At 48.2% G+C, this 140458-nt stretch overlaps 5 protein-coding genes across 8 annotated transcripts; 2 read left to right on the top strand and 3 right to left on the bottom strand.

Annotated features, from left to right (window-relative positions):
- The first annotated feature begins 28936 nt into the window (after window positions 1–28936).
- LOC116494450 (endothelin receptor type B-like) lies at window positions 28937–38325 on the top strand. Its single transcript, XM_032196362.1, has 8 exons — window positions 28937–28995; window positions 31856–32378; window positions 34253–34365; window positions 34852–35056; window positions 35763–35912; window positions 36571–36704; window positions 37278–37386; window positions 38151–38325. The coding sequence occupies exons 2-8, from the start codon at window positions 31881–31883 to the stop codon at window positions 38298–38300; spliced, it is 1359 nt and encodes a 452-aa protein (XP_032052253.1). The 5' UTR covers window positions 28937–28995; window positions 31856–31880; the 3' UTR covers window positions 38301–38325.
- Window positions 38326–43219: 4894 nt separating this feature from the next.
- Window positions 43220–45695, bottom strand: LOC116494417 (DNA-directed RNA polymerases I and III subunit RPAC2-like). The gene is made up of 5 exons (XM_032196308.1): window positions 45639–45695; window positions 45442–45539; window positions 44946–45022; window positions 43952–44034; window positions 43220–43405 (listed from the first exon to the last, which is right to left on the bottom strand). Exons 1-5 carry the CDS (start codon window positions 45675–45677, stop codon window positions 43358–43360), a joined length of 345 nt encoding a protein of 114 aa, XP_032052199.1. The 5' UTR covers window positions 45678–45695; the 3' UTR covers window positions 43220–43357.
- Window positions 45696–45848: 153 nt separating this feature from the next.
- Window positions 45849–61552, top strand: VAMP7 (vesicle associated membrane protein 7). Of its 3 annotated transcripts, XM_032196190.1 has the most exons (9): window positions 45858–45893; window positions 46154–46219; window positions 48730–48888; window positions 51860–51917; window positions 52489–52626; window positions 55874–55964; window positions 56507–56574; window positions 58021–58113; window positions 58707–61552. In XM_032196190.1, the coding sequence occupies exons 3-9, from the start codon at window positions 48743–48745 to the stop codon at window positions 58752–58754; spliced, it is 642 nt and encodes a 213-aa protein (XP_032052081.1). In that variant the 5' UTR covers window positions 45858–45893; window positions 46154–46219; window positions 48730–48742; the 3' UTR covers window positions 58755–61552. The 3 variants fall into 3 exon arrangements, with proteins under 3 accessions (XP_032052083.1, XP_032052081.1, XP_032052084.1); XM_032196192.1 differs by lacking the exon at window positions 46154–46219 and having other exon boundaries at window positions 45849–45893; XM_032196193.1 differs by lacking the exons at window positions 45858–45893; window positions 46154–46219 and adding an exon at window positions 46760–46840.
- Window positions 61553–64252: 2700 nt separating this feature from the next.
- On the bottom strand, window positions 64253–89498 carry LOC116494635 (SLAIN motif-containing protein-like). Of its 2 annotated transcripts, XM_032196605.1 has the most exons (10): window positions 89391–89498; window positions 88829–88922; window positions 87131–87855; window positions 77454–77590; window positions 74781–74930; window positions 69808–69948; window positions 67510–67827; window positions 67156–67293; window positions 66676–66994; window positions 64253–64667 (listed from the first exon to the last, which is right to left on the bottom strand). In XM_032196605.1, the coding sequence occupies exons 3-10, from the start codon at window positions 87835–87837 to the stop codon at window positions 64601–64603; spliced, it is 1977 nt and encodes a 658-aa protein (XP_032052496.1). In that variant the 5' UTR covers window positions 87838–87855; window positions 88829–88922; window positions 89391–89498; the 3' UTR covers window positions 64253–64600. The 2 variants fall into 2 exon arrangements, with proteins under 2 accessions (XP_032052496.1, XP_032052497.1); XM_032196606.1 differs by lacking the exon at window positions 74781–74930.
- A 3041-nt stretch (window positions 89499–92539) lies between these two features.
- ZNF185 (zinc finger protein 185 with LIM domain) lies at window positions 92540–120991 on the bottom strand. Its single transcript, XM_032196335.1, has 32 exons — window positions 120967–120991; window positions 119281–119419; window positions 118638–118697; window positions 117071–117109; window positions 116377–116451; window positions 115876–115950; window positions 115160–115240; window positions 114079–114162; window positions 112867–112905; window positions 112170–112253; window positions 110529–110603; window positions 109816–109896; window positions 109317–109385; window positions 107632–107709; window positions 106293–106337; window positions 105764–105913; window positions 104815–104898; window positions 104268–104366; window positions 103493–103591; window positions 102890–102997; window positions 102124–102228; window positions 100776–100850; window positions 100445–100546; window positions 99833–99991; window positions 98408–98521; window positions 98042–98137; window positions 96801–96902; window positions 95651–95719; window positions 94062–94142; window positions 93597–93699; window positions 92953–93051; window positions 92540–92584 (listed from the first exon to the last, which is right to left on the bottom strand). Exons 1-31 carry the CDS (start codon window positions 120989–120991, stop codon window positions 92953–92955), a joined length of 2694 nt encoding a protein of 897 aa, XP_032052226.1. The 3' UTR covers window positions 92540–92584.
- Between the last annotated feature and the right edge of the window lie 19467 nt (window positions 120992–140458).

Below are 140458 nucleotides of genomic sequence, written 5' to 3'. Positions count from 1 at the left end.
TTCGAGACTTGGATTCCCTGGAAAAGGATAATCCTTTATTTCCCTTATGGGGCACTGCAAACCAGGTCTTGAAATGCCTGAATTTCCCTGCAAAAGAATAATGAGTTTTAACCCTGCTGGTGGTGAAGCCAAGGGTTTTGCCAGCACAGAGATGCCTTTGGAAGTCCCCATCCCTCTGATGACCAGGAACACAAGATGAAGGGGGGACAATCTGTCCTTCCATCCTTTCCATCCCTCCGTCACCCTGGCTGCTCCCTGCCGAGAGAGCCAGCATCCCACCCAGGCATGAGCCGTGTTTTTCTTTTGCACTCCCCAAGTGTACCCATGGCAGCCGGTGAATACAAATCAAGGCAGTAGCGTTAATATTCTCACTACATTTAAATCTAATGGGCTTTTTTAATATTCAGAATCAAAGGCACTTCACCACCAGTAGATTTTTTTATACTTTTTTATTTTTAAAAAGGAGCCCTGCATCTCATTCCACTCTTCCTCCTCCTCTTTTTTTTTTTATTTTATTTATATATTTTTTTAAGCCCAGCTAAAACCACCAGGGAAGGGCCATGCCTATAAACAGATGCCACTCACAGAGGGTCTGGGAGGCCTTCCCATCATTAGATGCTGCTGAACTTTGAACCTGCAACTGGGAGTCTGCGTTGGCGGTGGAGGCAGCGGCAGCAGGGATGAGGCCGGGGCGGAGGATGGGGGGAGCTTGACGGGGTCTCTCTGGTGAATTGCTGGCCTGCCCAGCACAGGAACGCTCAGGACTTCAAATCGGCTCCAGTCACTTTGAAGCTCCTCTCTCTTAATCTCTCTTTCTCTCCCTCTCTCTCTTCGTCTTTTTCCCCCCTTGCATCTATGAATCATTCATGGCATTTTTTTTTCCCCTCAGAGGTTCCTTTCAAAAAAAAAAAAAAAAAAAAAAGAAAGAAAAAGAAGAAAAAGGGATAAAAAAATAAACACACGCTCACACAAAGCCCTGTGTTTATGCTCTTATTGCTCCACGTAGCTTATTATCACCAATGTTGAACAAATTACTTACACGATGTCTACGATGCGCTGCCATCCCTCAGAGTGATGCTCGTGATGGGGCTGGTGATTTTGTTTTAAATGTTAATGTACAGTGGGGCAACACATCCAATGTAAATGGATGGTGAATGGTATGTACGCAGTGCATTGAAAAAGAGCTCTAGTGCTGGAGCTGCCCACCGTAGGGATGAATTTGCACATGTTGGCCAAAGCCAAGGAGCCAGAGGTCAAATCTGGACATCAGAAACACTTTTTTTTTTTTTTGCTTTCCACCAACCCACACACACCTGTGGGATGGGTTTGATGATTTATTGGGGGATCGTGCAAGTTCCACCGCAACACTCTGTGGGAGCAATGTGATTTCCAAGCTCAACAGCTTCTAATTTCATAATATACCTGTGCCACAAAACAAACCCAGGGCCAGCCCCTGCCCTGGTGCTGTGCTTGGTGGCACCCACTGTATTCTTGGCCTCTGCTGAATGGGATGGTTGAGTCTGTCTTGTGCATGGGAGCAGGCACAGTCCCTGGTTTGGCCCACCCCATGTGCACGAAGCCAGGCCAGGCCATTAGGAGTGCCAAGCTGTGTAGCCTGACTTTGGGTACAAACTGGACCAACTGAAAACCCACCATGGCACCACAAGGCACCAGACAGACCTCCAAGAAGGTGAGCTGAGGCATTCACAGGGATGCAACGGGGGCAGATTTGCTCAACAGCAAATATATCAACATGAACATACCAGTTCTATTGGAAATAGCTTTCTGAAACACCCACCACCTGTCTGAAGGCAGTGAACTAAACAAAGAATCACCACCCTATAACACTTGTTCAAACCCCTAAATCACACTCATGTCCCTTATGGTCCCCAGCTCTGCTCTCCTGCATGTCTAATGCTGGACTCGCACAAGGCCCAGGATTGCTAATGCAATGTTATATGTGACTCTTGGAACACATCGAAATTCCTCAGGGCAAAAGGAGACCCCGAGTGGGCTACGTGTCATTCAGAAGGTGAGGAAACTGAGGCAGGAAGGGTGGATATGGGTGCTTACTCTCCAGCTCGGTGTCATTGTGTGAGGTTAGGAACAGAGGCTTTACTGCATTTGGAAAGAAATTCAAAGAAGATAACCAGCTTTCCTGAACTCCTAGAAGACTTAAGTAGATTGATGTGGGGTTAATGCCATTGGATGGGGATTTTAAAATGCAGGGGGCTTTGGACAACACTTCTTCCCCCCCAACACTTAGAGTTGGCAGCAATTAGGTCCTGATGCACTTAAGCATCCAGCTAGCTTCAAGCTTTCAGCTTCTGAAGCTGGGGAAGCTTTGTAGATATTTGCTTAATGATGTCTCCAATGGGGGAGAAGAGTGCTTGCTGTCACTGTGTGCCTCCCCATCACTTTTACAGTCCCAGAGGGTAGGTCGGTGCAATCCCATTTCTAGACTGAAGCCCAGTCTAGGTTAAGTGGTTTATCCATCATGACACAGGGAATCCCTGGATGAGCTGAGGCTTGGACCCACATCCCCTGCTCTGAGCACACCTCTTGGTCATATTTCTAGATCACGTCCTGGGAGATGCCAGAAGAGGCCACTCAGGCATAGGGGAAGGAGACAATTCCAGCCCCTCCGCAAATAACACCAAAAGCTTTAATTTTATTTTTTAGTAACACATGGACTCCAAATTCTCACTCTGTTCAGACCTCAAAAGCAAAATCTTTTTCCAGCCCAGCAGAGCCAGCACTGTACACAGAGGTTTTATTAGATGAGATATGACCTATTTAATATGTCAAAAATAAACAGCTTTGGTATTAATAATAAATATTTAGGGCTCGTTCCAGCTGTTCTTGTGTAGCTCTGCAATATACTGTTTACCATTGATTTTTTGTTTCCCAGGAAAGTATTTCTACTGCTGCCACGCTCGGCACATCCAGTCTTTACTTTATTTATTTTTATGTGTAACCTAAGATATTTTCTAAGAAGTTCAGGGCAATAACCTAACCTGCTGATATGGGACACCCTAAATGCTCCATTGCTGGGAGCCAGAAAAACATCAAGAAGTGTTGCTTCTAAATACACTTTTCTTTTACTCTTCCCTAAATAGCTGTGACTTCCCCCACACCATGATGCAGAGAAAAGACCACACCAAGCAGTGCTTACGGAGCTACCACCCTCCAAACCACCTTCTGCTAAGACGCAGCCAGCTCAAGCTCCTACAACTGCAAGGATTTTAGGATATTTGAGCACCAAACACTTCAGAGCTGAGCCCATGTTTAAGCTAACGGGGAACTGCTCCCTCGGAAAACATGGCATCAGGTAATACAGTCAAAACCCAGGTTGGAGGGGAATTGAGAATACCATAAGGCCCAGCCTTTAAACGGTTTTGATGGCAGTTGGCAAGAGGGAGGTGGTCTGATATAGTTAATTCTACACAAGATTTTGATTGCCACAAAGCGGGTGGATTAAACATCAACAAGAGCAGAGGGGTAGAGGCCACCTTACCTAGGCCTGCCCTTCCAGTCCCCGTCCTGCCCTGCAGCACCTCCTCCACAGGGCTGTCCCCAGCAAGCCATCCTCTCCCTCCAGCCTGCTCCAAAAGCACCTGGAGACCCCTTTCCTCCTCTCCAGCACCCTCTCTTTTAGGCAGGGCGGGCACCCGCAGGGCCACCCAAGGCTTGCTTCAGGCTGCGCAGCCCCCTCGTGCTACCACTGCAGTGCCGGGGCCCAGGAGCCCACTTGGCAGCTCTCTCAAAGCGCCATCTCCCAGCTGCCAGTCCTCAGGAGAGGGCTTGAGCACCATCACAGACACCCTGGCCGCGACCCCAGCTGGGATCCCCACAACGGGGCCTGAACAACACCACGTCAGCATCTCCCCCATTGAACTCCCCAGAGGAGCCTGGCCAACCGCTGGGAGCAACAAGCCTCCCGCGGCCCGCGAGGGCATCGCCGGGGCGCTTTTAAATCGCAGCCTCCGAAGAGAAAAGCCTCCCCCCGCCATCTGGCAGTGCCTGCTCCGACGGCTGGACGTGGCCGGGGAGGGAGGGACGGACACACGGCCCCCGCTGAGCCACCGCGGGCAGCGCAGGGGGCACCAGCTGCACAGCCAGCTCCAGCCTTGGGAGCGGGGGGTGGTGGGGAGAACAAAAGTGCTGTTTGTCCTTGCCTCCCCCCCCCCAAAAAAAAAAAAAAAATCTGCAGGAAAGACGTTTTTGAGGTATTCAGGTGCTGAGCAGATTAAGGAGTAGTTTGCTTGGACATTCCTGCTTGCATCAGAGCCAGGCATATAGCTCCAGCATGTATTTTCTGGAGAAATGTTCTGAGATGAAGGCAAAAAATAGCCCCCCTACAATTCCAGCACCCGTGGCTTGGTGATAAAATCAGACCCGAGGGAGAACCTGCATGGGTTAAACATCAGAATTAAGGGGAGGCTCCTCAGACTTCCCTGCTCCTTGTACGGAGCCAGTAAATACACGGACAGCATGTGTAAAAGCATCAGATCTTCCCAAGCTATTGATTTTTGACTTTCATTCCCTGACTCGTTAGCTTCGGATCAGGCAGCTTAATCTGACTTGATTCGCAGATCTGAGGCTGGAGGATTTGAATAAAAGTGGCCTCCCCAGCCCTAATGCACTAATGGGCCATCTGCACGCCTCCAGGGACCAGCGGATTGCTGGCAGCTTGTACAGCACGGGGAAGGATATCCGTATCTGCAGGTTTGCCAGGGTGGGGAACAGGTTCCCCCCAAGGCATCGGAGCAAGGCACAAGTTTGGGTCAAGGTTAAAGACAGGCTTTGGGAATGAAGCCTCAAGTTCAAGTGCAGAAGGGACCCTCAGTGCGTCTCTTGGTTTCCAGAACCAGCAAATCCTGCTTGTGCCCAGCTAGAAAACCAGAGCTGCAGCAATCAACCAGAGGTATTTTTGTTAATTTGGTAAAAATAAAAAAGAAATAAAAATAAAAATAAAAAATAAAAAGGGCTGAAAGAAGCTGTGGAGCTGTTTTAGACCAAACCAAGCTTTACACCCCGGTTTGCTGAACTTTCAGACAAGTGACATTCAACCTGCTCTTTCCCTGGGCAATTCATTTCCACCCATTGTGCCTCAGTTTCCCCACCCAAAGAAAGGGTGCAACCATGAAGTCTCCCTTTGCTTTGAGATCTTGAGAGCTGCCCCATGAGGCTCATACTGCAAATTCCGCATCAGCAAGCCACGCTCTTTGCATGGCTCAGGGCCACCAAACCTGCCCTGCACAGGCAGCACTGTTTCCAGCCTTGTTCACCCTTTTCAGCAGGAGTTTACTAGCCACACGGTACCACCAGTGAGACTTCCTAAATATATGGGCTGGCAAATTGACTTTATTGCTTAAAGCATGCCAGAGGCAGCGAGCGGGAAATGCAGAAAAAGGAGGGGAGTCTGGTGTGACCAAGGCAACTGCATCCCACCAGGACATCGAGTTACTCTGTCCCACCTAAACCAGACCCATCTACACCATCCCTAGGGCATGCTCTGATCCTGCATCGGCAGAAGGAAGATTCACTTCCACTCTTGGATTTTAACTCAGCATCTGTGCAACGGATGCTGGTGAACTCAAATACTTCTGGATCACGAGAAACTCTCGTCCTCTCCCTCTGTCTGGGGCTCTCTCCATCCCTTCCCCACCAGCTTTCAATTATTTAATTTTCCCCCTCCTCCCCCAGCATCTGAAAGCCAAGCATCTTAAATACAAATCACCTCCAAATCATTACGTGCAGGACCTTTCGGCCCTCTTCAGAGCAGTGGGCCGTGAGTAATGAGCTCTGCTGAGAGTTTGCTGGATTTCACATACAACAGATGTAAAAGATGGGGCTGGAGGAGGGGGAGGGAAGGAAGCCTGCTTCAGCTGGAGAAACAAAATATTTGCCACTCACCTTTTTCTTCATCTGCAGCAGGCAGAGGAGGTCCAGGTCCTCCTGCACTTCTGCAGGTCTGAGCTGAGAGCAGGTGGACAACCAAGCAGGCTACAGCTTGGAATTTAAGCCCTGAGCCCTGCAGGTGCTCAAGTATCCTTTCACTGGTGAGGTCCCACCCTGTAACTTGCCCCCAGAAGACTCTGAGCAAGTCCTGGTCTCCCCGGAGCTCTCCCTGTCCTGTGCCTCAGCACCTCCTGCAGCAGCACCAAGGAGAGGACAAAGCGGCCACCGACCAGCCTGGATGCCAACAGAGCTAGGCACAACCCAAAAGAGCACAACCCACTGCACCCAGACCTAGGACATCACCTGCTGAGGTCCTGAAGTTATCAAGTAATGCCTAAGGTAGTTTCACCTCCTCACACCAGCCTCCAGGAGAGAGCGATGTATGGGACAGCGAACCTGGACCTCCCTGCTTGGACAGCAGGATGCCTCTGCCCTGTGCCCAGCTCCTGGTGGCTCTCAGGACACCAGCAGGTCCTGTCAACCCTAAGGAGCATGGACACATCTCTGCTGCCATCCCATCCCATCCCCTCCCACCCAAGCACACACAGCCAGAGCACAAAGCTTGCTGCCTCCAGGGGCTCTTCTGGCCCTCCCCACCAGCATCCTGCTCCAGCAAGCTCCCACAAAGGGCAAAACACCTTCCACCATCTCAATCAAGGCTCGAACCCAGCAAACCCAGACCTGGCCACGACTCGCCCTCCCCTTCCTGCCTGGGGAAAGGTGGGGATGGAAGGGAAGTGGGGAAGGAGAAAAAGAGAGCAAACCCTTTCGCCTCAGACTTCAAAGTCATCAGCAGCAGGAGCCTTCGGAACAGTTTAAGTACAAAATGAATTGTTTTAATATTTAATCAGCCTATAATAGGCCCCAGGATCCCAGTGGAGATGGTTTGCCGTTGAAAGGATGTCCAAACTGAGTATCCCCCCCTCCAGAAGGGACGATAGCCCTGCAGAAGCCCCGACCCCAAGTCACAAACAAGGACGAACCCCTCTCTATCAGCTCCCTTTGATGGGACCCAGCAGCTGGGACGAGCTCCCACCCACTCACCTGATGTGGGCTAGGGGTTTGGGGACTGTAATCATAAACTTGTCCTGGAGGACAATGATTCCCTGATGAGCCAGAATAAACTCCAGAGCCATCCCTTCCCCATAACATCTTTCCAGAAGGGACAGACCCCTTCCACCTGCCACATTCTCTCTTCCCAGCAGATCTGGGGGTGCACATCCCTGAGATCACCTCCCCAGCTTGGCCTCTGGACCAGCAGAGCTCCATGGAAAGCATTTAAGTCACGTTGGACCCTCTCCAGCTCATCCTGGGTGAGTGGCCAAAGCCACCAGCACGTGGGCATTCTTCAAGCCTGAAGACAAAACTGCCTGAAAAGCCAACACCAGCTCTTACCAGCTTTGGAGGCTCCACAGCCCATCTCACCCTCTTCCTTTACATCCTTCCCTACTGCCCTGCAGAGGAAAGCCACCCAACAGAGATAGTAAAGCTCATGGAAGACCAGAGCAGGTACCAGTCCCTGGGAACAACAGACACTGGGAAACCCAGGGTTGGAAAACAGCTGCATAGCCATTTCAGAGTTCAGAGCTGCCCACACTATAGCATCAGGGCGGATTTGGATGGTGCTAAAGCTGAGAAGCATTACAGAAAACAGGTGGGGGCAGAGGAGAATACAAAAGCAGGCAGTCTCAGCATCTCCTGGAAGAGATACATGTCCCCAGGCTGTACCTGGGCTGCCTTGTCCCGAAGTAGGGACCCAGCCACGTGGTTGTCACCACCTCCAGGGGTGATGCTTGGAGAGCTCAGGGTAGCCCAGGAAAGGAGCTCCCCTTGTCCCCTCACAGCCAGAGGTCTGCAGCTTATCAGAGGTTTTTCTTCACCTTGGCTTTGCTAATCAAGAAACATCTGGAAGTATCAGTGACTGGGATTGTTGGATGCACAGGGAATGAACTGTGTTTGGCTCAGCTCAGCCTTTCACACCCTGGATCAAGCCGTGGCCATTGCTGGATTGTTACAGCAGCAAGCCCAGATCACAGAAGTGGGGCTCAGCTCTGCTCCTGCTGCATGACCCCAGCAGCTTCACCTGAAGGCAGGGATGCCAAGGGACAGGCAACACTGGAAAGTTCCTTATAACTGCCAGCAGGAGCATGCAGACTGTACGCTGGTCCCTTTGCTCTTGCTGGAAGCACAGCAATACCATATCTGGGGGCTGTGCTTGAGAGTGCCCCACCACCTGCAAGTCCCATGGGTTCACATACTCCAGCAAACATCAGGAAATCTCACTCCAAAACTTTCTGGAAATCTCTCCTTTAAATAATCCTGGATTGGAAGACTCACATAACAGACCTGGCGTAGAAACCAGCTCCCGTGCAGCAGCCCTCAGCATGCAGCAGGCTCTGCTCTGGATAGAGGCCACTAGATGTTCACCTAAGAGCCACTAGCAGCCTCAGGATGTGATAGAGCAGCAGTGCTCTGACTGGAGCAGAGCTCCACTTGCTGCTGTAAATGCAGCTGTTGGGGTTTTGTTAGCACTACGACGGAGTGATGGGTCCCGTCTACACCAGGAGTTGAGGGACACCCTGGCATGTGGTAGAGAAGTGCAGGGAGGATTGCTGTTCTCACCTTGAGCAACTTCCAGAAGTGCACGACAATATCAGCAGCACTGGAGGCTCAGTCCCTGCCCAGTAGCTCCAGTTCACAAGGAGTTGCTACCACCTGTGCCTTCCAGCAAGGTCAGGTAGTGCATAGATACGAGGAGAAAATCCTGTATTGTGGCAGTGCAAGGCTTCACCATTTCCTACCTGGACGTAGAGGCAGCTTATCTAGCACACTAGGAGCTGGATAAGAAAAAAAAAAAAAAAATCAAATAAATACATAAAAATAAAAAAGACACCTGCCCCAGGATGCAGGCCCACCTCACCCTTTGCTGCTTTTCAGGGGAATCCCCAGAGTTACCCCACCGACGGGCAACCCAGCCCTGCCATGCAGGATGCTGTGAGAAGGATCCTGGGGAAAAATAAATAAGCCTAAAACCATTATCAATCAGGGTTATGCTTCCATTAGTCACACAGAGAATCCTCTGCCCAGAAGCAGCCTTTGCCTCACAGGTTTCGAGTTACTGCAGTTGAGCTCTTAGTAACCTGCTGGATGTAATAAATAACTCTGCGGGCCCTGCGTGGTAGATTTGGGACCATTAAACATGTTGAGTTATTTTTACAGCGTCTCTTATAGGAAGGAGGAGGGGGGGGGAAAGATCTAAACTGCTGGCAGACAGAGCGAGGCCTTTAATCACTTTCCTACCAGCACCATCTTCTGGCCAACACCAGCCCCCGGCTGGGCGCAGGCAGCTGAAGGCTGCAAGAGCTGCGTTGTCTCCTGGTGGCTTTGGTAGCACTCGGAGTACTGCAGAACTTCTCTGCTACCCTGGACAGAGGAATAAGGTCCCTGCCGTCAGCTCTGGCACAGGGCAGAGCCTCCCACCATCGTTACTCCAAGGCACTCTTTAGGTTTGCAGCTCCATGGTCTGGGCTCCCCGTTCCAGTCATGCTGGAAGGGGTCCTGGTGGAGCCAGCAGGATGCCCGGAGATGCCCACCCGTGCCCACTTCCACACGCTTGGCCAAGGGATGCTTCTTCAGCATCAGTGCCAGGGCCATCCTGTGGGGACCTGCTCTGCCTCTGACCCACAAGAAGGCTCCTGTTGTTTTCAAACACCGCTTTCAGACCGCATGGCCCAGACACCTCACGCTGCCAGGCAACTACACAATTCCCCTAAACCCTCCCCAGCCAGCCCTTCATCGAGGGATGGATGCTTTTATCTCACCATTGCACTTGTTAAGGGAACAGGCTCAGAAGGAGAGATCATGGTGTCCAGTGGGGAAAAGCTCCTTTCCTCGTGCTGGCAGAAAGCCTCTCCTTTTCTCTGGGATGATGTCCATGCAGCAGCCCCAGGAAAGGCCCCACATGGCCACTGAGCCAGTCCCCAGGAGGTGGCAGCAACCAGCAAGGAGGAGCATCCACAGCCCAGACCTCATGGGACCAGGGCTTGTCCCTGTCCCCTGGAGCCACCCCAAGCGAGCAGATCATTCCTACAAGCCAGGAGACCAAGAGCAGGATGAATTAAGTTGCCAACAAAATGACTGTTTTAACTTAGCTTTTGCCTTCTGATCCCCTAACTTGTTAAAATCACCACCTTGCCTCACCCCAACCTGATTTCCCCCTAAAACGCACTTATTTCTTCCCTGCTTGCAGTAAGTTTTCCTACCTCCTGCTGTGCAGCAGGCTGCAACAGCTCTGAAGAAGCAAGCCCCCACGTCAGCTCCCTTTCCACCTGCAGACGGGGCTGTAGGCACCACAGCTTCCCTGTACCTCTGCCACCAGCCCTCTCCAGCCAGAAGGGTGGCAGGGATCTGATCAAGAAGGCAGATGCTAATGAACATCTGAGATGAACCATGCAATTAGCAGCCATTTTCTGCCCATCAGGCCTGCCCCTCAGGGATGCTAAAGAGGTAACTCCATTAGGGAAGCACTTGGTGCTTAGATACTGTGAGCTGCTGAGCCTCCCAGGCTCTTTCCTTCAAAGAACATCCTCCATCTCAGAGAGAGCCCCAGCTGAAGGGACGGTTGGAAGACCAGGTCAGAAAAGACACTGACAACACTGATGCTTTGATAGTTTAAAGATAGACCTTCCCTTCCTCACCACGGATCCTCTCCTTGAGTAGGAGCTTCATAGCTGGGCACCTGGGCTCTCAGTCCCCTGACTCCTAAGCCACCCAGTGCCCCTTGGGGGCAAAATTCCCTCTCCACCTCCTGCTGATGTTCCTGGTCACCGCTCACTTTGGGAAAGGCAGAGAAACTCCCAGCATTTTATTATTATTATTATTGTTTTCTTTTCCTTGGAGCTCAGAAAGCACATAGGCAGGTCTCCTTTCCCTCCCACGTCATTTTGCCCTTCAGGAAGCCCATTCCTGGCAGGTCCAAAAATAGCGACCTGGGCGAGGTGGTGACCAAAGTGCTCAAGTCAGGGCCAAAACAAGCAGCAGTTGGCTTGAAATAGCTCCAACAGCATCCCACTTCCTGAAGGGGAGGAAGGGCTCCTCATTCAGCCATCACTCCAGTTCCCACCATAGTTGGGAGTCTGAGGAGCTCTCCCTGCCTATCTTTGAAGGGGTGAGATTCAGCCCACCTGAGGCAGGCTCCAGAGCACGGGGAACAAATTGCAGGCAGGACTCAGATACTTGCCCTTGGTGAGAGCGAGAAAAATTCACGCTGCCTAAAGAGGGGAGAAAACTGAACACAAGTGGCATACAGAGCCCCGGGGATGTTTAATTGTTCAGTATGTTTGGGATGGACCCTACACCCACCTCCATGAAACGGAAAGCTGGATGGCTGCTAGAAACCCCTCCTGTTTGATAGGGTAGACAAGCAGCTTTTAAGTTGTAATAAGGTTGTGGTTAGCCTTTGGAGACCAGCTCTGGGAGGAGACCAAGCCCTAAGTTAGAGAGACAGGCATGAGAAGAAAGGCCAAGTACTCATATCTGACTAGCTGTGGTCTGGACATGGTTGTGGGCACCCACCTGGGGGCCTTAGACCAGGGGTCCCTTCTGACCTCAAGCATTATATGATGTGAGATATCCAAGCCACGTCAGAACACCAGGAAAAGCATCACTAGGGTCATGCTGTCCTGCATGCTCCTACCGGTGTCCTCTACTGCCACCAGAGCACACAGCAAGGAACTGGGGGGCATGCAGGGCTGGGAGCCCTCCAGCCCATGCCATCATGCCAGGATATCTTCAGTTTGCTGCTGTCACCACCACACCTCCACCCCAAACAGCTGTCCCTGGAGTCATTTTCTCATATTGGGTAGCAACAGGATCAGCAGTTTCCAGGACAGGAGACAGAAGGCATAAGGAGTTGTGATGTGCTGCACAGCCCCTCTCACTCACCCCATGTGTGGGCTCCCTCCACATCCAACACACGAGCATACCATACAAATACCACAGCTTACAGCACTCCAGGTCAGTCTGTGCCAATGGCCTCGTCTCTCCGTACAGACAGGATATGAGCAAACCCGGGGCTTTGAAAAAAATTAAACTCTGGGCAAATGTTCTGGAGAACGAATTCCAAAAAGTCCTTTCTTCTCTCCAGTTCATTGACACATCAAAGGACGAGGCTCATGCCCTGCCAGCAGAGCTGAGATAAGCTTCACAGACCATTGCACTTTCAAGGAGGACTTGGGGTGACATTATCTCACTTGAGTTTTGGCCTCTGCATTTTCTTCCCATCACATGGCTGTGGCCATGGCCCACGGAGATGATTCTGCTCTGCTCCTGCTCATTCTCTCTCCACTGCCCTTATTTTGCTCCCATGGTTGCCCAGCCGCCCCTACAATGAGAGCTAACACACACCAAGTTGTTCAACAGTGCTGCTGGAGACCACGGCCAGTGCCATGAAAAACCCTAATTCCTATAAAAACAGCTGAAGAGACTCAGGCTAAGGGAATGAGCTGGACCATCTGGAACAGATGCTTGCCAGCCCAGCGCCCAGCCTGCCTCCTTGTCCTCACCTGCAAGCACCACCTGAGGCAGGAAGGGAAACCATCGCTGACCCAGCAGGAGCAAGAGGCGCTGTGTTTTGCTCTGCTCACCAGGCCAACAGACAGCTAGCTGCTTCACAAGACGATGGCAGGCATCTGGAGCAATAGTTGCTGCCCCTGCCAGCGGGTACGGCCATCGCCAGGAGGAGCAGACGCCGCCTCCCTTCCTTCCTCCCACAGCCGTGGGTGCAGCTCTCCTGCTCTCTGCCCTTCCCTAGCCCATTGCTCAGGCATGAGCATCCTTGCCGTGACAAAATGCAGCTGTGCCTGCTACCAGCGCTCCCTGGGAGCCACGCTGCTCCTGCCCCAGCACCAGGGCTGGCAGACACAGCACCCTGCAGGCAACACCGATGGTCGCCACAAAACCATCCTGATACAGAGACACTGAGCCCCTGCCCCTCTTGTGTAATGGGAATCAGTTGGCAGCCACACAAGGATTTGAGCCTGGCAATGCTGGAAATGTCTCCTTTAACCCTGTGGGCTGCAGACAGAAAGGGTTCTGGGCAGGGAGGTCCTTGTTTAGGCTCTGTTTCAGGGCAGAAGGTTAATTAGGTAGCAGGGTAATGAGGAGTCATTAAGTCTGCCTGCACCATGCTGTTAGCATAACAAGGGCAGACTGAGAAGGTTAAAGCCTCAATTCTTGTTTTCCCATTGCCTTCAATTAACCTTTCCCTGCTTGTGCAGCACTCCACACCCCAGAGAGGGGTTCAGGGTGCCTCTCGGAAGCTGTTAATTAGCATGACGCCAAAACAAACTTTTCTTTTAAGTAGCTGGCATGATCACTGTGGCCATCAGCTAAAAATAAAATTAAAATAAACAGGCAGGACACAGCTTACCCTTGGCACAAGGCCACTATCCCATCAAAGTCTGGGAGGGTGAAGCAGGCTTCTGGGGTTTATTTCAAATTATGATTATTCTACTCTTGTTTTCCCTGCCTGAAGTAGGAAGAGCTGGGACCTCATCTCAGCCCAGGGCGGCTCCACCACAGCAGCACAGCAAAGGCAAGGTGCCCTAAAAATGGAAGATGGGTGGCTTGTTGGGAGGAAAGTGTTCCCACCACTTCGATTTAAGCCCCTGAAATTGCTGGTCAATGGGCTTTCAGAGGCTGTGGGGTGTCCCCAGGGCAGCTCAGTGCTGCTGAGCCTCCCTCAATCAGCAAGAGAGTTTGGGATCTTAACTTAGGTGCCTAAAAATAAGTGATGTTCATGAGATCCGTGGGATATATCTGGGCAGAAAACATCCCAGGGAGCTGAAAGCCTTAATCCAACACTGGGGAGGATTGCTCAACCAACATTAACACCACCTCCAAGACTGGGACAGCATGCTAGATGGGAAACAGGCATCTTGCTGAAGAGCTTCAGTTGAATGCTCCATGTCCTATACTGAAGCAGAATCCATCATCACTCATCTGTGATAAACAACTTCATATGTGTATATATTGAATACAGTGCAGCAAACAAGACAGAGGAAAAGATTTCTGCTCTACTCAGCATCCAGTCCCAGCCACTGGGCTGCATCCGGCTTGGGGAATCCGATTCAGAAAGATGAGGAACAGCTGGGGAAAAAATTCAGGAAGAGGAATAAAAGTCATCATCAGGCTCAAACTAGAGCTAGAAAGGGCTTCAGTGGGGAACATCTCAGAGAAAAGTAGGCGAATCTTCAGGCATAAAAACAGCAAAAATAACCTGCTCTCGCTATGCTGCTCAGAGAGGACAGACCACAGCAGCTCTTAGTTCCAGGATAGGAGTCTGCAGCTGGAATTCAGTTCCTCTAACGTTGACTTTTGCTAATCTCACGCAGAAAGGGCTATTTCCTCTAGGAGAGGTAAACCACTCATGGAAATTGGGTAGTCTGCATCTTCTTGTAGGACAAGCTTCAATAGAGGCTCGTGAAACATTTGGGTGAACCCTCTGGGGGCCAGGACAACTTCAGCCTGTGGGGTTGTAAGGACAAGCCCCCATCAGTGGGTTAGGTAGTGCTGACTGCAGCTGGGGGCAAGGAGAGGGACTGGATGCTCTCTGGGATTCCCTGTTGCATCAGGTGTCTTACAGGTGAGGAAGAAGAGGGAAGACTGGCTGTGGTTTACGGTGAGGAGTTAGGAGGCTGAATGGGGCCAGGCACTTTCCTTACAAAGTTCCTGACTCAGCACAGAGGAAAACGTTTTCTTTTAGAGCTGTTTATTATGGTGTCAGGACGCGCTTTTGCCTCTTGACCTTCACATTATCTGCTCTGTGGCATTATTGGTGCTCTTTCGTTCTCTCACCCCAAGGTATCCCAGCTCTCTGGACCAGGTCCTTCCCTTACAGAGGTTCTCAGAGCACACATGGCTCTCACCTGTCTCCAAACGAGTGTTTTCAGGGCCCACAAAAGGTGCATCAGAAGGTGGAGACATCTCAGCACCTCCCATCTCCACGTGTTAAGCAGCATGAGAGGTCAGTTACTGACGACCTGCTGCTTCCTGCCTCAAATCCAAGGGGGGATCTGTGGGTGATGAGCAAGAAGCACCCACGAGAAGAGCCTTCCCATCACCAAAAAAAAAAAAAAAAAAAATGACCTTCCCTTCTCTAACCCTCCTTCTTACGGGAGCTAATGGGGCAGGGAGAGGCTTCCTGAGCCAGGATATCTCCAGTTCCACCACCAAGCTGGACTGGCCATGGTGGGGCCCCACGCTGGGGAGCAGTCTGCAGTCACACGCACTGCTTGTGATCCAGCAGTCCTCCCGGGACATGCAGCCCTCCACAGAGACCCAGTGTCTGCTCCACACAGAGGCACTATTGAGAAGCCTCACATGAAACTAGTCAGTCCTAACATGTGTGACTGGGTTTTGTCTCCAGGCCATCCTTGATTTACAAGGCAGCTCCTTTTTTTGTTTTTTTTTTTTTTTTTTTTTCCCCCTCCCATTAACGCTTCCCCAGCTCTGCTCCAGCAGGATGAAAACCCTCTGTGAGCTCCTTCATATGCCCGTGTCACTTGACTCACCCTTGACGTTGGGGGCAAATTTCACGTTGCCTCTCTCAGCACACTCCCTCCTGCACGGATCACCTTCACATCAGCTATAAATCCATGCGAGACATTTTGGGTAGCTGTCAGGCTACCGGCAAGAAGTTCAGGAACAGAACGAAAGACCTGGAGTCTGCTATCAGCCTGAAGAGGACCTTGGGGCAGTTACAAAGCATTTAAATGGGATCTTTGCTTTAATGGAGAAATGGATTTTTAACTGACAGTCAATTTATAAAGCCAGTTTTGCACATGTCTTCTAAATGCTTTTTCCACCTCTTTCAGGAAGACCTTGTGGCAGCAAGCCATTACTCACAGGGGCAAGAGAGTTTGTGCCAGCTCTGCTTCCTCAGTCAGTCTGGGGACACCAAATTCAAGCACCTCGTGCCCAGCCCAGAGAGAACCATCACACAGCATGGTGTGGGGCTGCCTACCTGCAAGGCTCCCACAGGCAGCTAGAGAATTGCAATAGCACAATTCCCTCACAAGGCTCCTAAGTGCCTTTTCCATCCCTGATCCACCTGGCACTCTAGGACAGTTCTAACAGCAGCAGAGCAATAAACTCAGGCAGTATCACACAGCCTCCCTCACATCCCTGCCAGAGCTGCCACATGCTGAAGACACCTCAATAAAAGAGTTGTGTCTTCTTCTGATGGTGGGGCAGAGAACATCTTTGATGGCACTGATGAGCTTGATTTCCTTCCAGCTTTGGTTTCAAAGGGCAAGTGCAAAGCCAGCATGCTCTGGAATGGGCCAGTTCCATGTTAGACACCATCTACCCTAAACTGGTTATTCAAGGTTCATCCCTGATCTAGTCACCAGGTTGTTAGCCGTTATCAGTCCACCCTTGTCTTCAGAAAATGGCTGAGCACCTATGAAACACAGTACTGCCTTGGGTACACCCTGCTTGGAACATAGGAACCAACAAACCCCCTTACCTCCTGCGTAAGCATCCAGCTGGCTGCGCGGGGGCTGTGGGGTGGATTGTTATCAGGGGGGTGGCTGGCAGCTATTGCAGCTCAGTCAAGAGCACGTTGCTGCTGGGTGCGAGATTCGTTGCATGATGGAGCTGGTTACAATCAATCTTTTGGGGGCAAAGCCCAAAAGTGAAGAAGGCCTCAAGGTCCTTGCCACACCTTCAGTTTTCAATTTGCTTTTGCCAGTGATAGCCAAAGCTCTGGCTATAGGAAGAAAGTAACCTCCATTAGATATTAAAGGGAGGTGACACAAACTTGTTTTCCTCTGCCTTCTGCTAGTCCCAATACATCTTCCTGCTGGCTACAAGGCTTTTTGCACTTTACCCTTTCCAGCTTTATCACTGGTAAGCAGCCAAGACGCGCTGTTTGTCTGCAAGCTGCAGCGAGGCGGGTGGTATGGGCTGAATGCAGGGAGTCACATCAGTCTTGTCCTCCCCCCAAATTAAACGAGTCTAACTTACGTATTGTTTACCCAATCCATCTCCCACTGCAGTTCCTCATTCCCAGTTCCTGGAAAGGTCATCAGCACTCAAGGAAGATGAAGGCTGTGCTGATAGCTCTTGGAGAACAGGTCATTAATCTTCATATAATTAACTGCAGTTATTTCAGGGGCAATAACCCATATCTCCAAACTTTTCTCAGAAGCTTGTTAAGCAATGTTGGGGGAAGGAAGGTAAGATACTGGGAATTAATCCAAAAGGTTACAACTGAGTTTCTGTGTGCTGCAGCTCTTCTGCTAGCACTGTCCTGCCAAATCATCAAGGATGTGCACCAGGTAATCAGCTGGATCTGGTGATCCCTTTGAGGGCTTTACACAAAATGGCTGGGTCTATCTAGCATCTGTACTGGCAGTACTAGGATTTACTTTAACTGACTTTGTATACTCTATGAAAACTGTTCCAGAAGTCAAAATAGTCACATCCTGCACAGGTTTCCAGCATTCCAGTATCAGATTTCCAAAAATATGACAACAGCGGCATTCAAGCAAATAAATTCAAATCCACTTTCGTTTTCTATCTAATTAATAGAAGTACCACATAAAGAAACAAGTTATTTACAGACTACACAGACAAGACAAGAAGCCTGGAGAAAGGAAGACTTTCCCTTGGTCAAAGAGGACCAGGTCAGAGATCAACAAAGCAAACTTGACATCCACAAATCCATGGGCCCTGATGGAATGCACCCATGCGTGCTGAGGGAGCTGGGTGATGTTATTGCTAGACCACTTTCCATTATCTTTGAAAGGTTGTGGAGAATGGGAGAGGTGTCTGAGGACTGGGAGAAAGCCTATATCATTCCAGTCTTCAAAAGAAGGAGGTCCCATGCAACTACAGGTCAGTCAGCCTCACCTCCATCCCTGGAAAGGTGATGGAGCAGCTCGTCCTGGAGGTCATCTCCAAGCATGTAAAGGATAAGAAGGTGATCAGGAATAGTCATCATGGATTCCCCAAGGAGAAATCATGTTTAACCAATCTGATATCCTTCTATGACGATATGACTAGTTGGGTAGATGAGGGGGGAGCGGTAGATGTGGTCTACCTTGACTTCAGCAAGGCTTTTCACAGTCTCCCCTAACATCCTCATAGACAAGCTCAGGAAGTACAGCCTAGATGAGCAGACAGTGAGGTGGATTGGCTGGATGGCAGAGCTCAGAGGGTTGTGCTCGGTGGTGTGGTGTGTAGTTGGAGGCCTGTAGCTAGTGGTGTCCCCCAGGGGTCTGTACTGGGCCCAGTGTTGTTCACCTTATCCATCAATGCCCTGGACGATGGAATGGAGTGCACCCTCAGCAGGTTTGTGCTGCTGTTCAGAGGGACCTCAACAAGCTGGAGAGCTGGGCCATGAGGAACCTCATGAAGTTCAACATGGGCAAGAGCAGGCCCCCATGCACCTAGGAAGGAATAACCCCAAGCACCAGTACAGCTGGGGGCTGGCCTGATGGAGAGCAGCTCTGTCCACTGGTAGACAGCAGGCTGACCGGGAGGGAGGCAGCAATGTGCCCCTTGTGGCCATGAAGGCTGAGGGGATGCCAGGCTGCGTTCAGAAGAGTGTTGCCAGCAGCTCAAGGGAGGTGATGCTCCCCAGCTGCTCGGCCCTGCTGAGGCCACACGTGGAGTATTGCACCCAGTTCTGAGCTCCCCAGTACCAGAGTGAGTTTGGAGAAGGGACTGCTGAGATGATTAGAGGATGGGAGCGCCTTTCACTCAAGGACAGGCTGAGAGAACTGGGCCTGGTTAGCCTGGAGAAGAGGAGACCGAGGGGAGATGTCATTAACATATATATAAATACCTGAGGGGAGGGTGTCAAGAGGATGGAGCTGGTCTCTTTTCAGTTGTGCCCAGTGACAGGAAGAGAGGCAATGGGCACAAAATGAAGCAGAGGAGGTTCCAGCTCAATATGAGGGGACACTTCTTTACTGGGAGGGTGCCAGAGCACCACAACAAGTTGCCCAGAGAGTATGTACAGTCTCCTCCAGAAATATTCATAACCCACCTGGATGCCATCCTGTGCAAGGTGCTGTAGGTGATCCTGCCCTGAGGGGGGGGTCCCACCAGATGATCTTCAGAGGTCCCTTCCAACCCCACCCATTTTGTGATGAGCAATTACACAAAGCAGGAGAATTTGCTCAGCTCTATGATATGGTCAATTTTAAATTGAATATTGAGAATTCAGCCAATGAACTGATAGAAAGGAATGAATATAGCATTTACAATGCAGCCCTGTCAATGCAGTAGCCTACCTTTAATCATGGTTATTGGCTGCTTCCAATGCAGGTTCATTGAGACCTTCCCAAAAGAGCTCAGAAAAAATACACCTCATAGCATTTAAAATTTGAATGAAAAATAAACAAAAATAAGGTTTCCACATGCATTGCACATGTCCCAGCAGCACACCTGGCTAGTCTGGAAGAGCTCAGAAGCTGAAACTCAAATGGTACCCATGTCACCTCATTTCCAAACTCTCAAATCAGTTAAAGACCAACTATGAACTGCTACGGGAACAGTTCCACGTTTACCCAGGACAGGGAGGATCTTTCACCTGGGAGCTCTGTGAAGAGGAATGTTCCTCAGACAGGGCAGCAACAGCACTTGGGGGAGACTATTGTCATCTCACAATTTGGCAGCAGCAGCCCACCCTTCAGAACCTAAAGGGATCTGCACTCACTCATTTGAACTGTTTCACTACAAGGACCCCAGATGCTCCTCTCCATCCATACACAACCACTTTCTCCTCCCCAGCACTGCCAAAACATGCTACATTGTCTTTTGGAGAGCTTTTCCATTTCCTCAGCTCTACTCACCCCAAAGCCAAACCCAGGAGAGGAACAAAGCTCTGGGGAGACCCAGAGAAGAGGATGCCATGGGCTGCTTTCTGAACACATAGAGAGACTATTTCAGGACTTAAAAACATTCTTTATGCCTATCACATCCAAAATGAGCTGGGATTTTCCCTCCACTTTCCCAGGAAAAGAAAAACCAAAACACTCATTTACTTCTGTTGATGTGAAACCACTATCATTTTCTTTTTCTTCTTTTTTTTTTTTTTTTTTCTTTTTGGTCTGGTTGGTTACCATCTGTTATCCATCCAATCCTAACATCAGCCAGAGATGGTTTAGAGAAGAGATTCTTGAAACACCAGGCCTCAAGTAGGCCTCATTCACTTGCCAGTTTTTTTTGTTGTTGTTGTTTTGTTTTGTTTTCTAGAGAAAATCAATACAGAAGTAAGCACGGAGACAGGCTTGCTACAGGAAATGCAACACCAAACTCCTGACCCAGGCTTCAAGATGGGTGAATATCCAAATTAACCCAAAACTTGAAAAGGCTCTAGCAGGAAATCCCTACTAGATGCAACAGAGAGGATACTGTTCTCAGTTTCCTGAGAACAATTGGAGCTTTAGCATCTCCCTCCCTGTGGAGCTGAAGGTCAACATGCTTCTCAGCCCTTTACATCTCACTGGCAATGCAGAGGTGGCTGGAACACCAGCCTAACACCTGGCAGATGCTTCCTGTCTCTGCAGTATCCAGAATTTGTGGAGTGCCTGGAGAAGCAGGTCCCCTCTCCACATAGGTTGGGATCAACATTCTCCCATCACGCTGGTTTCAGTGGTATCTGAGGAGAATGGAGATGGCCACAGTTTCTATGACTTCCTTAAAGGTTCCCTCCACCCATGAGGAATACAGAGTTATCCTGAACCCTGACAGCTTCTAATCAGTGCCTTGCTTTAAGGCATCTGAAGGAGACGAGAGGCTTGTCCACACTGCAAGTCCTAATTTATCCAGTGTCAAGCAGGAAGTCACAGACGTGCTCCCTCAGCCCTGAGGCTAGGACCTGATGGACAACCTTCAAAGAGAAGAAGCTGGCAAGCATCCCTTTCTGCTTGTGGCTACTGTCATGGAACTCCCTAAGGCTCAGAAGTCAGAGCTGCAAACCCTCTGTCATCCGCAGCCAGCTTGACTTTGCTTGTCCCCAGCTGATAAGAGCATTGCAAGCATAAAAAAACATCAAGTGCAGGGTCAGTGCAGGCTCGTGGGAACAGCGGAGGTCTGGCTTTGCGGCACGGAGATGCTTTTTGATACATCCCCTCCTCCAACAGGAAGGAAGAGGAGGAGCACCCCATGTGCTTTAAGCGAGCCCATTCCGCCTCACACCCATCCTGACTGGTGGAAAGGGATGTGGCTGCAGGCACACTCACAAAATTACTATTTTCCAGCCCTTTGCAGGGGAACACACTGAAAACATTTGGTGGGGTCCAGCCATAGTGCTGCTGGTGGTTGTGTTGTGTAGGGCCCACACAAGGCTACCTGTGGTTCTTGAGCTGATGCAGGCCAGTTGTGGGGACCACTGACCAAGGTCTGGGGAGCTGGGGCTTTCCATCCCACTGCTTCAAAGCTTTCCCAAGCCAATGGGACATCTCTTTGGGCTCTTCAGAAGAAAGGAAGAGAGCAGAGGATAAGAAAGGTCTTATCACCATCGTTTGCTCTTTACTGTCCATCACTACAGCAGTTGCACCAGGGGTTAAAGCTGGAGAACATCAGCCTGGAGAGGGTGAAGAATAAGACAAACATCAGAGTGCAGCAGCACCAGAGTGCCCAACACGAACGAAAACATTTGCAGCAGAAAAGCACTCCTGGAAAGATGCCAGAGCTGTGCTCCAGGACTCCGGGGCTCCCAAGCAAAAGTAAAAGAGTAAAAAGGAAAGCTGGTGGCAAAATATAGAGAGAACTAGAAACAAAGGCACCTTGCTCTTCCTCTAGAACATTGGTTTGCTAACAGGTTTCTGAGCTGTTGACATCAGCATTCCTAGAGCCCCAGAACTAAACCCAAACCTTCCTGGAGCATCACCAAACAAAACCACACCAAACTTGTAAATCAAATGAGAACAGAACCCCACAAATGCAGGAAGATTTGCCTCTCATGTCCCTAGGGAAGCATACCCCTAAAGGATTTGTTCCTGCAGGTCCCCAGCAGGCTCCTCTCCTTAACATTTCACCTCTTCGAATTCCTGCCTGTCTCTGAGCTTTGCTGTGCAAGTCCCCAAGGAGATCCAGTGCACTGACACCTGCAGGTGTGCCCTGTCCTCCCAGAACTACTGCACATTGCTTCCTACAGCACACTGCTGGAATTTGGGATAACACAGACTCGCATTCCAGGAGATACCAGCTTGGACAAGGGAAAAAGCAAATAGCTATTCCCCCAGCTGATTACACTGACTAATTGCAGGCAGTCTTAAAATGATATTGACTGAATTATATTACTTCCTAGTGGCAAGATAACTCTTCATCATATTTGTTTTGGAGTGGAGCATAGGGGAAGATGAGGACAGGACAGAGAGGAGGGGAAGGGCAGGATCTGTGGGAGTGGATGAGGAGACAGCCATGGCACTGTGACAGGCAGGGAGGAAAAGGAAGGGGAAGACGAGACAAAATGAAGGAGCAGATGACAAGGTGGCCCTTGGGGCAGATTCCTCTTGCTTCCTTAAGGGGAGATCGAGGAGAACCAACTTTAATGCAGTTTCTCCCCATTGAGACAGGTTTTTCCTATACACACAGTGTCCACCTCCCCATCATTGCTCATGCAGGCAGGCCACCATCCCATATGGCACCACAGTGGCAAGCAGCTCCCCAAAAACCATAGAACCAAAGGGATACCCCATGGCAGTGCATCATCAGCTGTTGCTTGTCAAGCAGGAGCTAGCTCCAACCAAAAGCCCAGATCACTGGGTAACAAGGCAAGCCCTGAAGTCAAATCAACCCACAAACAGGAGTGCAGCAGAGAGGAACCCTCTTATAGCTGGGCTGAAATAGGGCTTCTGGGCTAGGGCTGCGGGTGGAGGTCTCAGGTGAGGCTGCTCAGGGCCATTAAGGCCAATTAGTGCCCTCAATCACCTCCAGCCCAGGCCTGAATGTACATCAGGGTACAGAGCTGCTTTTGCTTGGCAGGATGGACATGGGTGTCTGTGTGTCCATATGTCAGGGGCTGTAAGTTGAACCTCTGATGATTCTTCCAGATGTTCCTCAGCTCTATGACCATATCCATATGATCTGTGTGACATACGATTGCACAAACACACAGAAGCACAAAGAAAAAAAAAAAAAAAAAAAAAGAAAGTATAAAAAAAGAGCACAATTGACTCTTCGGGGGACAGTTCCAAACTTAATTACCTGCAGGCTAAATCCAGTGATTCCGGCTCAGAGTGGAAGTGATTATTTTTATTTACCAGCACTTTAAGGACTGCAGTTCCAGTGGCTTTGACTAGAAAGCCATCAACATAGATCCTCATTTCCAAAGCTAAGGAAGGAGGGACATCCTAATCTGTGCCTCTCTCTAGACAACAGAGGAGAGCTGATCACACCAGTAAGGGGATTTTCTGCTGTAGCGCAGCACAATGGGACTGGGGTTTTCCTTGGTTTATCAGCTTTAAAACATTCAAAGTTAGCTCCCAGGCAAAGCTGTGCATTGAGATGCCTAACTCTGAGACGAGCAGGAGGCTGCAGGCCAAAGGCTGGCAGCAAATTCCAGCTGAGCTCAGAGCTCTGGAGAACTGCTTCCCAGGAGTATCTCAAACTGGGAATGCTGGACCTCAAGTTACCGGCCAGAGATGGTCCCAGGGGGCACAAGCAGCCTGAAACTTGATTGCCATTCATTTAATCTTGGATTGACCTCTTCCATCACAGTAGGACACTTTTAGTTATGCTTATTCACAAGATCTTTTCTATGATGTAAGAAATTCATGCTTCTTAGGTTCTACCTATTAGCCCTTCCTATTGTGAACGTCAAATATTGTGATATTCGAGTACCACAAGGACAGGAATAGGTCAGGAAAGAGCAAAGGCTGTCAAGGTAGATGGTCACCAGCTGATCCAAAGCCTATGATAAGAGGAACTAAGGGATGCAAGAGGATGAGCACTGGACAAATCAAAGGGCTGATTCAGGTGCTTGAGAAAGCTATGTTCAGGGTAAAAATGTGGTTTTTCCACAGTGTAGCTTCTTGCATAAAAAACAAACTGGAGAAACCACAGAAGTTTAGTTGCAGACATCCATTTTTACAGTGCATCCTTCCAGCAACTCACTAAGTTAAAAGCGAAAGCTACATGTTTTTTCTTGTGGTGTGATTAAACCATGGTATTTCATTTCACCACAGACCCATCGTTCTTCTCAATGACAATGACTGAAGCATCAGCAGGAGACACTGATGGGCAGATGGCAGTCTTCAGCAAGGTCTCATCCAGATGCTCTCTCAAGGACTTGACAGTGCATCTGATTTCCAAATGAAACTTTAGCTCCAGGCTGCACATCAATCATCCAGGCTTAAAGGTAGAGTGAAGACAAAATATCTGTCTTCATCCCTTCTAACATGTCAGCAAGGACTCGGTGTATTTCTGAGCCATGGTTCCCCTGAGCTTGCCATGCATGGGACTAGCCAGCTTTGCCAAGCCACCTTCAGTGCTGAATGCACAGGAACAAGTTAAGGACAATAGTAGCAGAAAGCAAAATTAATTATACTTGATGTGTTGTTTTTAAAATGGAAGGGCAGTTTGTGCCAGACATGAAGCTGTTGTTTGCCTGCACGATGCTGAATGGTTCAGAAGTAGTTTCTTCACTCTGATCGTTCAAGTGACCCTTAACATCAGCCCTGAATTATGTTTCGGGGACAGCAGTTGACTGTACAAGAAGATTGTTATTTTCCTGGGGGTCTCCAAAGGGGGCTGGAGCCGCCCTTTGTCTCCAGCAGAACAGAAAGTCCCATTCATCCCCCTGTCACATGCCAAAACATGACCATCCCAGAATAGGGCTGCAGGATGCCTCCCCCATGGGGTGAAGAGAGAGGTGCTGTGCAGACTCGTGTGTGCTGGGAAGAGAGCCAAGGAAGGGCTGCAGCCCTCCAAACAGTTTCCAAAAGGTTGCAGGAGGGGGTGACCGATGTGCAGTGACTCCTGCCCTAGGCTGAGATGAGCTGTTGGGGGTGCCTGGGGAGCATAAGTGTGCAGGGGAACAGATTCTCTTGGGGACTGGGGAGAGGTCACCTCAAAAGCACCCCAACACAGGCCTGTCTGTGTCAGGGACATCCACCAGGGTGTAGAAAGAGTTCACCGAGGTCCAGAGTCAGGCAAGCTGGAGACATCTGTGAGCATTGCTGACCAAGGCAGGAGGTACCAGATGAATGCCTCTGGCATGGGCTGTACCCATCCAACACAGACCACTAGCTGCCTTTTCCCTACACTTCCAACCCCAGAGGTGCATGGGGGCTACCTGGGAGAAGGAACATTGCCGGGGAGAAAAAAGCTAAGCTGAGATAGGCAATGAAGCAGGAGAAAAGAAAGCAAAATGATGCAGTCCAATCACTACGTGGCAATGTCAGCACAGAGGGTGAAAAGCAGTATCTACCCCCTACAACAGCATAAAGTGGTTTTAAATAAAGCATTCAACTTAAAAACAAATGGTGAGCAAGCAAAAATAGATCCCTCAACACCTGTGCATCACCTCTGTTGCTTCTTGTACCTGAGCAAAGTAGTGGTGGGAATGTGTCATCTCCATCTGCAGAGCAGGCATGTGCCAAGGCATGAGAAAACACGGAGAGGCAGTAGTGACAGGCCTTCCAACTTGGGATGCTTCATAGGCTGAAGAGAGGAGAGTCTAAATGGAAGTTTTGTTCCCCTCTCTACTGAGCAGGAGTCATCTCTAATAAACAAGGGTTAGCACTAAATAAAGACATTAACTTTTCTGTGGATTATCCACAGCTCTGATTCATCAAAGCTGCAAGGAATCGTGGAGACAATTAAGCGGAGAAACATGATAATTTGCTTCCACACCAAGAAGAAAGTTCCCAAACAACCAATGTAGATTATCTATACCCTATTTACAAATCTTGACCACTGAGAAAAGCTAGGCTGGTCAAATTCTCATTGGCTTCTTTGGCCAAATCTCGAGATGAAAGGGAGTTTCTTTCCAAGTCCAATCCATTGTGCCTTGGTCCACTCAGGAAAAGGCTGTAACAGCACATAAATGCAAAAATATTTTATTATAAACTTCTAAAGCTTTCCCACAAGTAGCAGAGCCCCCGCACAAATTCAGTCATGATATCCATGAAAAGGGATAGCCACAAATTTGAATGCTATTGGAGTCACTTAGAAGTAAAGGCAAATGTAGCATCTTCCATCATATTGCTTGGCAAATGCCAACAGTAATGCCAGCAAGTTTTCTCTGCTGAGAGTTGTCCAAGTTGTCATGGTCTGATTCTCTTTTCCTCTTGAAATTACAGGTCCTTTAGAATCACAGAATGGCTCAGGTTGGAAGGGACTTTAAAGATCATCTAACTCCAACCCCCCTGTCACAGGCAGTGGTGCCACACATTAGATCTGGTTGGCCAAGACCCATCCAGACTTCAGGAATTTGTCCCTCATCAATTTGGTTCTTCTTCAACACTAAGCTATTTTGTTACTTTCTCAGTTCCTGAAGGAGACTTGAACAATCTGACTTAATCTAGTTTAAAGTCTATGATTCATGCCAAGACCACATAAATCATGTATATATCTTTATTAAAAAATAAAATGGAAAGAATAATTAATTTATTTTTTTTAAAAAAAGAAGAAAATAAACCAGACCAGAAATAATCATCATAACCACAATCTGGTCTCTAGTGTGGGAATGGACAAGATTTGAAAGCATGTACTTATGCCAGATGTAGGTCTAGGAAACTAAATGCTACTCCAGGTTCTTAGGAAGTCACGAACACCCCTTGGACAAATGAAGTTTGGGCAGCACTGGGGGAAGAAGACATGCCATTAGAACAGTCAGGCTCTTTTTAGCTGAGGGAGCAACTGAGAGAGACATTTATAGCCATGAGAAGCAGAAAAAGAGGTCGCTAGAACAGAGGAACACTGGCAGGAGAAAAGCATCCACATATTTTAATCCTGTGTGTTAATCTGTCCATTGATTGTGTTACTGCAAGAGAAGAGTGGTCCCACGATTTCTTGCAAAATCCACAGAAGGACCTTCAACTATTCTGTGTCCTCAGAGTACTAAATGGTTAAAGATGTATGAAAACATGTTTTAAGATGCAGCAGCTGAAGACCAACAACGACTAGTGGGGCTGAAAGGAGCTGGAGTCCAACCACTTCCAGTAGCAAGCAACAATTTGCTCCCAGCCAGAAGGCAGGACCCAGGAGTGTGTTGTGCAGGAACCTGCTCAGACTCAAAAGTCACAAAGTCACAAAAAGAAGCAGAGTAGAAGGGAATTAACATTTTATTTGCCATTTTCAATGCTGGGCACACTTAACTGGCTATTACATTTGAAGACTATGGTAATGGAAAGGTAATGGAAAACGTAGCAAGAAAAGAGAGTAGAAAAGATCATAGCTTGAAGATAAAACAATATTCAAACAACATGATGCAACTGGACAATGTTCAGAAATGGGCAACAAGGATGAGCAAGGCTGAGGGATGGCTTCCTAGGAGAGAGCTAGGTTGCTCCTCCCTGGGGTAGGACTTGGGCTTCCCTCTCCTGACCTGTCAGAGGTTGCTGCCTGCCCTTCCCCAGCCTGCTCCTGTCCCTCTGGATGGCAGCATGGCCCTCTGGTGTACCACAACCATCATCTCCTTCTACCTGAGATGCATTCAGCCTGGGAAGGAGCCCAAACCCATTCTTTCTGTCCTTGTTTTGGGCACTAAAAGGGCAAAGAGATTCCTACACCTAAGTGAAGTTGCTTTGATTTTGCCAAGACACCTTCCTGAGCCATCGAGGACACTTAAACAAGGTGATTTGTCTTTTTTTTTTTTTTTTTCTTCTATTTTTTAGTAAAACAACCTGCCACATACCAAACAACCCCACAGTTCTGAGCAAAGCCAGCTTCAGAGCATGGTGAGGAAAGAAACTCTTCCCCAAGCAGCTGAGCCAAGGAGGTCACGAAAGGCTTTGTGCATGAGCTGTGCAGCAGGACAGGTTGTCTGCAGGCTCACAGGGGCTGGAGGAGGACAGGAGAAGTCCCACGGATGAGCTGCTTGTGATCTGTTCACAGGCAGGTGGAAATCAGAGGGAAGTCTTTGATCCAGAACCGTGTTCAGAGACAGGACCGGACAAATGGCTTGTGGGGGAGGCTGGTGGGACCCCATGGCAGCACTGACGTGTTGGCCATGAAGAGCTCTGCCCTGCATCTTGAGCAACTGGATGAGGCTCCTCAGGCAGCTCAGGATGCTCAGAAACAGCAAAAATCAGAAGGGCTGGCATGTGAAAAAGCACCTCCTGGCAGATGGCACTGCGGTCTGAAACCTGTTCTCAGCCTGCTTCGTCCAGACCAAGGCTCAGGGAGGGAGCAGTGGGGTCTGCCACCTCCAGCTCCTCTCTGGGGACTTCTTGTCCCCCGTCTGCTCAGCCAGCAGGGAAATATCACATCCCCTTGAGCTGCCCATGCTCCTGAAAGCCCCTTCAGAAGCTCCATGCAGAGCAGCTGGCTTTCGAAAAGGCTTCGATGCCTCCCCAAATCCTTTCCCCAGAGGTGTTTGGGGCCGCAGGTCCCTCTGCCAAGGCGCAGCCCCTCAGAGCTGTCACAGCACCGTGCCATGCAGGCACGCTGCCTGCGGTCAGCAGCCGTCCCCCATCTCCCTCCCTCCGCCTGGAGCTCTGTTTGGTTGTTATTTTCATCCCTCCACGGGGCTGCCCGTGTTTCTCCCGCTTCACTCTCCTCCTCCATCCCTGTCCTGCTCTTCACTTATTGGTCACAGCGGCTGCGTTCGGGGGGAGCCCTGTGATCTTCTATATAACCAAGTCCTCTGTTTGGAGAGACCTCAGCAAGTCACGAGAGGGAAGAAACTTCCCCCCCACCCCCCTGAAGCACCAGCCCACAACGCAAAAGCAAACTGCAGGATCTACAGCGCTGCCGTCCTCCTGGGACCTGCAGGACATGGCAAGGGGCCGTGAGAGGGAGAGAAACTGATCCCGAGAGCACCCAAAGCTCGTGGCCTGGAGGAAGGTAACCTAACGCTGATGAAAAGCTTTGCTGTGCCATGCACTGATTTGCAAACAAAACGATTTCCTGCAGCTGGGTGAGTTTTCACACGTTTCTTGGTGGGACCCGAGCAAGGTCTAACAGGTGGTGCAGGGGCTGGAGAAGACATCCACCCGGCACGCCTCTGGGCAAAAATCAGCCAGTTTTGGGACCACGGTGGGTTCAGGTCAGGGGAGCAGCTGGGGATGTGGTGCTCATATCTGCCTCTCCCCCCCCCTCTTCCCACCCATTGCATTTTTGCTGCAAGAGATGTTTATTTGCAGAAAAGAAGAGCCTCAGCTGGGCAGGTGGGATGGGGATGTTGGGCGCAGAGTCACCTCCCTGGAGGATCAGAAACACAAGGATTTGGGATCAAGTGATGCTGACTTTGGTTTCACATCTGCTGGGCACCCAGCAAGCCTCTTGGCCCTTTTGTGCCTCAGTTTCCCCCGCAAATGAGAAAGAGTTGTGTTTGCAAGCATGCTGAGATGAGGGAGGGGAGAGGCAACTCGGAGGACAAGAAGTCTGCGGGCTGTTGAGCAGGAGAAAACAATGCTCCCCTTTTACTAAATTGTTGTATATTAAGGCAAGAAGGGGAGAAGCCCTTTTTTTTTTTTTTTCACTGTGGAAGGGATGGGCAGGATCCAGCGAGCCGTGTCCTGTGATCCTTACTCACATGAGCTCTCCTGCCAAATACCCGGGGGCTGAACAGCACCAGGCGGAGCAGAGAGGAGCAGCCCGCTGCTGCAGAGGGCACAGGACACAAGAGCTTCCCAAGGACGCTCTGGTACCTACACAGGTGCTGAGGTAAATATCAGGAAGATGGTGCTGGAGAAGCTTCTCCAGCCACAAGGTCCCAGGCTGGGCAATTGGGACTTAATGGATGTACTGGGACCTTCCTAGCCACCACCACAGAGTGAGGTTCTCCTCACAGCATTTTACAGGTGATAAGCTGGCACCCCAAGGTCCCTGCCTCAGGACATCAGCTCTGCCCACGCAGGATGGGCAGGAGGGGCTGAGGGTTCCCCAGCTTTTGGATTATTTTGTGCTTAGGAGCAGCAGGACACACCTGCAGGCATCCCTTGGGGTTGGGATAGCCACATAAACTGGGTGCTTATAGGACAGGTGGGGGTCCTGTAAGATATTCCCCACCATCACATGAAGACACTTCTAAATGCTCTTGAAGGCATTGAAAACTTGCTTTTTTTTTTTTTTTTTTTTCTTTTTTTCCCTCAGCCAGAGGCAGGCAAATAACTTTGTAGAGGCTGTTCTGGCTCACACCAATGTGGCTTATCTGCCAGATAAGTTTGCAAAGCTGCTTTAGCCTGCAGAGATTAAAGGTACGGTGAACACACAAGATTGCTGTGCACCAGGCATGAATATTTTAGCACAGGGAAGCATGCTGATGGTGAGCTGAAAAGAAAAGTGATGGGATCTTTAACTTTCCTGTGGTGAAACCATATCTGAGGTGCCATCACAACACAGGGGTTCAAACTAGAAAGAAAACATCTTCAAAATTTGGCTGCTTTAACAGAACTGAAAGCTAACCTGTCTAGTTGGTGAGGTCTGAACTGTGGCTGAAGGGATTTGGTTATTTTATTGCCTATGTTTGATGTGTAACTGAGAATAATTTGCAAGTTTCCTCCCGACACTGCCTGTTTACAGTGGCATGCACTAAGGACCTGGCCGAAGGACGTAAGGGGGTCGGCGAGAACCGAGCCTGATTTAGATTTTCTGGCAGGAGCAGTGGGGTGAAACCGAGAAAAGGGTAGGTCAGGTTAGGCTGGTTCCTTGGGAAAGAGGCCAACTTCACGTTGATCACGCTTGGAGACTTCCAAACAAGCAGAAAGGCGCACGTGCTCTTACAGAGCCTGGGGGGAAGCCCTAAAAGGTTCCCATTTTCAGTCCAGGCATAGCAACTTTTCCTCCCTTCGAAGCTGCAGTTTTGTAACTTGAGCAATGTGCTCTTCACCCACTCCTACCAGCAGAGCCAAGATCTGCCCAGGTGGCTCAGCTTGGCAGGGTGCTGGCACCTTCCCCTCCCTCCCTGGGCTCATTTCCCACCAGTGGCCATATCTGGATCATCCAGAAGCCCCTTCCCCAAAACCACATCGTGCCAGGACAGTGCTACAGCGTCCTCAGCTGTCTCATCAGCCACTCGTGGCCACAGAGCTGCCACTGGGCCAGTCCTGCCTGAGAGCATTGCCTGAGATTTGCAAAGCAGAGCCTGCTCGGGTGATATTTATTAGCAGTGCTCCAGCTTTGGTCAGCTTGAGAGACCTTTTACTGCGCTCAGCAGCCAACGCCACAGCCAACACAGAGAGATTAATGTCCCCCGGTATGGAGCTGAACAGCATGGTGGATTTGGAAAGGAAGCAGTTCAATTAACAACAATAAGGATGGGGAAGGAGGGGCCACTCTACTAGCACATAAATCCGAATAAGATGTCAGGTATCAATACAGCATTTCTGGAAAAACCCTCGTGGCATTTTCCCAGCACGTTTCCCAGCAAGACCGTGCTGAGGGTTGTCTCTTTGTGCTGAGCGATGCCGCATAGGCTCTGCTGACGTTTGCACTGCTCCGGTTTTCCCATGGCACGAACTGGAAGAAAAGCTCCCCTGGTTCCATGGACCCAGAGATGGGGTTTGCAGAATTACCGCGATGCGTTGGTGGGGCAGGTGCCTCAAAACTGCTGCTTGTGCTCCACTGGCTGCAGGTGACCAGAGCACAGGCCACCACCGCCTGCTTGCAGCCAGAAGAAACCCTCTCCAGCACCTTCTCGAGCACTACCAGACCCCCTTCTCCTCTAACCCATTTTCCCCCTTGTCCCTTTCTCCACCCACAGATCCAGACCCAAGCAAAGACGCCCCATGAGCATCCCAAGGGCTCCCAGGGCCAGCTTTGCCTCTCAGTCCTCCATGGCGAGCATCCCAACTCCCACCACTCTCGCCATTCTCCTGACCTGCCTCTTCTCCGGGGCATGCAGCCAGACCCCGGGGGTTTTCCCGGAGAGCACCGTCCCCTTCGAGGTGCTCAGCCAGGAGCAGGCATACAGCCTGCTCCAGCCAAGCCTGCTGCAGGACACCAGGCTGCCCAACCGCTCCGAGAGCCTCCCCCGAAGCAGCGGCTCTGAGCCACCCCTGCTGCCCGTGTGCATGAAGCCCGCGGATATCAGGCACATCTTCAAGTACATCAACACCATCGTGTCCTGCACCATCTTCATAGTGGGGATCATCGGCAACTCCACGCTCCTCCGGATCATTTACAAGAACAAGTGCATGAGGAACGGGCCCAACGTCCTCATCGCTAGCCTGGCGCTCGGAGACCTCCTCTACATCCTCATTGCTCTGCCCATCAACGTGTACAAGGTAGGTTTCGTGCGGCAGGAACAGCGTTTGCTCCCACCTGCCTCAGTGCCCTGGGGAATATCTATCTTCCGCTCTTTATTTCAGGCTCCAGTTTGGGCAGGAAAGGGGGAGGGAGATTCTGCTCTCCAAAGGAAAAGGAAAACATGAGCTGACGCAGTATGTTCCTGGGAAAGCAGAGGTGTTCCCACCTACTGCTGTGTTTTCCACACACACACCCATCCAGATCTTTTAAATCTCATTTAACATGTCAAGAAAAGAGTCACTTGCAGTCTCCCGACATTACAACCCAAAGTTTATTTCAGTCGAGCAAAACCCGCTGTTCTTGTGCGCTAGGCACACCACTCCCAGCACAGCTCACAAACCAGCCTCAGGCAAACATCTGCTTTATTCCAGCTAAGCAGAAAGACTCACCCAGGAACAAGGAACAGGGCTGTCCTACAAAACAGGGGGCTTCTTTCAGACATTGCTCCCCGTGCTAGAGGGAAGAGATGTGACGAAGAAGCGGAGGAACCCGAGCTCTGCCCGCTGCAGCGGGGCAGAGAGGGGTGGGCAGAGGTGGCTGTGGGGCTCAGACCCCAGTTAGGAGCAGCAGTCGTGTGGCGTGAGATGTGCTGGGGCTTGTGTGGCTCCTTCTCGCCCACCACATTAGATTTTGGTGGGCCGGGTCTTGAAGGGATGCCATGGGGTGAAGGACGTGGATCTCAGCTTGATTTATATAACTGGCTTTACACAACAGATACGTTGGATATAGAGCTGTTATATAGCTGATTTATTCAACAGGACCAGCAGTAGAGATGTCTAACGGCCCTCCCTTTTGGGATCTGTTTGCCATATTTCATAAGCCTGTGCTATAGGAAGGTCCTGTGCTTCATAAAAAAAAAGGTGTGGGACCAGATGCAGGCTGCAGGAATGACCCCCCTGAGGAAGGTGTCACAGGCTGAATACCCAGCCCTGCATCCAAGACAGGCAAGAACCGGGGGGCACAGCTCTTCATGCTCATGGCTTATACCAAAGGCCTCACCTATGGGATGGTTCATGTTAATGCGAGCTCTTGGCTTGGAGATACAGCTAGCCATCTCTCGGAGCTCCCTTTCTGCTGTTTCCGATGCATATTGTCCCCAGTGATGCCCTCTGCTTGCCCCAGCTGGGTTTCAGGCCATGAGTAGCTTCAAAGGGAAAACCAGATCAAAAACTGCCAGAGGTGAGAAAAGCTGGGAGCAGGAGTGAAGAAGGCTGTTGGCATTGGTGGTAGATTGGGGCTGGGGTGAGGGAAGGAACCCTCTTCAAATTCATGCATAAGCAAACCTTGCTTCTTGCCTTGCCCAGATTTGTTCAGGGTGTTCTGACATACAGGGGATACCCGATTGCTTGGTGAAATCAACTGTTGCTTTCCTTTGGTCTCAAGCAACCAAACATCATTAGTTTCAAATAATGCTGCACGAAAGTTTGGAGGAGGGTTTGCGCAAAAGCATGGCAGAAGGGCAGAGCACGGTGAGGACGTGAGCCTACATGGCTCTGAAACAAGCTGTCCGTGCTGGACTTCGGCTGCTCAGAGCATGACACCCTCCAAAAGCGACCCAAAGCCCCTTGTGGCTTTTCGGATTCCAGTCCACCCAAAAACACCCAGGGTGTGGGTTCAGGACCTGTTGCCTGGACCATCCCTCCACGTAGGTGTCAACCACAAGCCCCTGGGGAAACGAGTGGTTCCCAGCACGACGCAAAGCACCGGGAGCACACACCGCACAGCCCCGGTGGAGGTAACCTCAGAGTGCTTTCAGCTGCTCCTTGTGGGCTTCTTGCACCTTGTGGGCAACCACCTGCCATTACGGGAAGCCAGAGGCACTTTCCCTGTTAATCCTGTGGTTCTTCTCCAGCTCCTGGCCAAGGACTGGCCTTTCGGCGTGCAGGTGTGCAAGCTGGTCCCCTTCATCCAGAAGGCGTCGGTGGGCATCACGGTGCTCAGCCTTTGTGCTCTCAGCATCGACAGGTGAGAAACAACTCCCACAGATGCCTTGCCCATCCTGGCCCATATTTAACCACAGCATAGCCCCCTCTGTTGTCACCGATGGGTTGGTTCTGGGCCAAATTCAGAGAAGGGAATAGGGTGTTGTCACATGGGGCTGAAATCCATCAGGAACTGACTCCTCCCTGTGGGGATGAAGTGTAAATCCTGCTGGAAAAGCTTGAGAGGAGGAGCACAACATGTGAGAAGAGCTGCCAGGGTGGTGGGGAAGGGTGGCACCCCTCCCACCGGGAGGTGGCCAGATATTGGCCAAGGAGCGCTGCCCTCACACTCCTCCCCTGAGCCCCTGCTCCTGATCCTCCCCATTCCACAGAAGGAGAAAGCTCAGGGGTGGTGGAGGAAGGGGCAAGGGAAAGGGGACAACTCTAATACACACCTTCCAGGCCCCTTTCCTGTTGGTGGCTCTTCTCACTCCTCTCTGCTCCTGTTGTGTCCCCACATGTTGAGCAGGTACCGAGCAGTGGCCTCCTGGAGTCGGATCCAGGGGATAGGGATCCCCATGTGGAAGGCAGTGGAGGTGACGCTGATCTGGGCAGTGGCCATCGTGCTGGCAGTCCCCGAAGCCATAGCCTTTGACATGGTAGAGCTCAACTACTGGGACCGAGACCTGTGGGTGTGCATGCTCGCCTCCGAGCAGAAATCCAGCTTCATGATGGTACGTACGCTGCCCCATCCCGGCTGCAGCATGAGGGAGGCATGGGCAAACGGGGCATCCTCCCTCCTCGATGAGAGGTTGGATGCTTCTGCAGATGGCTTCCAGGCATCAGGGTGAATTTGGGGAGAGCAGCATTAGGCAAAGCACAGAAGACTCAGAAAGTACTAACGGGGTAGAGTTGCTTTGAGCGTGGGGCCAGAAAACAGGCAGAAGGTCCTGAAGCTGTGTTGTGTCCTCATTGCCCACACCAGGTCATGACCCATCTCAGGAAACCTCAGCAAGATGCTAGGCTGTCACAACAGGCCAAGGAGCATCTCCACAACCGGCCAAGGAGCATCTCCACAACCAGGCTGCACAAGTAGCCATTAGCACAGGGCCAGCTAAGGGTGAGCAAGGGGATGAAGACACTTACAAAGCATCAGAACTTACCCTCCCAACCCTGTATCTGCCAAAATGTGCTCCTTGAAACTGGTTCTTGTACAAGAGTGCTAGACCAGCAGCCAGATGTAAAACAGCCTTCACTTCTTTGGGTTGAACATGAACCAGCCTCAGGGCAAGATTACCCCAGGTGTACTTAGCCTGGGGCAGTTACACTTTCACCCATCTGAGGTGTCGGAGTGAGCTGATGGGGGCAGCATCAGTGTCAGGGACCGATGCCCCATTACCCCCTTCTCCCCGTTTTTGTTCCTCTCTGCTTTGCATGCAGTTCTATCGTGACGTGAAGGACTGGTGGCTTTTCGGCTTCTATTTCTGCCTGCCCCTGGTATGCACCGGCATCTTCTACACCCTCATGTCGTGCGAAATGTTGAGCAAGAGAAACGGCATGAGAATCGCTCTGAACGACCACATGAAACGGGTAAGAAAGCCAGGAGGGCAGAAACCCCAATATTTCCCAAAACGAGAGGTAGTGTTGTAGAAGAGGATCCCAGCTTCCTGTAGAGGACACGAATGAGCTAACGTAACCTCACAGTGGTCAATGACTTCTTGACCCATCAATGCATGGATTCAACCAGGGAGAGTGGCCCTCAGCTCCAGTCCCCCACCTCAGTGCCAACACAAGCCACCTGCACTGTGGCCATGGACCAGCTCGCTTTTCAATGTCTATGGCCATTTATTTCTGGCCTTGCTGTAGCTTCCCATTCCCTCCCATGCTTTGCTGAGGAGCGGGTTGTCACAATAACGTAGCGTGAAGAGTGGACAGATGAGGGTCCATGCTCCAGGGACTAGCAAAGCGACCAGGAGTGATGGTAGGATGGGGTGAAGGAGACCCTATCCTGATCTATCTCGTGCTACTGGTTACCTTACTGCTTTCTGCAGCCTGGATCTCATGAGTCGTCCTCCTGAAGCAGGAGCTGGGAGTGTGCTTTGGACTCAGAGGGGTGCCCAGCCCTGCTCGGGTTGTACAAGTAACTCGAAGGGCCCTTGCTCAGCACGGGGAGATGGTGCTTGGCCCCGGCCGCTCTCCAGTGCTCAGCCAGAGCATCCCTTCTCCCCTGCCCACCTTCTCCTCGCAGCGCCGGGAGGTGGCCAAGACCGTGTTCTGCCTGGTGGTGATCTTTGCGCTCTGCTGGCTGCCGCTCCACCTCAGCCGCATCCTCAAGAAGACCATCTACGACCAGACGGACCCCAACAGATGCGAACTGCTCAGGTAGGGGACCCAGACAATGTTCCGCTGGGCTCATTGCAGGCTGGTGGAGCTGCCTTCCGAAAAACTTTCAGGCCGCTTTTCTGGATGGCGTCGCCCCCCCAGAAAGGCACAGAGAAAGGAGGTGGGGGGCCTCAGGAAAAGAGGAAATTCAATTCTGAAACGTCTCTGTAAAGCCTATGGGTTAAAGAGGTCTCCCGGGCAGAGAAATGTTCTCAGCAGGGCCAAAAGGACTGTAGCACACTTTCCGCTACATGGCAGGTCATATTCCCCTCTCCTGCCCATCACCCCGAATCCAGCTCAGGACAGACCCTGCTACTGTGCTTGAATGTGGGAGCATCAAGGCCACCAGGGGAAATCAGATCTCCTGCTCTTAGGTTCCTCAGGAAATGCTCCTCGCAGGAAAAATTGTTGTGCCACTGCTGAATCCCAGGAGGGACGGTTTTGTGCTCTTCTGTCTGGTATCTGTCACCGGTCCCCCCATGGAAGCAGGTTCCCAGGCCAGGTAGCTTGGAAACCCTCCTTCAGGGGTCCCCTCGGCGAGCTCCTAGCCCCTTCTCTCCCCTCTTGTCTCAGTTTCCTTCTCGTGATGGATTATTTCGGGATCAACATGGCCTCCCTCAACTCCTGCATCAACCCCGTGGCTCTCTACTTCGTCAGCCGAAAATTCAAGAACTGCTTCCAGGTAGGGCTGGCTCCTCTAGCCCCTGGCTGTGCTCATTTTGGCTGCAATTTCATGCACGGTGCGTGCCCAGACACCGGTCCCAAGGCCACCAGCTCCCCCAGACCAGGCATTCCCATCACCATGGGCTTCTGGGCACCCTAGATGGGGGGAAAGGCAGACATCAGGCACATGCTGGGGCTGCCAGCAGCTCACAGCATTCCCTTTTTTCCTCATTGTATTTTTCCTCCCAAATTTTCACCCTGCTGGGTGCCTCTCTTCCCAGCTCCAAGCACTCTAGAGCTTCCTGCCCTCCTCTGGTGGGGCTTTTGCCAGTGCAAGACCAGAGAAGACTGCTATTCTGGGTCAGAAACATCCCCACACGCCTTTAAACCAGGACTGGGGCTGCTCTAAACTTTTGAGCCCAAATTGCTTGGAGAAAAATCTCAGGAGGGGAGGCTGGGGAAAGGAAGGGGATGGGATGGGAATCACCTCCCAGTGGCTGTGGCAAGGGGTTGAGCCCAGGCAAGCATCAGCCCTATTTGATGATGAGAAAGCACAGCTGCAAAAGGTGCACAGTGTTTTCCTGTCTTCACTTCCAAGACTCACCAGCCCTGTCTCGACACACCTGAGCTGCAGGAGAGCCGCGCTCACCGTGCCTGTGACTCCCAGCCCAGCACCGTGCGGGTTGACCCCCAACATCACTGGGAACTTTCCCACATTTCCTCCTCTTTTACCCCATAATCCACACGTGTAACCTCTGTCTCTCCCTGCTTGTCTCCCCACAGTCCTGCCTGTGCTGCTGGTGCCAGAGACCCGCTCTGAGCATCACGCCGACGGATGAGAAGGGCTCCGTGGGCAAGTGGAAAGCCAACGGGCAGGAGCTTGGCTTGGACCGGAGCAGCTCCCGCTTGAGCAACAAGTACAGCTCTTCCTAAAGCTCCCCACGGGGCACAGCGGAGAAGGCACTGTGAAAAGACAGCAGGACACCTCCATTTCTCTCGCACGGCCATCTCCTGGCTGGGCTTGAGTTGTTTTTGCCTCCGCCTCGTAACCCACCTGGCAGGAGCTGCAGCATTTCACTGATGCCTGGGACTAGCTCTGAACACTGCCTCTGAGCTCTGCTTGTCCTTCCTCCCGTCCAAATCGCCTCTGCAGGAGGAGAGGAAGAATGGGATCCAGCCCCTTGTAGGATTTTTCAGTTCCCTGCAGAACAGCCGAGTGACTTAGAGCCATTCGTCTTGGGTAGCAACATGGGGTGGGGAGATGGGTGCGAAAAGGGAAGGAAAGTTGAGATGCTGCCACCTGGAGATGGATGTGGGATGGGGAGGAGAGGGCAAGGCACCTGAGTGACAAATTTCCAGCTGAAAAGGCCAAAAAGACATCTCTTATGATCTCCCTCTGCTGCTGGAACAGTTTGTCCCAGGGCAGAGAGCCAGGATAAGACCCAGGCACACATAGGCCTCGTAGACCATCAGTGGCCTGAAATCTCCCCGCCTGCAGCCACGGCACGGAGGGATGGGCAGCAACCCAGCTTTGTGATGTGACCAACCTCACCTGGGACTCCTCCTAAAGGACTCCTCCTCTTTCCCTTTTCCTGGGAAATCTGCTCCAGGTTCTCAGGAGGTGACTGCATGCATGCAACAGCACAGCTTAGGAGGGCAGTTGTCCTAGGCAGGAACCAGCAGCAGCATCCAGCCACACCAAACCATCTGCCCCAGCTTCCCCCTCCCCAATTCCTCGACCCCACCACGTCCTGGACACAGCACTGTGACACCACAGCTCAGATCCTCACCCTCAGGGTCAAGCTAAGATGCAAAAGGCAACGGGGAAGGGGCAGTCTCAGCTGAAAGAGCTGCTGGAGCTGACCGACACACGGCAAAGAGCCTTACAAATTTACTACTCAAAATGATTAATCCCCAAGTGCTTTTTCCTGCATGACTTCCTAAAAATCATGCTTGTACCTCTTGCCAAAACTTCAAGAAAACCTACATGAGGAAGCTTTAGTTGCCAAGGTTTTGATGATGTCCCTGTTGTTTTTTTCTTCTTTTACCTCTTTCTCCTCTCCTCTTTTCCCTTTTCACCTTATCATGGAAAAAAGGGAGAAAGGAAAAAGGGAGAAGAGAAAAGACCTGCAAATAAAGCAGAACATTTTTGAGGTGATGGTGCTTGTTTTTTTTTTCTTTTTTTTTTTTTTTTTTGTAGCTTTGCTTACACTGAAATGCAAATTTTTACAAACAGATCGTATTTTTGAAAGACGAATGGGTTTCAGTGGAAACCAAAAAACTGAGGGTTATCTAGACCAGCATGTTTTCCATAACCTTACCTCCCCACTGGAGGAGATTTGTCTGTATCTATTTCACAGCACTGCTGCTGTGTGCCAGAGCTGGACAAGTGGAAATTGATGCAGAAATGGTTTAGACTGAAGTGTTCTAACACAGGTATCTTAGCAGAAGGATTTTTTTAAACGACTGTGCTTATTAAAAAAATACCTAAATTCTGCATGTTTCTATATTTGTCCACATTTATAGGCGAAGGGATTCTGTGGCCTCAAAAGAGCACCCCACACCACCCCAAGGATGTAGCAATGGGTAAGCCAGCAGCACACCAAGCCTTGTTCCAATTCTGCTCTATCCTAAATTGTGGCAGATGCAGCTCTGGCCAGCCCAGCCTCTCAGCGGTCTCCTGCCAGGGCTGGCCCCGACCCATCAGGGCCTGTCCTGCTGGCTTGCAAGCAGCTGCCACGGGGTGATTTGCTTCAGGTCAACACCTCCGACGCTGCATCTCGTTGGTGCTCCCTGAAACTCCTTCACTCGCCTGGATTTAGCCAGCTCAGGAGGTGCCAAGGCAGACGTGCAGTGCTGGTGGCTGGAAGGGAGGGTGGGAAGAGGCAGGTGGGACGCAACGAGGAGGCCCATGGAAGTGTCAAATGGCTTGTCAGGGAAAGAGGTCCCGTAAAAAGCAGTAATGAGGATACAGGCTGGCAAACCGGGCTACAACCTTCCTCCCACTCACCTGGAACGGCTGGTGCCTCGGTCACAGGTTGAGCCAAAAGCTTTTTCAGGGTCCCCGTTACATCGCATGGGCCTGGAATGGTTGGAAGTCCTGGCTGGTGGGAGCCCCAGAGGTGAGCAACCCCGCATAAGCCCAGGACTTGCTGGGGGCTGATTTGGGCCAGTGCCTCCATAGCCGGGATGGCCTGGAGGAGGCTGGCAGCTCCGGAGAGCAGACGATGCTGGGGGTCAGATTTGGAGACGGAAATCTGGAGAAGTGTCAGGCTAAGCTGGTAAGTCTGGGTTTCGGCAGGTACCTCAGGGACAGCTGCTGCACTGCCTCTGAGCAGGGACAGCTGCAGCTCCAAAGCAGAGCCAGTTAAATGTTAGGTCAGTCCCAAGTGGTGAGATTCAACATTATCGTGCTCTGTTTCAGCAAACGGTCCCAAAGTGTCAGAGCAAAGCATTCAGGAGTCCTTTTCCATCCAGGACAGCCCCAGTTATGTCAGCCTGGCCTCCTCCTGCTCTATCCAAACCAGCGATCAGCAGCCAGGCCGTTTGGTGCCTGCCAGGAGCTGGGCAAGGGTTGTTCTGTCTCCTGCTTGCTTGCATGTGAGCTAGCAGATGTAAATGCACAGCTCCCGTTCATTTCAGTGAAGACTGAAGCATCTGAACAGCGCCCCAGCAGTGACTTTTGGTAATGCCACAAGGAGCAGAGTCCTAAACATTCAAGATCCTCTCCTAAGGACAGCCAGGACCTGCTGATGCTCACAAGACAGACAGCAACTACAGGAACACGGGGGAATCCTCTTACCTTATTAACCTCCTGGGCCCCACATGGCTAACATCTCTTTTTATGCTCCAAGAGCAGATTTAATCATTCCCGCATTAGCAGCTATGCTCAGATCAACATTTTCACCTTAAATGCTTCAAAACCAGTCTCAGAGCTGCACACAATTAATATTGCAACAAGCAGGCTGCCCTGTGCTCCTCCCAGCTCTGGACATTGCTGGCACTTGCTGTGTGTCTGCCTAACAGGGACTTCTGTCTCCTTCGCTTCCCCCTTGTGTTCTCCTCCCAGGTGCCTCCTGTTATAACCAACATCACAAAATTTGTGAGAGGGGAGGGAAGAGAAGAGAGTTATCAGCTGGAAACAATATCCTTTTAGAGCTCTTCTGTTGTGTTGGCATTCTCATGGCACCTTCCCAGCCCTCAGGGGTCTCTGTTAGGGTACAATAAGCCCAGGATCAGCTCAAAAAGAAAGCAATGAACGTCAGAAAAGGGGTGCACATGCAGCCTCATTTTATCTGCTCATGGAAGTGTAAAGGCAAAGACAGCTCCCTGCTGCCAGCTCCTGGCCTTCGAGACCTTTTTGAAGGGTTGTCCTCCGTGACACCTGGGCTGAGAGGTCACAGCACCGAGCACAGGTGGATCTGGTTTACCCAAACCTCCTCCCCGACCCCGCCAGGCCAGGAGGATGAGCCAAAAGCAGCAGGGCCACCGCAGACACTTGCTGGAGATGTGGGGGCCTTTCGACAGGGGCAAGGTGAACCCATCACCAAGCAGGGAGGTGAAGGAGCCTTATTACTGAGTGTAGGGTTCAGCTGGCCTCAGGACCCAATGCCTGCCAACACAACCCCACTGCCAGCCCGGCAGAAAGCAGGTCTGTCAGTTTGTATTTGAGAGAACAGTTTTCTGGAGAAAACCTGACATTTTACATCCTCTGCGTGTTAATAAAACATGCTGGCGTTTGAAAAGGAGAGGCTCCGGGTGTTTCTTATTAAGCAGCAGGGGGTCTGCAAAGTCTGCTAAATACTTAATTGGGTGCCAGCAGGTTCCTTTGGTAGCGGCAGACCTCTGCGGGAGAGACAGAGGTGTCCCCCTGGGCAGGGCATAGTGGGAAGGTTCACAGGCCTGCACCCTCCTGTTATTTCATGCCACATTAGGCTGGATGAAAGGCTCTCCCCCCTCGGCTGGCTGCCAGCGGATCCAAACGAGGCCAGGGCTCCAGCTCTGCACTCTTCAGACCCGCTCACGAGGAGCAGTCTTGGCTTGCAGCTGCCTGCATTCCTCAGAGGTTTATAGAGGAGAAAGCGTTGTGTTTTTTTTTTTTTAATTATCTCACCCCCAAATGAGCAGAGGAACCATTTTATAGTCATCTGCTAACAAATGAAGACTGGCTGTGTTACTGAACGCCTCCAGAGGAGGGCAATGAAGTGGGTAAAGCAGGCAGGTCCTGTGAGGAGAGGCTGAGGGCACCTGGGATGTCTCGTCTGGAGAAAAGGAGGCTGAGAGGTGACCTCGTGTCTCTCTGCAAATTCCTGAGGAGGGGAAACGGAGCAGGAGGTGCCGGTCTCTTCCCCCTGGTCAGCAGTGATAGAGCACAAGGGAACAGCACAAAGCTGCCCCAGGGGAGGCTCGGAGTGGGCATTAGGAAAAATTTCTTCACTGTGAAGGTGGCCAAACGCTGGAACAGGCTGCCTGGCAAGGTGTTTGATGGCCTATGGCTGTCAGTGTTGAAGAAGGACTTGGATAACGTCCTCCTCAATACACTTTAACTGCTGTTCAGCCCTGAGGTGGTCAGGCAGTTGGACCCTACCTTTTAGGTCCCTTCCGAGTGACCCAACTCTTCTAATTCTCACCTGTTGGAGTCAGGAGCCCCCAGTAAGAGGAAGATTTCGATCAGGAGAGGGTGCTGCCTCTCAGAGCCTGGCTGTGCACAGCACTCTGCTCCCCGTGGAAGTTGGGGCAGCCTAGTTCTGTCACCTGACCATCCCCAGCAGAAACCAGCAACATTTGGAGAGGGGAAGACATGAAGAGCGAAAGAGCTGCCTTCTAGCTACCATCCACGCAGCAACAACTCCACACGTCAAACTTTATATACTTTATTATTAGAGAAAATACATATTTGCAGCAAAGTAGTCATAAAAAAGCACCTCCTGACACAAGGAATTGGACACACAGACATTACACACATCCATGGGGACTGCCAGCCCCGATTGCTACTGCATCTCTTCCTCCTTCTGGGCTCTGTATTCCTTCATGCTCTTCTGTGAACAAGAACAAAGGATAAAGGTTAACAGCACGCATCTGAGCAATTCACACACCTCTGCCCCCATCCCGCTCTGTGCTGTGACTTCTCTGCCCAGCCCTTGGAAAGGCTGCGGGACCCAAAATGCTCTGACAGAGCTCCAGGTGCTTTCAGAAGCGACTGAGCCCTGCCCCTGTACCCAGCTGCAGGAGCGCACCCTACAGAGAAGCTGTGCAGGCGCTGGCATCCTCCTGCTGGAGACCCTGAGGCTGCCCCTTTCCTTGGAGCAGACAATCCAGCATGCTGGGTCTCCTCACCAGCCCACAGCTCCACCTCTCAGCCTCTCTCGTGCTAAAACACACGCGGCAGAGGCAGCACTCAGAGCTGTGCAGCCCACAGACTTGGAAACCCACAGCCAAACCAAGGTCAGGCAGAAAATGTCTGAAAAAAAATACATTTTTTGTGTGTGTCAAAAGTGCCTACGACACAGTTCTCAGCCCCCTCCTTTCCCCTGTGAGACCAAGAGGCAGAAAACGCTCCCCAGCTCTTCAGGCAACAATCTCACCTCAAAGGTGTTGAGCACATGCTGGCAAACTCCCATCAGGTCAGTCAGCCCCTTCCGGAACGGCTCAACAGCAGGGAGGGACCCTGGAGGAAAGGAAATGCATTAGTGAAAGGGGGGGGTGGCTGAGGACCTCTCCCTCATCACTGCAAGGCAGTGCAGCTCTCAGAGTCCCTGTGACGGGGAGAGGCTCTCACACAGCACCCAGAAACGTGCCCGCACCCCCCTGCCTTGCAGCCCAGCCCAGCAGCCTGAGACCTGACCTCAGAGGGGCGGTCCGGGCCGTGCAGGAGCAGCAGACACTTACCCTGCAGTCAGTCCCATGAGGAAGAGGTGGTTTTGGTGAGGCTAGACTAAGCAGGAATTATTTTTTAAGAAATTAAAGAGTCAGCAAGCGCAGACTGACTACTTTGCTTCCAGGAACTGGCTTCTATGGATCTGATGCTCAAGGGAACGGCCCCGTGGGGAAGGAATGAAACAACAGCACCCCTCCAGGCAGCAGGCACAGGTGCTGGGTTGGGGTGCTGGGAGAAAGGAGCGAGTGCCAGAGGCTCAGAGCTGTCAGTGCTACCTACTACCAGGGGACAAAGTCCTCTTTGAGAGGCAAGCCAGTAGGACAGCACAGACAGGGGAAGCTTTTGAAGAGAGCCTCGTCCCATAGCTGGCAGGGAGAGGGAGGAAGGAGCTATCCTGCTGCAGCCAGGTATGTCAGCCCCATTTCCAAACCCCACACTGATTTACAGATGATCAGCCCTGCCAGGGAGCAGCAGATCTGTTTCATCCTTTTGTTGCCGTTCAGGACCTGCTGCCAGCCAACCCAGACACCTGGGCCACGGGTTCCTCAGGCCTCGGCTGGCAGGATGCTGCAGATGGCTAGCAGAGAAACGAGAGGAAAGAGCTGTTCTTTGTTAGAACAACCCAGGGCTAAAACCTGACCTGAGCAGGGGGGATTTCCCCCAGAAGAAGCCCAGACACAAAGGGAACCCGGTGTCCATACCTCTGGTCTGGATGCGGAAGTTGATCTTGCTTTCCGAGGGGTGGGTGATGCAGTAGCCACAGAACTGCACATCGGGGCTGCAGGAGGAGAGAGAAGAGAGCAGTGAGGGCCAGGCCTGCCCACAGCACAGCTAGGGGAAGTCAGAAGCTTGGGCCAGCCAGACCCACTGGGGCTCGTGGAGTTGACAGAACCGGGGTCTCACAGCAGGGGTACACTGAAGGGGAGCAGCCTGCGTGACTTTATTCGTGTTCTCCACCTCGCTGCAGCTTTGCAAAGGAAAAATACGCCCAGGCACCAGCCTCGCACCACCAGTCCAGTGGCGGGCCAGAGGGGTTAAAACACCTCTGACATATCAGACATTAAACTTCTCCCACAGCTAACCACGGAGGAGCAGAGAGGGGCAGCCGTTACCCAAGGGGCAGCGAGCTGGGGGCCATAAACAAGGCAGCGCCACCCCCAGAGCCCCCTCAGCGCCCCCTCAGCGCCCCCCACTCACTTCTTCATCACCATGTACCGCAGGGAGTTGCCCAGCGTGTGGTCCTCGTCGTGCAGCACGAAGGTGACGCAGCTCCCGTCCGTCCCATCCGCCTGCACCTGCCGCAAACGAGGAAAAAAAAAAAAAAAAAAAGGGATTTGAGGCCCGGAGGGGGATAGGGGGGGGTTCCGCGGAGCCCCCGCCGCGCCGCCCCTCACCATCTCCAGCGCCGCCTTCCTCTCGCCCTCCTCCGCCATGCTGCGCCGCCGGACTACAACTCCCAGCATGCCCCGCGCTGGGTTTGGGGGAGCTTTCCGGGATGCTAACCCATGGTGGGACTACAACTCCCAGCGTGCCCCGCGCGGAAGGAGGGCTTAGCGGGGACGACACCGCCCGCGGGACTACAACTCCCAGCGGGCACCGCGCCGCAGGCCGGAAGCGCGTCGTGGCGGGGCGGAGGAGCCGGGCGGGCGGTGAGCGGCGGGGCCGTGAGGGGGGAGGGGGCGCCGGGGGTCTCCCGTGCCGTGAGGGGGGTTATTTTTGCTTTTTTTGAGGAAAATTCATGTGCTCCCTGCCTGGCAGGCGCTGCCTCACGGGGCTGGAGGGGCCTGGAGCGGCTGCGCGGCTGCTGCTCGCGCCTGTGGTGATAACCGCAGTTACCGAGGGTTTAATCGCTGCCCGCCCGCTCAGCTCTGTGGTGGTTTTTTTGTTGTTTTCCCCCCGGCTCCTTCAGGCGGAGGCAGCGGCTCCTGCAGGACGCCCCCAGGCAGCTTCCAGCCCCCGTTGGCCCCGTTTGCAGGTGGGTGGCTCCGGCCCCGCGTTGCAGGCCTGTGGTGGTGCGGCCTGAGGGGCTGAGGGGGGCCCTGGGGGGCTGAGGGGGGCCCTGGGGGGCTGAGGGGGGCCCTGGGGGGCTGAGGGGGGCCCTGGGGGACTGAGGGGAGCTCCCTGAGGCAGCAAAATGTTTTGGGACCTGCCACTGCTGTGCCAGCTGTCACACAGGCAGCGTGTGGCTGATGCAGCAGGTCAAGGCTGGCTCAAAGTGATGGATGCGCCAGCTTGGCCCACCTGAGGTGGGATTTTGGGGAGCTCCGGGTTGGGGGCAGCCCCTCTGGGAGCAGCTCTCTGTGCCCAGGCGGCCCTAAAGCCCTCTGGGCGAGCTGCGAGCCAACAGGCAGGGAGGAAATGCTGTGGTCAGGCGTGTGAGAGGCTGGCAAATGGCTGGGCGCTCTGCTCTGCTCGTCATATGATGTGCTGCCTGCCCGCTGAGCTCGGGGGAGCCATGTGAGGAAGGACGGGGCGCTTTGGAAGCGGGTTTTGAGGCTGCTGTAAAGCACCTGGAGTGGTGGGGCGGGGGCAGTGCTGAAATGTGAACGCTGGGAGGGTCCCTGCCTCAAATGGGGCTCTGACGTGAGTGCTTGAGGTAAGCTCTTAGGCTCCAGTGAGCGGCTGCTCGGATGCGTTTGGTTTGATGGGATTCTTTTCCTCCCTAAGCCTGTCAGTCGCTTTCTGAGCCCGTGGGAACCGTTCTGCTCCTCGGTGTGGTGTGGGAATGAGCTCTGGAGGATGCGCTGTGGGAACAGCTGCTTCCTTCTGTGGGACCTGTCCTTGAACTTCTCAGTTTTGTGTTAGAAACAGCGAGCAATCACAGCTTTCTTCTCCGTGTGTATATTCCGTGCCCGCAGTGATCTCCAGGTGGGCGCTGACATGGATTGGCCTTAATAAGCGCCGGCTGTGCCTGCCTGCAGAGATCCTCCAAGATCCGGGACGCGAAGCCGTGGGGCTCGCTCGCTGTGTTGCTGACAGACTCTCTGCTAGAGGGCAGCTGTGAGCCTGCAAGTCCTGGGCTGGGGGAGGAAACCCAAACCTGGCTGGTTTTCACCTCTCTCTGCTGCCACTTTTAACCGTGCTGGAGTTCCAGCCCGGAGGGGAGAGGGAGCAGGCAGGGGAACACCTCCGAATCTTCAGTAGTGAGAGGGGACTGCTGGTGTGGGCACTCCTCATCCTCTTCCCTAACAGTGCAGTTGTTTAAGTCCCTGAGCTGTGTCCAGATGAGGATGGAGAGGGGAAACAAGCAACGTGTGGCACAGGGAGGGCAAGGGGAGCTGTCATCTGGTGAAGAGCAGCAGGTAAACGCAGCGCGCTGCCTGTGCTCCGAAAATAGGCCTTGCTCTGAGGCGGGGTAAGTGAGAGGCCGGCCATGCAAAGCAGCACAAGGGGCTCCCCCGAATCCCTGGTGGAGATGCGTGGGGCTGAGAGGTGCCAGGTGTAAGCCGGGGGAAGTGAAAGCAGCAGCTCTGCCTGAGGAGGGGCTGCAGCCCAGCGCTTCCTTCCCCCCGCAGTTGTTGGTGTGCTTTTGTGGTACCAGGCAGGAGCAGCAGAGAGCAGCTTCTGTCTGCACGGCGCGGGGCTTTCTGGGTGTCCTCCCTCCCCCTCTGCTGACACCGAGCTCTGGCAGTTTTTCTAGAGTGTGCTGTGCTGGAGCTGCGTGGTCTGAGGGCTTCTGCTGCTCCAGATCCCCCTTGGCTTGGTCTCTTCTCAACCTAATCCTCTGCCTTCTGCTCCCTTAGGCGGTGCTGGCCCTGAGTTTCTTGGTGCTCCCAGCTGGTTACAGATTGGGGATTAACCATGGGGTGTCTCCTCTGGATTAATCCACACCTTTGTGCTTTTCCCCTCTGATCTGGAGCTCTCACACCCGCAGGAGGTTACCTGCTGCTGGCCGAGCCTGAATCCCTACAGCTCTGGCTGACAGAAAGCAGAGCCGTGAGCCCTGGTGCACTGCTTGGTTGTCTCTTAACTTCATGGTCTTGCTTGTGGTTGCTTTTTCTACCCGTGGTCTTTGGATCCTGAAGCTGAACCTGTTGTACTTACTTCTGGAGAAGTCTCCAAGCTTTTGTGTTGCGCTGCAGGAGGCGTGCAGACATCCCAGAACACAGAGACGGCGCAGTGCAAGGCAGGCAGAGTCAAGTGCAAAGTGAAAAAATGAGATTGCATTGATTTATTGCTTTATTTTGGTAAGGTCAAAAATCTTTCCGAAGCAGAAAAGAGGCTGATGAAGGTACTGAACCGGGCATCAGTCACAGCTGTGGTCTGATGTGGTTTCATAAACGCTCTTCTAGAGGTCGTGGTAGCACTGGTGGTGTTGTGAACAGAATGTAAAAGGGGGAATGAGAGAGGTTTTCTGCTAACAGTATCCCATTGGAGCACTGACCACGCTCCCTCCCGTCATGCTGAGGGCTGGGAGGATGTTGTGAAGGTTGCAGTGTGTTGTCTGCCAAATAACAAGCCAAATTCTCCTGTTTTTATTTCCAGATAGCGTGAAGTCATGGCTATCCTGTTCGCTGTTGTGGCGAGGGGCACAACCATCCTTGCCAAGCATGCCTGGTGCGGAGGAAACTTCCTGGAGGTGACAGAGCAGATCCTGGCAAAGATACCTTCGGAAAACAACAAGCTGACCTATTCGCACGGGAAGTGAGTCGTGTTTCTCTTCTGGGTGTTGGAGAGCCTGGCTGATGTGCGGGAGGATAGCAATACATGGAGGCAGCGAAACTGAGTTCTTAGCAATGTGTCTGGATGCGTTACGTTAGTCTTTCGTCTGGGTTTGCAGAGTAACAAGGACTTGAGCTTAGCTTAAGAAACGAGTACCAGAGCAGCTGGTGTGAAATGAAGTTTCCTGTCCTTACACAGCTTCCACAGCGAACGGGAGGGTGCTCAGCTGTGCGTGTGTGTTTGGCTTGTTGTGTCTGCTGGCTTTTCCAGTGCTTTAGGCAAAACCATCGCTCATCTCAGAGCAGTTGTGCATCCTGGTTGCTTTAAGGTAAGTCCCCCAGGTTGTTTCTCTGAAAGGCAACCTGAGCTACCACGAGTCCAGTGTCTGGGACAGGCGTTTAACTTGGGCTGGTGTTGATGGAACATGTTAGATTCAAACCCTCCTGGCACTCTGCTGATTTATTGCACGTGAGAAGTAAATAAGTTAATGTGCTGATGGGCACACTAAAGAAAAGGGCGGAGAAAACAGATCCAGCAGCACTGGATGCTATGTCAGCTGTCTTTTGAGTTAGCATTGTGGTTGGATTCTCGGTATTGTCCAAGCTGTTTTCTTAAAGCTGTTTTGGCTGCCTGAGGATTCAAAAGATAAGAATTCAGGCAATCTTCCTTCGCTTTTCTCTGCCTTGGGACCCCTAAGAGTCCCCGTGGAGGAGCTTTCTGAGGAGGCTGCCTGTTCTGTGGTCTAAAGTACTTTGGATGCTGAATCATTTTCTACTGTAATTTTCAGGGAATGGTCATTTCCTTTTGTGTTACCTTTGCCTTGAGCGCTGCTCAGCCAACTACAAAACTGAGCTTTAGGAGCACCACGGTGTGTTCGTAGAGCTGAAAGCTGGAATTGTGGTGTAGAGGTTGATTCTCTGTGCTGGCAGCACTGAGAGGCAGTTAACTGATGCATCTATACTTGCAAAGCATGCTGTGAAGTGTATAATCTTTGTGCTCACTTCTGAAGGTTTCCTTAATGAGGCTCCAACAAAAGTTGCAGAAGATCAGAGCAGCTCGCAGTGTGGTTGTTCTGCTTTGCATTGTGCTGTTAAAAAAATCAGCTGGGGCCCGTCTGCAGCTCTGGGTGCTGAGCTTAGCATCAGTGTCTCCTCTGCTGACGTTCAGTCTCTTCTGACAGGTCTTCTACAGCTTCACTTTTCCTGTGCTCTGGAAGAACGCCCTCCTAGGTCAGAACCTGCTAACCCTGCCTCCCCGCTGGCAGAGGGGAAGGAAGAGCGCCTAGCCATGTCTTTGGGCACAGCATTCACTAATATCTTCCACGTGCATGCTTTGGAGCTGGCGCTTTCTTCCTATTGTCAAAAAGCAAGGATTTTGGTTTGTAGAGGTGCAGAATAGGCACTCTTTCTTTTTTTCTTTGCCTGATCACAATACCTGGACAGATCATTACAGCTTTAATGAAGCTGAGTGTGCTCAAGGAGTTGTTGTTCTTCCTGTCTGCAGGATTTCAGAGATCTGCCTTGTCAGGGCCCCAGCCAATAGGCTAGAGAATTGTACCATTGCCTGTCCTGGGTGATTGTTTTGCAACAGGAGGATCTTCTTCTTTTGCAACAGGAAAAAAATCAGGTTATATTCCATTTAATGAGGGTTGTTGCCATTGGTTGTTGGTTTTTAGAAGAACTTCTGGGTCTTTCATGTAATCTCCAAGGAAAATCAGCCTTCTAGCATCAGGAGTTCTGGGTGGTGTTCTGTCTCTGCTGTTAAGATTCTTCTACAAGTCACTGGGGAGTCCGTAAGGCAGTGCCAGGTGAGCTTTACCTCTCCCTTCAGAACAGAGGGGCAATACCTGTAGGTATGGAGGGATTTTATTTTAAGAGAAGTCAGCTTAAGGACAGCAAACTATTCCTACAGCATGCTCCTGAGGCTTATTTCAGTGTCCAGTTATTCATATAATATAAACCCTGAGTTTTAAAGCTACAGAGCTGCATCCTTAAAGCTGTACAATGCAACTGCTCTGCAGCAGTTTTTTGCAGCATTAACTCCCCTGTATTGTAGAGGCTTTGTGAAAGGGTTCTGCAGTGGTTGGTGAAGGGACAGTGTCAGGAAAACAACAGCTAAAGCCGGTGAGTTGGCAGCCAATGAGCTGCTCTGAGCAGTTCTGGTTTGCATTTTGTTGTGTATGAACTTTGCTTGTTTTTTCTTCTTGTCATGTGCCTCGAAACAACAGCCTGGTTTTACTTGGAGAAGAAGATCCTGCTTTCAACCATGGGTTGTTTGTTTTGCATTTACCTAACGTCTGGTTGCACCACACCTCCCAAGGCATTAACGCAGCCACGTGCTTCAAGCCAGTTTGCCCTGATCACTGCTCTGTCAAATTCTTTTTCTTCTGTGGCTGCTTTTGTTTTGTAGTCTTTGCAATAAAAACTTGAGGCAGTGCAAGGTGGTCATACAAACACGGCTAAAGCAGCAAGGCACTCTAGTAATGAGGTTCGTTAAAGTATTAGCTGGCATGTCACCCCAATCAACTCATCTCTCAAGCTAACTATGCGTGGATGCTTGGATACCCTGACGAGGGTTAGACAGGAATCTTACCGCTGGGTATCCCATCGAGGTTTTGTTTTTCACAAGTAAGTAGCTGGAAGAACATGGAAATGAACTTGTTCAGCAGCTGAATGTCCCACAGTTACTGCAAAGCACAGGATGCTGACAAGTGCACGATGTCAGGGATCCCTTAATGTGTAAGTGGTCTCTCAGTGGAGCCTATAGGAATGGAGATGCTTAGGATCTGAACAAAGGTGGCTGGGGTATGTTGGCATCTGTGCCTTTTCCTGTACTGTAACTGGAATTTGCCCTTTTACAGCCCTTGAAGGTCCTGCAGACACTGGCATCTTCCAGAAGATTAGTCTTGTGGCAGCTTCAGATGACTTGTTTGTTTTTATTTTCCTCTTTGCAGTTATCTGTTTCACTACATCTGCCAAGACAGGATCATATACCTCTGCATCACGGATGATGTAAGTATTTTGGGTACAGCTATTGCGTATACAGGCTTTTCACGAGATTTAGCTTTTCCTGTTTGTCTGTCAAAGAAAAATCAATAATGGGTGCTAATTTGAGATGCCTTTTTTCCACTGGAGCTTTTAACTGATAGGAATGAAAACGCAGCTCTGATGGCTTAGCCTGAAACTCAAATGCACTGAATAGTTAGCCTGAAGTTAAGTTCTTGTTTTTCTTGGTTTCTCTCTCAGCAGCCCCAGTGCGTAGAATCTAGATGCAGAGATTGGTTTTTAATGGTCATTGTACTCCAGTTCTAGAAATGCTAAAGCAAAAACTTCTCCCTCATTAGAAAAAGATACCAGGCACAGAATGGGAACTACGTATATTTAAGTAATGTCTGCTTCCAGCTGATGTCCAGGAAGGTGCCTGGGATTTGGCTGCTATTAAAACCCCGGGATAACCAGTCAGATCCTGCAGTGTCGTGCATGGCGTGCCTGCTAGGAACTGATAACTGTGGTGTCTTTGGCTTCATGCCCCGTACCCTTCATTATCTAACTGACTGGCTGTGGTTTGCTCTTTCCCTTTTAGGACTTTGAACGTTCCAGAGCCTTCAACTTCCTGAATGAAATCAAGAAGAGATTTCAGACCACGTATGGCTCAAGAGCACAGACAGCCCTTCCCTATGCAATGAACAGCGAGTTCTCAAGTGTCTTAGCTGCGCAGCTGGTGAGATCTGTTGCTACAGGGGATATTGCTCTGACAAATTAAACTTCTCCCCAGAAGGTCTTCCTGTATTTGTTCACTTGTAACCGAAGTGCCACGTTGAGACTGTAAAGCCAGGGGAATTGGCTGTTTTCCCTGTGCTCTCCCTACAGCTGGGTTGCTTTACTGCTTCAGTGATTATTGTCCCCAATCCCCTTTTTTTTTTTTTTTTTAGTGATGCATTCACTGTTTGCACCGTATAGGTGCACTTTAGATCTTAAAGATAACATTTGAAATCTCAGATTTGAAATCTCAGGGCATCGCTGCAGCACAGATGCAGTGAGGAAAGCCGCTGTCTGAAAGGGAGCTGCCAGCAGCATAGTGCATCTTCTTGCCCAGTTCTTAAGAAGTCGTCAGGTTTCAGAAGAGTTTATTCTAGCTACCCTGTGCCTGATTTTGGAATCCTGAAGGGACAGGTTGATCTGGTCTGGAGTCCCTCTCCAGCTGGGAGCGCAGAGGAATTGCGTGCTTATTTCACTCGCCACAAGATCCTGGTACAGCCCTGGAGCTACATTCCCACTTTCAGAGAAGTGCTTTGCTCGCTGCTGATTTGAGGTGTGGCAAAGCCCACAGCTGCCAGATGAGGTTTCAAATACCAGTATTGATTTGTGTTTTATTCACAGCAGTGTATGGGTATAGCTTCTGAAGTATTTAAGTGCACAGCACAGTGTTTGCATTTTCCTTCAGCTTCTGTAGAATGAGATGAGCTGCATTTCAAAGACAGCACTGACTTTATGGGTAACCTAAGTCTGCAGACAACATCCTGCCCTTCTTCAGTGGTTTTTTTTGTGTTGGAAATGCAGAAAGCAGTTGCTCTAGGAAAGAGAAAGGATGCTCTTAAAATACAAGGTTTCTGGTAGTGGCAATGCTGTGGTTCCTGCTTATCCCTGGTGTTTGGTTTGCAGTGGTAAAGTTCAAGCACCTGCAAAGAAAAGAGTCCTGTGGAAATGTACAGGCTTGGTCGTGGTTGCTCGATGTAATGTCAAATTAGAGGAATGAAGTCAGATAGGAATAGAGACGGAATAAATAACTGCCCTGTGACTCATGATCAATAATGTTATTAGTGCACAAAGCCTCAGGCTACATGGCCTGCAAGAAAAGTGTTTTTAATCTTGTTTAAAGTTCAAGTCACACTTCTAAGAGTTCGTAATTGACTACAGACAATTTCATAAGTTGAGCAATGCTATTTTTTTGAGACCTGTCTGAAATTAAAAGGAGGATGTCCTTGGAATATTGGCTTTCAGAGCCAGTACTCAGGCTGTATCTGGGGCAGCTACAGCTGGCACTGTACACAAGGTGTAGGAGGCTCCTCGTTTGCTTTGCTGTGACTGGTGAGCATGTTAGTGTTGCTGCTGCTGTCCTCAAAGCTTGTTTGTTTTTTTTCCTGTTGATTTGCTAAAAATGCCAAATTTCATGATATTCCAGGTGCAAAAGGAAAAGTGCTTTGCTGCTGGTCTGGGAGCATAGCTTGAGTAAGTGCAAAAACCAAACTTAATAATGCCCTCCAGCAGGAATAGTTGCATTTTGGGATGCAGAGTGTAGCTGTTTTTTTGACATGGGGGACCCTGAAGGAAGGATTTGTGCTCACACTGTTACTACCTGAAGCTTGTACTGGAGCCTGTGAAAAGAGTCGTTTGTGTTGGTACCTTCAGTGACGAGCAGAGGTGATTCAGAGCATGTAGAAGTGCACGTAGTTTATTGCACAAACTGTTCTTTGGCTTACGCAGCAGACAGAAAGCAGTGAATAACAAAGCCAGTGTGGCTTCAGAAGAGCCCAAGGAGTTGTGCATAATAAATTAGGTTCAGTCCTATCACAGATAGGAAGTTCGTTTTTTCCTTTCCACCAAGCCTTGATGTGTGGAGTCTGAAAGTGAAGCTCCTCGAAGTGATGACTTGTTGAAATGTGATTCTGGGCTGCAGTAAGCCTAATGAATTGCCTTATCAGAAGAGCCATGGTGGCGTTACTCCTCTAAAAATCCCAGCTTTTCCATCTCTCTAAAGCACGGAGTAGAGCTGCTTTCCTCAGGTTTTGCATATTGATGAATTCCAGGCATCGACTGATAAAGGTTAAGCAGTAACAGAGAGCTGTTCCCTCAGGTGGCTCTAAAACTCGCTAAGATTAGAGCCCCTAACGATCAAAGGCCTCATAGTGCAGGAGCAGGGCTGTATCGAGGTGGTTACAGAAGTAACTTGAGGATGCTGAGTGTGGAGGAAGAGACCATGTGGCAGTTCAGAGATCACACTACTACTCAAGTGCTATCGCTGTTGATTATGGCATGAGCATATGGACGCCGTTAGAAACTGTTGCTTCTTCCCATGTGGTCAGAAATGGATGCAAATTGAGTGCTTAGCGGGGAGAAAACTGGGGGTTAAGAGGCCACACGGGTTGTCATGTAGTACAGCAGACATAATGTCCTGGTCTCTGCTGTCAGCAAGAGTGGTCTCTTATTAAGAGGTGCTTTGTGAAGGCCTTCAGATATGAGTGCAGTGGCTGCAAGTGTAGAGCAAGCTGAAGGTTTATCCGTGAATTTTTTGAGAGAGACCTGTTCCCCTGGGTGAAGGAGACTTAGGGAGCAGGGCAGTGGAGCTGTAGCCAGTGTTACTTGACTGCAGAGGATCTGTGAGGACAGCAGACTTAAAGTCAATCCAGGAATAGCAGAACATAGTTATCTGATACTGACTTCACCTCAACTCCCCTCCTCTGCTTCTGCAAACATCGTGAGACTCCTTTTACGCTGGGGATGTTGGCTGGTGCTTCTTCCCCCTAGCAACCCACCAAAGAACCCACCAAAGGTTCACTGGTGACCTGCTTACATCTTTGGAGGGCAGCTTGTACCGGCCATCCCAAACACTGTGTGGTGTTTGCAGTTCACAGGCCCCCTCTTCTTCTTTGTCAGAGCTCCTGCTTGATGCTCACCTACAGAGAGGCGCGTTCTGCCTCGCGTGTGAAGTTGCAGGGCTCTCCTGATACGTTTCACAGAGAATTATAGAAGATCTTGACAAGTTCTGAAGTATTACAAAGGCAACAAAATGGTGTGTGGGAGTGGGAACAGTGTCCTAATTTTCCTCGCTGCAAACTGATTAAACCTTCAGAAGAGGCTGTTACTTTTGGGCACTCTGGAAGTTGCAGGCACTTGTCTGCTGCCTTCCCTTTTTGTTTGAAGTGCTGTGTGTGCAATGCTTGCTGTCACCGACTATTCATTTTTTACAGAAATACCACTCGGAGAGCAAGGGCACTGACCAGGTGGCGGAGACGCAAGCCCAAGTTGATGAACTGAAAGGAATCATGGTTCGAAACATAGGTACCTGGCTGCTTCTTGTGCCTCCCCTGCAGGGAGAGTCGCTGCGAGCAGAGCTGGTGGTGGGCTGTCCTCTCCTGACAGAATAAACTGGGGAAGCTCGGAGTTTGTGAGCTGTGAACTGTGTTGGATTTGGTACAGGGGGGCTCACTGGGGCAAGGAGCACTGCTTGATGGCACTGCAGAGCTCGCGATGGGGTGCAGCGTGCTCTGGACTTGGTCTCTTTGTCACTGTGGCCTTCCTGCAGCTGCTGTGAGGAAAATGGTCTCAGCATTTTGTCCCATTAAGACTTTGGACTGGATTTGGACAACTCTGACCACTTAAAATAGAGGAGTAGATCTGGGACTGACCCAAATTGAGTGGGCTTAGTCCCAAAGCATGTGAGACTGTTCCTTAAGTACCATTGCCTGGCAATCTGGAAGTGTTGAGGACCACTTCTTGTCTCAGACACCACTGCCAAGAGCTCCTGGCTTGCACTTGAGCTTTGGGTATTACAATCACAGTGCAAAAAGCTTCTACCTACCAATTTTTCTTTCTTTCTTCAGACCTCGTGGCACAAAGAGGAGAGAAGCTGGAGTTGCTGATTGATAAAACCGAGAACCTCGTGGATTCGGTGAGGCTGGGGAAGAGCTTTAGAAATGGGGAAATTGGGGCCCTGCACCTGTTGTGTTCATTGAAGAGCAGCAACTAGAGCTGCTTTTAAACAAACACTGAAGCATCAAGATGCAAAGGCTCCCTGTGTCAGAAACGAGTCCTGTCTCATTTCCACCCTCCTTACAGCTGTTCTACCCACTGCATACCAGCCTTCCAGCTCCTTAACAGAATGAAGGAGTAAAGTAAGTGAGAAATGACTGAGGAGGCAAATTTAATGCAATTACAAAGCATATGCTACCCAGTAAAATGGCCTGGGCTCTGGGAACTTTTCTGCCTTTTCCCTAGGAATCCCTAGACCTGACTCAGCATCTTCCTCTGCAGGGTCCAGGAGAGTCCAGTGGGTCCTGTATGGGGCCTGAGGAGATGCAAACGTCTCAGAGCTGGCAAAAAAAGAGTAATGCTTTAAGAGAGAGAGACACTAGAGAAGTTACCCAGTTGGGAATACTGCCCTCCAGCACTGGGTGTTTAAACCTCACCACTTTCTCAGATAGTGACAGGAAGCGTCGGTATCCAGCAATCCTAGAAACACCTAGAAACTTCACAGCTGGGGAAGAGAAGTGTTCCCAAAGTTGAGGTGGGGGCTGAGCCTGGAAATCAGCTTTAAATCAAAATTACAGTTAGGGATGCAGTTCCGCTCAGTATTACCTTATCTGAAAACGCTGAGGGGTGCTTTGTGGGGAAAACTTAAAAATAACCAGCAGAGTGTGCTGCTGAGCCAGCTCAGCACAGGTTCTGCAGCCTTTCTCTGTGCAGGCATCTTGCATGCATGTGAAAAACGTTACGCTAACGCAGCCTGGTGGGTGTTCAAGGTCATCTAGCAACCACTGCCTGTCTTGAACAGGAGAATTGCGGGATATTGGGCAGACTCGGAGCAGGACAAGCAAACTGGAGGAAAGCTCTAGTATTATAGGGCTTGTTGACCAGCCTGAGTAGATCGGCTGTTGAGTGTAGGAAATGTCATGAAGTCCTTAAACATTTTGGAGCACTTCAGTTCTCCAAAGTTTTCAAGTGGAATGAGAATCCAACCAGCTGTAATCCAAGGTAAACTAGTCCTTGTGGACAGCCTACGGACCTGGTGATGTTCTGTGTGCTTAATTCTCCCAAGCTGAGTGTGGGAGGGCACAAACTCAAGCTGGTTCCGGACTTACTGTTACGCTTTTTTGTTTGTTTGTTTTTTGGTGTCACCCCTACAGTAGCATGGGAGAGAATTTTTGTCTTGATGCCTGTTTGGCTTTGCAGTATTGTGACTGCAGGAATTAAATGACTGGAGGAGATAACTGTAGTGCTCTGGGTTGTTAGGGAGGTAGGATGGTATGGGTGAATGCATCTTCATCTAGCTGCTTGGGATGCAGCTTTCTTTACAGTAGGTTCAGGAATGAAAGAGCTGCTTTACTTTCTCTTGCAGTCGGTCACTTTCAAAACTACCAGCAGGAACCTTGCTAGAGCCATGTGCATGAAGAACCTCAAGCTCACCATTATCATCATCATTGTATCAATTGTAAGTACAGAGCTCTTAAGTCAGGTTTAACTACTGGAAAATGCCACCAGCACGTAGCTGTTGCATGAATGCATGCATGCTTGGAGTGGTCTTCACTCTAAAACAAGTGTTACGGTGGTTGTATGGGAGGTGTGGAGAGAGGAGCATTGTGCCAGGCAGCTTTTCTTTCCGAGGCAACAGGAAAAGCTTTCTAGACAACTTTGTCTAGCTTGTAAGAACCTAAGACATTAAGCTCATGGCTTTTTAGGCCTTATTTCTGTTGGTATTTAGTTAATTAACTTGGGACGGTGTACCTCCAGCCTGCAATAAATGCAAATGGTGCTAGTGATGCTGAAGTGTAACTTCAGGTTAGATACGTGAAGTACTTTGTCAGCACTGAACCCTTTGCTGGAGGACATTTCTCATCCTGTGTTGCTGCGTGGATGTGGAGGAGGAGGTCTTGGTGCAAAATTCTGTAGGGCATCTGACAAGTTATTTCAGGGTGTTGATAACCTGGGCTTTCCAAACTTGTTTTGATTGCCAGGCCAAGTCAGCAGTTGGCTGAAGGACAGAAATTTGATTCTCTACTGAACTTTACTGTTTTCTTTCCCCAGGTTATCATCTATATCATTGTATCGGCTGCCTGTGGTAAGCTTGCATAGCCAACCTGTGTGCAGAAGTAACCAGGAGCAGTTGGTGCTGGTCAGTTGGAGATGAGAATCACAGGAGTGTGAAGAAGCGACCTACAGAATAACTCTTAATCTTTCACTACTGACACCTTCTCATTCTTCATCCCTCCAGGACTTCAGACTTCTTTGCCTTACCACCCCAAACAGGCCCAGCTGGTCGCTGCTTCTGTGCAGCTGTAACCTCAAGAATGGGCTGTTTTAAATTACTTGAAGGGATTTTTGTTCTGTTTTTCTGTCCCATCTACAGCCTTCTCAGCTGGGTAGGCAGTACAGCCAGCTCAGGAGGGCACGCGCATGCTTGCCCATGTGCCCCTGCAGCTTTGCACTTCCACGTGAGTGTGCAAGTAGAGAACTACGGTTTAGCATCCTACCCACAAGGATGGCACTGGAGGGTAGTTCAGGGTGGGCTGAGCCAAACTAACAGGAGAGACATGAGATGGATGTGTGTATTTCCCACAAAGGGTGGAGATCCAGGTGCCCCTCCCTGCACATCTGGCCTCTTGCAGTGTTCCAGCATGTCGCGGTTGCAAGTGCAATATTGGTAGGAAGAAAATGGCTTTGGGGCTGGCCTTTATGCACTGTAAGATGTAGGTGCTGCTTCTGTATGAAATCTCCCTTTTTCCTGGTGGTCTTTCTGCAGTTGGTAGGAGAGGGTGTTAGGTCACCTCGGCGCTTTGAAATGGCCTCCTCTTCATCAACATTTCTTCCTCGCCCTTTAATTTGTGGCTAAATCAATCCAGTAAAGGAGAGTGTTCCATATAGTTAAGGTTGCAATAATGCATATGCTTTGTCACCTATTATTTCTCTTGTTCTTTTGAGGTTGGACTAAAATGAATATTAACATTCTCACTTGCTAAGGTGAAGTTGGGGGGCCAGTCAAGGCCAGACTGTCAATCTGGCCTAAGGTGTCAGGTATTAGCTGCTTGTGCTTCTACTCAGAAGGTTTGTGCTAAAAACTGAAGACAGAGAAGGAACAGAAGGCTGGAGTTGAATGGATGGTTACTTTCTCTATGGTCTGAAACAGAAAAGCTCTTTCAGAGGATGTAGTAACAGGTATTCCTGTGTGCAAAAAAAATAATATATATATATACCCAAATCTCCAAGGCTAATAACCAAATGTAGGATCAGGTACCCTGGTAATGTGCTGCTATCAAGAGTATAGGGACTGCTCTGCCTAGCGTTGGAAGCTGTGATCACTATTTTTGTCCCATCTGGATATCTGAATTACCAGGCCATGAGCCCCAGACAGCCCCAGGATGGGGGCTGTGCAACAAGCAGGCGGGGCAGTGTGGTGGCTGGGAGTCCTGGCTGACTGGAAGAGAAGCTGTTGTTGCCTGGGGGGCGAGGAGCGTGGGGCTTCCATCTCATATCTTAAAGGATTATTTCCAAGAGAAGACATGGGAACACCTGAAATCTCACAAAAGCATCAAGTGGTGTAATGAGGAAGCTGCACTGCTTTGGCACAGGGAAGTGACTTCTAAGGGTGGGTGTAGCTGTGGGAAAGGGAGGCTCAATTTGGTGACTGAACTCTGACACTTGGTGCCATGGGTTCCCTGAGCCCTGCAACATGGGCTTGCCACAGGCAGGACAGTGATGTTAAATGGCTGCTCCTTCACATGCTTTGCTTGGTGTATGGTACATTGACCTTGGAGCTTTCCAGCAGGTGCCAGGTAAAAAGTCTTCCTGTAAGCTTGCATGGTTTTGACTAATTTTGCTGATGGTAATCAGATCTTGGATATCCAGAAGGTGTCAGTGGTTCTGATCAGTACTGTGGTCACTGGCCTTGGTTTCTATTTTGTGTTACGCCACTGTAAAGCAGAGAAAGACTTCCTCTTACCTGGAAGTGGATGTGGAAGAGAGACTATCTTCCCCTCCTTAGTATCTGTACAGCCTCCCCCCGGCTCAATGTACAATTGTGCATGTTTTAGGGATTGTTGATGTTACTGTGTTAATTTCTATGATTTGTTGTCTTATGTACAAACACTTTTTAATGAAGACTTCCTTTTCTTTTAAAGGATGCACTGAGATATTAGTGTAAAAACAAAGTTAACCTGATTTAAATAAAATTACTGTACAGAAAGCAGGTTTCCTTAGTTTTGTGAAAGGCTGCCTGATGCTAGATGTAGACCGTTGATTGGAGCTACTCTGTGAAAACAGTGTGTCTGTGGGGACGTGGGTCTCCCTGTGTAACACTGCAGCTCCAAGCCTGGTGTCACCCTCTGTGGCTGCTTGACAAATCACACGTAGAAATCCTGCTGTGAAACAGTTCCCACGAAGCCCGTGTGTAATTTCTCAGCTTTGGGAGGATTCTGACTTAGCTTTGATGCAGGTGTTAGAGCCCATCATGACTTGACAGTGGCTTTCTTTCTGATGATGGAAAGAATCTGCTTCTGCCTGGTTTTAACTTAGAGCATCTGTGAGTCCCTGGGACAGAGGGATGCTGAGAGATACAGGACAGGATGCCTGCTTGCTCAGGGCACTTGTGGGGGTGGAGGGAATATAAAAAGAAGTGATGATACAGGCAGTGGTGCTGTCACTTGGAAGCTAAATAAAAATTTGTGTGAAAACATGTTTTAAGGCAATTGTCAGCAACATGAGATAAAACCCCTGTATTAGGCAAAATCCCTAATAATGGACATCTTTCCTCTCTGTCTTAGCGAGGAAGAACCCATCTTTTCTGGAAGAATTTATCATACTGTGCTGGACTGGTTTACTGCAGCAGCAGCTGGTGCCTAAGCTCCCTGCCTTGCACTTGAGTCTCCATGTTTAAAAAAAAAAAAGGCAATAAAGCTTGGTAGCCTTTCATCTACCTCAGGAATGTTAAGTGGCTGAAGTAGTGTTAGGTGCTGGAATCAGACTCATGCATCAGTATGAGGGGGTTGGATTTCCTCTTAAACTTGCAGAAACTGTTCAAGTTCAGTTGATCGTTATCTTGGTGTGAGGTAAAGAAAACTTGCATCCTAACCCTGGCTGCTAGGGCTCAGAGATGATACAGAAGATCAGACTCTGAATGAAGATCACCTGCTCTAAGCCTGGCTGGGAAAATGAAAGGATTTATCTTGAATTAACATCTCTTTAGTCTGGTAGTTCTTATAGAGCTGGGTTTTGTGCTTCATGCTCTTGATCTGGACCATATGGCCCTCCTCTGAGGAGGGATAACCATCTTCAAGTGCTTGTTGGTATCAGGTGTATATTGAAAATGCCCATGAATTCAAGCAGAAGCTAACCTCAGAATATGGGCCGGGCCTGATTAACCTTTTGGCTTGTTTCTTCTAAATTAGCCTCGGCTCTGTCTAGAAACATGTATCTAAAACTGACTCTGTAGACAGCTGTCTTGCTGTTCACAGAAACAGTTTCAAAAAGCTGTTAAACTTTATCTCCAATATAATCTTAAAGTGTTTAAACAGTTTTACTTTCTCTAGAAAGCTTTTGTTCTTTATTTTCTATTAAGTACCTGATTAAATAAGTAGCAGCTGTCTCAACTTAAGAGGCTGCAGAGAAATGTAGTGCATGTAAAATGCTGGCATGCTCTTAACTTTGGAATATAAACCCCAATAAAGACAAAAGAAAAACTCTATGTAAAAACAATAGAGAAATCTAGCTAAAGTGTTGCTAGTCTCTTAATTACTTTCCAAATGCACAAAGACATGAGTCCAATGTAATGAGGTTTCCATTTTTTCCACCAGACAGGTGTTAAAGAATCTTCTCCACAACAGAGAAGCTTTTACAAGACCATCCTGTACACTTTCAAGGCTTTATCAGGAATAGCAAGAAGCCTGTCTGTCTAACAGCAGTCATCTCTGGCCTTCTGGCATGTGGAGGGGAAGTGCTTATATTCAGAGAACGAGGAGTCACCTTAATTCATTCTCATTGGGCTCTCTTCTGAAATGCAGCTGTGCTCGTAACAAAAGCCTTCCTTTTTGCCCTTCCACTAAGTGGAACTGGCTTTGAGATTTACCAGGGGATTTCTCCCCATCCGCTCCTATCCACACTTTTCCAGCTAGAGGCTGCTCTAAAGTGGAAGAAGTGTCAAGAAACAGTTGTATACAGCTATCTTCTAATAGGAAAACATTGATATTCATTACAAGGAGCATGTGGAATGGGAGAAAGAAACCCTTGCAGTTCTCACTAGCTTACATGTATATCTCTTTCAACAGGCAACAACCTTAGTCTCAAAGCTTGCTCACCCACTGCAAAAAGCTGCTATTGTGTAACTGTTCTCTCAGCCCCTTGTGCAAAAAGGTCAGCTAAGACCAGTCCTGCACCAGCATTACCTTTCTAGCAGCAGTCAGTAGGTGACACGGGAACATATTCATGAGAGCTAGTCTGAAACTCAATTTGATACAGCTCTCTTCCTCTTTTTACCTTTCTAAAACAAACTTAATGCAAAGCGTGATCTCTGCTGTGGCTTCCTAGTTGCAAGTAGTTTCCTATATTTTATTTTGCTTAAGCCCTTTGTGGATGTTCTCCTTTAAGGCATGAACTGAGTGCTATGAATTGTTTTCCATTGCTGACACCTACCTCATTCTTCTGAAATCCAAAGAGCTGAAAGGTAAATACCGATACTTGCATCGTAAAGCTCTGTCTAGGTAAACAGGTCTCCAAAGGAAGTCTCTCAAAAGAGCTGAAGCAGACTTCTGTAGCGCTGGGGCTGTCATGAAAAGCAGCCTCACTCCTAGCACAAAAAACACGCAGTCAGGCTCACTGTTTGAGTAAGGCAGATCTATTTCAGCACCATAACATTTTATTAAACTACACTATCAAAATCACATTGATGGCAGGGAGAACATTGCTATCAGTGCATATTTTGTGTACTAAGACTGTAGCCTCCAGCACTTGCTGAGGAAAAGGACATTGAAACAGAATCCTTCATAGCCAAAGAGACAGTAGAAAACTCTTCTACAAAAATGAGGGCAGTTAGGGGCTAGTTGAAAGATCAAAGGGAACCACTTCAAGTCAAATCAGTCAGTGGGAGCTATTTTTTTTTAAAAAAGTTTGCTCGTAACTGGTGTTTGTCAACTTCCTCGTATGAGATATGAAGATGCTGATAAACAGCAGTTTTCAAATAGCATCCCCCGTCCCTGCAACTGCCTGGTCACAAACCCACACAAATATTGTGTACTGCTCCTTCACTTGTGAACTGTGATGCACACACTTGAATACAACAGCTTGAAGTATGCTACAGTTATAAAAACCTGCTTCATTTCCTAGAACAAACAATAAAAATTAGCAGAAATACATTCTATACAGAAGTAAAAAAAAAAAAAAAAAAGTTGTTTCAGACCAATATTAGAATACACCAGGTTGAAGTTAAAAAGTCTTACTTCTAACACCTATACAGCTATTTCTAGTCTCCCCAGGCCACCGCCATGTAACACGCCACAGCAGTGGCTCAGAGCTGCTTTCTGGCACAAGCAGGGCAACCAGCAGCCTTTTTAAGCAAGCATCCTCAGGAGCAGTTCGTAAAAAGCTTTTTTTTTTTTTTTTTTTGCAACAGGCCTTCCAAAGGGCTGCAAATAGAGGTTAGAATGAAATAAGGCTCTTTTCAGTCTTCGTGTGAAGACTTGTATTTCAGTAACGTTTTGAACGGTGGGAACATGGTAAAGCAGTTGTGTGTTCCACCGCTCAGGACAGGCTCTTGACAGGGTTTTGGAAGGCGAGGATTGTTTGCATTCAAGAGGAGAGGAACTATACACATCAGTCCCAAAGAGATGGGTCTCTCACGTAGAGGATTGTTTTAAAATAATGTTCTCAAAGCCCAGCCAGCTGGGGTTCTGCTTCACAGAGGTGTTTGGCAGTGCATCGGCATTTTGGTTGTGTCAGTAACACCCATCCTTCCAGGAGTCGTCCACAGTGTTCTGAGTGGTCTTTGCTGATTGAAGAAATCTGGTTTGAGAGACAAAGAAATCACTACCAGCTACAAGAAGCAAAGTTCCAGGTAATCTGTTGGTGCACACAGGAACGAATGCCTGTGTGAGGCTTCAGCTTACACAGGGCTTTTGCAGCATCAGTCACATGACAGTGTCAGCAGCAGCCTGTTTTAGGTAAACTGCTGCAGTCACACAGGTGCCCAGCCCCTGCACCACGAGGCCCACGCAACAGGTACAGCAGCAGCTATTTCAGGCAGCTTAAAGCAATTGAGTATGAATAAATACTTCAGCAGAGACCTATTTAACCTGCTGTGCTACCTTATGAGCACTACTGTGGGTTTTCCCACACCTGAGTCTAGAACAATTTTTTTTCTTGTGAGTATGACTGAATACATGAACTACATTCAAGTTGTACGTAGAGTACTGCTACAAGTCAAGCACTTAAAAATTCCCTTTAGTGTGCTTTTGTTGTTGTTTTTTTAAGTAGTAGACACATGTCAATTTAAGGCTATAAGCAGACATTTAAAAATCAGAGTACAATATTCCTTAGCAGGCTGATATTCAATCAAGTTAATTTCCCATTAAAAGTTTACATTAAAATTGTGCTGCAAACAGCTGTAAAAAAAATAGCTTTGGGCAATTTGGTTGGGGGCTTGCCATACACAAGAATACAGCAGATGGCTGGGGACAATGGGATAAGAAAACATTGCTCAAATGGCATAAAGCAGTCCATGCATGTAGTTGTTAAAGCCATTTTAGAGGTTTTAAGGAGATTGGATATGTTCTAACTAAACAGCTGTTGCTTTAGACTATCTGCAAACTTCAGACATCCACTGTCTAAATATTTAAGTATTCAATCACAAAAGCTAAAGAGCTAGAAGTAATTGTAAAACAAATCCAATTGCATCATACTGGGTTAAAATACAACCTCAAAATCAGTTCACTTATGCAACAAGAACAAAAATTACATTTTTTGGATACCATTATGTTTGCTTTTTTTTTTTTTTTAAGTTACTTTAATGACATAGGACAAAATAGTCAAGGTTTGTCTTAGACATATTCCTATTTTCAAAACCCTTCTAAAAACTCATTAGGTTTTAGACAATGCCCACCTAGACTCCTAGCTAAACACTAAAAAAATAAAATATTTTATGAGAAGCAAAATTAGAGTACCACAGTCAGTCATCTGGGAAGATTATTATATTAACAGAAAATAGAGTTTATTAGTCTTTTGAAAGATTTTTTTTTCCTTCCTCAAACCAGGTGTATGCACCAAATAAAAATGTTTCATAATGTTCATTTCTTATACAAATATATTTGAGCCTATAGCTCCACGTTTTCCTGGACAACTAGCTTTGTTTAAAAAATAGATGAATAGAATTATTTTTTTTTAATGATGGAATACTGAGGCACAGAATATTGTATGACTTGGTCACAGGGCATTTAAGCAAGAAGCTGATGAGTTCTAGCCTATCACTTCACACATGCATTCACTGAACTTAATTTTAGTGGTATATTAAGGAACTGCAACTCTTTATTTCCTGACTGACAGCAAAGTACTTAACCTCCATGAACATAACAGCTTTGTGCTACCCTTTCTTTAATGGCTTCCCAACCCGACATCTAAACATCTGCATTAGAGCAGAGTTTAATTTTCATATTCATGGAGATCCATATGCAGACACTGTATTAAAATCCATCCAGCTGCCTCTCATGAGAGAGATAATAACCAGTTTGAGAATTCCAAAAACAATTTCCCTGTTTTAGCTATGATTTCCTGAAAATACCAGGACAGATGTGCTGAACTATCACCTCCTACAGCTTCACCTGCCGAGACTGTGAGATCTGAGCCTCAAGCTGTTTTCAATAGTAGACATCATCAGTAGGTCATCAGTACATCTGACCCAAGCTTATATCCATGGCACACTTTAGAAGAATTCCAAGATGAACATCACTCTATTAAAAAAGCTTCTAATTTGTGAAATGAAGGTAGACATTCAGGTCTGTGAAGCTTAACATCTTACCTCTTGGACGGTGGCGTCAGCTTGCTCTTGGGCACTGAAGATCCTCCAACAGACGTGCGTGCTTTAATAGGTGAGTTTTTGGCCACAGTGACCATGTTGCTGCTTCTAGTAGCGGAACTGCTACTGGAAGAGCCTGTGCTAAGCGAAGAACCCTGTGGCTTTCGAACTCCACTGACAGGATTTGTGTAACTGCAGGCTTTTACCGGCTGCCTGGGTGTTAACAGAGAGTTTGTGCACGACCCGGCTTTCATTGGTTGTCGCACTGTTAAGGGAGACTGCCCAGCACTGGAGGAATACCTGAGCTTACTGGGAGCCAGACCTAGAAATGGAATGACAAAGAAAGAATAACCTGGTTGGCAACAGTATTATAAGAACTCATCAGGACACAATGCGTCTTAAGGGCCTTGGTTTTAGTCAGGGAGGTTTAAACAAAAAAAAGAAAAATGCACTACAGCAATGTGTAGAAGGCATTGCACTGACTTGCTGATGGCTGCTGAATTCTTGAAAGTCGACTGCTTGGCACCTGCAGGTCCGACTCCAAGCTCCGGCTGCTCCTGACAGACTCCAGAGCTCGAAGACTCGTCCTGGCTAGGTTGGGCATGCTGTGGCGCATCTCCTCTGAAATCAAAAGCAAATCCACTGTTTGCTGCTTCTGGTAGCAACCACGAGGTAAAACTGTTCAGATTATTAGAAAATCTAAAAAGTAGACAGGTATAGAACTAATTCCTGAATGAACTATTTCCAGTAAATAACAACACTTTCGAAATGAATGCTTCAAAATATATACTTTATTTTTTTAAATTAACTTGTACCAAGAGCTCATGAGTAGCTTACCTTCGCTGTTCGCGTACTTCAGCCGGTCTTGCATCGGGCTTTGCACGGATCTCCTTGGGGGACGGATACGGGAAGTAGATGCCCTACTATAATCTGTACTGGAAGAAGGGGACTGGCATCTGGGTGAACTGAGTGGAGATGGCGAGTATCTGTGAGCGCTGCGGTATGACAGGGAACAGTCATAATCATCCTCATCCTCAAGGCTGTACGTATCGAACTCCTGGTCACTGTAGGTTCCTCTTCGCAGGGAGTGAAGGGAGGCGCTGGAACTGCGACGTGATACGGAAGCAGAGCTAGAGGCACAATCCTGACGGAGACCTGGAGGCGGACGGCAACGCAGCTCAAGGTCACCGTATGTTAAAATAAAAATTCCTTACCCATAAGCAACACAAACTCAGAAGCAATACTTCCATCAGTAATTTGTTTCACCCTTGAAGGAGACTCCAGCTGATACAACTGTCTTTACTGAAGGCTCTCTCAGCACACTGAATCCCTAAGCTGGAACAGGAGTCACCTGTATCAGCATTGTTTAATTAGAGCAAATAATTAATATTCAAAATGACCTAAATTACTCCTTATATCACACACATGAGCAGCTGTGCTTGTGGACTATGTACTGCCATGCAAGCTCTGTTAGGTGAGCTCTGTAAATGAGTCTAAATTACACTATGAATTTTTCAGTGCAGTTAATTATGCACCCACCAGCATTTCAATGTGAAACAAAGATTTGAACTTATGCCTCCAAGTGATAAAAGGCCTGCATTTACTGATATCCATGGTGCATCTGCCTAGGTTACTTATAGCTCCTCACCCAACTTGTGCCTTTATTTAAGCTTTCTTGCCTAATAAAATGCAAGCAACTTCTTACCAATAACTAATTTAGCGAACTCGTTGATTGGGCTTTTGAAAAACGTGTTAGTCAACATTCTCAAAAACTCTTCTCACTGCATTCCCTCCATCCCAGGGAATAAAAAAAAAAAAAAAAAAAAAAAAAAGTGTAATTCTCTACTTACTTCCCTTCACAGTACAGATATGAAAAGGGTACATAATTCTGAGGATAAAGCAATCTTTTCCTACCTCACTAGAAACTTTGTGATGTGACAGGATTTCTCTGCTATACTCTTTTATTTATTTTTTATTTTTTTAAGTGATCACAAAGCCTAAGAAAATACTCAAGTTTAAAAAGGGAAGGGCCGTTACTTGCTTTATTCCCTTAAACAGAACTTGCTGCACTCAAGCATAATGAAGCAATAACACAATCTTTTGCTCTTTTTGGTCTCACATCCAAATTACTGTTTCATAACATCTTTTATATTTATAAACGTACAGTACTAAAAGGAGGTGCTCATCAAAAGAAAAACAGAGACTTTCATTTTCTGTTTCCAGTAAATCAAAATCAATGATTAATTTGCACAGACTACCAAATCCTACAACTTTGTTCCACCTTGATTTTCAGTCAGGACTTCTACAAATTGCACTGAGGTCAGCAGTGAGTTTTTACCAGGAACTTAATGGGAACTGGCTCATGGCCCTGAAATCCCCACGCCGTGACGCAGACATGCTTTACGCTTGGTTAAATTTGCAGAGCTGTCTCTAAGCACTTTACCAGAGAAAAGCTTAAGTTGTAATTTCAGCTCTTTCAGTGTTAATGCTCTTCAACTTTTGGTTTACTCAACACAGCCATAGAATACAACCTGCGTCTTCTGTGAAAAACACAGCTTGTAAAATTCGGTTCTCTAGACAGCTTCTAATATGATTTCATGCTGCAGTTAGGCAACCTTGCTCAGAAAAACAAAAATTTACAAGCAAAATTGTTTGCCGGGTTATTTTCTCAGCTGGATCAGTTCCCCAAACTGACACACACTGCAGCTCCACAGCTGCTCACGTTGGCTGAAGCAAGGCAACAGCAGTCAAACAACTCGATGAGCAGCTGCTGTCTGAACTGCCACTGCTACAGAATGGTTACTCATGAAACCTCACCTGTATTTGAGAGACGGTCTGGGTTAGAACATTTTGAAGACTAAAGGGTGCTTGCACATTTAACAAGGCTGGGGTTTGGGATAGTACTTTCAAGACCATTCTCTGCTTTACAAGGTATAATCTTGACAGTGTTACACAACTGCTAAGTTTAAGTGGCAGTTTGGGTCTGTAGACTTTTAAAGGAAGCCCTTGCAAAACACAAAGGTTACAAATGATCTATCAAATCCTTTTGTTGTTTGGGGAACAGAACAGTTTAAATCCACCTACATTTATCTACGATTCTAAAACCATATCACACAGAAAATCGCTGCCACATACTTTCTTCCTGAAGGCGTGCCATAACCTGGACATCAGTCAAGTCCTGCAGTTTGTATCCCATAGAAATGGAGTCATCAGATGTGCTCAGCTCACTGTCCACAGATGACTGAGAGCTCAGTGCAGAATGCATGCTCAAGTAACCTTTAGAATAGAAAGAATAGAAAAAAACATTCAACATCCGTATACGAAGCAAGAACAAGCAGAAGAATATTTATTCCAGTAATAAAAATCAGTACAGTTATGAAGTTAAGGTATGATCGCTAGAAATAATTAAGAAGTTAGCAGTGACTTGAGAACACAGTGCTCGGGGCTTTAACTTGCAGTTTTAAGGAGGCAGAGAGTCTGCATGGGGATAAAATTGCCACCTTCTGGACAGAAGGTAACAAAGATATATATTTCTAAGTTCAAACTTGCCAATAAGATCAGTATTTATTATTGCTGCCGATTTTGAGGAAGGGGCAGCTATTGATTTAGATATTAAGCAGCAGAGCTACATGAAGCATCTGCTAAGGCGTTGATGAGGAGGAGGAATAGGAGTAAAAGGATCCAACTGGCTTTCACACTACAATACCTCAAAAATCATTCACACAATTTGATTATGTAAAGTACAGTTTATACAGGATTACCTCCTCGTTTTAGAGATTTATATTCTTCTTTCCTCCCATCAAAAAACAAATTCTCTTTCTTACAGGAAAGGATACAGCTTATACATAGAGCAGGTCATGGAACCTTTACTATAGCTAATAAAAACCAAACTGGAAGGATCTTTCTGCAAAGGGAAGCCTTTCAAAAACCAGGCATTAGAAAGAAGAACAACCAATTTTCCTTTAGAATAATAAATAATAACAAAAATAATCACAATTAGCATGTGCAGACCTTCACCTGCTTGTACTTTTTCTGAGGTCAAGCAAGGCAGTGTTTTCCACGGTGTACAAGCACTACTACTTGCCACAGAAATAGGAAGACAAGAACAAGTTGTGTAACTCTTGGGTTATGCTGGTATTTGTTCTTCAGATGTAGGCAGCTTGCAAATAACCCCGTATACAGAAATCAGGTATCGCAACAGCTTTTGGGTTTCCTCCAATACTTTTCTTCCTGGCAACTTGCTGTTACTGCAGCAAGGGTAAGCATCACCAGCAGTTAGCCCATCCCCATCTGTAGATGGCAGGCAGATGCAGGCAATGTTACAAGAGCCTTGCTGCCATTCCATCAACATTAATTTCAGCTCGGGGTAGTATCTTTGAAAGACAGCAGGAAAGCTGGTGAATGGTTATTACACTAGCCTACCTCCATCTTCTCCCATTTTAGAACATCCATACTGCTTTGTATATATAAAAAAGCATTACTAGAAAAACTTCTGGAAACACAGGAAGGGATTAATGAATCTCAAGCCTCTACACAGCAGCTGTGCCTGTCCATGCTGCTTGTTACAAAATACCACATGCTCCTAGCATAACTAAGCCTTGAACCTTCCAATCTGTGGAGCTATTTTAGGAGACAGAACCCCATTACCTTTGAAGAAATTACAAGGTTGTCTAAATATATATAGTACTAAATGCAAAGAAAAAAAAAACAACAAAACACAGAAATACAACCAATCTGATAGAAGATAAAGCTGTGGATATGCAAGAGGCTACGAACACTTGCCATCACTTAAAGCTAGAGTAGGATTAAGGAATACAAATCCTGCTCAGACAGAGATTCAAGCTCATCACTGATACAAGAAGCAACAAGTAGGCTGTTACAGCATCAGCAGATAAATCAAGAACAAAACATCAGCCTCCCATTGCATCGATATGATGTCATTTACCACCTTCACTTTAGCTCAGTTTTGCTATCTGCTTTCTAGGAAAAAAAAAAAAAGAAGTATTGGAAGCAATGTAGCTAATTGACTAATTCTCAACAATACTACAAGTGACACTTGAAATAAAACATTTTGTCTGTTCTCAGCAAAACATCTACAAATCATTCCTGAACAACCCTTTCAAACAACAGTTAACTCCCTCTTGTGCAAGAGAAAGCAGCAGATTCCCAGTGTGATCTCTTCAAGGTTTTTTTTTTTGCACCAGTTGTTAAGGGTGGTAACGGACAACACTGAAGACACACGTTTCAAGTCCAGGTGTAAAACAAGTTCCCTACATGGGTATTGAGCAAAGTGCCTTCTACCGATGAACTTCAAACTCCTCATCTGAAAAGGTGTAACATTTTTCCAGTTTCAAGATGCTCACATATTGCATAGTAGCGTGACTGTGGTGTAAGGGACACATGTGTGCGTTATACAACCACACTCGCCCTCCAAACCAAGACACTCCAGTATTAAGACTGAACTTAATTCCAGGGATTGCACCTCCAGGACGCAGTATAATGAATAAACTACAGGTGCTCTAGAAACATTTCACTGATTAAAAGAGGAAGGCTGAAGTGCTCTGATGCAAGCAGCAGCAAACGACAGAACACAAAGTACTACCTGACACTTCAAACCCGGGAAAAGGACAACCGACTTGTCTTAGTTGACAGACATGATGATCTTCCAAAAATCAACATACTTCCCTTTCTGGCTCTCCAGAAAAGGTTTAAAGACATTCTGAGGCCAAGAATAACAGAGACTTCTCACTGACTGAATGCATGTCAGTCTAGTTCTCCCGTGACACCTGGGATTCAGTGTCTCAAAGGAAATGGCAAGGATGTAATGATGTAAGCCTTATCCTACAGACATGCAGTCTGCTTGACTCACTATATCAGCTGTTCTAAGTATGCAGAAGTAGTTGAAATTTAGACCTTGATATTATTTTGAAACTCTTTGCAGCAATAAAAGCACAGAAAAAAATGTCTCCATAGAAGAGAAGATGAGACTGGATGGGAAAGAAGAAATCAGGAAAAATTTTTAGACTGTAAGAAACGTCCATCAATTGCCTTTTTCAAGTTATTCATTAGTTGACAAAACTAGATTAGAAATAAAATGAGAGAGAAACTACAGAAGGTTACGAAAAAGTTCCTCCTGTCACACTCTCATAGTCCACCAGAACAGCTTCAGAGGTAAAGGAGGAGAAATACATGAATACTGAATCATTTTAAAATGCAGTACTCACTCTGCATGCAGTCAAATTGCTCAGAAGAAACTCAGATGAGTTTCTGTATCTTTGTAATGGTCTGAATTTGCTGGCCTTCTGTAAATATACTTAGATATTGATACTTGATTGTTATTTGTGGACAGGGAAAAAGAAGTTATTGAAGAAAATATACCTCAGGATTATATAATTTGTTTCTTCTTTCCTGTTGTGACTATCACCTCCCAGTTTAATACAGCTTTTTTTAAAAGCAAATTTCCTGCTTTAGTTGTGTGTATCTCCTTGTATTTCAAATTACAGGTCTACTTAGAAACAGTCAAGAAGGAAGGGAAAAAGCCAAAAAACTTTTACACTCTATCATCAGTAAAATCTGCAGTGGCTCAACATTGCAAAATGAACTGATTATGGTTTTCATTTCAGAAGCTTAGCACTATGGATTTTGGAAGAGCTTTAAGTTGCTGTTGAACATTTTTCACTTGAACTATTAGGAAAGCTCTGTTTTTCTGAGAAATAAAAATAGATCCAGATCAATCAAGTTGAAAATGAACTTTGAACTCCGTCAGCACTTACAGAAGGTGTGTTTTCAACAACTGAAATTAAAGGAGTGGGAAAGGAAAGAGCCACAGAACAGGTGCATAATAACCCTACGGGGAAATAGCCTGTGCTATGCTCTCTCTTTATGTGGTACTCTTGACAACTTCAGATTTGCAAAGTGGATGATGAATTTTAGAAATTGCACGGACACTTCAGTTTTAAACAGTAACTGTTTCCATATGAAAGTGATGAGATCATAAATCTAGATTTAAACCCTGCTGCTAACCATCTTCATATTAAAAACCAAGAAAACCTATTACAGATATATTAAAAAAAAAAAAAGTTTATTTAGAGCATTTTCCCTGAAGAATTCAACTATCAAAAATAATCAGGTGTACATGCATCCTTTTGTTTACAAAACAGAGCCAAGTGTTCATTTCTATTTACAGCAGAAAACCAGCAGATCTCCTGCAGCTGTGAAAACATCCATATGCAAGGTGGTGGTGGTTTTTTTTTTTAAAAAACAGGTTCTTTTAACATCAACTTTCAAGCCAGAAACTGTTAAATATGCTTTATGTTTCTAAACATGCAAATTAGGATACAGCATTCTCCACAAGAAAAGAAATAAATAAAACAACCAAGGAAGACTCTTGATAATAAGCAAGGAGGCAAAGCATTTCTACTTGGAAACTGAGCATAAAGTGCACCAGGGATCAACAATGCTACTGAAAGAGCCTGCGTGGACTCAAGGCTGCAGCTTAAAAGCAGATGCAGACTTGAGGCCAAGGCATTTAGGAGAAGCTTCATTATTATAATTCATTAATATAGCCTTCTGACAGGAATTTTGTACAAGTTGCCGTGAATTACGAAATCTTACTCCAAACACAATGAAGTCTGATGGAAAGCTTCTGCTATTTGTGTTTAGTTTTTCATTCAGACAGTTTACAGACAAGCACAAGGCTTCTTTTTGACTGTATTAATCAATATTTTCAAAAGAAACTTCACATGCTCAAGCCAAAAAAACAGAAACCAAGTAACTTTATATAGTTAATACCTACATATAACAATGTTATTCAAGACAAAGGCGTTTCCCCCCCCAACATCTGTTTTCTATTTTAAATCTATTATAATTAGTACAGTTTAAAGGATATTAAAAGTTATAAAAACAAAAACAACAAAAACTATAAGACATTTAGAATGCAAGAAGGTTTTCTCCCCACAACAGATGAAACCTGGATAAGAGAGCAAACTAAAAGGAGAAAACCCCATGGGTGAACTTACAGCTCTTGACAGCTTTTCCCTGTGTCCTTTAGTAATACTCCTTGCATTTTAAACACCACAGGGTTGCACTGCTCTACTGACATGCCATACCTGAGCTGCCACAGGTTAGTAGTGCTTTGTTAGTCGATTTGAGATGCCCGGGAGAGTTTAGTGCATTGCTAGAGGAGCATGTCTCTGTATTCAAATTATGTGCGCTTGGTGATGCCAGCGGACTGCAATACAGGTTTTTCCATCTACTGGCTAGAAGGAAAAATACAGAAAAGCCACAAAGGTTATCAAATTATTAAAAAAAAAAAAAAAGAAAAAAAGAAAAAAAGAAAAAAAGAAAAAAAAAAGAGCATAAGTTAAAGGCATTGGGACAAACAAAATTAAATGTTGTGAAGGATGAACTTCGAATGAGACATCCTGATGGCGTCAGTTACAAGATACAGGAGGCAAAGCAGTGCCTGTTCCCTTGGCTCAGTCTCCACTTTAACTTGTTTTTTTCACTTCTAAAGAATTCCAAGAATAACTTCTGAAAACCGCTTTGAAGAAGTTGTATGTTCCTGAAAGTTTCAATGCTGGTCTTCAAAGATGACTGTTTCCATAAATATCTGTCACTTTTATACTCTGTCTTCATTTTAAAGAGCTCCATTGAACTTTATGTTTAAACGTGTATCATTTTGAATTCTTAATGACAGAATCAAACCAGCATCAAAACTATAAAAGCTATGACTTTAAATTAAAAGGAGAGCAAATGACTATGAAAAACAGCTATTCTGAAGTATTTATTCAAAAAAGACCTGCATGCAAGTTAGCGGAATGATAAAAAAGAAGCCAGGTAGCAAAATTCAGTGTATCCATGCTTACTGAATTTGGAAATAAGCAGCTACAACATCAACAAAATGACTCACTCCGTGATCTGCATATATTCAAGGGGCTGCTGAATTACCCACCCCTGAAATCCAGAGAACAGTAGCTGAGGAAGTGAGTGAGAATTCACCATATAAATACAATTGTTGGTCGCCCACCTCCCCCCCAGTGCACACAAATATTAAGTATTGTAGTTAAAAAGACTACAAATAAAGCTTGATATATTTCAGTTAGAAAGCAAAGAGTTAATCAAATCAATCTGCATTTAAATTGTTAAGCACAAATGGTTTATAGAAGTAAATGAAGTTTGTTCTCAAACTACATTCGGTTATCTTAAGTCAGGAATTTCAAGGCTAAACTCAAAGTGAGCCTGGTTGCGAGCTGCGCCAAAACACTGCTGGGATGTAATCTTGAGAAGTCAGCAGACTCCGACTTCCTATCGCCGAGTTAGAACTGCTGCTCAACCTGAAATCAAAATGATTGCATTCATATAGAAGACAAAGTTGACACCCACGCAGACAACTATTTCTGTACCAAATTGGTTGTATTTTCAGCAGTTAACATCAAAATGTTAAAATGATAATTAATAAAATGTTAAGGGACTCCCAAGTGTTAATTCTTGCAGAAACTTCACTTATTGAAGCACACAGCTAACTGCTGCTTTGTGTTTAGGTGCTCCTGAGTCGAACCAGACAGATGGGGCTGCAGCATGTCCCGCTCTACAATGTTTTTCAGTGAAGAGTTGTTAGAAGGAAATAATAAAACTAGATATCCCTCCAGCTGTGGGGAAAATCACAGCTGCCTGTAAAGAAAGCTATATGATATAGAAAGCTGCACAACATAGAAACAGATTATTCATTCACTTCAAATTCCTCAGCGTCTTGGCTACGAGCAATTCAGCTCAGGACTTGCACATTTTAAATATAAACCAGGAGCGCATTTGAAAAGACAAAAGGTAGGATTATCCACCAGATGGTTTCCAGGTGATGGGCTATGGATATGTAGATATAAAATAACAAACTTGGTTCTGTAATGAAATAAACTATGCATCCATTCACAGAGCTTCTGTATCAGTGAATGATTAATACGGGATTGATCCTTCTGTGCTTTGAAAAAGGAAAATAAAAACATCTCCCTGCCCTGTTTTAGAGAATAATAAAACTGGAAGCAAAACTAGTTTCCCAACTCACACCATTTCTGCAAGTTCCAGGTTTTAACATTTAATTATTAGAAGCTCTTAGTGTCAGACAATTACGTTACTCAGGTAATATCAGTAACAGTAAGATACAGTAAAAATAATCATCATTAGGAAGAGTCAACATCAGCAGAACTTTTTACTTGAAAAAAGATGTAGCAATTAATTTATATAACCAACCCCTCCCGCCCCCCCAAAAATACACTTTTTTCATATATATTTTTACATTACAAATTTTTAAGTACTAAAAAAAAAAAAAAAAAATTAAGAGTCTGAAAACACTGATATGAATTGTAGTGTTTTTAGGCTCTGCACACATTAAAAGAACAGAAAACAAGGTGGTCAATTTGGCATTAAATTTGTAGTGTCTTTATTTGCGTCTTAAAAAGATACACGAAGGCAAAACAGCAGGGTTCCTCGGTCAGTCTCTTACTTGCAATCAGCGCAGTTTTCTTAACGTTTAAAGAACAATCTCTTACCTTGGTCAGCTGATGGCACTACTGTGGTAAACCAAAGGCAGGGAGGTTTTCATACAGTGACAAACACTGCTGCACAAATAGGCAGTAAGAACACAACATCTGAAGGTGCTGTCTCTGCAGATACTCTCCAGGACAGTAACTGCAAACTTCATGTCTCTTTATTACTCCTCAATAACATAAAGCATGCAAGGGGAAATAAAAAGATACCCAAAGAAGCAGAGCCTGTAGTTGACATACCTTGATCCAGCCTGTTGATCAGAGTTCGGCAGGCTGCTTCTGTCTCGGGGCTGGGGTTGTCCAACACCTGGCGGCACCATTTTAAAGGTGAGCCCGTTTTCTGGTCCGCAGCAGATTTTCTCGGGGACACATACAGCCTTTGTAAGGATTGAAAAGGGACAGTAGAAACGCTCATTAATGCATGCATGCAAGCACAGAAGTAGCAGTTACTGAAGTATAGCTAGCAGTAAGCAACAGAAATGTTACCCAACTTAAAAACAGGGAAAAAAATGCAAACTGTGACTCAGACACCAAATGTACTACCATGATAGTTAAATTCACTTAAAAGACAGCTTCACAGAGAAATACACAGCCTCTGCAGAGCAAGCTTCAGGCCTGACATGCTGCAGAACTGCTGGAACTTTTAAGCTGTTGAGCACCAACTTCCATTTGGCACACTTGCCATCACCTATTGCCACTTCCTCTCTCTCCATCCCTCCCCTCCAAAAAACATCCCATGACAAAGATGACAAGGGTGACAAGGGGATTCTAATTTGATCTTCATCTTCTTTTAGAAGTCTTTAAATGTTTGGTTGGTTTTTGGTCTGTTAAAAAACCCTACAGGTCAGGGTGTTAAAGCTGTATTACACAAATGTCTAACATTTGTCTCCTGCCTCGTAACAACAGCTCTCGGCCCCTGCAGGAATTGTATAGAGACTAGCCACAGACTGACAGGATAAGCAATTTAATTAAACGCTTTAGAAATCTTCAAACAATTAGGGAGTATTAACTGCACATTACCTTTCCTTTTTTCAATTGTTGTGTTAACTAAGTTCTAACAACGCCCAAGTTTTTGACAGTTTTAACACTCTTAGCATCATTTTGCAGGCCTGGACTTATGTATAAACAGTTTAATTACCTTTGAGCCTTGGATTATTTACAACTGATGATGTGTAAAGCAGCGTCTTAACTATTCCATAAGTAGACAATTTCTCTCAAGAAAGGTCAAAGGGTATAGTTTCTGCATACAGTAATACATGCCTTGCTTCAATATCAGAGTTCCACCTAAATTGTCTTAATCTGCACATGCTACAATATTTATTGTACTATGAATGTGTTGCTACAAAAAGGGATTTAATAGAGCGTTCTCCTGGAGTCATCCAAAGCATCATACAAAAAGGATTCACAGGTAGGGAAGCACGTTCTGAGATGACAAACTTTAGGACCCCCATCTGGGCAATTGGTGGAAGGGTCTGAGAGGTGACACCTCTGAGCTCAGGAAGAAGCAGAGAGCAGACTGCTGAAAGCAAAAACTTTTCTGATCTTGTTAACAAGGCCGTAAGATTCTCAACCAAAGGCTCAAACTGCTGAATTTGGATTGAAGCATACCAAAAGATGTAGAGATCTCCCAACTCTTTGAAATCTTTGAGGTACTGAATACCTTTCAGGAAGAGAGACGGTTTGAGACTAAATGTTTGGGGTTGAACAAGAAGCTGTTGGAGGTTAGCTGTTCTTTGCAGACACAAAGTCTGCGGCTCCCAAGTCCATCTGTCTCAGCAGGGCCTGCTCAGCGCCCCTCTCCTAGCAGGAACATCGTGTGCTGCGGCAGAGAGACACATCAGGTCCTTCTGCTCTGGGTACTCCTCACACTGATATCTCATACTCAATTCAAAAAATCCTCCTTCTCCCAACAAAACTAACATAAATCATTTGATATTTTTGTAATTATCCCACTAATTTCTAAAAAAAACTCTCATGTTTGAGCTACATAAACATTCTGGTGAACTCTCAGTTTTCAGGTGTCCTACCCATGAAAGCGAGGACTGGCCTAAAGAAAACAAAGAGCTGCGATGGTTAAAATACCACACCAACATCCAAACATCCATCTAAGCTATGGCCCTGTCCCCTATCCTGCCCCCAGGCTCACACAACAGAACAGCAGATCGACCCAGAAGCTGTCCTTGCACAGAAAGTTCTCCAGGACTCCCACACCTTTGCTATTTGGGGCTACCCGAGTGAGCATCTCCACACACAACAGCTCCCTACAGATATTTTTTTTTTCTTATCTCCTTTTGGATCCTTCTCTCTCTTCTTTTAGCACCCCTGGCAGCCAACTGATGCGCTGGGACACTTCTGTTTGCTTGCTGTGAAGCTGTCACCTCCTATTTACTCCCAGTACTGCCCAGTTCTTGGGGAAGGGGATGCCAGTGGAGGGCAGCTATTCTCCATTGTCTCCTGACATGCCACTCACAACTTTAGTGATCTTAATTATATTCTTGCCCCTGGCCAGACCCTCTTTTTGGGGAGCAGAGGGTCAGTCTACATTGCCATGTCTCATGCAGAGGCTTTTTCATAGCAACCTTTACATAAAACCACACACAAATAAAAAAAATCCAGAAGCCAGTTTGCTATGGGAAAAATAAGTGCTGAGCAAAGGGAAGGCAGTATTCCTGAACACACAGTATTATCTCTTATAAAAGACTCCACAAGCAAGCCTTGCTGTTTCTGCATGGGCAAACGAGCATTACAGCCACTCAGCCTGAATAAAACGGAGAAAGCAAAGCGCTCGCTCTCCCTGGGTTTGTTTTACAGTTCAGACCAAAAAAGCAGCAATAAAACCATTAAAAAAGAGGCCAACAGCCTCCTTAGTGCAGGTCACGCTGTTCTTTGCTTATTTTAGGTTTAGGGAGAAAATCTTGCTCTACTTTGGGAAGTCCTTGTTCTACTCAGCTCCTTCTAATCACGTTTCTACCCAGGACCGCACCAGCACCGAATTACGATGCTCATTTGATTGCTGGAGCCACTTCCCTGCGAGGCAGAGCAACCTGCTCTGCAGTCTGCCAGAGGGCTCATTTTTTCAGCTGACAAGTCTATCGGCAAGAGACGGCCTCACTTACCGTTTAACTAAACTCAATTAAGTAAGGACAACTCAATTTTTCAGAGCACTGCCAGGCAATCTATAGAAAGATAACGCCTTCGGAGGAATTCCGCCTTGATTTCACCAAGTCCGTGCTGCGCAGCTTTGGGTTCAACGTTCCCCAAGCTAACTCGTCACAACATGCTCTCATGGCTTATTCTCCCACAGCTCTGCACACCACCAGCCTAACAAACCAAACCCACCTGCCCCATTACCAGAAGCAAGGATTTTTCTGGACAATATCCAGACCTGAATGTCTGTCCTTATCACTGCCTCCACGGAGTGCTGTCCTCCATCGCCCTGGTGGCACAACGGCCGCAGCAAGCGAGGGAAGTTCAGACAGCACCACGTTTGTAGCACAACTCGAACAAGTTTTTGTCTGAAAGAGGTTTTTGTGACAAAGCTAGCTCACTCTGCTCTGTTTCCAAATACACAGGGTTTTGTTTCTGGTAGTTTCACCCCATGAGCATGTTTGATTTGTCAGGATAACTTAATCCAGTAATCACTGGAAAAAATGTACTCAAGCATGCCATTAAGCATGCACAAGGCTGCCAGTTTATAAGTCAGCCAAAGTCTTTGGGGTTTAGCAAATACCTGCTTAGTGAGTAAGCTTTACCTTGCACTGTTCCTACAACTCAGCAGTTTTTGGTGGCGAGCATGTTCTGTTTAAAACAGCAAAAAGTTATGCTTTGAATATTTTCTTTTGTCAAATCACAATTGAAAACTAACAAATTGTTTAAACAGTGCCAAGGCCTAACACAGAGCTCAGGAAGCAGACACTGGGCAGATATCTATTCCCAGTTTGATATATTGGGGATTTGCTGTGTCATTCATTAAATATGAACGAGATTTTCTAGAGCTTCTGTGAGGAAAACCTTACCCAACGCATCCTTAGTTTCTCCTTACTCTGCACGTGTTTTCCTTTCCCTATCAAGTATTTTGTGAACTGCACCTCTGCTAAGAGGCAAGTGGGTTTGGTTGGGCAGCGAGCACCACAGGAGGTTTTTCTTCCCTTACGAATAATGGAAGAAAAAGTATTTCAAGAAATAAATCTGTGGCATTCCTTGCAGTCTATTCCAATGTACTAACAGCAAAACACCCGCTAGCAATTTTCAAGTGTTACAGGATACATGGGAGCCAGTAGCCACTATTGTTTGTTTTAGAAAATACCCCCTTAGAGAAAACAAACAACAAGGACCTAGACGATACTATGACAACTTTCTTAAATCGATCTCTTCGCTAAAAAAAGCTTCTTTACAATTTAGTAACGCATCAGATTGATTGTAAGAGCAAAAGTCAGCAGTGACTGAAAATGTAAGGTTCTAATCATGCAGAATATTTACACAAGTCAACCTGTAGATCATAAAATGAGAAACAGGGCTGCAGAAAGTTCTATAATTAATACACTTGTGAGCTAAATTGAAAATAAAATGAACCCCGGTTGTTATGACACAAGCTTGGTTTATTACCCGTCACCTACAGGCACTCAGCACCAGTACACATGCACCAACACATGAAGACAGAACCCTGAGGTAGCTAAACGTGTTTAGAACATTTTAGATTTATAAGGTACACCTCCAAAGTGCTAAGAAGGCAGCTAAATTCTTCTATAAAGCAAGCATTTCTAACACAATGCACTCATTTGCCTTTCCTTTATGTATCAGCCTTTAGAGAGGTGGATTTTCAGATTTATTACTGCACTGCTGCAGTTCCCAGTGCAATCTGATGCCGCTGTTGAACAGAAATATCAGTGATGGAGTGCTGAGGAAAGCAACAGTAGGAAATATATATATATATATATATACACACACACACAGAGTCCATGAAATGACAGACAAAAGAAACAAGGAGAAAATCCCTGTGGAAAACACTGCCCAAACACCAGCAGCAGAGCATTAGCTAAAAGAGCAGTCTGAGCTTTCATTCCCAAGAAACATAACTGGAGAATGCAAAAAACCAGCGCGCAGCAGATCCCAGAGGCAGCACCACTTTTTTTTTTATGTCTCTCTAGCGACTAATCCTGCTGAACAAACCACCAAGAATCGCAGCACTAAATCAGAGGAGCTTCCAACAAGGCATTAGCCTAATCTCCTGACACAGCCGCCCGCCTGCAAGAGCGAGGGGCACCCACAGGTCCCATCGAGGAGCGGGGCAGCACCGCTCCTGCTGCAGCCCCCCAAGGCCCCACAGACAGCCCCTTGCCCACCCCTCATTTCATAGGGAACCCTCAGCACCTCCAGCACTTCAGGACAAACTCTGGCATTTCAGGCTTCCCCCATCACAAGCAAGCGAAGCCAAAAGGCTGCATTTTGCACGCAGGCATCAGACAAGCCGGTAGGCTTTCCTTCCAGTTAACTCCACTCGGGCACTGGCAGTTACCAGTGCTGAAGGCTGCTGATGGCAGCGTTACCTTAGAGCTGCACAGAAAGGTTTTGAAGGAGCTCCTCTGCCCAAGCATTGCGCACAGCAGGTCAGACGTTGCCCCAGACATCAGAACGGCTTCCTGCAGCTAACACAAAGGGCTGCTAAAACAAGCTGGAACATCAGGAAATGGTTTTGGTAAGTCATCAATACATTAATGCCACAGAGCGAGCTGAAACAGTATTAAAAATACCTCCAGCAGCTTTTCATAAGCTAACCTTGTCTGAAAAACTAACCCCGTGCAAGTTACTGTCACTAATCATGCAGTTGTTGGCAAGGGGAGATCCCTGGAGAACTACTGCATGGCCTCTGAAAGGTACGAAGGGAGTCCAGAGATGGAAGGCAGTTAGAGCTCTCCCCAGCTTAGAGGGGCAAGATGTCACGTTTCCAGGATGCTGTTGTCACCCTGCAGTGTATTGAATTAAACGCTGCAAAATTGAGCCAGAGCTAATGCTGAAAACATACGCTCCAAGGAAGCTCCTAAATAGCAATTTATTTGTAGGGACTGGGCACATGGCTGGCTCAAAGATTATTTCAAGGAGTCCCTCCTTGCTGTGTGAGGATCCTGGGTTCAAACAGGAGACAGCATAGCACAAAGGGGATGGTGACACAGCCTGCTTGCAGTGGGAAGACGTGATTTGGGGGACGGAAGCCCTGCAAGACACAGATGAAACAGCCACAAAGGGATTCACCTGAGTGGCACAGGGATTCATTCACCTCTTCACCCCACAAAATAAAAAAATAACAGGATATTAGGCGGAGTAGATTTGCACATTCATGTAGACACCCATTTTACAGCTTTTTGAAAAAGGACCTCAACAATTTTAAAGAAACTTACAAAGATTTTGTTGAATTTGCATGATTAGTAGGTTTGAGTTTAAAAAAATAAAAAATAAAAGGCAGAAAAACACACCTAAAAGTCTACCTGAAGCCCCGTGTTAACCTGCTGGCTGTTTAGCTTTAGCCCCGGGGATGCAAAACTTTTGGCTTAAAGATCATTTCAAACAACAGCAGTAGCACCACTGGGGAGATGTGTCCAAGGGCCTCTTTTTTCCTTCCACCAAGGGGAAAAGGGAAGCTGCTCAAGGCAATGCGTGGATGGAGGAGTTGGTACTCATCCCGATAACAGAAAAACAAGCATTAGGGGGGACGGAGATAAAAATCATCTGATTTGGTAACAAGGAGAATGAGTGCAAAGCCCAGCTTCTTCAGTACTTGACCATTTTTCTCTCCCTCTTTCATGCAATGCCACACCAACAGGAACGCTTTGTGTTTCAGAGGTGGGTGGAATGTGAATCACCTCATCGTAATTCCAAATCCAAATCCTCTCCCCCAAGTCTTACCAGGAAGGATAACTGACAATTTGCAAAACACCAGAACAGCAGCAGCGGTCTGCATAACGAAATGCTGAATACAAATCACCGCATGAAGAACATCAAACTAAGCTCACAGAAAACTGTAACTTAATTCTTCCATGCAGGGAGTTCACAGGAATGACAAACGAGGCAGAACGACTGCACGCGTATCCCATCGGCCCCTTTCTGCCTTTCCTCAACCAGCTCAGGAGCTGACGTGCACAGAAACGTGCCACAAAGGACTGGGCTGGAATCTAATACGGGGCAGAGACCACTGAAGCCTACACCAAGCATCGTGCTGAGCTGGACAGCACGGAAAGCTGACTTGCCCTCAGTTGGGCCTCGAGGATATTTACAATGTTGAACAGCTACTTGAGAAAGCGACCTAAGGAAGCAAGTCAAGGGACAGACACCAAAGAAGCGCAGAGTACCGTTACCGCCTGGGACGCCCTACCTCATGTTTCACAGGATCTCATTCATCACACCCTTGTTTTTAAAAACAGCACACGAGACACCAGGTCTTGCTGACACCGAGGGAAACTGCACTGCTAGCCCAGAAACGCCTGCAGTCTGGACCAAGGAATGGTATTTTCAGGGGTGCAGGAACCCAGACTCTACTTGTGCATGCAGAGACCTGGGGCAATTCCTCAGACCCGCTCCGTCGTGCTTCCCCCTTGGCACTCCGAGTGCAGCAGGCTTTGCTGTTAGCTCAGGTGGCAAAAATCCACACGGGAGATTTTTGCTGGAGGTTTCAAACCCTGTCAATCACAAGGGCACCAGCACAAGGCCACCCTCTGGTTTTGGAGTATTCTTAAAGCTGGAGAAGTGACACGAGGATGTAGGAACTACAGCCTCTCACTTTAAATGCTATTTTTTCCCCATTCCGTATTTGAAACTGGTTCATATTTCAGAAAACTACAACATAAGCTCTCAGTATTCTTTATGGTATAGAGCATCATCCCACCTACCAGAAGACATTAAGGAAGAGGTCAGGGCCAGTACCAGCCTGTCAGCTCAGCACCGAGAGGGCAACACAAGCCGCAGGGCGCTTCTCAGAGACACCAAAAATCATAAAACGTCAAAGATCTGCTTACAAGATTATCTTCAATATTAGCTACTGCTTTTTTCCCATACATATGGTATTAAAAAAGACTGCAGCTATGACAATATAGTAAGCTATTCGCTTTGACTAATGCGCTGCTTGACATATTTAGTTATTACTTCTGTCCAGGCAGTACAAAATCCCCCCAGTCAGCAAAGCCACCTTATTAAAGTTGTTCCTAAATCCACATAGCATTAGAAGCTTTTCTTTTCTTTTTTTTTTTAAAAAAGAAAAAAGAAAAAAACACCCACATAACCACTGTTATCTGGCTATTGCTGATAGGAACCCAAGAATATCAGCACAGACAGCATATGAGATGTTCTTGCAAAGTGAATTTCAAGTACTTGGCAATAAGCAGAGGCATGCGCTATTAATTCTACATCCATTATTAGTTCCTCACTTTCAGTACTTGGTAAAGAAGAACGAGGTTATTAGCCACCAACTCAAGAGGAGATTAATAAACTCAAGCCTCTGAGTGCAGAATCTCTCCTGGCTTCATTTCACAGTATTCATTGCCTGTATAAATCTCCAGCTGTGTCTGGTTTCTTTATCAAGACAACCTAGTTTGAAGAACATCTCATGTTGTAGGCTATAAGCATGTATGAAAGACTGGAAATAAGGAAAATTACCAGCTTGTTAAATATACCAGCTTGTCAAATACATCCCCTCCCCTCCCCCCCTTTTTTTAAAAAAAATCTGATCAAAATGCTTTGTAGGTATGCTGGATTCTCAGTGATCAAGTTAGAACCAGTATTTGGGTGTCCAAATGAGGCTTGCATCGTGACTGTCAGTAGCAGTCACAAACAAATGAGGAGTCACATGTACCAGCTGCAGCCAGGAAAGGTGTGCAGGAGAACTTTCTGACTGCCAAGGGAAAACAAAAAAATTTAAAAAAACAGCACACGATAAATCAATTTTGAAGAGCACTTCTAACTTTCTGAATTCTTTTCCAAAACTAATGCTGAAAAGCAGTCTTACTTCATTTTGCCATCAGAAAAGTGCTTTCCCTGTTTCTTAAATAATAACAATAGATTTGAGCTGACATCATTAAGTTACTGAGCTCCATGCCATTTACAAACAGAAGTTTACCCTTGCTTGCAACAGCTAATGAATTTTTATATTTTATGGCTTGTTTTGTATTTAGTAGCCATTCTGGAATGCTATCTTCACTGCCAGATTAATCTCCAGCTAAATAAGTTTGGAACACAATTTGTAGATCCCTGAGGCTACCCTACAAAGTCTTAATTTTAAGAACTCTGGATAAAATCTCCAGTCCCAGTTATTGCATGAGCTGGAATTAGCCTCAAACTTTAACTAGTTTTGGAAGGGCAAGGGAAATTAATCTGCTGATTTATACAGCCAGCTGTAAATGAGGCTGCTGGTGGAGTCCTACAAAGTAAGGTCAGTTAAGGATGACATCATTGATCTGTTTCATATCATGTCACTAAACAAAAGAAAACGGTTAACTGCAAAGAAACCATACTCAGGAAATGGAAACAGATTCTTCAGAGATGTTAGCAAAAGCCACAAATTCCAGATGCTCTAGGATCTCAGTCTGCATTTTGCTAAATACAACATTTGACGCTTATGTACAAAGATTAAAAACCCACACTTCTGCACGTGTTAATGAAATAACAAGGAAAGGAGGATTTCTACACGTGCTCCAGCAGCTTTAGCAAGTAAGGGGACAGACAAGCTCTACAGTTAAACTGCTTCAGGAACAAAAAAAAAGTTCTGGCAGAGTGTTCTTAAAAATAACAACAATCAATAACGTCAGGCACTTTCTTGCTGCTAAAAATCAAAGCATTTGATATCTTTAAAAACATATTGCATGTTTAAACACAAACACTTGGAATTGCAGCAGCACGAGTTCCACGTATTAGCAAAGTTTCAAAATACGTACCAGCTATCTTCCTCTTCATTGCAGTTCTCGAGTTCTAACACTTTCACTTCATCCAGAGCTGTGTTATTCAAAAGACTTTCTACATCTCCGCAGTTTTCATTTGGATTTTGTTCATGTATTTTAACCGAGGCATCAATACCTGCAACGACCAAGTTTCCCATAAGCTCTGTGCCATTACTCCCATCCACACGTGACGAACGCCTAACGTTATCATCAGTCTTCATTTCCACCTTGTACGTGTTGGAAGACAATCCCTCAGTGGCACTGTTACAACTATATTGCATTTGGGCATCTTTGTCTTTTCTTAAGCAATTGTTCTCTCCCTCCTCCTTCCTGATTTTGCTTAGCTTGTTGTGCAGATCTGCCATTATTTGCAACTCCTGCTTCTCAGTTATAGCATTGATGCTATTATTTATTTCCATCCCATTGAGACCAGAGTCGTGGTTATCCACGCTGGCGTGGATCTCGCTTGGCGTGGTCCCGAGCAGACTCCTGCGGCTCCTCGTTCTTAGGTGCTGATTCTGGATCTCCAGCCTCCGCACCAGCTCCTGCAGCTTCCGCACCTCATCCAGCTTCGGGCCGACCTCCTCGGACTCCGGCTCCGTGTCGGGGCCCATGGCAGAATTCTCCGTCGAGTCTCGCCCTAAGCCAGGCTCCAGTGCATGGTCCTGCTGTATGAGCGGGGCGCTCCCAGGAACTACCATCATCCAAACCGTGTGGCTTCACTGCAAGACACGACAAACATACAGGAGCTCCATAAAGACGCACGATATTCTAAACAAATTGGACCTGAACACCAAAAACACTGACTTCTCTAAACATAAACTAATGGTACTGGGGTACGAGGTGACTGAATTCAATCAAAATCTAGTGAAAAAGAACAAATGCATCACTATGAAGACTTTCAACACAAACATAAACTACTCTTTTAAACACCTGGGTTTGCAACGTTTATGCTACAAATCAGGCCATATAAAAGGAGAGTAATTTAATCATGCACAACAGTTGAGTTCCCATCTGGTAACAACCAAAACACATGAGAAAAAAAAAACACTGATTGAGCAAAGTCAGGAAACATAATTAACAAGGTACTGACGTCAGACAATGACAGCATTAAGAAAATGGTAAAAACATCCTTTGTTTGCTGCCAGGTTTATCCTGCAAAACACACAGGCACAAAAACACTTGAAGACGTTTCTGTATCAACTTGTATCAAAGCCTGACTATGTATCAATGACTACAGACAGGAACTTCAGTTACTGGGGTAGGTGAAAATAGGCATAGCTGGTGTCTTTATTGGTGTATCTTCCGTTGTCATTGAAGACACAGAAGCAAGATGTGAACACAGAAAAAAAAAAAAGAAAAGAAAAAGAAAAAACAAACAAGGCAAAGGAAATAGAGAGAAACAAATCCCCCTTCAGATGACATATTCCAGTAAGCGTTGCAGAAGGAAGCCATCTCTTTGCCATCCTCAGCCAAAGCACTACAATTCATCGGGTGGCTGCGAGGGCCGTTTAGGGACCCATAGCTCAGGCAGCTTCACCCTACAACTGTGTCCCAGCCTCCGGGAAGCCATAAAGCGACCCATTTAGCGGTACTGGGCTGCTTCAAGGCGCTGCATTTGGCAGTGAGGGGCTGCTTGGGGTGCAGGCTCGCAGCACACGCCAACGCCGGTCCTCCCCTGCGCTAGTGATTTACCTCAGCGCTCAGCTGCGACGTGCTCAGCTCCCAAAGGCGTCTTCATTGAAAAGGAGCAGATCAACGCTACGTGGAGCGAGTAAACCAGGCACCCCTAAAAAAAAATAAATAATAATAAAAATTAAACCCCGTGTGGCAAGAAGATGGCACACAGAGGAGGGGCACGGCTCGAGGGCTCTGCTGCAGGTGCCGCAGCTGCGTTTAGCCCGGGGTCTGTGCGGCTGGAGCCTGCCTGGGCTCCCTGCTCCCTGCCCCCTTCCCCGCCGGCCTTTTTTTCCCCGTTTCTGACAGAAATCCTGTCAGTCCTTTATCTCCCACGCGCCGCCTGAAGGTGCAGGGCGGCGGCGTGACCGGCACAGAGCGCACAGCGGGCACCCCGCGCTCCCTCACCCATCCCCGGACGAGCCCCCCCAGCCCTAGGAGCACTCCCCGGGGGTCCCTGGAGGCTGAGGGGCGGCACCCGAGCAGGGGGAGCCCAGCCCCGTGAGGGCGGCGGGGCGCGGCCATGCCGGGCCCTCAGCCCCGACCCCCCCCTCCTCCCCCCATTTTCCCGCCCTTTTACCTCAGGCGGTGCCCGCGGGGGAGGCTCCGTTCCGCTGCGATCCAGTCCGGTTCGGTCCGGTCCGCCCCGAGCCGCTCCGTTCCGCTCCGGTTCGATCCAGTCCGGTCCCGCCGCCCGCCCGCGCCGACCGTTGGTCGGGGACCCGCGGGGCCGAGAGGGGAGGGGAGGGGTGGGGAGAGGAGGGGGCCGCGCGCGCATTCGCCCCGCGGCCACGCCCCCCTCCCTCGCGCCGTGCGCGCGCCCGCCGCCTTCCCGCCCTCTGCGCGTGCGTGGGGCTCGAGGGGGGGGGGGGGGGCGCGCGGCTTCGCTCCCCTCACGGGGAGAGGGAGCCTGAGGGGGGTGGAGGCAGCGTTTGCGGACAAATAAAATGCTTTTGGATTCGTGTCTTTAACTCGTTTCACTTCGTTTCTTTTGTGTGGGAGAGGGGTGGTTGCGATTTTTCAAGAAGGTAATAAAAGCGGTATTATTTTTAGAATAAGCGGGTGGCTCGTTTTGGGTGACGCGTCTTTTTTTTTCTGAGGGGGGATGGCGTGAGGGGATCTGTGACGGGTTTTGTGACAGGGGGAGGGCAGCTCTCTCCATATAGACCAGATAATAATTATATTATTATTATTGGTTGGAAAATACCCCCCAGGATCATAAGGTGGGTGAAGGCTGGGCAGTACCGCTGAGAGCAGCCACTACGGCAGAAAAAAAAAATCACCCAGCTCTTTTTATTGCACTTCAAATGGTTTCGTGTGGACCAAGGCTCCTTTTTGCCCAGGCAGCAGCCAATTTTTGTGTGTGTGTGACTTATCGGCTGATAAATTAGCTGAGCCTGACCCAGCCCAGCCCCTCACGCCGTGGTGATTCTCAGTGTCCCCCCCTCCAGTAAAGCAGTGAGTTTAGGGTCATGGCCTCAGGCCACTGAGAAGAAAAACAAAAGAAAAAAACCTCACTGAGCTCTGTTATATGGTGACACAAGTAAGCAGGCTGCAGGTGAGCGGTGAACGTTTATTAGAGCTGTGTGCTGGAAGTTAAACAATTGCTACGAGGAAAATACAGCGATGAAAAGATGATCCGAAATACAGAGGGGGCAAATCCTGCTCCCCAGAAGGCCACGCACCCCCAGGAGCTCCGGCGTGGGGGAATATGTTATTTCTGCAACTCGTCTTCTCAAAGTAATTATATACATTTAATTATAGGCCGTGGTTTGTGGAAGTGAGCTGCTTGGGGAAATCAAATGCTTTGTGATACTCTTCTGTTCAGAAAGTATCATTTTCTGTAACAGGGGTAGCCAAAATCCACTGATATTTTTGATAATCTCATGCCTGTGCGCCCACCACGATGTGTAATGGGGTTGGGGAGGGTTGTTGGGGTCCCTGTTGTACCATGCACTCAGGTTGGAGCAGCCCCAGTCCCTGTCCGATACAACTTTATGGGCTCGCCCTGAAGCTTGCCAGTAGCAGAGCTGTTACTGGTTGCAACTGGAGTTCCCCTCATGGAGTGCTTTTAAGGTTATGCCTACACTTTACTCAAATAAATGGTAGTGGCCTAAAAACAAAACAAAACAAAACAAAAAAACACACCACTATGTAGCACTGGTGCTGTAAAAACCCTAACGTGCTAAGCTTTTGCATGCATGCCAGCTTCCATCACTAAAAGCATGAAGAATTACCTGTCTAACAATAGTCTGCTTTAGAGCTTTTGCCATGATGACCGGTTGGCGAGTAAGAGCTGCTACAGAACTGATCTGTGTGCTTTGCAGATACTTCCTAATGCTTTCAAAGAAAGAAACAGTAACTCCACGGACAGATTCGGAGGTGTAGTTTAAGGCACAGAGGCTGACTTTCAATTTTCTCACCCTCTCAACATCTGAATTAAGGGCTAAAATTATGCATTTCTGACGTTTAGTATGTACAGCACCTGCTAGAAGCTCATTTTTGTGAGCGAGCATTTGAGATGTAAATAACTTAGAGCAATAAAAGAGGCATCAGAGCAAGCCTTTGCGAGGTGGAGGAAAATTCAGATTTCAGTCGAGCAGTGTCAGGGGAGCCAATTGAGACACTGATTCTCTGGCACATTTTGTATGGCCATTGGACACCTACCATCAGAGGCCAAGTTAACACTCTTTCACCTGGTAGTTTATCTTCCCAAACAGACAGCAGACACACATGCTGCTGGAGGAATCCACTAGGGAGTAGGCAGGAAAGGGAAATTAAAGCTGACACACAATTAGAGTAAAGTGAGTCTGCAAGTGCTCCTGAAAGCCCATGGAAAGCAAATGGAAATCAGGCAGAAGCTATTTCTAGGCAGAATTTGGGGGTGAAAGAAGCAGAAATAGGCTTTTGCTAGGAGCTAAATTCAAACCCTCCCAAGAATCCAAATCTAGTATTTAACAGTTCTCGGATCTGCTTGCTTTGTGCCAGCTGACACGCACTAAGCTGCAGCCTGATTGCAGAAATGAAAAAAAAAAAAAAATCAGAAAAGGTTTCTTGCAATTAGCTTACATAGATCTAAGGAGCTCTGCCTGATTTCCAGCACAGGAGCACTCTGGAATCTTAATGAAGTTAAAGACAGGTGGAGGGGCTCAGCACCTTTGGAAAATCAGCCCACTTATCTTTTGTAGGTGACACTGCCTTATCTTGTTAACATTGGCACTTGTCTCGCGTGCAGCTGACAGCATAAGCTAGCGGATGTTAAACTCATTCATTGTGATGAGGCAGTGAGAGGGAAAATAACTTGAGGAAGGGGGAGCAGGAATTCTGCTATCTTAGCCATTCAGGAGCTGGTAGATGTTTTCAGATACGTGCTGCTGAGGACTTTTTCACTGGCTGCCTTCTCCAGCTTTGCAAAACCCTGCAAGCAAATAAAGAGACGGTGAGCACAGGAGCTGAGCAGCACACAAAACGCTGCGCTACAGAGGTCAGTGGAGCAGACGAACATGCAGGAAGGGGATGAAAAAAGCCAGCCAGTCACATCACGTTAAGGGATGAACAAAGCAGCCATGGATGCGGTGAGGCAGGTGCCCCTTTCCCTCCCACTCTCCATCACAAGGCAGAGGAAGGAAAAGAGACACCTTTTCATGGTCTCAGCGCAGCGGCAGGGTTTCTGATTGCCACTGTGGCAACTCCCACCTCATCCAGGTCATCAGACAAAACAAAATTATATCCGGTCTAATTCCTCATCGCTCTGCCAACCTGGGAGGGGTTCACCTCAAAGGAACATTACATAAAGCAGGTTAGCCCAGGACAGGAGGGGGAACTCACAACCCGCTTTCAGAGAGTACTCTTATCCCCTAAGGGATATTTCTCTCATCACTCCAGCCAGTCTTCCACTTTCCTCCCCCAAGTGAGGCTAACACAGCCTGTCTGTCATGTTATGACCCCAGATTCTGGCTCTGAAACCTCTGGGGCCAGTTGGAGCATGTTTCCAGCTACTTCTGCAACAAGGGTCATTACTTCCCACTAAAAACCCACAGGAAAACCCAGTAATTATGAGGGTTAAATGCTCTTCACTCATTAAACACTCCGTAAGCTCTCTCATCGAGTCATTTATGCTGACACTGAAAAGGGGCACTCACCTAGAAGAGTTTCTCGTAGCACTTGTCACAGTGGACAATGTCCCGGTGGATGAATATTTTATCCAGAAGATCTCCCATCGCCTTGTGGCAAATTCCACACTGCCAAAGGGAAGACAAGGTGGTTGGACGGTGACCAAAGCACCACGCGTTAATGGCAGTATGAAGGGGGCAGAGAAATGAACAGCATCTGAACCTTTTTACGAAGTGTGAAGAGGCCAAAGCAGTGACCTTTGAGACTAAACTTTCCTACAACAGACAATTGCCGCTGCAGGCTTCCTCCACTCACACCCACCGTTTCCACGGTCTTCACCTGTAAACTTTGCAAAGTTTGCAAGGTTCAGCAAGCCCTGCACTGGGGAACAAAGGCCACAAAGCACCAAGTCTGCCACAGGCATGTGAGGAAAGACCACACTGCTATTCTACCAGACGACAATGAAGAATCCTCCTTGTTCTGATACGCATTCATTTGAGGAGATGCAAAACTTCTGGGGACTGCATCATTTCTTGTTTCAACGTGGATGCAAGCGTTTAGCACAGCTTCTATACTCTACACGAAGTTTGAGGACAAAATTTGTGGAATTCCTCCTCCCACCACCCCATTTCACAGCAGCACTTCGAAGGCGGTCAGCAGAAAGGCTTCTTACCCTGAAGCAGTATTCGTGGCAGTAGATGTTAAGATGCTCTATGATGATCTTAGGGCAGTCTCGGATCTCACGGCTGCAGTAAGTACAAACAGGTTCACTGGACCTGTGAAGGAACAGAAAAGTGAATTCCTGCACTGTGGTGCCTCTGTAACACAACAGTTTTCAGTCCCATTGCCGGTAGCAGCAGTTTCTTACTCAACACCAGCACTGCTCTGCACCAGATACCTGCTTCCACACATGGTTGTGCCAAGTGACAGCACAGAGGAGCATGGAATAGCCCAGGGATGCAGAGACCAGAACAGAGCTCTAACTAAATATCATTTCATTTTCTGAAGATCATTTAAACTTCTATTATTTATTATTATGCTATTATTTCACCGCTCGCATACCTGTATTCTAAAAAACTTAAAGTTATTTCTGTTTAACAGCTTGCTGAAGCCCCCATGCAGTCCCAAACTGTCCTACCTCTGTGGAGGGGTGCTGGACAGGTAGCTGTGGTGGCTGTAGGCTGCTCTCTCTGGATCAGTCAAATCTACAAGGCTGCCACTGGAGACAGAAGGAGATGTCAGCACTTGACAATGATACAGGGGAAGAGCATTGCAGACGGAACCCTTAATCATTAACCTAAAGTCCTAACTGCAACGTCCCAGCTGCCTGTTCCTTGTCCAGGACAGTCCTTGCTAGGGAGAGCCGAAAAAACATTTCACTAGCAAGGAGATCCTCGGTGACTGGCAGAGCTGGGCTGTCAGCAGAGATATTTCCACCTCTGCTGCAGATTCTGCGTGGGGGTGGCTGTACCCTGCTCCCAGACACGTACCACAATCACGGGAGGGCCAGAAGCCACGGTGCTGCTCTCAGAGGTCCCAGGAAGTTTGCACGGAATGGAAACCTCCAGGGGCAGGCCAAAAGGGCAGCAAAGAGCTGGTGGCCTGAGCACCCATGTCACAGCACTGAAAAATGTGTCTGCCTGCTGCTGTCACCGCAGCGAGAGGCAGGATGTGGGCAACGTGGCCGGGAAACCAGGGCACTTACCCTGAAACAAGGCCCCTTTGAGCCTGAGGCCAAGGGAGGTGGCACAAGCAGAGAGCAGCCTGTGGAAAAAAGGAGGAAAATCCCTCCTCTGGGACGTTTCCAGCCACGTGCTGCCACCCACTTGCTCCTCGCCAGCCAGGAAAAGGCGAGAAACATCCCTAAGTCTCACCTCGCTGAGCGTTCCCCCTCTGCCTTCTGCTTGCCTGTGGTTTTTTAGGCTGAGCAGTGAGGTGCTTATCTCTGGCTGCTATCTGCTTTTGCAGACCGGTGGGAAAGGCGAGAGATTTCTGGAGTCTGTCATCAGCCCCCACAGCAGTGCCAGCACAGCACCGGGGGGAGGATAAACGTCAGCAGGGAGGCAGCGAACTGGGTGCTAACCGGCTGCCACATCAGTGCAAGCAGGATGTGCCTACAGCCAAATTCTGCTCTCGGCCACCTTGGTGTCAGTCTGGAGTAGCTTAATTTAGTTACGTGCGAGCAGAATGGAAGACTGAAGATTTTAGCTTCAGAGTGGCACCTCTCCACCTTTTCTAACTTATAAAAGTCTCTTCTGAGAGAGAACCCACAAGCTCCACATTTCCTCACCACTTCCAACCTTTTTATTTGTGTGCGCCAACGTGCAGCGGGGCCTGGCAGTGCCAAACATGCAGCCTGGGGAACTGCAGCAAAGCGTTTTGACCCCATCACCCACCTCAGGGCTGATCCAGAGGGGCAAATTAACCCCTCCCCAAGGTGGTGTCGGACACAGGTCCTCCTGTCACTGCAGTGGGACCAGGCAGCAGCGTGCAGCATTGTGGGGGGACCTCTCTGGGTCCCCAAAACTACTGCTGCCTTCACAAAACTCTTTGCCCACCCAGTGCAATAATCCCTCCAGGGCTAATTAGCTCAGGCACAGTGCCACGCTGACTCAGTGCTAATGGATCCAGCTCGGGAGCTTGCTTGGTGTGTTAGCCAGCAGAGCTGCACGCTGTTGCTTTGCACACGTAGCCAGACACACGGCTGTCTCTGGACACTCCTCTTACCTGCCATAGCGCGGGGAGGCCGACAGCTCGCTGCTGTTCACGTACTCCTTCACAAAGAGGACCCCTTTTCTAGAAGCAGATAGAAGCAGAACGAGAAGCATTTGCATTAGAAAAGGCTGCGACTAATGAGAGACAGCACAAGGGACCACATGTGTGCACTTGGACACGTAACGTGTGTGTGAAAAGGCACAGTGAGCTGCTGTTGTTCTCGAATAAATACTGCGTATCAAGCATCCCTGCTAAACAACACCTAATATGCCCCTCTAATTAACCCACCAAAACAAATCAAGTTAATTAGAAAGAATGGGATGGATAATACAACTCTTTCATCCAGTTATCCCCTGTTTTGCAGGGATAAGTCTTTTTCAAATCGTGTCAGGATTATGCACACAATGCGTATTTACAGAGCTTGTGGTTCTGTCCTTTAACATTAAAGCCCTACTGGCACAGCACTACTTACAGTGACTGTTTTGTCACTGGAATATCTCCAGAGCTCTCATGCATTATAAATTGCTACCAGTCTGTCTGTGGGATGTTTTTTCTTGCAGAGATGACCTTTCTTGCATATTTCTCCCTCTTTAACATTCTGATTTCAAAACGACGTGCCCCCATCTGTCCATCTGTCTAGAGCTCTGTCACAGAGCGAGGGGAGACACCGTGCCCACCGGCTCTCTTCCCAGAGCCATGAAATGAACTAATCAGCCTCTTTCTCCATGGTTCATTTTCGTCGCTGCCTTTAAGCTATGATTAAGCTAAGCCATGTCACAGCTAAGGAAAGAAAAGATTTTTAATTTATTTTTTTTAAACTTAGCATAAACACTTTCCATGTGTCTGTTTCAGACCGGCGTACTTAGGTGCAACGAGCAGGCTGTGGCAAGACCAGGAGGACCCAAACATTGCCTATCATGCTGACCTCTCACTCATTTGAAACACCTCCCCAGATTGTGCAAATCTGTGCAGCACTTTCCATCTTTGAGATGGAGCACATGCAAATTACAAACCCCACCACAGCAAGGTCTGCGCTCCTTGCTAAAAAAGCCTGACAAACATCCAGAGGCCCAGCAGCAAAGCCTGGCTCATCTCCACCAAACAGGACGGCTGCCTGCAAACCCTGCAGCCTGGAGGACCGTGACCACCCCTTGCTCCTCACCCGGCAGAGCTGGCATCAGGCTGGTACCCGGAGGCCACGGGGCTGTTGTAGGGTAAGGTGCCCATCGGAGCGCACATCCTCTCGCTCGAACTCGAGAGAAGCCTGGCGAGAGAGGGAAAAGTCTGTGAGCACTGGAAAAGTGAGCCATAACATGATCCAAGCTGGCAGGCAAGAAAAGACCTACAACTACCGTCAGGAGGGTGATTTGGGAAGGAATTAAAACCCTTAAGCACTCAGATGAATTCATCTTTACTGCAGATCAAAGAGGCTCCTTCCTCTTTTTATACCTGCCACGTATCAGTAATTCTTATCTGTAGAAGTGATTTGGAAAACGTTCATTTATGGGGCCATGGGAGAAAAGATCAAACAAGATCTTCCAATAAGCACAAACCGTAAGTGAATCACATAGACTGAATGGAAGCAGCTGTACAAAGAAACAGCCTGTGGCATATTGCTGGAGGGGAGGAGAAGGGGACATACGGGCCAAGGTCCAACATAACTGTCCCCAGCTTAATCATTTCAAAAGCTGGAGCATGGAAGGTGCAAAAATCATGGCTAAAAGAATGTCTTCAGAAAACAGCTCTGCCTATCCCCTCAGCAACGAGACCTGTTAAATCTGCCTGGAAGGGATGAAGCTGGTCTTGCCTGAAGCTATCCAAGGATCTCGTGCCTCCTGCTCACACCCACAAGACATTCCCCCTTTACAGATCCAACACTGAGACCCACATTGGTGCCTCCACACAGTGTCAGGAAGCACTTGGATGGACTGACATCACCAAAAAGGACTCTAGAAAGCTTTCCACAAGAGGTACCCTCCTACCCCTTCCAACAGTCTTGTTCTGGGCCCAGTTTAGTCATTTAATCATTGGCTTTCTGGAGATAGCGTTCTTCTCTCTTGACATTTCTTTTTGATTTTAGCACTCTTCTTTTTCTGTAGGCTCTGCAAAGGCTGATTTCTGGTTAAAGGAGAATAGCCAGAAACCAGCCATTCAATCTCCTTTCAATCTGTTCTGGCACCCTCATGGCAAAATCTCCAGAGGCCAGAGACGGATGTATCACAGACCCTGTGCTAGGTAGCTTTTGCTAGGAACCGTTTAAGAGAAGTTCTGCGCCTTCAGATCACACATGCACTCCCCGGAAATTTTTCTTCTCTCTTTCAGCTCTTGGCTTTACTTCCTAGCTCCTCTTCCACAGCAGCGTCATGGAGGTTTCCATCACAAGCATCGAGACCACCCATTTACCTGGTGCTGTTATAGTTTGAGCTGTCCATGTAGAACGGCACCCTGTGGCTTCTCGGGGAAATGGACACGGTGGTGTCTCTGGGAAGGGAGTGGTAGCTATGAAAGGAAGTGATACAATCTCAAGCAATGAACTTGAGCACGTGAGGGATTCTCACAAGCGGCAAGAACCTTGGATGAACGCCTCCCTGCTTGGCATTGAAATCACCCATGCACCACAGCCATCCATGCAAAGAGAAACTCACTGAGCATGCTTTGACCCAGGGAATTAAGAAGAAGTAGATCAGGACTCTCCAGATACCGAGTAAACCTATCAGTGGGGATGTTCTTTGGGTCAAGAAGTCTGGATCCCACCGTTTGACTCCTTACCTTGGAGCTGTGGGGTTAAATTCACAGTGCCCCCTGGCAATAGCACTGTCATATCTGCTGCTCCTGGGGCTGCTTCTCCCATCATAAACTCTCCCTTCATAATCCGGGATAGGCCTGGCAAGGAAGCACAAAGCCCTGATTACATTGTACCAGGAACCACTGGAGCCCCCACACTGGCTAACTAATACTTTGTCTCAGCAGTCTCTGCCACGATGTATTCTCCTTTTGCTATGCCTGCTTCACCCACGCTGGTTTTGCAGCTGTAGCATGCGTACAAAGCTCTGAGCCTAGGAAAGCTTACTCAAAATCTAACAACTGAGAGTAAAGCTGAAGCAGTTCATAAATGGATGCATTGTGAATTTTGCTTCCCCTCCCAGTACTCTCCAAAACCACCACTGCACCACCTGCAAGCATGAGCTGCTGACCAGCTGGCCTGCCTGGCTATCAGACCTGCACATTTTCACTTCTCCAGGACAGAACTTATTTATCAGCGTGGCTTTAACATGCAGACAGAGCTCAGGCTCTTTCAGTAGGAAAAATGAGCTTACAGCTTATGGTCATTCTTCTCTTACAAGCACTCTGGGGCACAGATTATGTTTATATTGTGTATTAGCACTCTGATCCTGATTATAGCTTCAGGCAACTGTATAACTTAATGTTAAACAATGCTGAAAAACACTGCAAATCAATGCTGCATTAAAAAGTAAGAGGGACAGGCTAAGCTCATCATAAGACGAGAAAAATCCCGCTTTGGGCAAGACAAGCACTTGGTCTGTGATATAAACCCCAGGGCAGAATGAAGCATGCATTTGCTGCACTGCAGAGTGACGTGTCAGCACCACACAGTGCCAGGGGTAATGACAGGCTACAAAGTACAACAAAGGTCTATCCCATTTTTCTAGTCCTAGTCCACAAATGCCTCAAATGCAAAGAAAAGCTCTGTTACACCGGCTCTCTGAGAAATGCTAAAAGAGATGAAAGAGCAAATTCAGATCGCATGAATGTAGACACGTGTAGTTTTAAGTGTGCAACTTGTCGTGTCACTTGTGTCACTGAGGGACATGAGAAATGAAAAACAGATCGCTCCTCAATCTCTGCATCTAGAGAGGAAAAGCAGATGTGGTCTCTACAAATCTGTCAGGTGTCCAGGCGCCATGTATGTGGTCTGAACACAGCCTGCCGAGAATTCTCCAGTGTTACAGACCAATTACCAGATCTCCAGAATCCCACCTCCAACCGTTTTGGTCCAAAAAGGAGCTTTGTTGCACGTGCTGTGGGAGCTGGCCTGGTTGCTTTCTTTGGGAACAAAATCCTGTTCTCACCTCTTGATGCAACGATCACATAACCTGAACCGGGGCTCCTTTCAAATACATGTAATGTGCCAGCAGCTGTCACGCTTTCTGCATCTCACCCCCAAACCCTTACCTTCTGGTGCTGAATACTTGGCTGTCTGCGTAGGAGGGTATCCTGTGGCTAGGTGCTGGCATGCTGGTGTTAAAAGGCTGCCGGTCCATGTACAGTGGCATGGGATGCTGGGTCTCATACGCACTGAGAGCGCTCTCTTTCGAGCTGAAGTTAGACCTGCTAAAGAAATAAAGCCAATGCCTATTTGCTACAACCAGCTCACACGTGCGGTCAGTTTGCAGAGGTTGTATCACACCCCTCTCTGCTGGCAGTAAGGAAAACCTGGGACACCGTGCTGTTAATAGGTTCTTAAATTTAGGGAAAATGGCAGAGGGCTGCATATTCCCTCTGTGCATGAGCTGAATTCCCAGCATAATGGATGGCTGTGAGATTCAGCAGTGTTCTAAACTAATTTGATAACTGAAATTAAATCTGAACAAGCATATTTAGGTGCAACCCTAGACCTAATATTCCCTTTATCATTCTCCTTGTCACTTCCATTTAATTAGCGTACCCAGGAGACATTTACATAGGTCCAGGATTTCAGCCAGGGCTATATCAAGAAGCAGAAATGGCAAAGGATGAGGATTCGAAAGCTGCTGATGAGCTCTCGAGGGGAAAGTCCCGCTGTACCTGGCCGCCATCGGGTTAAAGTCATTGTGTCTCCAGGCCCCAGGGCTCTCATGGCGACTATCCGTGGTGAGAGGGGGTTGCTCCTCATACCCTGGCGTGGTCCTGGTCAGGGAGGAAAAAGCCTGTTAGCAGCTTGAGTGCTTTTGTCAGTGCCTACCCACCGTGGAGAGTAAAAGCAACAGTAGCATGATTATGTTGGTTTCAGAACTCAGCTTGCTCTGTTTTCACTAGCCAAGAAGCAAGCATTTGTAACGCCTTTGAGCGGGGAGCTAGGAGAACACAAGATGTGCAAGGCAGCAGTGAAGACAGGCCTGGTTCCCTGGCTGTGTACCTTTCCCAGCATGGGTCAGATTCATTTGCACATGGCATCTCTGGAGCAGTGAGGCTGCTTTCTCTCGGTAGGGAGCTGGGCCTGCCAAGACAGAAGGCTCTTACACTCTGCAGAAGTACCACCGAGCACAGAATTGTTGTAGGATGTAGAAGCAACCTCTAGAGAATCTCCTGCCTCCAGAAAAGTACAGTATTCCTCTACTTTTTTATGGAAAGACGCCAGATAATTCACAACCATATGGGGGGAGGGGAGAGGGGAAGGAAGAGAGAAAATACAGATCACTTCAAAAATAAGGCTGAAAGAAAAATGTGGCTCCTGATGTTCATCAGTTCTCTCCTTCTCTTCCCAAACATGGCAGTTAATTCACCTAACAGCGCTAAACCATGATGATTTACCCAGTACCTCTCTGCAAGATTTCAGACTGCTAAGCTGGCCTCATGGGGGTACCATCTCGGAAGCACACCCAACATATTTCTTCAACCATTGCACAGCAACCCTGGATTTGCACTTGTCTACATTAGTCTAGGGAGAAGTTCTTTCACATTTTCTGTTTTTGCATGTTTGTGCTTATTAACCTCTCTGCAAATACTGATACACTGCAAAAAAAAAAAAAATCTCAAAACTAGCACGGATTCCTGCAGCAAAACTGCATTTAATTAGACTCTAAGAGACTATTACTCAACATGCTTTCAAAGATCCAACCCTAAAATGTTACATCTGATTAAAGAGGAGGCAGCCCTTATCCCGTGCTTGCTATTATTTGAGGGTTTCCCTTCACCAGCGTTACTTTGATCCCTGCAATTTCACCGAGTGGATAAGCCAAAAAACAAATGGTACAGTCATCCAAATGAAAGCAAGATCAAATTAATTTGATTCTTTTATAACAATGGTAGGCATCTTAAATCCTTACTTCTAGCAAAATACTAGCGATCACTAACTACAGAATCCCATTCAGGTTGGGATGTTCTGAGAAAATGCCTAAAGATGACACATCTGTCCAAAAGCTCAGACTAAAGATCAATTTACTGAGCCACAGACGTTGTTTGTATGTATGGTCCCAGCTTGTGGCAAAGGCAAAGCAGTTTGCTTTCGCTTAGCCCACAGTGAGAGGGTTGAGAGGAATCACCTAGGTCACACCACTTGCTTCTGACTCAGGTTAAGGACACGCAGAGGGACAGGTACAGTATTTCAGGTGGATGTGCAGAGATACGGACGTCCCCTTGATAAAATGTCCCACACATGCTAGAACCTAAATGTGTCTCAGTCCCTACTCCAGAACCACCTGTAGTAAATTAACTTCCCACGTTCTCTCGTGTTCATTCTCTTATAGAATAAGCAATTCTATCACTTCTCTTGCCTTCTTGAAGCAACTTCTTCACTCTGCACATAGGGCGATACTCCCTCGTTATTGTCTGTGCTCCTGCTGGTGCAGTCCTGGGAGTATGGCACGCACCTGGGGGAGCAGAACAGTCTGGTTTACAAGTTGATTCAGAGACAGGTTACTCACTAAAACACATACACGAGGAAGCACAGTTCAGCCAAGATCCTCAACCCTTTGTCTTTAGGGGCAAAACACAGACAAAAGCAAAGAAATCATACAAAATCCACCAAGCCCTTCCATTTGGCCATTTATCCACGCCCTGTTTTGCACGAGGCAAGCTGAAGGCACTGAGGCAGCCCCCACAAACCCAGCAGAGGCACAGGTCAGTGCGAAGGACAGTGGTGCTGTGCCAGGGCAACCAGAGCGCAGCCTGAGACCTGACACTGCCTGTGTGAGTCTGGAAACGAGCCCCAGCATTACCCCAGGGGCAGGCAGCTTATTGGCACATGTCTCTAGAGGCAGTCTGCTTCCAAATTTAAGGTCTAGGCAGCAGCTCCTGGTAATCCAGCTGGACGTTGTTTGATGCCTCCAGCTAATTAGCAGGTTTTCTCCCAGGCTTTGATACAAAACCACAGTAAGAAGGTCAACAATTAGGAGCAATGCTAGCATCAGGCACACAAGGGGAGCCTGGAAGATGACTTTTATCAAAAAGCGTATGCGGGGGAAGACACAAAAGGAATTAACTCTCGTCCAAAAGGAAAAGGTGAGGGGGTGGGGAGGGGTAATTCCTTACACTGCTATACTCAGGTCATGGTCAGCATGTTCATTTGACTTGGGAGGCTCTGGGTGGACATCAGGAGGTTCTTGTCCCTTCTCAGCATGGTGGTTTGAGTCAGAAAACCTAAAAGAAAAATCTGTGCTTAAGACAGTAAAGAAAAAATAGGCTGGGGTGGGTAGACATCTATTCCCTAGACAGGAACCCATAAGGCATGGAGCAGGACACACCATTTCCTTGGCCAGAGCCATTCCAAACTGCCCTGGGACCAAAACTGATGGGAATTATGTACAAAAAAAAAAAAAACACAACATAACTTTCAGGAGCACAGCTAGAGGCCTTTCAGATGAGATTGTCACAGAAGAAAAACATCGGTCATGGGAGAAGGCACTCATGCCAAAGCTCCTCAGCCTGAGAGATGCATCTAACACCTGGACACCCTCATGCATGATTTTGCAGCGTTCATAAATGTTTGGATAGTGCTTCCTGTTCGGAAGTCCTCACTCATGGGTGCAAGGCAGAGGAGCAGCTCTGTGCTCTCAGTTACGTTGAGAACACAATAAGACTCACAAGAAGTACAAAGCAAAGAGATACTTTGGGCTAGTTCTAACAGGTATTTACCGTTCTTGGAGCAACTCTGGTTTATGATCATCCGAGGTCCGTGTGCTCTCGTGCTCCCTGTCTCTAGGGACATTCCCCTCTTTGAAATCTTGGGAGGACCTGGAAAAGGAAGAGAAGGCCCACTCGTGGATATCAGACATAAAAACCTGCTCATTTCAATGCACATTGACAAGTGAAAAAGTCACAAGGCTTTGGTGGAAGCAGCTAAGCTGTAACCAGCACAAGAAGCGCTGACTACTGAAGCTTATCTGCTTGGAATTCAACAGGTTGGCCAAGCAGCAACATCTCCATTGGCTGAAATTAGCTCCTCAAAATACCACTCCAAATCGCATTTTCTCTAGACAAGAATATTGCTTTCTAGCATGGAAGTAGACCACCAGGTTACCAGATTATGTTACTCCCAGGAGTGTGTTGTGTCCCTGCTCTAAGCACCTCGCCCCAGCTGTCAAACCACCTCAGCTCACGTCTGGCTATGTCCTAGGCTTCTCCTTGCAGAAGACAAAGGAGAAGAGGATGATGCACACTCACATCCTACTGGGAAGAACCTGGGAGAAGTTAAATGCATTTGCTGCAGGGTTTGAGCCTCGAGGGAACACCATAAGACATTTGATATTTCAGTGGATAGCAGACAGAAGTGGTTTATTGCTGCTTGGACAAACAGCCCTTATGCTGTTGTTCTTGGGCTTGATATTTCCTGTGGAATCAGGACCTCTGAGTTTTCAACAAAGAGAAGGAACACATTAACAAACATGAGGTTAGCACCCCAGATCCTTACGTCACTTCATTCCAGTCAGGCTTGCTGTACGCTGGGACCGTGGGACTCGTGTATTTGCCCTCTTGTGTGCTGCTTCCCTCCTCGTAGCTCAGGACAGATCTGGTAAGCAAAGAAAGATCTGGTAAGCTCCTGCCAAGCTGTACTATTCAGTGCCCTGCACCAGGGTCTCTCCCCAGGGACCACATTTAGGCTACAGCTGCATTTTAACGTGCTCCCCCTTCAGCTGACCTTTCAGCTCCCTTGCTGCCACTTCAGCACCACTTTGTGTTTCTCCATCCTCAGCAAATGAGAAGGTAGTGACTGAACCCCACCGAGTGCACGTGCACCAAAAGCAGGAAAAAGCTGCAGTGTTTGGTTCATACCAAAGACGATGGGGGAAGGATACAACCCAAATCTCTTGTTTTATGTTGCATGCTACACTATAAACCTCAGCACAGTCTGCTTTACTCTTGGGACAGCAGCTGTAAAAAGAAGCTTCTTTCTATGCTTTTCCTCTCTTAATCCTCAGTATTACTCATATGCCCGCGAATATTTATTCCACTCTAACCTTTTAAATGAATATTCGGTGTCCTCGAGGTGTGCAGGGGCTCTCTCAGTGGGAGGAGAGGGGACATTAGACTGCAAGCTAGACCTGTCAAAAGAAAAATATAAAAGAAAAAGAAAGAAAAAATCAACAGCCTGATGGCTTGTGAAAGGCTGTTAAAGTGCTTCAGGGGGGATTCACTGCATGAAACAACACTGCACTCCATATCAGACCAGAAAATAGAAAGTAATTTTCACAGAGAACTGCTTTTCCTTCAGAAAAAAAAAACACTTTCATTATCTCTAATAAAGAAGAATAGAGGCTGTTAGTGGAACTAATGCAGTTACTTGGCCTCAATTCACACACACCCTAGCTGGATGCATCACTTTCCTGGCTTGTCACAGGACCAAAAGCACAATACCTGGGACAAAGCACAATACTAAGGGCTTTGGGGCAGATCATAGAATCATTGAGGTTGGAAAAGACCTTCAAGGTCATGTTCCTACACCATCCTACTAGGAGCTTTGTGAACCTCCTCACCTCAGCTGGGAGGTTGGAAGACATCATTTGCTCACCTCACGTTCTTTGGTAAGCCAGTGCATGGGGCCAAGTCCAAAATAACTGACTAAAATAAGAGAGGAAAGAAGCTTCAGGGAGATCAGCATGTTTAGTGTCAACAGCAGCAATTCTGTGCTGACTCTGTGCCTCAGACACTGTCAGGGCAGCAAACATGCTCTAAAAACATGTGGAATGGAGGTATATTCAGTGCTAAAAGCTGTGGTTAAAGCTGCTGTACCTACTCCCAGGCTGCTTCAGTGAAAATAAAAAGCTGGTGTGTAACAGTGAACGAGTGATGCAGCTCCCAGAGTTTATCCACCTATGATTTTCTGGCTCCTGTTGCTTTGTTGCACAATCTGGATTCTGCTTCCAACTCTACTCCGGATGAATTACTTACTGGCCCCCCAGTATTTACCCTCTGCTACCAGCAGCACCGTGAGCACCAGCTCCAGGCCCTGACCCTGCAGGTTCAGGCTTCGCATCATCCAGGCAGGGAGAGGTCTCGTAATGATGCTGCAGGCTGTCTGTAGCAGCCATGGGTCTGTCTCTGCAACCAGGGTCAGACCTGTAAGAGAGGGAGATTCACAGGTCACAAAGGGAAGCTTGGCAAGTTGGAGAATGGAGCAAGAAGTGGAAACATCAAACATGAGATTTGCTTGTCTCAAACAATGCCTCTTCCTGCTTAGTTCCATAACTTTCTTGCAGCAGACCTGAAGGGCAGAGACAAATCCAACCGAGCCATGCTAGCACAAGGAAAGAAGCTGAGAGATCTCAGCCCATTTTGAGCTGGTGGATCAGGGACACTCCCCTTTGTAAATGCATACAAGTGCTGCTCCCAGAACACATTTGTTAGGGCAGTACCAGGTCAGGAGAAGACGCCTCTCACTTTAAAATCGAGAAGAAAAAAATGTGAATTTTATACTGCTAACAGACTTTAAACTTACTTTGGTGGGTAGAATCCATTGTTTGCTTCTGTGTGCTCAGAGTAACTGGAAAGGAAAAAAAACAACTTTAGAAAGCATCCTTGTTTTGATTTAGGGAATGTTCTGCAATTATTTTCTCATGCATTTAATAAACAGAAGAAGGAAAAGATCCCCAAGACTTCCCAGTGATATTCCTCAGCGTATTTCTGCAGGTAAAATGACAAGAACATTTGGGGAAATTCATTGTGTATCAAATGCAAAGGAGCAGTTAGTAACCCTGAATCCTGTCACCACATGACAGATGCCAGTGATGATGGAGTCACCTGGAAATCCAAGCCAGGACTCTTCCAGAACCAGTGGGATCATCCTACAGCCCAGAGCTGCAACACAGGCACCTCTAGCTTCACCCACAGAAGGGGAGGAACAGCCCTTATCTCCTCTGACGTGCCTCAGGGGAGCTGACAAAATCGGGAACTTCAGGTCTCATCCAAAATTGTGTGTTTCTGTTTTCTTGTCTCCTGGCTGCGGGCAGCGATAAAGCAGACCACTGCCACAGTGGTGGCGAGCAGCACAGCGCAGAGCCCAGGCTAAGGAGCTCCATTGGGTGTCAGTTTGGTTGGATGCAGAAACACTGGTGCTCACAAGAGAGGGGCAGGATCCTGTCCAGGATAAATCCTGGAGGGCTGGGGACAGAAGATTCCCATACACACAAGCGGCAATCAGAGAGCAGTGAGGGTGGACTTCATTTGGGCATTTAGAGACAACAAATAGCTCAGCCATGCCTGTGGTTAGGGGATTTTTAACTACTTTCCAAGATACCTTGGAGTCAGGACACAACTTTTCCTAAGTCACTGAACTTTTTGGTTTGCCAGACACTTTAAAGGAAGTGGAATTTCTTCCTGTGTTCCACCTCCTCCTCCCTTTTTCTTTTTTAAGGGATCTCTTGTTGCAAAAGTAGATAGGTGAAGGCTAAAGACCTAGAGATGTATTGAGCATGAAGCTCTCTATACTGTTAAAAAAAATTAAAATAAAATAAAAATCTGGAATTGGTTTACGTTTTGGAATATATCTAGAAAATGCAGAAGTGACCCGCAAAAGTGGTATTTTCCTTGTCCTATAGAAAGCAAAGAAAAAAACCTGGAACAATATCATACCACCTCATGTAAAAGAGAGCAAGGTTGTTGTTTTTTTTCCTTCCCTTCTTAAATTAAATTTTAGATAAAGTGCTGCAGTTCCGCAAAGCACAGACTGAACTGTGCTTCTCCATCAGTAAATATTCAGAGTTTCCAGATAGCTCAAGAGGAGCAGTTGTTATTTGCATGATGCTCAAGTCAGCAAAGGAATTTCACAGTAACCTTACCTTCCATTTGTGGAAACCACGGTTGCTCTGGGCTCATCCCATGACGAGGGTTCAGACTTTTCCTCAAGAGTCTTGTCACTAGACAAAGAAAAATGCCAGTAAGATAAGACCGGGATCACCACAGAACAAATCTACTAACATTTAGTTAGGATGAGCCCAAAATGGGGTTAGCTCAGTGTAGCCGTATAGGAAGCAACCTTTTAGGTTTGGGGTACTCAGAGAGATGTGCTGCTCTGTGCAGTGAGGAACTGATAACCATTTTGCTCAGGAAAGCTTAAGAGCCCTCTAACAGTTGCTCTGTCTGCTCCTAAGCAGGAGAGGCCTTCCTGCTGGCCCACCAGCTGGACCTCTCCGTGCCCAGCTACACCCACCACTTGCTCCCCTGACCCATCAGGCCACGCATCCGTCTCCTTCCCTGCCAATTATTTCCTCTCCAGTTTAGATGGCTTAATTAGAGGCATCCTCTAATTTCTCTGGGAGACTGGCTCACAATTAGGAGCAGCTGTGTGACGCAAACAACCCTAAGCACAAAGAGCGCGTTGTACTCAGGCTGTCCCCGCAGTGGCACACAAGGACACATTTATGGGCCTCAGCTGAACGACCACGGCAGTAGCCCAGCCTCTACCTTTTCTCAAGCACTCTAGACTTTGCTTCAGCCTGAGATATTAATTTGGGAGCATTTCTAGCTTTGTCTTTGCTGATAGAGGTGGGAAGGGAGATGCAATTAGCTGTGTATCCTGCAAAAACTCATTTGGTAAGCCCGAGTTCTCTACAGCTGCTTAAGCACAACGGTGAAAGGTGAGCCCAGAGGGACAAGTCCCTTTGCTTCAGTCTCAGCACTGCCAAAAATTCAGCGTGGCAACACCGGGAACAAAACCAGCCCTGCTAATAGAGGATATATTTCGGAAACCTCTCTCACTCTTCCCCATTTTCAAAGGAAACGGGGCACGCAAATGACACGCAGAGGACGCTGTCTTCAGCCCAAAGGACACCTGACTGCAGACCAGCCAGCAGCAGCCAGCGTGTGGCACGCCTGCTGTGTGTGACACTTTCTGCCTACAGCGAGGCTGGGTTCATCTGTCACTGCTTCCCCCTCAGAAGTCCCCTCCTCAGCCACCTTGCCACTGAGGATAATCAGATAAACGCCCTGCTGTGTGGATCTATGTGCAGCCACAGTGCCAGAGCTCTGCTCCGTGATGTGTCAGCCATCTGTACCTGTTCCTTCTTAGTTTTTCATCATTATAACAGAGCTTTTCAAGCTTCCCCATTGCTCATTGTTTCCCACTTTCTGCAAGGGGCAGAGGACCAGAACCAGCGTTAGAAGCCACCACCAGCGACTCCTGTTTGACACATCCCTTGCAGGTGGAAGAAACTCCCGAGGGGACAGCAGTGGGAGGACAACCAGAGTGGTGACAAACACGTGAGGTAGATTCTTTAGGGACTGAGCCAGAGAGGAGAATCCTTTCCTCTCTGGGAGAAGCGGAGGAGGAACAGGAAAAAACGGATGAGTTGCAGCCTAGCCAGCAGATGATGCTCTTGGAGAGCAGCCCAGGACCGTGACTGTAGAGATCCCATCTGTTTGGGATCACTAGCAGGTATATACCATCTCTGAGTGAAAAGCAGAAGGCAGGCTGATCTGTGTTGCTGAACATTAGGCTGATCTGTGCCTTTTCTCAAATTCTTACCCGTCCCCACGCTGTGGCACAGTTTCCAATGAGGGTTTCCCATTAGGAGACTGTCTGCTTTCACCATTTCTGCAAGCAAAACAGCAAGGACAATTAGGTCGGGAGATGTCGGGACACAACGTGAGGCACAGGAACTCCATGACAAGGAGCTTGTTCCAAGTGTGATAAGGATGGCGCAAGGACTGGATTAAAATGAAAGCCTGTTCAGGAGATAGAAAGGTCTGCAAATTTTAGACTCATTCTCATCAGAAAGAACTGGGTGATGTTTGAGCTGTGGGAGGCTCCTAAGCTTTCATCTAGGTTTATTTCCTCCTAGATTGTTAATACTTTTGGGAGGTGCTGCTTTCTTAGAGTCCCCATGCTACCATACTTATTGTTCCATGACTGCACTGCACCCAGATTATGCGTGTCTGGGAAAATACTACCAAGCAGAGCCAAACTCTCCAGTGCAGCAACTCCCCACCTGTCATTTGAGAAGATGCAGAGCCAGCAGACCTACCTGGTTTCAGTATAGGTGGACAATTTCTCTGAAGTTTCACTCAAGGATGTGATTGTTTGGCTCTTGCTGCCTGTTTCAGTGCTGCAAGAAATGTTAAAGAAAAAGCTGTCATTCTTGAGCAAACCAGCTCCCTGTTGCAGCTTGCCAAAATGTTCCTGCACTGAAACGTTCTTTCTGAAAGTAAATAACATTGAAAGCAAACATCACTGCTTTCAGTATGTTCACTTAGAAGTAGTCTTATCAGAAACAACTCTGAAATTAAAAACACTGTCTGTTGCCATGAATATCTACAGTCTGCCAACGATAATCAGGGAAGAAAAATAAAATAACAAGGTCAGCGACCAAAGCAATTTGCAATGCTGTGGAAAAACATCTCAGCATTTTTTATACTGTAGTCATGAATTCAAACAGACAGAGTGGAAAGCAACTGAAAACGATTCCACCGCAGATTTAGCAAGAGTTCAGCAGGTCTCCTCCTCTTGGGTTTCGAGCTCTTTTATCAATATGCTGTCAGATCCTTTCAAGACGCAACATGGATTTCAGACAGAAAATCTTCTTCTTAAATGCAGACAGCTGTTTTAAAAGTCTTCTGTGTACACGGCTGGCAAATTTGATTCACTTCACCTCCCAGAGGGCTGCTGACAGAAGTCTCTGTCGTGCTGACACAGCAGCAGCAGATGTCCAAGGCACACGGGCCGTGCTCTAACACTCACCTGGTGGGAGACGCTGCTGTTGTCTTTGGCTCGTTCCAGGAAGACCCAGCTGTGGTTTTCCTTAGCCCATTGGTACTAATAAAACAACAACAAAACCAAAGTAACAAAGCATTAAAGACAGAAGACCTTTTGGGTGTCATCCTGCTCACTGTCCCTCAGCTCTCATGTCTGCTTTCTGGGCAGTGAGAGGCCAAACCCTGCTGCATAAGGACTCAGCTGGCCCTAAGCACTGTGGCAACTAATATCTGCCTTTTTGCTAAAATGCTCTGTCTTTAGGATTTTTTTTCCCCCAATTTAACACAGCTGGGGCTATTTCCATCCCCAACATTTAAGTTTGTGCTAAAAAAACAACCTGCCCAAATGTACAGATTAAGGCTCAGCGTGTTTATAAAATTGCTCTCACTCTCTGTATGTGTACAACACGTGAGGGAGTGAAAGGGCATCCCACCCCTGCTTCAAACCTGTTCCACAGTGGCACAAAATTGCACCAAAATCCATGAGGCAGCTCCTTCGTTCTGAAAACAAAGCATTTCAAGATGAAAGGCTTCATCTATTGGTGCCCCTGCTGGGTCCACAAAGGACCAGAGTGGCAGAGAAGCGAATATTGCTGCCGCCTGGCTTCAAGCCACAACTCACAGTGGGAAGAGAGAGCTGAATCCCAAATTAAATGAATCTGCTTGAAAACAGGAAGATTTTTCCTTCCCAGTACTAACACTGCTATCTCTGTTTTGGTGTCAGTCCCACACCACACATCAGCAGCTCCTGAGCAGCGTGGACTGGGAGAGGATGTCACCTCTGCTCTGTCACACCAGGGACAGCGTGTCCCCAGGTCCCTCACACCACAGCAGGGGCTCTCTAGCCGTGTCTCCGTGGTCTGCCATGGTTCCACGTGAGCTTGGGGAAGGGGCCGTGGGCTCAGAACGAGCCTAACATTTACCGTCAAAGCAAAGATCAATTTAAAGATAATGAACCTCTCAAACCTCCCAGGTCACACCTATCTGTTGCTATCAAGGTAGAATAATTAAATCTAAAGTCTAACAAAAGCAGAGAGCTGGCTCAGGGGACTGGAAATAATGAGATATTGAGTACTTCATGTCTAGGTGATGGGGTCAGTTCATGCAGCCAAGTCTGCTAGTATAAGAAAATCATTACTATCTGATGGCTGCTTGATGGGTAGGGTGAGCTCATCTAAACCTGCTCTGACTCTTCCTGTGTGTTGTCTCTACAGAACCACTGCCAGGCTCATTTCTGCAGCATACAAGCACCTCGTGAAGACAGAACTGATGGGGCTGTGGAGCATGATCAGGAGAGGGGCTTAGAGGCAAGTTTACATCAGGTAACTCACACTATAGCTGACCTGTGGTTAAATGCAGTCTGCCACTCTCCAGGGCTGTCAGCTGGATACCTTATACTACTCTGTATATATCCCTGTGTCTGCCCGTTTGCTTCAGAGAATTAATTGGTTTATTTTCTTTTTTTTTTTTTTTTTAAATGCAAGACAGAGGCAATCAGGGTTGCATGAAAAGTCCACTGAAAAACCTCCATCCCTAGCTGTGTTCAGCCTGCTACTTTCCAGCTAAAAGAAAAGTCAGAGTGCCTTAAAATCAGACAGTCAACACTACTCCAGAATGAGATCAATACCTGTTGTCATCTGGTGTAAACTTGCATGAACCAGACACAGCTGAACTCCTCCTCTGCTGTCCTTCTTCTTCTTCTATTTCAATTCTTTCAGGCCAAGGGAGGAAAAAAATAAATATCACATCATTTCCCATTTCTCACTGCTAGCTAATCTAGGCAGTTTGCTTTGCTTTCCCTTAAGCTATGTTTTCCCTCTGTTTCCCTTGGAGGCACATTTTTCCTGTTCTTTGTGCTCCATGTGCCGTTACTGGTGAGTATCTCAACTGGCTCAATGAAGTAAGAACTTCAGCCAAAATCAGTGGCAATTTTCTGTCGCAGTTCCTTTACAAATAGCATCAGCTGATGCTTCAAGTTCCAGTAAATGACCTAGACATCATTTCCCTGTGGTACCAAGTGCTTTAGAAGTTAAACGCCTGAAGAGTGTTGGCACTGCTGCTTGGAACCAGCCTTTCTGGAAGAAGGAAGGCAGTGAATGAATCCATACAATCCCTCCTCACTTCAGGTTGCCCATATCCCAAAGCATCATCATGCATTCCTAGAGTTCATGACAGTGTGAGCCCTCAAAAGCCAGCATTTTTTTAACCCCTTCCATGGGAACTGTCCCTCCTCTGCTTTGAAACACCTGGGAATCTCCTGATCCAGGCACAGAACACAGCCGTGCAGCCCCAGCAGCGTTTTCAGAGCAAGGTCAGTGACCTACCTCTTGGCAAACAGGGGTGGGAATTCTTGTGTTGGGCTGCTGTAAGGGAAGCACAAAGGCAACAGTTACAAGTTTGGAGTTACAGACAGGCTTTGGGCAGAAGCAGCTTGGCCCATGTGGTGCAAAGCATCAAGGGGTCCTATTGCACCACTTGGGCAGAGCTGACTGTGAGGGAGCGTGCTGAACGTGTGCAAATTGCAGAGCAGAAAGTTATAAAACATGAAGTAGAAGCTCCCCCAAAGGGCCTCTTTCATTTTACACCTTCCCGCTTTCTTTTCTTCTTGCATGCAAGCCTGCCTCCCACTGCACAATATTGGTGCACCAGAGGAATTGGCAGCCAGTGAAAATTCCTTTAATGCCCTTACAAATCCTACCCAAGCACGCCTCTTGCTCTGGGCACAGCCAAATACTGCTGGCACATCCCCTCCCTGCTCCCTCCCCCACCACCAACCTCTCGGTACCTCATTGTGTCACCCTGAGTTAGTCAGAAGGAAAAGGATTTACAGTGAAAGCAAGCTGCAAAAAAGTCACTACCACAATTCTTGAAAGACCTGAGACCTTCTTAATCTGTTTTTATTTTCCTCCCAGGAAGGAGATGGACAACAGAGCCTTGAACACCAGCAGCTCCCACATGTCCTTCATGTTGTTGTTGCACACCCTCATGTTAGTTAGGTTTTTCACTTTGGTTTTGTTTTCTTCCCCTACAGAATTATTTTGAAGCTGAAACTAATATCAGGATCTTGTAAATCTAACTATTATTCAAACACCACATAAAGGCAAAATCTGTCCCGAAAAGCTGATCCAAATTGGATGCAATTTCTAAGAACGGTTTATTTTTGTTCTGATTTTCCCCTACCTTCCAAGTAGTTCCTGCAGTGAAACTAGAGAGGCCAACATTGAAAACTGACTCTGAAAAACTGGGTCTTAATTTTGGGTCCCAGGGAATTAGGGACTATCAGTTTTTCTCCAGCTGAAATTTCATCCCTCTGAATAGAGGAGACATCTCCAGATTCCTAGAGGACTTCCCCAATTCTGCAGTAACCAGCAGATATCCTTGACACTTGGAGAGAGAGACTGGCTAAATTTTCTTCGTTTACTGGAGAGGTACACATCTTCTCTGGTGAGTCTTTGGATCAGGCCACCGCCCAAGTCAGACATCACCAGTAGCCTCTTCGCTGCCTCCTGCCCCATCCTCACATGGGGAAAACTCACCCGTTGCTTTTCTTGGCTGCTGAGAGCACGTAAGCACGTTCCCTGCTGGCAGTGCGTCTCAGGACACTGTTGGCTGCCTCTGTCCTGAAACGGAAGAGAAGGAAGGGGTCACATTCTGCCCGTGCTCTTAATAGCTGCTGGGTGTAGCCTTGAAGAAACAATCGGTGAACAAAGCAGTGGAGACTTGTGCTAAACCTGACAGAGCTCCCATGGCTCCAGGAAGCTTCTGAAATCTAGCTAGGGGCAAGACAAGTGACAATGCCAGATCTTTTTCCACTAATATCATTTTTTCCCTTCATACTGAGCCACAGCACTTCCTCAGGGATATAAAGCATCAGGCAATAAAAATCCTTCTCTCCCAGGAGGGCAGAGGGCACTCCCCATCTCAAGACCTGAACTGTTTCAACATTGCATATTCTGGGGCAAAAAAAAAAAAAAAAAAAAAAAAAAGGAATACAGGCTTTGTAGCTAATATGCTCCACAGACAGCACACGTCTTTGCAAACATCAGTAGCACCAAACATACCACAGGGAAAGTTCAAAATGAAAGGACTGTCACTGGTTTATCTCCGCTGGTCAGATTACCAGGTTTCATTCGTGAAACACTTGTATCTGAGAAAAATCATCTTTAGAAACAAGACCATCTAAACCTGAAGACCCAGAGCCCTAGATCTGGACTTAGATGCAAGTCCTCAGGTGGTCCAGTCTCAAAGACACAAGTGTAGGCTGTGGAAGGAGGACTCCTTCCTTTACTGCCAGGCTATTTGTACGTCTCTATCTCTTCACATAGACACTATGCAGCTGATAGATTCCACAACCCATTTCCAGCTGCCAAATTAATTGGGGTAAGCTGTCAGGTTGAATCATGTCAGGCTTTTAATTATATTTTGTTGGGAGAGCAGTCGCCTGTGGGCACTGATGCGCTCCGTGTAGAAATATCTGCTTATTATTATTTCATTGCAATCAGCCCTAATGGCTCAGCTATAATCATCATCAAACTGACCCTGCCAGTAAAGAACAGCTAAGTCAGTCCACTTGTCACTGCCCCTTGCAAGAGAAAGGTGGTTACCTGGAAGGCATACCTCTTTTTATGTTCATCTGGACTAAAAGGCACATCCTCCTCATCCAAGTCCACTGATTTTTGTTTGACATTATACGGAGCTCTGAAAAAGGAAGAGAAGGGGAGAAAGAGTAAGGGAACTGCCTCTGTATATTGTTGCAGAGGCAGCACAGACAAAACCCAAGGTAAATCTTAGGGCTGGGTATGGGGAAAAGGGTTCTGACCCTGGATGTGTTGCATAGGAGTGGGAAGACACCTGTACTTTCCATGTGCATTGGGGTGCATGTCTTCATCGGATTTTGTTTTATTAGTGTAGGGGTTTTAAGCCTAGAAGCAGGCTGATGATAAATGCTCAGCTGCATTTCAGACAGAGTCTCTGCCATGAAAAGCTGTGTAGGAAATGTCAGGAGGGCTGTTCTACGATGGTTTCATAAAGGCCTGCAATGCTGTGAACCAAGTCCCCAGGCTACATCCTCCAGTTTTCTGCCTTAATTACTGTGAAGTGGTAAAATTCGCTCCTTCCAAAGGCCGTTACCAGGTCAAGGAACACCTCACAGCCCACACAGGCCTGAAGGTTGCACTGAGGAAGGCTTCAGTTTCTAGAGACAGCTCTGCAGCGCTCAGCTGATGAAGCCATGCCTGGCTGGGCACCCACATGCAGGTGGCTTCATCACTGAAGCTCAGGTGCTCTTGAGCCCACACACGGGCAGAAAGCAGAGCTCTCTTTTGCACACTCACAGCTTCTTGTAATCCTCAGTCGTCATCCTGTAGCCAGAAGAAGAACGGCACGAGCTGGGTCCCTTCACGGCAGTGCTGCAGATGGCACAAATCACATCTGTTAACATGAGCCTCCTGAGCACTCATCCTCTGCCACCCTGTCCCCAGGTGAGCTCCACACAACAGAATACAAGTGTTACAGAGCTGCAAGGATTCCTTGCAATTTATCCCCAATCAAACCTCTTTGCCAAATTAACCCCAAATCCATGAGTAGTTTCACGGTCAACTGCCACCCCATGTTTTGGTGGGGGAAATACAGAGTTTGATGTCTCGTCTTTTCTCCATGCCTGCTGAATAGAGCTGTTAAGTAAAAGGCCCTGTCTTCGAACTTAATCACTACTCATTTAATTAGCAAAGGAGCTCAGTGGAAGCCCACAAGCACTGCCCAAAGTAAAAGGGTCACTAAAAACAGAAACAATATTTAAAAGCTCATTTTCATGAAGAACTGGAAGACCTACGTACCTTTTCTGGGCTTCCTTGGAGGATGAAGAATTAGGCACAGAAGGAGTCTTATCGATGGTTCTTGTGAACACTCCCCTGGGGAGAAAAGAGACATGCTAAATTGGTTTTGCAGGGCAGAGTTTGGAGCTCAGATGAGGGGGCATGCAGCCACTCTTCAGCCTAATAGCACCTGCATGTCCCCTCAGGAGCAACGTGCTGGCTCAGGACAGTCAAAATTAGAAGGTGCTTCCTTGGGAGAGTCCCTTCTGCCTGCTCCCTGGCTTTACAGTGAAATCAGTTTTCACTTGAGAACAGCCTGGGAATGCCACCACAGGGCTTGCTGACCTATTTAGGGTAAGGGCGAAATTAGGGTCCCCTCACACAATAAACCACGTGGCAGAGGAAGCTGAAGTGCATCAGCCCCATCGACAGTGCTGTCCTGAAAACGAGGGTGGTGGAACATTTTTGCAGCATGATCATCTTCCCATGCGTGATCGCTGCATGGTACAAAGAGCAGATTTTCTGTTAACATCACCAAACCACCTGTGAACAAAACACCAGGGACTATCTCTTCATCAAGGAACTCCCTGAGCATTACAGCGTTCCTAACTGGCAGAATAAACCAAGAGAACACAATATTTTTCATGTTTACTGCTCCTGATCGAGCTCTCCTTCCCCTCCAGCCTACGTGCTTCTTGCCACCCTGTATACCAACCTGATGAGGTAACCGGATTGAGGCTTGGAGACAGGAGGCCTGTGCAAAGAACAGACAGCAGTGAATGAAGAGACATGTGGAAAAGCAACAGCAGCAGCACCAGTATTAAAGAGAAATGTCCACGTGGCTGTCAAGCCAAAAATCCAGCCAGATGGGCTTTGAGTGCACCAATGTGGCCATGGGAGGATTCTTTAAAAACGAATTACCTTCAGAACAAGCTCTGTGAAAGAGTGTCGTAAGAAAAATGAGTTTTAGAATTCGCCCATTAAAATTAGCCATGCTGACAGTTTTCTGGCTCAAAATGAAGTCCTGAGATTGATGTGGTAAGAGAGGGGAAATTAGGCATAGTACAGATTCTGGCAGTTTTGCCACAGGAAAACTTCAGCCTCACACTAACTTCCCTGAGTGTCTGTCCTCAGAAGGGGAGTGCAGCAGAGCTCCCCTGGAGGTAAAGGCAAGGGATACCAGCAGGTGGGGACCTGGCCCCTTGTGGCAGGGCAGGAGGAAACATCCCTGGAACTTGCTTCAAGCTGGCTTGAAGAAGTCTTCTTGAGGCCAAAGTGGGGACCAGGATGAGCCTCAAGGTCTGAACATGGCACAGACAGGCTCACTCCATCCCTACCCAGATGCCAACCCCTCTTTTCTTGCCTGTCCAGGCGCCCTTAGGATCCCAGGATAACACAGTGGCAAGGAAGCTCAGCAGGTCTCTGGTGTAACCCTCCTGCTCCAAGCAGGGTCAGGTTTACACTGCCCAACACCACATGCCCAAGGTGGCTGCCAGGCTCAAATTTATCCTGTTGCCTTCAGACACAAAAATGCAAACCCACTGCAGGCTTAGTTTAGCTTTGGAGCTCTCTGGATGGAGAAGCTGGAGGCTGATGAGTGCTGAGCACAGTACCAAGCTCTTGGTTCTGCAGTGTCCTCAGAGCAGGCACCATCTCAGCCTCACTGCCTAGCACTGACCTTTGATTGCCACCTGCAGGCACAGCAAAAAGGAGAGGAAGCAGGAATCTGCTCATGGGAGAGGGCAACACTCTCCCAGCAATGGCACTGCAGTTGGCAAAGAGCTCTTATATATGAATAAGCCCCTTTCAACAGTTTTGCACTGTAGGATGGAGATCCTACCAGCTGCTAAGTTCCTGAAAAGCCCTCATGGTCTGTGCCTGAAGCAAAACCGACTCCAGTACAGAATGGCTTCTAGTCTGAGGAGCCTCTGGGCTTAGAGCATGCAGGTGTTGCACCAGTACAGGAGCTGATGTGCACCAGTAATCCTTGGGATCGTGTCCTCGAAAGCACCCATTCCTCTGCACTAAAGACCCAGATCCATCTGGTCACACATCTCTCCATCATCCATCTGGACTTTGCAGAAGCTGAGCCATGCTCTGTATGAGGTGACAGTTCATAAGACACTGCACTGAACAGGCTCTAGATTTTTCCACAGGACCTATATTTTTCAACAGTTATGGGAGTGAGTGGATAGGATTAGGAAGGACCAGTGAAAGCATGCACTGACTCCATGGGATAACACAGAAAGAAAGCAAACAACAGGACGGGTCCCCCAGCTTACCTGTCACTCTGGCGAGCAGTAGGTGCTGAAGCTGGGGATCCCCCACCAGCCCGTGCAGACCTGAGTAAAGAGGAAACAGTCACGTAATTAACTCCTGCAGTTGCTGATCTTCCTTATTGAACATGGCAGTGATGTTTTACAAGATGGCTGCTAAGAGAAAACTAGTTTGGGCTTGATTTTGTTTCTGACTATGACTAAAGAGACCCTGGTGCAGACCGTGGGCGTTCCTGGTGCAGGGGTGGCTCCATCCCACAGCCTGTGAGCCGCAGGGGCAGATGCAGACCTGGCTGTTTTACACCACTCACAAACTCCCTCCCATCAAGGTCTGCTTCTTTCTTTGTCACTCTGGAGATGGTGAAACACAGCCTGGCTTCAAGAAGACTTTGGAGGTCTCCTGAGACTTCAAATCTGTCTGTGCTGCTGGATTCACAGCTCCCACACCAAAGGCCATTTCATTTCTCAGTGTTTCTCCCCAGTCTGCATTTATCAAAATGAAACAGGAGGACTGCTTCCTTGGCATCACGGGAACCCTGCAACAAGCTAGCATAATGTGTGCTTTTCCTATAGGCTGGAAAACAGAGTTCTCGAGGGAGGCTGATGAGGGAAAGGAAGAAGAGAAGCATTCCTCAGTGGCCACACTTACAGCGGGCTGCTCTTCTTTTCATCCTCAGAGTCCGAGTTCTGGTGGTGGATCCAGCTCTTGTCTCCCTTCAGGGTGGTGCGAACCTTCATCTGCTTAATGATCCTTCTACGGTCTTCATCCGTAGGTGTAATCACGCGTCCTAGGGGAGGCAGAGGGAAAGGAAGGAGAGAGAAGGGTTGTCGAGAAGATTTCAGTGTCAGCAGGTGAACAACTGGTAAATCTCTGACAGCAGGGAGCACAGGTTCCCCATCGGCCAGAGATGCAAACACTGAAGGAGTCTTTTGCTGCTTCTGATGAAAGATGGAAACGAGCTATCATCCTGACTTCAGGATCAATTTCCTCCAGCTCCCCTGATGTATCACCTCCTCTGCAGAGATCCATAGTTCTTTCACTCCTTTCTGGGGACTGTTTAACATTAATGAGTCATTTTCTTTCATGAAGACCAAAGACATTCAGTGGGTGGTCTAATCACATATTTACAAAGCAGTGCATTTCCTCTGGCATTTCCCATCAGATCAGCTCTAGCACAAGGCTTTTTTGGTTTGTGGGAGAGGATGATATGTCTGGAGCATGATGCTGAGCCAAGGGCTGGGGGATAAGCCATAAAATGCAAACACCCAGCTTTCTCTGGTGTCCTGTCAGAGCTGGGGGAGACACATCCTTTGAATATTTAAAAAAAAAAAATAGGAAAAAAACAATAACAAAGATATTTTAACTGGGAAATTCCCCATTTAGTGTTTTCTTCTGAAGAAAATAGCTGTTTTTAAGATGAAGGCCAGATAAGGAAATCTCCTTTTCTGTGTATTTATGTTTATCTTCCATCTTCTGCTATTTTGGAAATGGCTGCTAAGAGATGAAAACCTCAGGCCTGACCTCCTCATAGGACATGGACCAACACAGCTCAGGGGTTTAGAGATACCAGGAAGTTATTGCAGCTTTACAGCTAACTTCTTACCAGCCAAGCCAAGGAAATCGCCTGTCTGCACCCTCTTAGCTGGTGGCAAACGTGAAATAATCCAATTTAGCTACCAGGAAAGGAGGGTCACTAAGCCTCAGTATCTTGTGCTCAAGGTGGGTTGAAAGGCCGCCCAGAAATAGTTATCACTGAGCAGTCGACGGGCAGTAAATTGTTTAATCTTGACACAAGATGATGTGCTTCAAGACTAGGTTATGTAGCAGAGGTATGGTGGGGGATTTTTTTGGACAAACACATGCATCAGATTGCTGTTGAGGAAAACAGCCACACCGATGGAAAGAATGTCCTTTCTCAGGTGGAATTAGCAGCAGCAAAGACACTGATATACAGGGCTATATTTACATTGGGGTGCAGGCTGGGGGACCAGCAGTAACACTCTGCAAGAAGCAGAGCACCTGGAAAAGGAAGGGCTGCTTTTCTTGGCACTGGAACTTCACATAAAGCCTACCGCTTTCTGGAAATGAACAAGGCACTTCCACTCTTCTCCAGGTTATCTGTGGATTTGGAAGCATCATCCCACCTATTCACATCTAAAGGTCCTATGAGCACCTGTCCTATGAGTCCTATGGGCATGTTTCTGGGTCAAAACACAGCAACTGGTAGCCTTTGTGAGAGTTTTCAACACTTCTTTGATAGGATGACATTAGGAGTGTGTTATTGATACAGCAGAGGACAGATCCCCACCAGCCTGAGATGGGGAAAGGAATTACCTTTGTTGACACCCAAGGACATCATGGTTCTCACAAGTGCCTTCCCCCGTCAGTTACTGTTTGAAGACAACAGGTCCCTGGAATAAATGAAAAGGAGAACAGATTAGTAGTTCTGTCAAAAACCAGCTTTTAAGCCATGCAGAAGAGGAAGTATCACAGCAACGCCACAGCCACAGAGCCCGAAGGGTGGGGAGATCATGGCACATATACCAGAGAGCTGCAATTTCTTCCCATGCCATGCACCTTCAGCATAAAGGATGGAAAAAATCCAGTGGGTGCATTCTCCATACTGGTAAATCTAGAGATGGGCTGTGACAGATGCATCCTTCCAAGTCTGGAAGGAAAGCAGTGGGGGAGACCTCACCAAAGGTGCCCAAATCCGCCCAGGTGGGACAGATCTTCTGGAGTCTCTATAATTCAGAGAAGCTGAGGCTGCGTGGGCGAGCCTTGGTATTTTCATCAAACAGGAGTAGAATATAAGGACACTTGACAAATTTCAGTTGACAGAGATGATCTGTGTTTCCCCAGGAAACAGAGCAGAGGGAATGCCTTGCTGTCTGCCTCTGAAGCGAGAGTTAGCTCTTCCTTCTGATGGCCACTGAGTCCCTCCTGGAGGTGACCACTGTAAAGCAGCGAGGAGAAACTGCTTGGAGATGCTCTGAAATAGCAACCTGGCAGAGCACTTGTTGCTCAGTACTGCAGTTGAATAAAAACTACCACAAAATAAAAATCAGGAAATATATTGGTTGTTTCAGATACTGCCAAACCAGTATATATATATATATTTTTTTTTTAACTGGGAAAAAAAAAAAAAAAAACAAAAACAAAAAACACACAAGGGAACAAAGGAAAACATAAATGTTTCTTTTTTCTTTTTTTTTTTTTTCCCCACCCATCAAAGTTTTTGAGTTAAGCTGCATAAGCCCTTGTTTCAAAGACGAAAGTCAAGGGCAACTTCCAACCTTCACACCCCTTTCCTCCGTTCTTTCCCTGCCAAAACTATCTGCTGAACCCGGATTCTTAAGCGACGATACCAACCATTAAGAGAAATGCCCAACCCTATTCAGGAGCCTGCAAATCTAAAATTAGGTTGTTATGATCTGCCGGTGGGCTTGTCTCTGCAACGCTGCTGCAAAGCCCCACGCCCATGCGGAATGCCGAGCGCTGATCTCACAGCATTGCTTCTTGGCAAAGGCTCCTCCGCTGCCTTGTCTCAGCCAAGGATCTACCTCAGCTCCCTGCGCATCCACTCCTCAGCCGGTTTGCGCTCGGATCGGGAACAAGCCCTCTGCAATTACCCCTAGGCTCCCTCTCCCTTTCGCAAACACTCCCAAACATTAATTCAGCTTCCACCGTGAGCTGACAGCCCACCTCTTCTCTTATCCTGCCCAGATCCCCCTTCCCACGCAAATTTAGTTGTCCCTGCTATTTAAAGAGAAATGAAAACTGGAGTGCTGCCTTAGCTACCCACAAAGAGCCTCTCAATACTTGGGTATCTTTCCACTGAAGGTGGGAGGCACGGCTGTAGTCCATAGGAGCACAGCTGAAGGACCTGTAATCTGGCAAGTCTGGATTAAAAAGAAGTCAGTATCTTGGACCTGCACGTAGAGAAGCCACGTGGAAAGTGGCTTCATTACCTACTGTAATGAACATGTGTCCGAGTGAGGTCCGGAGCACAGCCACCCTGCTGACCACAGGTCTAGAGGTGTTCCTACATCCCTGGTGCCCTCTTCCAGGTATTAAGTTTCTTCCTATTCCAGGACAAGATAAAGGCTGAAGGAGGTGGAGGATGAGAAGCAGTGGAAAAGAGCTATCCCAGGAGCTTGATGTGGCTCCAATCCCTGATCTAGGCTACGTGTTGTGAAATAATGGAGGTATTTGGAAGCTGGAAAGCCAGTTCCTGTCTAGCAGCACAGCTGAGAGGTGATCAGCCCCCCAGCACAGGCCCACTAAACGAACAAGCAGAGGTTTAGGAGCAGGTAGGAAAGACTCTCGGGAGATGCAGAGTGAGGGCTGAAGCTCACGGAGGCGCAGCACTGAACTCTCCTCCCTGTCGTGCAACACCGCTCCGCTTGGGACCGGCCCTGCGAGGGGCATGGTCTCCGGTTGTTGCTTAAACAGAAGCTTTGCTTCTTACTCACGCAGCTCCCCTAACTTCACAAATACACCCAGAAAGGAAGGGAAGCCACGAAGGGTGGCACTCAGTGTGTGTGTAAATATATGTGCCAAGCCTTTTCCTCTGGTGCTGCGTTCCCTCTTCCCGGCTCACATCATCCTGGGAGGGACCGCAGCCAACGCCGCTGCACTCCACTGATATTTCTGGCTTGACAAACAGGCGTCGGAACATGTCGGTGGTGATCGCCCGGCTTAGCTTTGGGGGACTGGCAACTTTTTCTGCCAGCCTGCTTTTTCCACCGATGATTCACACAATGGCAGCAGCAGCCCAGCTGTCCCAGCAGCTGGGACCAACCGGGAGCTCTGTACGGACTGAGGGACAAACTCGAGGATTTTAGAGCCTGGCTATGTCCCTGTCCCACACCAAGGATTCTGCCCTCATCACAAACACCATAACGAAGCTGTCCAGAGTGATGCTTTCAGCAAGAGGAGTGCAAAGATCCTTCTGCGAGAGCCGGAGTCGGTCCCCTGCTTCCTTTAATGCGCTTTTCTTTGGTTCGTGAAGGCTGCTAGGTGGATATTTTTCCCTGTCACCTGAGGATCAAGGCAACGCAGACTGAACAAGATCACCACAAGCTGAGAGGATGCAGAAAGAGAAGAGCAACTCGAGTACCCTATTTCTTGCCCATGTTTTTGAATCGCCTGCTGTAGGCACCTGCTGGAGTTGGGACAGGGAGCTTCGTAAACCTTTGTGCTGATGCAATGCAGACCTCACATGTCTGCTCAGTGCCTGCTCAGTAACAAGAGCATTAGAAGATAAATTACTGCGGGTTATGCCATGGATCCTGCAGTTAGAATAACTCAACATTCCCTACATGAGAAAGAAAAAGCTCATTTTCTTCTTTTAATGCTTGCTGGCACCCAGCAAATGAACCGATGCCTACAGATGCTGAGATAGTAGCTGTGCTGAAGGAACAGGAAAAAGAGAGAGATGTGGCCTGCTAACCCAAACCAAAAGAGACAGATCAGCAAACCAGTACCAGGAAAAGCATTTCTCAAAAGCGAGCTCATATCATTTCTCCTTGCTTTGATATTCCAGTGGCTGGTGGTTAGGACACGAAACGGGAGGCGCAGCTTCCCCAGCCGCACGAGGCGGCAGCGGGACCGCGTCCCAGCATCTGCTCCAGCCACAGGGCTCTGCAGAAAGGAGCATGGGATTTTTGGGGCCAGAGAAGATTAGCCAAGGGGTGTTGGTCTCCAGGGGGCTGACACAACACTCCTGGGAAAAAGCAGTTCTCACTGCTCCAAGAACTGCTTAGAAATGACACAGCTTCCCCTCGCAGGCAAAGTTCGAGTTTAGGCTTCAACCCATGCACTGCAGGACCTCGACATGCTTCAAAGCATTTTTGCCCTTTATATTCGAATTTGTAAGTCTCAAAGACATCAGATCTGGATTTGGAGGGGTGTCTTCAACTATTCCCAGTCACCCACCTTTATTCCCTTGAAAGGCAGTGACAAGCCAACGCAGAGCACTCCAGAAACCTCCCTTATCACCATGTCACCAAGGGACGTGGTTTTTCACAAATGTGCTTTTCTCTGCTATTGGAACCTCCGCCACAGACAGTGGCTAAGTTACAAGGGTAAAAAAACTATTTTTGTTGGCACAGCTTATTTGGGAATCGATTACAGCTTCAGCCCTGGGCTACAACAATTTCCTCTATTGCTATGGAAACAAATCTACTTGCCTGCTTCTGGCACAGATTGCAGCTGATCCCAACAGCTCCGCTTCCCACCTGGAGCACAGGACTAGGACCTGCCACTCGACTGAAGCTTCAAGATCTGAGCTCAGCGGGTGCTTAGGATCCAAAAGCACCGCTCCACCTTGTGAGAGTCACCCAGAAGCTGGGTGCATGGCCTGTAAGTTTGGAAGGAAACAACAGAGATCGTCTTCTGGCAGCCCCGAGGGATACCTGCGGATCTCTGGAGCTGGCTGAGTCTAATTTACAGCTGTAGGCCACTGCAGATGTCTTTTCAGGACAGCTTCTCCAAAATGCCTCAGAGGAAATCCCTTCCTCTGGGGCACGCTGTCTCCTGCCCCCATTTTACCAACACACCTTGAACACTAGCCCAGCACCTGGCCCTGGTGGCAAAACGGGAGATAAAAGGGGAGAAGGCACTTCAGACTAGCTATGACCCCAAAAAGGATGTTAGAAATCACAGCAATACCATCCCTCGGTATTTTGGGCACCCCGTGTCTGTAGCACCCCATTGCTAAAAGCACTCTGCATGCACAGGAGCTTCCAGACCCGTGGCCCCACAGAGAAGCACAACAAGAACAGCTCGTGGCCTCTTTTCCTGACACACAAAGGTGACATTCCCCTGAAACCCTCCGCTGGCCAACAAGCAGGGCTCAGATTTTGGGGTGCTGGATGAAGGACACACAGGTACAGCTGGAGTTTGTCACCTTCCTCGCAGCCACCAGCCCTGTTTTAGCCACCAGAGCAGCTCAGGAATAGATTCTTCCTCTTAGACATTCACTACAAACATGAAACGTGAGACAAAGACATCATTGCAATAAAAAATCCACATCCCTTTCATGATTTGTAGATGGGAGGTTTTCTTGCAGAAGTCCAGCGGGAGCCCTTCAGAGCCTCCCCTTTAGTGCCTGCACACCATCAGTGCAACAGGCCCGTGATCCTAATTGGCACCCTTGGGTGCCATCGCTATGCAGATGAGCAGTAATCGCTCTTCATTTCCCAATCCAAACAGTTACCGCGGGCTCCGTTAAGCGTTGCCTGGTTTGCTGCGAGGTGGCTGCACTTGGAGGGATGGATCCCTTAACGTGCATCCCCCGAACAACCTCGCAGAGCTGCCTGAGGCTTAATGTTTGCAAAACACCCTGGGATCCTCGAAATAAATATCCGAGTGGCTCGCAAAATGCCAGCTCTGAGAGGTGTTTCTCCTCCAAAAACAGCTGCAGAAGAGTAGATGTTTTTGGAGAAAAAAAAATAAATAGATTGGTAAATATGTGCCAATCTCACCAGGCTTTTTACCTTAAAACAAAACAAGGATGTAAGTGCTTCTGCTTGCAGAAGCGTAAGACTCTGTGGCAGCGTCCCTGGTTTCACACAGCGGGTTCTCGGACCGACTACCCTTTGGCCTGTGATCTGAGAAAAACACCGTGAGCTGCTGAGCACCAGCTACTAGAGAGACGTCAAACAGGCAATAACAAAAACACAACAGACTGACCATGGTGCCTCGACCTGCCCGTTGCAGTGACTCCTTCCTCAGCAGGGACAGCTGGGCACTGCTACGGGCAGCGCTTAAACAAGGGGACGTGCGTGCCAGGACCTACCTCTCAGTCCAGGAAAAATTTCGAGGTAGCACAAGGGAGAGAGCTCGAGTTCCTCCCGTCCCTTCTCACAGGCTTCTAAGCTGAAATGATTTAGGTTTCACCTGGTTTCAAAGACCTGGGGCTCACAGAGCAGCGTGTGCCACCCATGCGGAGCACACCTGGGTCCAAACTCAGCCACCACCTACCTGATGTTTCTGCACACACAGCCCTGAATGGATGCTTCAGATGGTACAAAACCACCGAGACTTGTGTTCATCTGGAAAGCGTTAAGAACAGTATTTGGAGTGATTTGTTGGTTGTTTTTTTTTTTTTTTTTCCTCCAAAAATAAATATATTGCAGAAAAAAAAAATGGGTAAAAGCTGCTGATTTCACTGCACTTGACCTTAAAACAAAAGATGATGGGAGGGCTTTATCTGCAAAAGCACAAGACTCTGTGAGAAACCCCTTAGCTGGAAACAAAGCCAGCCAGAGGAGCCTTTAAGAGCTGTCGCAGTCAGCCCAAACCTCAGTGGTGCTGGACACGGGGGATATTAAACACTTGCCTTCATAACTGCCTTTAGGAACAAACCCCAGGCACAGTGATCTAATGCATCTCACCGCAAAAGACCCCTCATGGTCTGAGTCAAACCAGCTATTGAATTTTTGAAGAAATAGCTTCGAAAAAGCCCAGCTGGTTTAATGGGAGATAACCGAATCAAAGCAATTTGCTTTTCTGGGGCAGATGCCTACAGGAGTTTTCATTTTCCAGTCCTCAAAACCCTCAGGGTCCTGTGGACGACCTACAGGAACAAGCCTTTAATGAAAATAAGCGTGGAAAGGCTACAGCCAGGATGCCTGGTCCTCCGGTGATAAAGGTATATCCAGAGGAATTGCAACCTGCAGAGTGGAAAAAGCTGGGGGGGAAAAAAAAAAAAAAAAAAAAAAAAAAATCACAGGTTTGCTCTTTAAGGAAAAGAAGAGCCCTGAGCCATTCAGCGAGTGCCTGGCTGTTGTAAGAGGGGTTAACTCCTGACTGCTTTAGCACGAGGGAAAGAAAATCAAGTCCCCAGGTGCCACCCGAGTCTCTTTAATAAAGAGGATAAAAGAAGAGGCCTAGCACGCTGCTCAGCACCGCGTGCAGCCCGGAGAAAACACCTGCCTCTTTGTCGAGAGGCGCTGACGTGGCCGGCATCAGCAAGCAGAGCCAGCGGCTCTGCCAGGGAGGGAAACACCTCCCAAAATCTGCGGGGACATCGCCTGCCTCAGCCCCCAGAGCGGGGCCACGTCCTGCACAAAGATGGCTTTTAGGGGCCTGGATCACACCCTGCTGCCAGCTCGTCCAGAGGGGTTATTCATCTCCTCCTCGCCATCATCTGCTTTATTTTTTCTTTAAACGTAGCAGTGGGATATCAGAGGAGTGGGAAATGAGCAGGTTGTGGGGCTTACTCACTGCCCAGGCATCACTGGGAACAGGCAAAAGATGGAGGGTTTTATTCACCAGTTGTTTCCAGAAGAGAAAAAGGCTGTTCAGGTTTGCCACAAGGACACAGCTTTCAGCAAGCAGAAAGATTCAGACTAGATCACAACAGCCAAAGAATTTAGTTTCACACCACACTGCTATACATATTTCAAGCAAGGTTAAAGTAAAAAATGCACAAACAGCTATGTTGTTTCAAAACAAAGTGAAAAGGTTTCATTACCTTTAAATTCGCCTTTTGTTTCAGATTTTACCTTTTTTTTTTATTTTCCCTTGGGAACAAGAACTTAGTGAAGCTTGCATGTGTTTTTGAAAGGGTTCAGTGTTGTGAATTTTGGAAAAAAAAAAGAAACGCGCAGCTCTAACCAGAGCAGGATCAGGTTCGTCACTGCCAGCCCCAGCCTCCTGAAAGTACTCCAAACGTCTCCTTTACCCCAACCCCAGCCAGAAAAACAACGTGAGAGCCCCTGAGAGTCATTTCCTCCTGTTCAAATCCCCCCAGGTGCCCACAGCCCAAGCTTTGAATTCAGGGTATGCCTTTCCAGGGGATCCTAAGGACAGACCTCACTCCACGCAGCTGGCCTCTGCTCTACTCCTCCGACAGATGCATCTCGCTGCCTCCTTCTGCTCTTGAGCAAGAGGAGAAGCTTTATCCTGTCCCAGGAGCTTTGTTTCCCTCCCAGGTGCTTGCTGGAAGCAGCACATCAGGGCAGGGTTGTGCAGAAATACTCCACAGTGGCCTGCCCGTGCCTTCCTTAGTCCCTGTGGTGATACCCTACACCGAGAGCAGGGCTGGGACCTTTTCAAGGACCTTTTTGCTCTTGAAAACTTTCCACCTCGCTCCTGGCTCTCACCCCGTGCCCACAGCCAGCGTGCTGCTCAGCCCTGCAACCACCTCCTCATCTCTTATCTCCCCGGCTCCCAAACCTCTCATTCTCTCCTGCTGGATCTATCATTGACTCGGACAAGCTGGCACCTTACCGAGGCTCTTCGTGGGATGGGAGGTTTCCAGCACAGGGTATAACAGCAGAGGAAACTGATGCCGTGGTCCTACAGGGGGGTGGAGGCGAGGCGCTGGCCCCTCACAGAGTGATTTTTAAATTCGTCTCTCCCCAGGTTCTCGTGAGCCCTTCATGAGTCAGGACCTGACCACCTTCCAGGCAATTAAACCCAAATTGCCTCTCCCCTCTCCGTGATAGCAGGTCTCAGGTATGCAGCGCAGGTGGAGCTGTGCTGGGGGAGGCGAGGCCGATCACCTGCGCGATAGCACCGGGAGAACCGGAGCGCCTCTGCTGCTGAGCTGGGTTTCCCTCTCCACCAGCTGCACGGGGCTGATGCCAGCAGGAGCAGGGATGAGTTTGGCTTGGTTCCGACAGCTGACGATCTCCTGACTTCTGCAGAGCACTCGACAAAGCTCAGAGGGGTCTCCAGGCCTCCCCCTCCTCCTGCTTCTCTCTCCAATTCTCCCTACGAGCAGCGTTAGGATGCAGGAAACTGGCTGGCCATCCTGGGTGATAGGAACACATGACAGCTACAGGCTGGATACAATTCCCAATATATGAAATCTGGGATTTACAGCACATCTTAGCCTCAAGTTGTTTGTAGGATACGGCCAACGCAAGTCCTTCTGTGCTGGGTGATCGCAGCTGGTGCTCATCTTTCAGACACTGAACCCTGGGATGTCCCAGACAGCAGGTGACCCGTAAAAATGGGAGTTACGATGCCAAATTCCTTCTGGCAAACCCTCCAACGTGAACACCCCGGCACAAGAAATAAATGTTCGACCAAAGCCCCGTTAGTACACTGCATCCTGAGACCGCATGCTTCAAACGGAGCTGCTAGCTAAATCCATCCCAAACGAGCCCTGATTTTCAAAGGCACGGAGCACCAGCAAGACCCCGTGGTCCTGAAAATCAGGGGCAGGTTACGTCCACCTCCAGGAAACCACAAGGTACACGAGCAGCTTTGCTACGGAGCTGGACGGGGACAGCCTTTGTCACGGAGTCACTGCAGGCAGGAAAGGCACGGTGCCCGCCGGCACGCTGAAGACGCTGCCTCTGAAGCTCCTCGTCATGTGAATGAAAGCAATTAGAAGCTACTTAATAAGGGAAGGGGAGCTGAAACCTTGTTTAGATTTTAATCTTCGGGGTGTGCCTGTCTGCGGGCAGCCAGCCAGCTCTGCTCACCCTCTGCACGCTCCCAGGTGCTGGAGTGGTCCCTGCCTCGGGTACCTCAACGTGCTCGGAGTTTTTAAGGCAGCTGCAAGGTCAGACAAAGCCTCTTCCTCTCAGCAGCATTTCGGGGAGCAGCCCCTGATGAAAATCCCCCCTTTGCAGGCAAAACAAGCTGCAAAGCTCGGTCTGGCTGCCAGGGCCACAAGGGTGGGCACCCTCAGCAGCAGTCCCAGCCAAGCAGCCAAGAGATGGCTCCAGCAAGGCCTCCTCTTACCCCGAGCAGGGAGCAATCCCTGCAGATCACAGCCTGGTCGTGCCCTTGTCCATCCCCAGGGCCACAGAGGCTGCAGCTGGCCCTGGGCAGCAGCGTGAGGAGGAACACGATCGATCTCTGCCCGCTCGTGCAGCACCTTTTGCTTCTAAATCCTCCAAGTGCCAGAAATCAGCAGCCCCTCGCTTAATTGGGCATGATTCTGCTTTCTGTGTAAGCCACTTAAAAAAGATGTAATTATACCCCAGGAGATGAAACACGAGCTATTCTTTAAAAGCTGACTGCAGCTCTTATTACCTGCAAACACACAGAAGGAAAACTCGCCAGCCATCCCCCTTTTTGATGGCTCAACTGCAACTTTAAAATGTTAATCACCATTTTTTCAGCCTGCTTTTGTCAGGAGTTTGTAGGCCACTTGCAGTAATAGCCCCTTTGCACCTAATAGCCACCTTGCCCTCTGTTTGTCTCGGCGATGAGCTGGATCCAGCACTGGCCCTAGTTCTGAGGACTAAATGAACGCCCTGGGAAAGGAAGCAGCGCTGCTTTGATCCCGTAAACACAGCTTTCCTGGAGAGTGCCACGGGGTGCCTTTACGCTCCTCAACTGTCCGTGCAGCCCTGGCCAGGCACCGAGGTCACATTACAGCATTTGCTCCGCTTCCCCGGTGGCAGGAGGGGACCTCCCTTGGATGTCGGGGCACCAGGCCCTGCAGGAGCTGCACGCTGAGGAGCCGCGAGCCATAAATCCTGTGCTGCTCGTGCCTTCTGGGCAGGGACCCCGTGGCTCAGCCCTGCAGCTGTTAATGGACAACAAACCGTCTAAAGCAGGGTTCCTCTCCTTCAGCCCAAAGCATCATCTGCAAAACCAGCCCTGGCCTGGTGCCTTCCGAGCGATCTCTCGCACGCTCCTCCCAGGTGGAAGCACAAAACTCATCGCACCACTGAGCTTGTGTACCCCTGGGGGACCTGACCTGACATGAATGCTGCAAACTGGGCTGAGGTCAGTCAGGAGGAAGAGTCTCGTGGTTTAATGAGAGTTAATGCATATTCTGACCTTCACGGTCCTCAAATTAAAAGGTATTTACAACTGGCAAAAAGGCTTGAATTAGAACTTCTTAAAAACTTCCTAAACTCCGCCAACTGTTGATTTTGTTCTCTAGACCTAAATCGGGGCCCCAGTCCCTACTCTCCAGCCCCTATGGGACAAGGCAGGACCTCGAATTTTGCTCCAAAGCCCACCTTTTCCAACCCCAGAGGAAGGAAAGCCAGGGAGAGAAAGCTTCTCCGCACAGGTCACACACAGGCACGAGGCTCCCTGCCCCAAAAAAGCAGCATCCAGGTTTCGGGATTGCTAATCCAGGTCTGCGCGCTGTCAGGCTGCCCTGCAGTGATCTGGATTAGGCGTGGGCACAGCCTCGCATTTCTCTTGCATTAGCCAGAGAGCACAATGCAAACCTTGTGCCAGTGTTATGCTTTTCTGTCAGCTGTTACCTGATCTGCTCCGAAGTCAGAGCAGCCTGGACAGACCGTGCCTGATCTGGCATAAAACCTGCCAGCGCAAAGTTAACCCCTTAAGCTCATTTGAGCAAGTTGGAACCAGCAAAGGAAGTTTATGCTGGGTTAGCACCGTGAAATTTTTGAGCCAGCGTTGCTACGATTGGATTTATTTCACCTTTGTACTCCGGCTTGAATGACACCCCGTGCCTGGGAAGGATGGGCGGCTTCCGCCCCGCTGCCTGTGCTTGTGGAAGCGAGTGACAGCAGGAATTACACTCGGGGCTTCGGGCTGTGAACTCCCAGCCTGCAATTTAGGATCTCGTCCCACCTCGTCCACGCAGCGGGAGGCTGCCAGCCTGCCTCTGAAGGACCAGGCCACCAGCCTGAATATGCTCCAGGCCTTGGACTGAGCCCCCAGGGCAGATCTAACACCTCACGTCGTGATACGGGCCCTGCGTTGCGAGAAACTGGGTGGCTGGAGGCTTTCAAACAGACAAAGTCATGCATAGCTGCCTCAGAACAGAAAGGCTCTTAGTGCTAAAACCAAGGTGATATTTAAGAGGCTGCAGCTCTTTCTTCTCCAGGCTAACCAAGCCCGGCTCTCCCAACCTTTCCTCACAGGAGAGGTGCTCCCGGACAGCCACGCCGCTGCAGGCGACACCTTGTGCCTCCGCTGCTGTTCTCCTGCCATGCTGGTCAAATAATTCACCTGCATCAGCCGTTAACTGCCTGCCCTCCTTTCTCAGGGCAGCCAACATGACCCTGAATCCACGTTGCAAAGAAGCACCTGTGGCTGCAGCCGGGCCTGCTGCCTGTGCGGGATTGCTGTGAAGAGCCTCAGCCCAGCACCGCAGCTCCTCGGATCCCCAGCACCAGTACCTGGGGACAGCAAACACCTCTCCTTCCTCAGGCGTGGAGGAAAGTGAGATGAAGACCGGTGGCTGCATTGGGGGAGCCTGCACAGAACTCCAACGGGAGCACTGGACACGTTTCAGCCGTGTCTGACAGCTGCTGTAAAGCTACACCCTTTTTTTTTTTTTTTTTTTTTTTTTTTTTTTAAATTCTCTTGCAACCACATACCCCACGATGCAAAATTTCAGATGAAGCTGGCAAAGACACGAGCTATTAAATCAGGAAAGCGTGGTACAAGCTTCCTTAGAGCGGCACACAATCCTGCCTGTCCCCAGAGACCTCCCCGGGGCCCCGCTGTGCTGGGAGCTGCACAGCCCCACACAGCACCACCACCCCCAGCACAGCAGCTCGCTGCTGCTGCTGCCCAAAATTACCGAATCGTTTTTCACTGCACTGGGTACGCAGTTTCATTACTCTAATTACAAGGCATTAATTCCTAATTGCTCAACTAATTTTTGTATTTGAAAATGAAGAAGGATGTAAAGGATGTTTACCGCACCCACATGCCATTGACCTTATGCCTTGATGTCTAAAGATGAAAGCAGGAAGGAAGGAAAAGTTTTGGGGCTTTCAAAGGCAGAGCTTCGCGTTTGTATGACGGACCCATAAACGGAGCAGGACATCAAATCTTATTGAAGCTTCACGGCATCTCAGAGATGCTACAAAGTTTTGCCACAAAAAAAAAAAAAAAAAAGTTTTTAGAAAAGAAAATTAAAAATCCATCATTTGTGAAGACTGGGACTTACAGATAAATAATGCCAGGGAACAAATTCAATGTTTTGTCTTTGGCTGAATAAGCACAGGGTCCTGATGGATGTGACAGGGGAGGACATCCCTGCTCCGCAGCCCGCGGTGAGCAGCCTGGCTCCTGTCTGGCCACGGGCAGCTCGTTCTCCTGGCTGGGTTTGTCTTGGAGCAGCAGTGGGGCAGGGATGGGGGGAATGGAGATGTTCACCAAGCTCCGAGGTGGGAAGCAGCAAGGACTGAGGGAGGGGCTGGTCTCCTCCGCATGAGCTCTACCACTCCCATCCCTTCCTTTCCAGGGTGCTGATTTCATCCTCAGGGAGAACCAAAACAAGGCAGAGGAGCACAGAGAGAAGAATCTCCATCACACGCTGGTTTTGGGGAAGGGGGTTAGGGGTGGTGGCACGCAGAGCAGCTGACCCCAAGCCTCTCGGGAGGCTGCCTGAAGTCACAGGCTCAAACTGCACCAGTTCTGCAGAGCTGCTCGCTCGTGTCCACGCACAGACTCGTCCCTGCTGCCATACCCACTGCTATCCCTCCGAAATTAAGCAGGTGACAGATTTCAGAAAGACAGGGACGGGCAAGGAGGGAACTCAGCAATCAGACAAACAAGAGCAGCAAAACCTCACGGCCAAACATCCCCGTCTGCCTTATTTACGTGCTGGCACTACTGCCAGCCTCGTAGTGTCCAAGCACCATTTCAGACCCACACTTTGCTCCCACACGGTGGAGAAGAGAGCTTCATCTCCCTCTTTACAGCAGGAGGCAGCAGTTCAAGCCTCCCTCGTCCCCACCAGCTCCCCGTGTCAGCAGGTTAGGAGGGGACAGCCCTCCTCCTCCTCTCCAGCAGAGCCAGCAGGTGAAATGCGGGTGGCAGCAGCACCCCAGCTGCCCCCTTCGAGGCTCAGAGGAGCAGTCTCCCTGTCCAGCCCTACCTGCAAAGAAGCTCCTCAGCTGCAGCTTTCCCCCAGAAGACAGACGCGGAGCAGCCTGCAAGCGGTCTCCCAGCACCGTGCCCCTCAAGGGCTCGCAGCGGGGATCTCCGATCCTCCCTGGCAGCGAGGTGGCTGTGGGCGAGGCAGGGCCCTTACCTGCCGGCTGGATGGAGAGGGCTGGCTCCGGGAAGCCAAGCCTTGTTTTGAGGAGGAGACTTGGGTGTGTTTCGCCCTTCGGGGGAATCAAACAGGTTTCTCCATTCAGGCTGCACGGTCTCTCCCCTCCCCGCCAGCTCTCCTCTGCATTCCTCGCATTCTCCGGCCCTGCTGCTGTGGTGGGACAGCGGGGAGCAGCTCCCTGCTCTCGCCCACTGAATTTCTTCCTTCCTAGACCAGGCATCACCAGAGCTGCCCAGGGAGAGGCTCTCCCCACAGCAAGGGGGAGTGGGCACCCCACTGCAAGCCCCTGCCTCTGGGAGAGCTGCTTCCAGCAGTGGTACCTGGGGGAGCATCAGGGGCTGGCGCTGTAATTAGCGCTCAGAGATCCTCTCCTTGTAACTAATTAAATGAGGTACACAGGTGTGATTATCACCCTTCACAGCAGAGGAAGTCGTCAGCTACTATCACCTTCCTCAATTTATTTTCCCTTCTAATTAATTGCTGCAGTTGCCACAAGATCCCCGAGGCCCAGCTCCACCAGCCACCCTCTCGGATGCAGCGGGGCCCTTGGACACGCTTTTTGCCAGCCCCTGCAGACTTGGGGTTAGAGGCAGGAGTTTTGAGCACCTTGCAGAAGTCAGGGCTTCAGCCCAGGACCGCCACAGGCTGACAAGAAGGTGCTGAAGCCCCAGCCCTGTATCTATCAGGACCTCCCCCTGCAGCTGCAGCCTGATGAGAAGTAACGAGGAGCCTGGAGTAGACGGGCCCCCAGAGATCTCCTGACTTCCCTTTTTTTGGATCTGCTTTGTGTTGGATCTGCTGCACGACGGTGGGCAAACCACCAGCAGGCTGGGCTGGGCTGGGCTCTACCCGGGCAAATAACCCATCCCTGGCTCGCAGAAGCAGCGCGAAGATAACGCCTGGAAAGCCCTGATGTCAACGTTGCGATTCCAAGCCCAGATCTTCCTCTCTGATCTACTCGCGCTGCAACACCTGCAGTGGCGCAGGCTCAGCTGAGCTTTCTTCCCCAGAGGCTGCCGCTGATCCCAGCTGAGATAGGCCCAGGAGAGGAGATGTGGGGCTCACAGAGCCTCGCCCTGAGCCCGGGGTACGCACAGAGCAGCGTCCAACGCAGGAAACAGCCTGCTTCAGAGGCAGCCCAGTCCCTGCCCCTGTAAAGCATCCTTCAGGGCTCCAGCTGACAGCGTAGCTTTATTTTCAGTAACCCCTGAGTCATCCCATCGTTTGCTGAAGGTTTCGTTCGAGTTATTTCCTGAAATAATAGTGACTAACAGCCTGGGCAGCCTGTCGGGTACAGCAGGTCCTCTGCCAGGTGAGCAGAAGGGGCACCCCAGGGGCTGAGGACTCTGATTCTTTTTCTGGTACAAACACACTTATTCTGCAGTAAACATTCGAAAAAAATAGCATCTATTATGAGCACCTCAATATTAAACACCAAAAAAAAAATGGCCAAGGAGGTTCTGAAAGAATATACACAAGTTTTACTGGCTGCAGACAACCAGTTTGTTGGACTGGCACAAACACAGGGCAAAACATTAGTCGTGATGATGTCTGTCAGCACCACTCTCTGCCTTAGAGGAAACAGAGCAAGGAATTGCTTTTCTAATTACCTAAGAAGAGATAGGCGCAGCGATAAGTCACGTTTTGTTATTAGCTTAAAAATACTGCTCCAAACACAGGTACAAAGCTTATAAAGACAGGTCTTAAACTCAGGGGCGTGGTGGCAGTAGAGAAGAGCAGAGAATGTGCTCCCCAGCTGGCACCTCCATCACAACAACACGGATGCTCAAGTTGGTAGTGAAAGACACGCTGCACAGTGTGCAGCCATGTGAGACGTGGAGAAATGCCAAGCAAGACGCTTCTTTCCCTGCCACAACATGAACCACCACCACTCTAGCCCCATCACTATCAATTTTTTGAAGGCTCCCAAGCTTCACTCTCTGTGTTCCAACCCCTGGCGTCACCCAAAGCCCCAGGAATTCGGTACTGACCTCACGCAGCCTTCCTCCCCTTTGGGAGTCAGCCCCTTGCTGCTCCAGCCTGAACCAGCACCTGCTGGCACATCGGTCCCACGCTGGGTTCTCCAGGCTGGGCTGACCCTGCGGCAGCTGCTCCTGAGCGAAGGGAAAAAGGGAGACGTTTTATTTTACTTCATTTAGGTCGTGTTCACAGCACAAAACCACGGCTATGTCATCTCAGCTGCAGGCTTACAAAACTGTGCGATGCAGAGCAGCACATGAGTGAAGGGGAGAATTTTCCTACTTGCTGCTACACATCACACTGGCCACACGCAGCCTCTTGGGGGTAAGGCGAGAGGAGGTTTAAGGCTTGTCTATGAAAGCCACAGAACTGTAATGCTGCTACAACTGCCCCTTACATAAAATGGCTCGGGTTGGAAGGGACCTTAAAGCTCATCCAGTTCCAACCCCCTGCCATGGGCCACCCACCAACCTGGCCTTGAGTATTTCCAGGGATGGGGCACCCTCAGCTTCTCCGGGCAACCTGTTCCAGTGCCTCAGCACCCTCAGGGTAAAGAATTTCCCCCTGACCTCTAAATCTCCCCTAATTAAAACCTTTTCCCCTTGCCCTATCTGCCTCAGCAAAGAGTCACTCTCTGCCTTTTATTATCAGACCCCTTTTGAAGCGTTGAAAGGTCACAAGAAGGTCTCCCTGGAGCCTTCTCCACCCCAGGCTGAACATCCCCAGCTCTCTCAGCCTTTCTTCATAGGAGAGCTGCTCCAGCCCCTTGTCCTTGTGAACCTCCACTACCTGAGACTTCCACAGAGAAAACCAGGAACAACAAGGACAGGATTTGACCACATCCCACAGCATCACCCAGAAGGAGCAGTCAAGCCCCAGCCAACCATGGCAACCGGGCAGCCCAGGGACTGCAGCTCCCCATCAGGGTAGCAGGGACTCCACTGTGGCAACACACTGGCTCTTCAGCTGGTGCTTGCACAAAAGGTCCTGGTTTATTATTGCAATTAAACCTGTGACCCCTCCAGCAGCGCCAGGTTTCTCAGTTTTGAAGCTGCAAAGCTCCTCCAGGGGAGTTGCTTTCATCTGCACTGGTGTAGTTGCAAGGGGAATCGAGCTCGTGCGTTTTGGAGATGTGAGGTTTGCACAGGTGGACCACCAAGGGCAGCACCGTGACCCCAAAACACATAGCAGCCCCAGCACCGTTTAGTACATGGCTGCCAACCACCACTTTCTGTAGAAAGGGTAAAGCAGGGAAACTTTTCTAGCCATGGCTGTTCCTAGAGAGGAGCAGAGAAGCAGATGCTCCAGGCACAGCGTGAACGTGACAGGCTTCCCAGTTAACAGCCCAGAGAAAGAAACAGGGAGCACGTTGTATGTTTTAAGACGTCAGAAGGGAAGGAAGTCTCATCAGCTGTTGTCTTCCAAGACCAGCAAACCATGGAAAGGGACTTTCTGTGTTTCTCACCTGGACTAGGACAATGCCGGTGGGTCAGAGACACTGGATACTACTGGAAGTGTAGTGTAAATGTAGGTATGTTACCATACAAACACGCTAACATAAACCACAGCTTTGTCTTTTATTCCCCAGTAAGGAGAATGGTGTAGGAACACTTTTTTTTTTTTCCCTATAGCCAAGGGTTTTCATACTCTACTCAGACCGAAATAACCGCGGCCAGCCATGCAGACAGCTTACCTCGAACTGAAGATTTCCAGGGCTGTGGTGTGAGCCCAGTCCACACCAATCCCATACTGCAAACAAAAGCACATCTACGGCGTGCAGCAGCTTGAACAGGTAGGGGCAATCAGTCCCAAACAAATCGTTGTGGTTTTATCCCAATTAAGCTTTTAGATAAACCACTCTTTCCAAAGTATAGGTGGATGTCGCTCACACCAGCAGGCACAGAAACCCTGATGGGTGTTTTTCTTCTTCATAATTACAGGCACATATTCAGCTTTTAATGACACGGCGTTTCAAAATCACAGCAGTGGCCAGAGGCAGAAGGTTTTTTGCCAGCAAGTGGCAGGTCTGTGTGACATCTAGAAGGGCAGCACGCCACGGGGCCGCTCAAACGCAGCACTACCAGGTTGCTCCAGACCAGAAGCTGAAAGGCTGTCCAGTAAATCTGTAGGGAAAGTTGATTTGCTTCACTTCAGGCACTGAACCGAGACAATCACATCAGGAGCCTCATTTCTGTAGCTTCTAGAGGCTTTGGCACAAAGACTCCAGAATGAATGAATTCCTACCTGTGGTTCCTAACATAAATACGCAGCGTGTGTATGTGCGTGGCTGCATGTACGGGGAGTGGAAGGAGGCTGTTTTTACTCCCTTCACTCACTGATACCACAGCAACAACCACAATTCGGATGCTGCTTTGAAGCCAGCAAAATTGTAACTCTCACCACTGCAACAAATATCAGCTTTTCCAAGCTGGCAGTTACAGGCTGAACACCAACAAATTCAGGACACCTCAGGACAAGGCCACCAAGCTCACTCCAGCCAGCAAGGCCAGCCTCACCTGGAAAGGGCAGAGTTAGCCTGCATGCCTCTGGAGCAAACCCTGCCTGTGCTGCTGTCAACAAAATAAAGTCCCTTATCTTCATCAGCAGAGGAACAGAATCCAGGAGCTGCTTTTTTCCTCTGTATGGAGTTAAAACCAAGAGGGTGTGCTGTGGAAACACCCCGACACGGCTGCGGATCTGGACTCCCTTCTCGGGCCACAAGCCAAAGGTGGGACACAAGGCACAGGAGGGACTTTCTTCCCCTCAGTTCCAATAACAACCTTCTCCAGGGGTGCACCCACTCCTGCAGCAGCAGAGGAAGCAGGAAGCAGCAGGTTGGAAGAGCCCTTTTCCATCTCTACTTCAGAAACATTGTTTTTCTGTCAGTAAACTTCGGCCTGAAGTGTCTGATTTTACCAGGAAACGGATTCTCCTTGTATCTTCTTTATTCTCATCAGGATGTTCCACGGTTAGTACTGGTTAATGCTCGTTTCACTGCTGTTTGTCTGTCTCCCCTATTTAGCGCACCACAAAGCAGATCATTTGGGATCAGTGAGACATAAAAATTACATCACACAAGGAAGCTGCAGCCACAGAAACCACTCACAGATTAGAGGGAACGCTTAACAGAAAAAGATTTAAAGAACTCTGACAATTTAGGTAAAAAAAAAGAAAAGAAAAGAAAAACAGAGGTGACTTGACTATGGCATGAGAGACCTTTTCATGGAGAGAAAGTGACAAGCACGAAGGCTGCTTCCATCCAGGACATAAAAACAGGAAAACTGAGGATCAAGCTGCAAACTAGATACTGAGCTTTTCGCGTTCAGAGATGGGTTGTTTGTTTTTGGAGGAGCAATGGGAATTTTGCTGCTACTTCTCTGAAACATCAACAGAAGGCTCATCCATTTCTCGAAGCCCAGAAGCTGTCCCAGAGGGGCTAGCAGAGCCACACGGAAGTCAGCGCTGGAAAGCCCACAGCTGGCAACGTGGAGGTCAGGCTGGGCTGCCTACGAGCTGCAGTCATGCCTGTAGGATGGCCGTACCGTGCTCTCTTCTAGGTAGGGTAAATCAGCCTGCTCTGAGCTCCCTGCTGCCAGGGGCGTGCTGCTGCCACTTCCAGAGACAGCCAACCTAAAAGCAGTTTGCGTAACCCTGCAGTATGTTCCTTCCCAGAGGTGCAGCGTGCATACCTTTAGAAACAGCGACGTCTACAAGGCAGGAACCTGCTCACCTTTCGAAACCCAGCCAGCCGTTTTATGGGTAGGGGGTTACGCACAGCAATTCTTGACATTCCTCTGACAACAACGACCTTCTGCCCAGAAGCGTGCAGTCTCCCTGACCAGCCCAGCCTGTATTTGAACAGTTACAATATAT

This window comes from Aythya fuligula, chromosome 13 (genome assembly GCF_009819795.1).
Source record: "Aythya fuligula isolate bAytFul2 chromosome 13, bAytFul2.pri, whole genome shotgun sequence".
NCBI lineage: Eukaryota > Metazoa > Chordata > Aves > Anseriformes > Anatidae > Aythya > Aythya fuligula.
Note: the sequence above shows the minus strand (reverse complement) of the source record. Positions and strands in the feature narration are given on the sequence as shown.

Bases quoted from the DNA above. Each gene is read 5' to 3' on its own strand.
- LOC116494635 (XM_032196605.1), bottom strand. From the start codon at position 87,837: ATGATGGTAGTTCCTGGGAGCGCCCCGCTCATACAGCAGGACCATGCA. The intron at 77,591-87,130 runs GTACGTATTTTG...ATCCTTACAAAG, and splicing joins AATGAAGAGGAAGATAGCTG to GCTGTATGTGTCCCCGAGAA. The intron at 66,995-67,155 runs GTCAGTGCAATG...TTCCATTTCTAG, and splicing joins AATTCAGCAGCCATCAGCAA to GTCTGGCTCCCAGTAAGCTC.
- ZNF185 (XM_032196335.1), bottom strand. From the start codon at position 120,991: ATGATGTCCTTGGGTGTCAACAAAG. The intron at 119,420-120,966 runs GTAATTCCTTTC...TGCCTCCCCTAG, and splicing joins GTCCTTGGGTGTCAACAAAG to GACGCGTGATTACACCTACG. The intron at 116,452-117,070 runs GTTGGTATACAG...TTTTCTCCCCAG, and splicing joins CAATCCGGTTACCTCATCAG to GGGAGTGTTCACAAGAACCA.
- VAMP7 (XM_032196192.1), top strand. From the start codon at position 48,743: ATGGCTATCCTGTTCGCTGTTGTGGCGAGGGGCACAACCATCCTTGCC. The intron at 51,918-52,488 runs GTAAGTATTTTG...TTTCCCTTTTAG, and splicing joins ACCTCTGCATCACGGATGAT to GACTTTGAACGTTCCAGAGC. The intron at 55,965-56,506 runs GTACCTGGCTGC...TTCTTTCTTCAG, and splicing joins AATCATGGTTCGAAACATAG to ACCTCGTGGCACAAAGAGGA.
- LOC116494417 (XM_032196308.1), bottom strand. From the start codon at position 45,677: ATGGCGGAGGAGGGCGAGAGGAAGGCGGCGCTGGAGATG. The intron at 45,540-45,638 runs GTGAGGGGCGGC...CGTTTGCGGCAG, and splicing joins GGAAGGCGGCGCTGGAGATG to GTGCAGGCGGATGGGACGGA. The intron at 43,406-43,951 runs GTGAGATTGTTG...TCTTGTTCACAG, and splicing joins ATGTGCTCAACACCTTTGAG to AAGAGCATGAAGGAATACAG.
- LOC116494450 (XM_032196362.1), top strand. From the start codon at position 31,881: ATGAGCATCCCAAGGGCTCCCAGGGCCAGCTTTGCCTCTCAGTCCTCC. The intron at 35,913-36,570 runs GTAAGAAAGCCA...TTCTCCTCGCAG, and splicing joins TGAACGACCACATGAAACGG to CGCCGGGAGGTGGCCAAGAC. The intron at 36,705-37,277 runs GTAGGGGACCCA...CTCTTGTCTCAG, and splicing joins AACAGATGCGAACTGCTCAG to TTTCCTTCTCGTGATGGATT.